This window comes from Haemaphysalis longicornis, unplaced genomic scaffold (genome assembly GCF_048455015.1).
Source record: "Haemaphysalis longicornis isolate Haplotype H1 unplaced genomic scaffold, Haemaphysalis longicornis Haplotype H1 scaffold_1, whole genome shotgun sequence".
In the NCBI taxonomy this organism is placed as follows: Eukaryota; Metazoa; Arthropoda; class Arachnida; order Ixodida; family Ixodidae; genus Haemaphysalis; species Haemaphysalis longicornis.
Window position 1 is genome coordinate 209731537 of NW_027526203.1, and position 144179 is coordinate 209875715.

Below are 144179 nucleotides of genomic sequence, written 5' to 3' on the forward strand. Positions count from 1 at the left end.
GCTCCACAACATTAATTTTATTTATTCAGAAAGAAGCTTTTATGCTTATCAAGGGTGTGTGCAATGCAGTGGTTTGCAAGTGTTTCGAGAACCATCATAATACCCCGTAAAAGGCAACAAACCTCAAGACATCAGAGATCAAGGCGCTTGTTTTCAAGCAAAAGGAGCTTACATAGTAGCCCCCTAACTTTGCGGTATCCTAAATGGTAGAATGCAGCGCACATGAACAGGTAACACAATAAAGTCTCTTAGCAAAATGGCTTGGTTCAGGTTGCTTGCCATGGCCATTTTGAGTCACGATGACTAATATTTGTGCATAATCAGCCTCCTACTGTCCACTGCACCACAAAGGCCCCTCCCACAGACTTCAAATGTATGCTTTGTCATCTGAATCTATTCCTTTCTCTGCAGCGGCAAGAGTACAGTACAGACAATATTCATGCAGCAAGCACACCCAAGTAAAATTGGCCAACGAAGTATTTGTGCCAAATCAGCAGCAAAGCCTATAATTATGACAGGGGTTCAAAAACACTGCAGCAACTACATTTAATTGCAGAATGCGTGAGCTTTCCGAGATGCACTGTAAAGCTTACAGCATGCCAATGTAAACTGCCCTAAAGCTCTGATGCAGAACAGCAGCAAGTAGAGAGCTATCTTAAAGCTAATAATGAGGATGTCGTGCAACGAAGCGTGCATGTCTCGAACAAACATCTGCTCTGCTATTCTTGAATCCTGATTTTAGAGGACTCCTTGCAAAATTGCTAGCCATGATTACTTTGGTTCAGGTTAGCTGATGCTTAACAGTATATTAGTATTTGCATGCAAGCAGAAATGATGTGTTAAGCAGACACAGCCATGCAGCATTGAGTAAATGGAAGCAAGTGTGGCATCTTCTGTGCAAATCAGTGGTTGCCGAAAGAAACAATGCGGCATGTCTATTAGCAACAAATTTCCCTAGGATAGAGCAAAAGCTGAGGCTTGTTTGATCGTAGGGTTTAACGCGCCCACGCAACGCAGGCGATGAGGCGCGCCGTATTGGAGGGCTCCGTATTAAGTTTGACCACCTAGGGATCTTTAACGTGCGCCGAAATCTCGCACACACGGGCGGTTTTGCTTTTGGCCTCCATCAGAAAAGCAGCCGCCGCGGCCGGGAATCGAACCCGCGACCTTGTACTCAGCAGCGCAACGCCTTAGCCACTGAGCCACCGCGGCGGGTGGCGCTGAGGCTTCAACTGGACGGAACAAACCATTTCTGATTCGTGTTTGGGAGAAGGTGTACATGCAAGTCGAGAATTTCGAAATTAGGAGCATATAAAAAGAAAGTGCAACGTCTCGGCCTAGGGCGAACACAAATCATGGCTGCGTGTTTATGCACACGGTTAGCTGCGTGTACTGCAATGACTGTGCAAGTAGTTTTCTCCACCACCTATTCACCAAGTAGGGTTTTATGCTGACGAAATCTAGAGAGAGCAGGTTACGGGGTGACAAGGGTTGGCTGCAGTGAATCCCGCATGGCAGGCAAATATGTGGCCCTGAAAAGGGCTGTTTCAACAAGCCAATCGTCTTCGGTGGTGCCTCGTTGCACCTCAGGACGGCGAGCAGTACTGCAGGCAGTGGTTCCTCTCGTGGCCCTTGGCTCCACAGCGGACACAGCGGGAGAAGGTGTACTTGGCACCAGCAGGTGCAGCTCGTTCTGGCGAGAGAATGCCCCGCCCGTACCGCCTGGCCAGCGCCTTCACAAGGATCGCGGACATCTCATCGATGCCACGCGGCAAACAGGGACCGCTTCGGCTGTTTGGTTGCGTTCAGGAAACGGTGTTGCGCACAAATTCAATAACAAAGCAAGCAGACTGTCAGGGCAAATGCAAGCACACTTCACAGTACAGATATTTGGTGTTTGGTAACAACAGGACTTGCGAAGAAGGCATCGGCTCACTACTAAGTTCTTTTTAAAAAATGTATGCAAACATTTAGTGCGACTCTCTGCAATAAATAAGTTCTTTTTATGCCCCTGCTACACTAGGTTTTGAAATTCCATTCGGCTCAAATGACATTCAAGCCAAATAAGCACCAAAAGAGGCATTTGGGATTTCAAATGCCATTTCTAGCACTCGCACGCAGCGTCTTCGATCGGCAATAAAAGATATAATACTTCCGTACGTAAAACAAACAAACTATTTTTGTTCGTGGAATTTTGTTCACTGCTGATTTACTTAAAATATGAAACAAACATATTTAATTTTAATACTCTCAAAACCAGTGGGTCAGTCGAAAAAAAAAACTACGCGAGACAGCCGCCATATTAGAGTAAAAACTGGTGCCTCTTCTAATTTGACATCATTTCACTGCCTTAGACTGCTCCTAAATTTGATCGTTGTATTATTGTACGAAAACGGAGCGGGGCGACAACAGTGCCCCTACAGCACGGCGAGCAATTGCGAAATCTTTCAAATACCATCGAAATTGTAGTGTAGCACGGCGGAGGCTGAATGACATTCGAAGCACCCCATTTCGTTCAAATGACATTCGGACCCTAATGTAGCCGGGGTATTAAACCATGTAGCAAACATTTAGTGGCACTCTGCCATTACTAATTTTGTAAGGCGGACTTCTCCAAAGTTTTATATACAAAGTGGGACTTCAGCTCCTATTTCCGACTCTATAAACGTACTTCAGTGCAAACGCTAGGGGGTACGGCAAGTTTGATAACATGCATTTCGAGAACACAGCGACGTCGCAGGCGAAGCACGTGGTCGGTCAATATGTTTTTACAACAGAATGGTACCTTCTATACACATACTTCCACGCAAAACTGGCTAAAGTTGTGTACAATTTCTAATTTTTTAAGGCCACGTTAGAAATATAGTTATACGTAGCCACTAGAGTACAAAACCATACACGTAGGCCTATACGAGCTCGTCCATTGTTACCTCGGCGTTCAGTATGGAGACGTCCCGCATACGCTTCAGGGTGGCCGTTAGCTTCCTGTTCAGCAAGCGACGAGTGGAACTCGCGCTTGCCGACTGGAAGCAACGAGGCAACACGGTGAAGACGTACATGGCAGGGGCCACCTCGCGCTGAAGCTGGGTCACCAGGGCCTACAACACAAATAGGGCGACATTTGATGTCCATCCCGCCTTCACACACAAACAAAATAGTGCGAGTGTTTCCTCTGTACACACCTTGATGTTGTCACATATCTGCTGCGGATCTGCGCCGGTCCTGTCTAGATCGTTCCCTTAGACATAGAGAACGGCGAAATCTGCAGGCGGGCAACGCAAGCGCGACACTGCTTCGGACAGCCGGGGTGCGGTGTGGCCACCGAAGCTAAATGTGCGGTTTCCACAAACGGCAACAAACGCAGCCGCAACCTGCACATGAATTTGAGTTGGCTGTCGCCAACTAGAACTCCGCATAATGACATAACTCGAACCACGCCCCGTGGGAACAATTTTTATTTTTAGTTCGCACGCCGCGTGCCAACAAAAAATAAAAAAAAATTGTTCGCACGCCTGCTTCGCGACCAGCGCGGCGTGCGCTGTCCCTTTCGAATGACTGGTCTCTGTTGGCATACCTCAAGCTTAGCATTGTCAAGCTGCACGCATAGCTGTTGGCTAATCTGTGTTAGTAAGTAGCTCAATAGTTTGTTAGCTGCAGCAATAAATTTGATAAACACGTTAATAATCATGTTGGATCCGCGGAGCCACACGTCGAGTCATTGTTCTTGGTTAAATGCTTGAATTGTGTTTCGGTGAGTTCAGTTTTGAAGCTGACTTATTTCCGCCGTTTAATTTTTCTATTTTGTAATTCCGGTAGGCATTGTCATGTTGCTCCACTGAGAAAATTTCTACCCCTGTAGTTTTAAATGCGGAGCATTTCTTAGGCTCGCGATGTCACTCGTCGATGTTGTCGGCGCCGTCCACACGCTCACTGCGTATGCGCGTAGCGTCGAGGCGCAGGTGCGCGTCTCTCTCCCGTACCCTCCTCGCTCTCAACAACAGGTGCGGCGGTGCGGGAGGAGTGCGTGTACCCCGTGCGCTCCGTCGCTCTCAACAACAGCTGCGGCGGTGCGGGGGGAGCGCGTCTGTGCGCGCATGCGTCGTAGCTACCCATGCGCTGCGTCGTGCTCAACAGTAACGGCGGCAGGGCGTGTACACGTGATAACGGCGGGGTGGGTGCGTGGGAAGTTAGCGCGCTTGTGTACGGAAGTGTGCGCATGCGCGTCTCTCCCCCGTACTCCTCTCCCTCGAATGCGGGCGGTGTGTATATAAGCGGCGGAGCGCGCATTCGGAATTCAGTCAAGGGCGTCTTTGCTTCGCTTTCGCTTGACTTGACGCTTTGCTTGACGGTACCAAGCAATAAAGACAGACTTTAACTTTACACTCCTTGCCTTCGCTTCTCCTCCATTCAATAAATAACAATAATAAAGACGAAATAACAATTAGGCATTCCCAAACCATACCCAATTACGCAACATTTACGCGATACCCCCACCACTCTGCGACGCATTTACTCGAGTTCCCCCCGTGGGAAGATGCGGGGGGGTTTTTTTCTGGGCTCTATCATATGCGACCGATGAGCAGTTCTCTGAGAACCATCGTGTTCAGCGGTTGTGCTGCTCATTCAAATATGCATATTTCTAGAAATAGAGCGCTTGATACTTTAAGTGAGTAAAGCAGGAACGTGCAAGATACTGTGGTGAGGAAAAGCAGTGGTACATATTAATTTTACATTCTCTGAGTGTTTTGTTTACCATATCTTTCAGACACGAAATGCGGGGAGGAAATTTTTGCAGAACATGAACTCCTCAACGTTTTAAAGCCACAGTTAGGTAGGATTAATAGAAGAAACTTTGGAATGTGATAGTTGTATCAAACTTTTGTCGTTTTGGTGTCAGCCTGCTGAATCCAAATATGTATTGTGTTGATAGGAAATATTTTTGTAATAGAGGTTAGAATTTGGCAGGTTGTTTTCGCCAAGGAAGCACCGCTGTCACCTCATTGCGTTCAATATGGTAGAACCAACTGGAGCTAATGTATTTATGCACAGGACCATTAGATTTGTGGATATCTACAGAAGGATAGGGGAACTTGTCAACCAGCAAGGGGGAGCGGACCTGCACACATTTTAGTGTAACCATTATTAACTACACGGACAATAAATGGTATATTGTCTTTAGCAGCAGAGAGCAAACAGGTTCGCGACGTGCATTTTATTTCTCCATCTTTGTTGAAATATTTGAAATTGAGAGGGGCAGGCACACAGTTAAGTTTGGTTTCTCTAGTGTTCTTATCTAATTTTCATGTATTGCAAGTGCCTGGCGCAGAATTTTTATGCAATACTGCACTACAGCGCATTTTTTGTGCTACATGCACATTTGTGATGAGGTGGTGAGGCAGGAAGTGCTGCAACAAATCCAGTGTAGTTACGACGTTAGGCCCCAGTGTTGTACCGGATGCTGCCGGTCGCACAACCTTCCACGTGTCTCCTAGGCGACACCATGGAAGGGCAGTGGCATAGGGTACCAGCAGCCATATCTCATTGCGGTGTCCTACCCAATGTCTACACCTGTCACTAGCAGTTGACCCAACTACCACGTGTCTATCAAACCAGTGAAGATTTGGCACTTGCTCAAACTTCATATTCATGATTCTTCCTTGACGACGTTGACTAGCTGTACGGCACTGTCACTACCTTGTCAACTAGGGACAACTGCATCACCCGAACTCTTCCAAGCCTTACCATCTCCTTAACCACAATGGGTGCACTGAAATCTCAGAAGGCTTCACCTTTCTATCGTTACATGCTTTTAGGTATATAGCCCAATTACTTTTCTATTCCCCATTCCCAAGTTTGCACCTTGCACCTCCACATTGTTTCTAAAAAAACATTCAATTCTCAAAAGTTTCTCTAATCGTAATTTTTTTTGCATTATGGTTTGAAAAGATGGGTTTCAGCTTGGAATTAACTTAAAAACTGTGAAGAAAAAACTGCTATGAAGGGCAGCTCTGCCTCAATGCCTGCCGGACACCGAACAAAAAGGGAGCAGTAGGTTAGCATTACTTATGCATAGTTACAAGCATTACCCAGTGCATCGTCACGATCACTGTCGTTCTTGTCATTGTCTGAAGCCATTGTGCAGTCACAGAGAAAGCCGGACTCACTCTCGGAGACAAATTCGAGGTGTTAAGCAGACGTTGCTGCCCGAAGTATTGCAAAAAAGCTCTTTTTTTTGTAGAGACAATGCCGCCACCATCATTCCTCATGTTTGACACCATTTTTGTTACATATGCCAAACAGGTTTTTTCCAAAGTTCTGAAGAGCTCTTGGTACTACACTGTAAACGCAAACTAGCCGGAAATGGAGTTTTAATCAAGTAATGTGCCCTGAAAAGTACTTATAGCAAAAAATGTACTCCCTACGCATGGTCTAAACAAGTGGACGAACCTCCATGGTAGTACCGCTCCCCATCCGTGTAGCAAAAGGGAGGATTTAGAACCACATAACACCATTTGTGAGATGGCGTTCGGTCCCTTGTAAACAACCACGTCCACAATAAACTCCCCATCTGGGGTAATCATCTCAAGCGGGCGGTCGCCATGTTAGTCTTGTGTTGTTTCCGTGTGTCAGCACTTCAACTGTGGACTAATGCTAATTAGAACGAGAAAGCAGGACGCGACAGTTGCATGCAGCTACAAAACCGATACCGTACGTATACCCGTATAGATGCTTCAGCCAGCGCGATCACAAGCAGACAGCGCGGCCGTGTTGTTTCAATCTGTTTATTTTGACGGTAGGTGTTGTCAAACTCTGCTGCTAACAAAGAGACAGTTCTCGCCGTTGCAAACAATTGCAATGTTCATCTGCTTCGCTTGCTTGCGCATATATAGACAATTTAAATTCTCGTGCCAGCGCGCCAACGCACCCGACTGCAGCGACTCAACTTGCCCTGGCGGCACGACTTGCTGCCCGGATGTAAACAGCCTCCGTGCTTATCAATGCAGCGCGGCCGGTGACTTGGTGCGGCCGGAGCTTCAAGCGCCTCGCCTTGGGCCATCATTTTTTCTTATTTGAGAAGGACTAGTAGTGCCATTTGGTGAAAAGATTTTTATGTGCCCCTGTCACACGACGAACGGCCGCTAACAACATTTGGATACGGCGACAGCTGTGGACAGCTCGCTGGTAAGTGCTCTTTCATCAGTCGATGCGTTTGTCAAACGTTTGGATAGGGTTAACTGCGAAGTACCCGTGCCGCACACAGCACGTACACGCACGGGCAAAAAAAAAAGCGCACACTCGTTTTATTGTACTTGTTTGTGGCTTTTGGGGTATGCATTCGCATTCTTTTGTAGGCCGGTTTGTAACAGGGCATTCGATATGAAATCGTTTGTCGCGCGCGGCGTCGTTTCAAAGCAACGTGACGGTTACTCAGGTAGCCGAATCGCCTCCGACAGCGGTGCATCGTCGGGCCCGGTCGGTGAATATTGTGGGACTTGCAAAGAAAAAAGCGCACACTCGTTTTATTTTACTTGTTTGTGGCTTTTGGGGTATGCATTCGCATTCTTTTGTAGGCCGGTTTGTAAGAGGGCATTCGATATGAAATCGTTTGTCGCGCGCGGCGTCGTTTCAAAGCAACGTGACGGTTACTCAGGTAGCCGAATCGCCTCCGACAGCGGTGCATCGTCGGGCCCAGTCGGTGAATATTGTGGGACTCTGTCTCTCATATGCATCGAACTGCTCGTGTTCTTTTTAGTTAACTGCTCTACTTTGTAATATCTATTTGTTAACGCTCCTGATGGCTTGCCTGTCCAAATATAAGTCTTTGTGTTGTTTTCGTTCAAGGCTCTGACTCATTCTTAGCGCTCTAGTCGGCGAAAGCCGCAGATCAGACGGCCATCCCCTTCGAAAACTGTGCCCTGTAGATTCGGTGGAGTTGTTTCCTCGCTTGAGTCGACTCTTCACATTTAACAGCCTACCCTATTAAGGAAACGGTGACATGCGTAGAAGATGCTATGAGCCTATCGAACGATTAAATGCATATAGTGAACCACGACGGCGACGTGGTTCGAAACCGAAATGTTTTTATTCCCTTTCGGATGATAATGAGGGGTCTGTATACAATCGGGGACCGTCAGTCGCCAGCTAAGGCCACGTAATTAAAAACACAAATTCATGCCCTTATGGAAGAGAACCGAGTTTGCCGTAGCATGACACAAGTCTGCCGGGCATAAAAAAAGGATATCATTTTTTTAGAAGAACAATGCACACACTCTTCTTTTGTTGGTAATAAATTTGTCATAATCAATAGTAAGACCATACACAAAAATTACTCGATTCATCTGACACCCGATTTTGACACGGGGCTTGCAGCTCCAAAAAGTGCACTGTGGTTTTACGTGACGGAAACTTCTACAATCACGGTAAATTAACTAAGGCAGGTGTGTGTGGAATGCAGCGTTGGTAAGTTTGCGAGAATAGCGTTTCCATTTCAGCTGTTTTTTTTTTGTTACCATGCAATCACAAGTAATTTGGTGCCATGAACGAGGTTTACGTTAGCTAACAAGGCTGTAGTAACGGTTGCGGCTAGAAATGACCTTATGCACCAATCACGCTTGTCAGCTTGGTGACACAGAATATTAAGGTGTCAGAATACGGATGACTGAGTCGCCTAGTTTATTACTACTGTAAAAAAAGAAAGTGTTTTCTGACCCAGTGAAGGACTTTCCTGTATGACTAGCTGTGTTATGACAAATGACCATACTTGATGACACAAGCCGTAACAAATTAGCTTTGGATGTAACACCAGGAGGGAAATAGGTGGAGGTATCTGCAAGTATAACTGAAACAGTGGGTGCCTGTCCGGCATGAATTCATTATTTGCTGACACGATTTTCTTCTGCAGATCCTGATACATGATCGAGTTGAATGAATTCATAGATCTTAAGGCAGGATAGGCTGTGCTGTACAAGGCAAGGCTGCATGCGGAAACCAAGTTGGCCCCTCCAGCAGAAGTGAGTGTTGCCACGGCTTGCAACAGCCGTCCAGCTCGCAAAAGCTCCACTTTTTCTATGAAAGTGAGCCACCATGGTAGGGGAGAGGCAGTGTAAGGGTTTGCATCTTTAACTGTGTGCCCACTCACTTAAATAGATGCAAGCTGGCATCTTAAAGCAAGAAACAGCAGTTAACAAAATCATGCAATACCAAAGTGTTTTTCAGTCAAAAACAAAAACTAATCTATCAACCTACAGAGACATGCATTTTATCTTCACTGTCATTTAAAGTTGTGCTCGAGTATATTGTGCGGAAGTAATATCTTTTTTATTGCTGCAAAATCCACGACGGTTGATGTACTGGCACTTGGTTTTATGAAGCTTTTGCATTCCTAATTTAGGTACTGGAATTCGCAGGGAACCTGGCCTTACACTTTTATTACTGTACCGAATTAAGTTCATTTAACCATAGTGTCTGTTTTGAATTTTACGCGTGGGGCATTTTTTTTTTCTTTTTTGCTTTTTCAGGCAGATGTTCCTCTGACTCCCTGCCTGCATTCCGTGAACGGGGAAGTTAGCCTCCACATCGATGGCCAGCGTGTCTTGACTGCATCATCTTTACTGGGAGGACTGTGTAGTCTGTTTGCATCGTTCTTGATTTTCAACATTCAATATCCCAAGAAGGCACACAGAGCTCTAACGTTTGTGGAACATGGCTTTTTGGACCTTGCCTGCGCCAAACCACGTGTGAAGGATTTAGAACTAATTAACTTTTATCGCATCAATATCGCTCACTAATATTTGTTTTCAATCCTGTAATCATTGGGTAGTAGTCAAAAAGAATTCCGTATTATATTTCTGACTTTTTCTTTTTTCTTTTTTTTACTGAAAACGGGATATTTGATGGGCCGTTCTGTATGCTCATAATACAGCTATCTTTCAGTGAAGCAATTATATTAACAAACTAATTTAACTTGAAACAATTATCTAAATAATATTGGCAACTGGTGCAAAATGAATCAACTAAAATTATCCGAAAAACACGAATTTCATGGCTTTTTGTTCTCACTCTACAGAAGCTGTCGCGATACCACCCATTCTGTTCTATAGCATTGCAATTAACCCGTCAGACTCGGTCACTTTTCTTGGCGCATTTGTGTCTTTATCAAAACGCACTGGTATTTTCCGCAGCCTATTTTTCGTTCTTTATATTACTCATTTATCCATAGCCATCTCACTGCAGTCTGTCTCCTACATCATTTATCTCTTGTGCCTTTACCACCTACAAAATGCTTGTTACCTTTCAATATCAAATCGTTGCACAGCTCTCGCTTATTTCACGACAAATTGAAAAATTGTTTTGTTGTTGTAAACCACTGCAACCATTTTTTCTTCACTTTGTGTACTTAGTACTGATGTGTACTGATAAGTTCTGATAAATACTGACGGGTTCTCGATCCTCTAGTATTATATAATGATTTCATTTACCATGCGGTTGTGTTTGTGCCTATCTGTTTTTCAAGTATTTCCAGTTCTTGTATTATTATTGTTTCTACAATTTGTTCAACTAGCAGACAGCTCTCGCTCATTTCACCACCTACTGAATTTTTTTTGTTGTTGTAAACCACTGCAGCCATTTTTTTCACTGTGCACTGAGCGCTGATGCGTACTGATAAGTTCTGATAAGTACTGACGCGTTCTCGATCCTCTAGTATTCTATAATGATTTCACTTACCATGCGGTTGTGTTTGTGCCTATCTTTGTTTTTCGCGTATTTCCAGTTCTTGTAGTAATATTGTTTCTACGTTTTGTTCAACTAGCATCGTATTGCTGTCTTCAATTCCTAACTGGCGTGTTATTTAGCAATGTACCATTTGTGATTTCTAATATGAGGTCGCCATAAGTATTTATTTCGGAACCTCCTTGTGTACACCATGTACCATGTAAACTTGTCTGCGATAGTTCGTTTGAAATAAACCTGAAATCGAGAAAACCGTGTGAAATCAGTACTCCCGCAGGGAACTAGAAATTCTCCCTTGTGGCCTTGAAAACCTCCTTTCGGAAGGCCTACAAAACTCCCCAAGCTTTCGTCAAACTCCATTCAAACGAAGTAAATGCTTCCCTTGAACCTCCTGAAAACGCCCCTAAACTAACATAAGTACTTCCAAAGGGAGCCATAATAGGCTCCTATTCAACCGCCTAAAAATACCATAAACATCACTTAAAAACGCCCTTCAGGAAGTAAAGAATACTCCATTTTGACCTCCTTAAATTCTCCCGAACATTTCTTAACACTACCTAAATACCTCCTTTCTATAACCTAACTCCCTGTTTTGAGGAGGTAAACAAAACCTCCCTGTTCCATGTAGTAAAAAAACTCCTACAAGGAGGACCACTAGAGGACAGGCGAAAAAGAACCTCTATGGAGTATATGGGAGGAAAAAAAGTTTAGAGTGTAGAACTGTTTACTGAGCATAAAATCACCTTTGGTGCCGAGAAGCACAGCATTGGCCACAACGAGTGAGGCTCGCAGTTAACTTTCATGACTTCTTTAAAAGTTATTCCTTATAACTGCTTCTAGTGACAGCTGGAAGATAGCTACAACGAGGGTAAGGTCACATGTGCTGCCTCACTGTGGGCAAATTGCATAAGGCCCAGCCCATGTTGGTTACAGAGCAGCACCTCAGAGAATTCATCCACAGTGTTGCCAGTTTCTGCAGTTGAGACTTCGCGTTCGTGAGAACTTTATTAACAACTGCACATTACACCACCCAGGAAACCAGCCCTGCGTTCCACACACCACCATGTCGCCTACGGGGTCCAGTTCTGCAAGTGCCTTGCCATGGTGGAGCTGGCGAGGGGGGTAGAGCTGTTCCAGAATCTAGTCCACTGTGCCACGTCATCAATGTCAAGCTGGACCAGAGGCTACTGCAGCTGAAGGCGGCAGTATGGAAAGTAGGAAAAAGTGCTCCAAGTCCCATTGCTGAATGGATGGCCTACCAGCACACCACGCTGCCTGCAGATGCCATGCGAACTGGCTGGCAGGCAGGGATAAACTGGAGCCCGCATTGGCTCGGAGGTTTACCCACACGTCGCAAGCTCTGGGGTGCCTTCCAAGCTGTCCAGAGGCCTCAAAGCAACTGCAACCCACTGGAAGTGATGTGGTTAGCCCCAGTCATTTTGAACTGTTTGGGAGCAGCAATAAGTCGGTTTTGGAGAGAAAAAGTAAGGGAGTTGTAGCAGCCAAAGATTATTTCGAAGCAATAAAAACAACCCACATTATATATACAGTCCAACCCACTCATAACATCATTGGACATAACAATAAAGTCACGGCACTATCAACTTCGCTATATGTTGTATGGTAAAATAAACCGCTTATTATTTACACTTATTCTTATTATTGGTTATAACAATTGAGCCTGACGGTACGAGCCTATGTACAATATAGTATTTGGAGATCTGTGAAAGATCATGGGTGCATTGTGTGTGTGACCAGGCTTTCATCCATTTTGCCCACCATTTCTCTGTTGCGATTCCGGATTTCAGGCTACCGAGTCAAGCAGTGCTTTCACATTTATGGGGCACAGCAATGAAACACCAGACATCAGGGCTTAATTCTCTAAAATTATGGCTGTAATGTTTATGCAATGTGGCATTAATGTGCCCGTTTTCCTTTGTTAGGGAATCCTGTGGAGGAGCAAGAGAATGAGGGTGCATTGTTCTGCCTGTCGGTTTAAGGTCGAGTAGACGTGCACAGTAGCAAGAAGCACTGTGCGATTTCTACTTCCACTCCTCTGCGGGACTTCCAACCAAGGCACACATGTATTTGTGCCCCAATACCGCATCACTCCAAAATGACGACGATTATTTTAGAGAATCTGGTGTCAGTTCGGCCCCAGTCAGAGGCAGATAGCTGCTTAACATAAATGCACCAATTGAAAAAATCTCTCCTATTACCCGCTCAAAGATCAGAGGACCCTTATCTCGGGGAATCACAGGACCCTTAACCCTGTCTGTATGAAGTTTGCCCCTAGAAATATATAGCTGCCCTTTATCTCTAAAGTCCCAGCTAAAGTGATGGTCACCATGGTGCAATGAGAAAGTGATGCCTCTTCTGAGAAACTGTGCGGTCCCTCCAGTTGTTTATAACGCACACCACGTTTTTTCAGCATGCACGGTTGAGAGGAAGGAATGCCCCAAGGACGAAGTTCCATCTCTGTTGAAAAATCTCACCTCAAAGAAATTTTTTAAACACTCCGTAGCTTCTTGTGAATTAATCAATTGAGGGTGCCGAATTAGCTGTTTTTCATAAAACCAGCCACAACGATGGCCCTCGTACCTTCGCTGAAGCAAACGTCGAGAGGGACAGCCTGCATGTGAAGAAAATTCAACCATGGCGAAGAACAGCAGCCTAATGAATTTATATATATATATGCCTTACACAAGAAAACGAAAATATGTAAAGGAAAAAATATGAGCACCCATATGCAAAATGTTCAGCTAAACCACTTAAAAGCTGTCCAAGCAACAGGGTCAGAAACACCGATCTTTCACCTAAAATGTGCATGCATGCAGGGCAACAACAAGAGCATTTAATGGATGGAAAAGCTCTGGCAAGTTGATCGTTGTGTCGGTAGGTGGAAGAGGCAGAAAATTAAACACTTTCTAAAGGTACAGCAGGCATGCCCGCAAAATGTCTTAAGGAAACGTCAGGCACACCCAGCTTTCTCGCTCAAAATTCTGACCTCTCAGGAACTTAGCAAAACCACTTCAAGAAAGTGATATTTGGCATAAATCAAAAAGTCAACGTGAAGATGAAAACACTAAAGAATTTTCCAGGATTCTGAATATTTTTTGTGTAATTCACTGTCAAATCTTACTCCCCATGCATTTCTATGGGACAGTTTCCATGGCTCAGGAACCTAGTCGCGCAACGTGCGAGACTTGAAACTGTGCACAAAGCAAGTCCCCCCCCCCAATATTAGCTGCGCAAAAAATTAACATTTTGCTAAATAACTACAGAGTAATCACTGTTGAAAGGACTGCCATGAGCGGGACAGCTGCACGCAAAATTTTTTAAAGGTAGTTTGGAGCACTAGGTTGAACTCGGATGGATTCGAATCTTCACAAGTTTTCCTTTAGTCTGTGTATGCCCGTGGATAGCGTTTTGTAATAGCTATACTTAATGCCCGCTTAACAATTCACGTAGTGAGAGCAGTCGGTATTAATTTTTACACAACTGGCCAAACCGCTATTGCTCACTGAAGCTAAGGCTGACGTAGCCATCGCAAGAGTTACGTCCAACCATCTGTTTTTATTAATAACAGTGGCCCAGGCTAGTCAGTAAATGGAAGCGGTTTGGCCAGTTGGGTAAAATCATGGCAGACAGCTCTTGCTTTGTATTGTGAAATGGGCTTGGGGTAGCAGATTGGAGTTCCACCCGAATTAAGCCAGAGTTAGTCCAATCATCAATAATAACAGTAATCAATAATTAACAGGGACTCTGGCTAGTCAGTGAGGAGGCGCATTTTGGCAGTTTGAGTGAATATCAAGAAAAACTGCTGTTGCTGCATGTTGTGAAGCGGGTATAGGGTAGCAGTTTGGAATTCCGTTTGGACTGAGCTAGAGTTTGTCCAATCATTTTTACAGTTGAACCTCATTATAATGAACACTGATATAGCAAATTATCGGCTATAACGCACTAAATACAAACTTTGGTTGATCACGCATCATTTCAGTGCCGAAAAGTGGAACTGCAAGAGCTGCACGCGATATCGGCTGTAATGAAGAAAAACCTCCTGACGCCCAAAACTGTAGAAGTAGAAAAGGCCCTTTTGTGCGTGGTCACTGCGGAAACCTTTATCCTGTTCGGTGCTATGAAAAGCCACTGTACAAAGATCACGTCCTTCTTCAAATAAATAATAATGCAGGCCTGTTCTGCCAAATGATCTTTGCCCTGTTGTAATTTCACGTTCTCATGTTTGGGCCTATTTAGTTCGAAATGCCACAAGGAGACAGCTAAGTATTAACTCGTTTACAGTAAGTTCAAAGCCTAGAACAATGCGTTTTTGTAGCTGGGATTTTTGCACTAGCCAGATTACCGATTCATTAGAGCCAAGTTTTACCTCTACCATTACAACGCTTATCGGGTACAAAAAACTAATTTACTGCCAAGAAAATACTTTGTTATAATGAGGTTCAACTGTAATTATTAGTATTGATAATAATTAGCAGTGATTATGGCTTGTCAGTGTGCCGAAAGAAAGTAAAAGCAAGAAAGACTGCTCCCACCATCAGTTGCGTTTCCCCAAGACAGAACTTTACGGACAGTTGGTGTTCTGTCTGGAGAAAACTGTATGGAAAGCATCGAACTGTACAAGATGATCACGTGGCATAAGAACAATTATGACCAGGCCGATGTTTCAAGTGGCTTAAAGCTCCTGGATCAGCTCGCTACGGTGGCAAACAATTAGTGGTTGATAATCGAAGGGGTCAAGAGCAGTCTAGTGCGCCAACACAAATTAAAAAAAAATTGCCGATACGTCCGCCGTATCGCTAAGAAAGTTTGCGGGTACGTCCCAGTATCTTTAGATACAGCAAAAGTAAAAGGAGTGATAATAGAGGACGCTAATCAGTACAAACAGCATTCAGTGTAGTGCTCATGCGCATATTTGCGGATTAACTCGCAGGTACAGTTTTGAGAGGAGAGGGGAAGGGCGCTTGTCTAGGGTCCCATCCTGCAGAGCTATCAAAAAGTCTGTTTTTACGCAATGATCTACAGTTATAATACTGCCCTCTAATAAGAAATAAACAGGGTGTTGCAGTCTACAGTTTATATGTTGCAACACCCTGCAACATACATGAAAGGGTTGCACCACACATTAAAAAAAAGTTTTCAGCAAAACCGCTCCCATTATCTTACAAATTTTGCACTAATGTCACATTTCAGTAATATATGCTGTTGGGCTAGATGGTGCATATCGCCTGATAAAAAACACGACACAAAAACTAACATTTCAGATCCCAACAACCACGAAGCGATCACTTTTCAGATTAGTTAGGAAACAGGCCAGGCAACAGGACCACTAGGTTACTCCTTGGCGCCGAAAATGACAGTGCAACGAGGATGATAAAGGCCAGACATCAGTATGATCGAAACGCTCGAAAGTGGCCATTTTAAGTTGTTTTTTTTTCTTCATTTCTTTTTTTATGTCTCACTTGCCTCCAATGCCAATGACACATTTTTAGGAGGCGTTGACACAACTTTCGTAGGCAGCCGATTTGCCCACCGCGTCAAGCTGGCACATGCGCGGAGAAAACGCCACTCCCTGGGCAGGTAACACGAATGCACACTTGAGACGACGCAAACCTTCGCGGGACAACAAACATCGGTACCGTTCGCCGTCGTCACAAATCCACCCGCCAAACTGAGACAGATCTCTGAGCACTGCTTGAATGTATCACAAGTAGCGTTGCAATGCAGTCACAAAGGCGCCGATGCAATTAACTAATACTTACACGTTGAGGGCCAACTACAAATATGATGATGATGGTTGGGCTTTATTGGCGCAAGGCCGACTACGGGCAAAGAGCGCCAAAGAAGAAGTTCTTGAGTTTGCATCAGACCGTAAGTACTAAAACATGTAACTAAAAGTAAAGGTGATGAAAAACAAAAGACAATGGAGATGGCTGGTGTATAGGGCCAGGGTGATTACACGTGATATGACAAGAGCTGCAGGAAGTTTACCTCAGCTAAAAACAAAAAAACACGTTGACTAGAAAACATTGGTTCATCGGCTAAAAAGTATGATGGGTGTAAAGGAATGTGTCGTCTGTATAATTCAGGGAAATGTTTGTGTCGTGTTGTGTCAAGTGCCTTGCATGTGATTAGTATGTGGACTACGGATAGGCCCTTTCCACACCTGCTACACGTGGGTCCCGATGTTCCAGTGAGCAGGTGGGAGTGCGTAACATGTGTGTGGCCTATCCGCAGCCTAGCCAGGGCGACTTCAGTGTATCTGTTGTGTGAGTCAATTATGTAGCGTCCCAGTTGTGGTTTTATTACGTGTAGTTTGTTGTCTGTTTGTTGACTCCAGCGTAATTGCCATGTGTTACAAAGCTGTCGTCTGATGTGTGTCTTCAGGTCGGTGTAAGGTACTGTTGTTATGTCAACTGTGGTCATGAGAGCAGCAGCACCAGTCATTTGATCAGCAGTCTCATTGCCAGGGATCCCACAGTGACCTGGTACCCAGCATATAGTTATTTGAAGATTTGAGGCATATGCAGTCATTAGTACCTTGAAAAGAGCATTGATCCCATAGTTTTTAGATGTTTTTCCTGATGACAGAGCCTGTACAACGCTTAGAGAATCTGTGTAGACGATGTACTTTGGAATTTTATGTTCGAGGATGTGGTTTGAAACGAGTAAAATGCCATAGGCTTCTGCCGTGTAAATACTGCTATGAAAATTAATTGTTTTAGTAACGGTAAAATTTGGTCCGTGCGCTGCACAAGATACAGTAAAACCAATTTTCGACGCGTCGCTATAGAATTCTGCGCACCTGTACTTGTCCTGCAGGAACAGGAAGTGCTGCAGAATTGCACTCCTGGGTACCCTATTTTTTTCTACTAATGTGAATGATAGGTCGCATGATATAGGATGTAGATGCCATGGTGGAATTAAATTATGGATGGGTGTCTTGTGCGTGTCTGAAAGAGGGACCGTGAGTGCAGAAGCCTCCTCCCTAACTCTGAGAGAGAAAGGTAAGGAAATGGATGGCCTGTTTAAAAAGAGTTGCAAGTTTGATGTATTGTTCATGATGGGATTAAAAGGATGGTTGGTAAGGGACACAATCTTAGATGCATATAGCAGGTCAACATACTCCCGCTGATGCACTAGACACCACTTGTCGCACTCGACATAAAGGCTTTCGACAGGGATAGTGCGGAAAGCGCCGCATGAGAGGCGAAGGCCAAGATGCAGCACTGGGTCGAGCATTCTCAGTGCGGTCTTTGTCGCCGACCCATACACGACACTGCCGTAGTCGAGCCGAGACCCCACCAACGCTGTCTACAGGCGCAGCAGGAGTTGTTTGTCGGCCCCATAAGATTGATGTGAGAGAACCTTAAGAATACTCATTGTTTTTAGGCATTTGCATTTGAGCTGTTTTATATGAGGAATGAACGTAAGTTTTTCATCGAATAAAATGCCTAAAAATTTGTGCTCCTTGTTCACAGGAATTGGCACATTCGCAAGAGTGATGTCTGGGTCCGGGTGGACCCCACGCTTCCTGGAGAATACAACACAAGAGCTCTTTCCGGGATTAATTTTAAAACCATTCTTGTCTGCCCAGCTGGCAAGTTTCTTTACACCAAGCTGGACTTGACGTTCACAGATTGACATATTGCATGATTTATAGGATATCTGGACTTCATCTACATACATGGAATAAGAGATTGTAGGTGGCAGTGCCTTACCTAGAGAGTTCATTTTTACTATGAAGAGAGTGCAGCTCAACACGCCACCTTGTGGCAGGCCATTTTCTTGCACGTGAACCTTTGAGAGTGCACCACCGACTCTTACTCGGAACGTTCTGTCTGACAAGTAACTGACAAGAGCGTTCAACATGTTACCTGAAACACCGAAAGACTTCAGGTCACTGAGGATCCCGTGGCGCCAAGCGGTGTCGTAGGCCTTCTCGAGGTCGAAAAACATAGTTACACAATACTGTTTATCCACGAAGGCATCCTTAATATAAGATTCAAGAGCTACGAGTTGATCATTCGTGGATCGCCCCGCCCTGAAGCCTGCCTGGCAGCTCTCGAGAAGACCGTTGTACTCAAAGAAGTACACGAGCCTCCGATTTATCATCTTCTCGAAGAGCTTGCACAGGCAGCTCGTCAGGGCAATAGGACGGTAACTTGAGGGGGACAACGGGTCCTTTCCCTCCTTCAGGAAAGCTACAACTATAGCCTCCTTCCAAGAGTTTGGAATGTGCCCCGAAAGCCAAATCTTGTTATATAGGTGTGAGAGTGTTAGAAGAGTGTCTGCGTGCAGCTGTTGTATCATTGTGTATGTGATGTTGTCTGGGCCTGGAGCTGAGGGTTTACACGTGCTCAAAGCAGCCCTCAGCTCATGCAGTGAAAACTCTGAGTTATAAGAAGATGTTGACCTATTGTTCTCTAGTATAGGCTTCTTTTCGGCCATTTGTGTTTCATGAAAGTGTTTGTGTAGTGTGCTGAACTAGAAACGTGTTGGAAGTGTTGTGCGAGTGTGTCAGCCTGGTCTTCGAGTGTGTCCCCTGTTGTGCTGACCAGAGGCAGGCTGTGTGTTTGTTGTCCTTTGAGTTTACGTATTCTCGTCCATACTTTCCGTGTGTCTGTGTAGGAGTTTATTGATGTTATGAATGTACGCCAACTCTCTCGTTTTGCCTCACGACACACACGTTTTCCTAACGCCTTGGCCCGTTTGAACAAGAGGAGGTTTCCCGACGTGGGGTACCGACGAAGGATACCCCACGCCTTGTTCTGGGCCTCTCGCGCCCGCCTACAGTCCTCATTCCACCACGGCCTCCGCTGGTTGCGCGGGGCACCAGAGGCGTGGGGAATGGACCTTTCGGCGGCGTCGAGGATGTGCGCGGTGAGCAGTTGGGTAGCTTCTTCAACCTGTAGGTGTCCTATGGATGTGTGGTGTAGTTTAGATGTCGCTGTAAATGTATTTCAGTTAGCTCTTGCTTCATTGAACCTGTTTTGGGAAGATGGACTGCGTGGGCCTTTACCTATATACGTTAGTGAGGTGGGGAAGTGGTCACTACCGTATGGGTCAGTGCCCACACCCCACTCGAGAAGAGAAAAGAGAACTGCGGAGCCAATCGCCAGGTCAAGATATGAGTATGTGTTGTGTCCTATGCTATGGTATGTAGGCTGTTTATTGTTGAAAAGGCATGTTCCTGAAGATGTAAGGAATTTCTCTATCAGGCGACCTCGGGCATCCGTGCCAGTAGAGCCCCAAAGAGAGTTGTGAGCATTAAGGTCGCCTGTAAGGATGTACGGTTAGGGCAGCTGGTCAACCAGTGCCTCGAAGTCAGAGCTCGAAAGTGAAACATCAGGAGGAATGTATATGGAGAATACCGTTATCAACCTATTAAATATTATTGTTCGAATTGCTACAGCCACAAGGACAGTGTTCAGAGTGACAGGGTGGCAGGCTAAGCATTTCCGGGCAATTACGGCCACACCACCAGAAGAGTGCGTGCAGCCATCCCTGTCCTTTCTGTATACCAGGTAACTATTTAAGCAATTTGTGTGCTTGGAATTCAGATGTGTTTCCTGGACACACAATAAACTGGGCTGATTGGCATGCAGAATCTCATGCACGTCGTCAAGATTATTCAGAAGGCTTCTGCAGTTCCATTGAACTGTTTTCTCTTCCCATTATTTAGTGTGAGAGCTACTGGAGTGTGTATGTTTATGTATCGTCTTTCGGGGCTCTGACTCTGGGATTGGGCTTTCTGGGCCTTTCTGTAGGCTTGGACGTCGGAGGCCGATCCTTGCGCTGCGCTGCAGGCAAGAATGGCACGACGTCCATCTCGTCGTCCGATGTCTTGGGTGTACCCGTCGAACCGAGCCCCCCGGACTTGGCCCCCCTTCGAGGGCCCTTCGTTTGACCCGCCACCGCCGCAGGTATCGGAGGCACCAGAAGTGGCACGGGCGGTGCGGTGGCGGTGGGAGCCGGTGCGGAGCCCGTGGTGTCCATGGCACCCTCCAACGCACTGGAGGATGGGGAGGCAGGGACGGGAACGGCACCGGTCCCGACGGAAGAGGTTGCCACCACAACCGCTTCTGGCTCAGCGAGCGGTGCGGAGGCAGGTTCGGCTGCCAGAGGCAAGCCAGGGGAGGGGGGGGCGGGGGCGGGACCAAGTCCGACTCGCGGTACTGGGTCCCCGCCGAAACCAGACGCCGCTCCGCCCCCCGGTGAGCTGCGTCGGCGTACCTCCCCAGGGGGAAAGAGGCGAACCTTTTTCGCGCCTCTGGGAAGGTGATGTCTTCCGTGACCTTGATGTTTATTATTTTCTCTCAAGCTTGAACCGCTCGCAGGTTCACGAATATGCAGCGTGAGGTCCTTGGCAATTGGCACAGAGCAATTGGTTGGATGAACAGTCATCAGTGAGATGGTGTTGGGCACATTTAGCGCAGGTTGGCTGGACCCGGCACGAGTTGTTACCATGCCCGAACCGCTGGCACTTGTAGCAGCGACGCGGATTCTGGATGTACGCTCGGACGGAGCACGAGATGAAGCCTGCCTTAATAGATTCAGGAAGCGTGGAGCGGTTGAAAGTCAAGATTATATGCTTTGTGGGGATTTCCTGCTTGTCTCGTCTGATGGTGATACGCCTCACTGCAGTTACACCCTGATCTTTCAGGCCTTCTAACACATCAGCTTCGGTCTCATTCAACAAATCGGTCTCGGAAATCACACCCTGAGAGCTGTTGAGGCTACGATGGGGAGAGACTCTGATGGCCAGATCTGCCATGCAGGTTTGCGGCAGGAGGTTAGTGGCTTGTTGTTGCGTCTTGACATTGACTAGGACTTCACCGGTACGGAGTTTCTTAGCATCGAACGATTTTCCGAGGATGCCTTCCAGGAACTTAGTGATCAAGAATACGGACATGGAAGAAACAGGGTTTGTTTTGTCAACTGCCTCGATAACCAAGAATCCAGGATAGTTTTCAGGTTTCGGAATGTGGATTGTTGGAAGGGATGGAAAGGAAACTTCTGTGCGGCCCCTTTTCGGGGGCCGATCACGACTGGGGGGGGGGGGTTGAATTATCCATATGGCATAGGAAAAAGCAGGGAGACGGGGGTACTTTCTTCTTTGACCTTATTCTGGTAGTCAAAGAGGTCCCGGAGCTCCCTGCCTGGTAGACAGGCAGGGAGCCCATCGGCCGGAGCTTGACCAAGGCTCCGACGGCCACCGTTAGAGGTTTCTACCCTTCACCTTAAAAAAATTCACAGCATATCCACGGGGTGAATGATGATGAGTGGGCGAAGCTCCTGAGGGGAAATCATTGGTAAAACCGTGACTCTTCAGTGAAAGTTCGCCCACTACATCATCAAGAAAGACGTGAGAAACACCGCGTCGGCACCTTGGGGCTGAGCTCACCTGATGCGTTTTGCAGACGCCTCACGAGCTCTCACTGCATCGGGGTCTGCCTGCTGATACGCGCGCTTTCTCGCCGCTTCCCGTTCTCTGACGTTTTGGAGATCCTCTTTGCGCCGCAGCCGTGCCGCTTCGCGTACGGCAGGGTCCTCGCGCCGTCGCCGTGACGCTTGGGCCTCTCGTTTTCGAACGCTGGGATCTTGGCGGCGTCGTTGCGCAGCCAGACGACACGCTTCGGCCTCCCGCTCTCGTACGGCAGAATCTTGGCGGCGGCGTCGCGCAGCTTCACGGAGCGCTTCTGCCTCGCGGGCTCGCACATCGGGATTCTGTCTGCGAGCACGCGCTGCCGCCGCCTTGCGCGCTCGCCGCTCTGCAGCCGTAAGGCCGACCTCCATGCAGCGAAGTTTCTCGGCGAACTTGGCGCGGCGGACGCCGTGGTTTGACGCGCCGCTCAGTTTTGCGAACGCCGCCGATGGAAGACAGGACAGGAAGTACAACGAAGTACGAGGCTGTGATTGGCTGCGGCCTCAAAATGCAGTTTGCCGCTTCCGGTCGCGTTCGCCGCCGCGCGTTCGACATCTAGCTCGCGTAGATCGCCGACGAACAGCCGTATTTTCGACGCCGGCGGCGGAGCGGCCGCCGCCGGGCGAAGTTTGCCGCCTTTTCGCCTACATTTCGCTACAAAATCCAACAGCGAACGGATTTTATTACAACGCTCCCCGCCATCTAGTAAACAATCCAAGAACTAAACTAGAGGTAGCCACGCCATCTAGTAAACAATCCAAGCGCATCTTTTACAAGTACAAGTACCGCCATCTAGTAAACAATCCAAGAACTAAACCAGAGGTAGCCACGCCATCTAGTAAACAATCCAAGAACTAAACTAGAGGTGGCTACATACATACGTCGAGGATGGACAGACCCACGCCTTAAGGAGCTTCGCCCCTAAAACATGTCCCCACGGTAGGTCACAGCTTATGTTGGGGGGCTCGGGGTCCGCGGTATCGCCAGTACCGTCACCAAGATTACTCAAGGTGCCCCGTGCGGGGGCCAACTACAAATAATTGTTCTTTTCCTCCCTGTAGCACCTGTAGCAGCACAAACACGAGGTCTCCCAAATTTCCACACAGACCGCGGCGCTGGCTGAACAGTGAACGACAGAACAGGGAGAGTGAACTGGCTGGACCGCTGGACGTGTATTCCTCTTCACCCGTTCAGTGGTGTGCGAACTAGAAATAAAAATTGTTGGCACGCGGCGTGCGAACTAAAAATAAAAATTGTTCCCACGGGGCGTGCGAATAGGGACACCCGCTACTCTCGGCGCATCGCCTGCTTCGGCGGCGGGTCGCCGCTGCAGCCGACCGCGGCCGGCCGCCGCGGAGTCTATAGAGCGCGGCAGTTTTGTAGTAGTGCTATTGCTAAACGTAGACATCCATCATCTTTCTAGTCGACTAACTTAAACGCCTTCGTCCTTCTAGTCGACGTTACCGCATCACATTTGTGCACTGTTTAAGTGGAAATGCGTTGGGTCGCCTGTATGCACCGACCCGCACGCGCAGCTCATTGGCTAGCTAAGAATCGATGGTCGACCTATATTTTAATTGGCTACGTTGTGTTTAACTTCATGTACGGTAGTTTCCAAGCCAATTACCCTTTTCAGCGTAGTTTTTATAACTACTGCGCCGTCTTACCTCGACCAAAAACGATCCAACGAGTTTGTGAAAACAGTGCCTTTATAAGTGCTTTTGTGGACACGCGGCAATACGACCGTTTTTCTGAATCTCGTCGGTGCGAGGTCCCGTTAACCAGCTTCCGATGTATAGTTCCTCTGCTAAACATTTATATCCACCGGGCTGGTCCCACCTCATCCGCCTTTGTGCTTTCTGTGGTGCATACGAGCATTAGATCACCAAGGATGAAAGTTCGCTTCACATTTCTGACGCTCAGTTCATCTGTGACAAACGCACTCAAATTTTGTGAGTTCACATTAAAGCTTGAAGCCGCAATTTAAAGGTGCTCCTGGTACGCCTGAATTCATAACAATCTTTGACCGCCATTTTGATGTCTTGAACTCAAGAAATCCGTTCAGCTGGTCATACAAGACACCTCTCCGAAAGGCGAATCAGGCTTCAATCAAGACTTTTGTTGAAAAGGCTGAATTTTACATAACATGACGCAAGCATGCACAAAAAAATCAGTGTTTGAGGGCCTCAAGAATACTGTATTTGCAAGTCTCCTTATATGTATGCACGGTGTCAGCACCTTTTGAAGGGTTTCTGGCGACGGGGAGCTGCCGAATTCGCTCACGCTCAAGATGTCTCAGTACCACATCGAAACATTTTTTGGTTGCGTAAAAAGGAAAGGTGTGCTAAAACAACAGATTACTGCCTCCCAAAGGAACTGCACAAGGCAGCGGTTTACAGAATTACATATGAGCCGTACGCGATTACATATGAGCGAATACACATTCAGCCGTTCACGGTGTAAGGCATATTCGCTTGAAACGTTCCAGAAGAAAGGCGCACGGAGGAAGCAACAAGCGGTACACAAATTATTATTCACCCCAAGGTTTACAAAATTTCAAAAGAAAGAAGTCACACAAGATAAAAGAGTAACCAATTAAAAAAACTGCCTAATTATCACAACGTAGGCTATGAGGCAACTTAAACAAAACGCACGCACTTAAAAACCGCAAAAAAATACTAAGACATACTAGCTAGCCAGCTTCCTTCAATGCTGGTTCTGATCTGTCGTTTGCAGATTTTACGAAATAATAGTCTGTCTGCTGTGTTCATACACCTTTGTGCGTGCAAGTTTTTTTGGTTGATTTCAGTCGGAATGTGGTGAACCTGATTCTTGAATACACGTTGGCAATCTTCTGCGGCAAAACTTCGGCAATGTTTTTGTCGAATGCATCGCAGTTCAACAGATGAGACTCCAACTCAGCAAGTAATATTTGTTCAAACAATACTGTCAACACCTCCACTATAGGCGCTCACTATTTGCATATAACGGCTGCATTAAACGTGTAGAACATTAACCCTTGCATTAAACCTGTAGAACACGAAACCCCTTTTCCACGACGTCGTGCAATTTTAAGAAGTATTTCGATGGTGCCACGAAACCACCGTTTGTTTTCGCAGCAACGACTTCTGGCAGCTCAGTGGACATCAGTGTAGCGCAGGATTCATTGCGGGATGTGCCTCCATATACTTTCCGTGCCCCAAATACTGCTATATCTGGCACTACTGCACTGAGAACAAGCGAAAGGCTTTTGTAAAAGTCGACCCGCTGCGTGTTATAGTGATCATCATTAAGTACCTGCAACAGCGATGATCTTAACGAGGCGAAAGCTGTTGGAGACTCAACGAGGCTTGCATCAGCTGAGGCACAGAGATCAGTCACAATATCGCGAGAGGAGTTTCCAGTATCTGATGATGCAACTTCTGTTCTAATAAAAAGACGCTTGTAGGCAGCTGTAAATTGACACGCAACAGGGCTGTTGTTTTACCCGCCCTTTACGCAACCAAAAAATGTTTCGATGTGGTACTGAGACATCTTGAGCGTGAGCGAACTCGGCAGCTCCCCGTCGCCACAATCCCATCAAAAGGTGCTGACACCGTGCATACATATAAGGAGACCTGCAAATACACAATTCTTGAGGCCCTCAAACACTAATTTTATTGTCACGTTGCTTACGTTGTGCTTACGCAAAAAAACGTGGCGAATTTCCCGGGAATTTGTGCAGTTGAGAATAGGGCCCCCGATTTCGGACGTCCGACTGGGCGTACGGAAGTGTTAAATCCGTACGTCCCACGGACAAACATGGTATGTCCATCGCCACTAAAACGGACATCATACGGACTTCCGCTAGAGCCGGAATGGATGTACGGTGGCCGGCCGACGGACGTCCGGTGGTAGCTTGGGTAGCCATCCATGCACATAATTACACCAGAGCGCGGCTAGCTGTTGCGGCGAATCTCCAAGAACAACGGGAACTGGCGGCCCACATCATCAGAGCCCTCGGCTGCCTAGAAGGAGGCGGCGGATTCCACTAATAAAGTTGCGATCTATCTACTTTCGCCGCTTGTGCCCATTGGACCACACATATCCGTATGACGTCTGTTTTACACCCGAACGTCCAAGTCCCTCGCTTGACGTCTGGTGTACGTACTTAGGATGTATTTTTCTGGAAAATGTGAACGTCCGTTCAATTTGGTCTGACGGACGTCAGAGCTATTTTTGTGCATAAACGTTTACTATGGTCCCATCAATAACGTCGGCTGGACGCCCATCGTACGTCTGTATGGGCGTATGGTTGAAGCAATATTCCTCGATCATGTTTGTAACTTCTCGTAATTAGCCTCGCGTTAATTATGTTCGGGAGGCAAACAATTTGTAAGCTCAGAAAACAATTGTAGTAGCTGTTACCCTCGCGCCTTTCAGGCTCAGTGGCTAAGTGGCTAAGGGGTAGTGCTGCTGAGCCCAAGTACACGGATTCAATTTCGGCCGTGGCGGCCGCTTTTCTGATGGAGGCGAAAAGAGAAAACTCCCGTGTGTAAGACATTTAGGCGCACATTAAAGGTAACCAGGTGGTCAAAATTAATCCGGAACCCTCCACTACCACGCGCACACCTCATAATTGATAGACGCCGTCAAAGCGCGTAGGTGAAAAGCATGCATCGTATCGAACCCCACTGACTCTGCCAAGCTGGCAGTTGGGCCACTTGGTGATTAAAAATATGGAAATATGAGGGGTGGGGGGAGGCATTTAGCCTGGCCAATCAGGCTTTCGGTGCGCAAAGCTACGTCCCTCCGCAACTGCAAGTCACCGTGTGAATGTATTGTGTATAAAGGCCCATTCACACTTGCCACAGGAGCAACAGAAGCGGTGCTGATTTCTTTTCTTGTTGCTGCGACGAAAACTACTTAAATCTACATTAGCTGTGGATTCTAACCAACCGAAATAGTTCGAAAGCAGTCTAAAATTCTTTTTGCGTGTCTAATAATGTAGCCATATATAGGACTATATAAACCATGAAGTTTGAATTTACACGTATTTGACTTCTGTCGGGTGGCTCCAAAAAGAAACCTGTAGTTGTTGCTTTTGGTTTTGCGGGTGCTGACCGAGGAGTTGGGGAAAAGTTTGAGCCAAGATGTTCCTGGCATGAAGCGTGATGGGTACATGAAAGGTTGTACTTACATTGGAGATATATAAGCGTTAAATAAAGAATTTTCAAGCTTTGCGACATTGTCTCATCTGTTTTTTTGCATGCCATACTTTGCAACATGTAATCTATTTCATTCAGTATATTTGTTTTCAGCAGCCTGCTTAACTGTTCAATACTTCACTTTTTCAAGCTAACTCTTTGTTCTTTAGCGTGCATTGCTGGAAGTTTTGTCTCTCGCAATTTAATGGAAATATCCCAAACATACTCGGTATAGATTCAGAAATCTTAATAGTGTTGGTTTCAGTTTTCTAGTAAACTTGAGAACCTGTACTTGCTGTAAATTTCAGTGCTTTATTGATAACATGCCTTGAAGTACTACTCCAGCTTTAAGAATACTCAATACAAAAGCCCCTTCTGTAGCTTGTTTTGGCAAAACCCTACTTATAAATGCTTTTACCACATACTGTGTGGACCGACAGCTCCACACCCTATTCATATTTTTCTCGGCAAGAGTGGGTGCAGTGATGCTTGCAGTAGCATAATACAGTGGAAAGTTGCGAGCTTATCGTAACCGCTTTTCAATACGGAACCATGTGTACACTGTGGGCTGTCATGTTGAAGCATCCTGTTCACTGAGGGGGTAACTGCCTACTACGACTTATTCATATTTATGTTCACACAACAGCCCGCAGTGTATGCATAGTCCTTATTGAAAAGTAATGATGATAAGCTTGCAACGTTCCACTGTATTATGCTTCTGTAACATCACTGTTCGCACTCTTGGCAAGAAAAATATGAATAGGGTGTGGAGTTGTCCATCCACTGCTGCATTTATAATTAGGGTTGTGGCAAAACAAGCTACAGAAGAGGCTTTTGTATCAAGTATTCTTAAAGCTGGAGTGCTTCAAAGCATGTTATCAACAAAGCACTGAGGTTTACAGCCAGTACAGGTTCTCCCTTATTCAAAAAATTTAGGACTAGAAGCGGACGTCCGGCGGACATCCAAACTCCGCATTTTGTTATCCCCTGGACGTTCCGTGTAAATCTCGGTTTGGAAATGTCCGATTTTGAACATCCACCGGATGTCGGGAAATCTGGCTGGGACGTCTGTCGGACGTCCGTAGGATAAGCAATTCCTTTGCATCGAACCATCCCACGGACGTCTGTAAAACGTCCGCTGGCTTTTTGCGGATGTCTAACGGACGTCCAAAAGTCCGACACTGGATGTCCAGCGGATGCTTTATGGACGTCTGTGGTCCAATGGGTGTATTCTTCGAGTTCTTACAGGAGCGCAAGTACGCCCCAATAAACTTTTGATCCTTGAAGAAACCTGCGTCTACGTGACAATACCCCACAGCACATAGAGGGGATGTGTGATTAGGGCTCATTGCAATGAGCTTTAATTATGACTGAGTGATCGCCACCTCTTCTCCCTTTACCACACTACGGCCATGTGGCCTCCCCATCTCAGCAAGTTATTCAATTCAATTTATAAATATACTTCACTTTTCAACACGCGAGGAAAGGCCAACCTACAAACCCCAGGCGTACACGATCTCCTAAAGTCGGCTTCACTTGTGAACAAAAGTGCATTGCTCAAAAGACATGTTTGTAAGGGCAATCTACGCCTTGTATCAAAATATGAAGCGCCAGAGGTATAGTGTACTAGAAGTACACTATAACCGGAGGCGAACTGGTGGCCTCACTGAGAAAGGGGCAGCTTTTCTCGTTTTTCGAACTAAAAAAAACGTGTTTTAATGCACTAAAGCATCGAAGCTGGCGATTTTCAGCAAAGGGCTGTCCCTTACAAGCGGAGTGTAGCAGACGACAGCGGCCCGAGTCCCTAAGCCGACGTCAGAGCAAGGGGGCGCAACTCGAATATCTCACTAGTGTTGTCAAGTGTTTCCTTTTGGTGTGCCATATGCTTGTCTCTTTCGTGCCGCGTTATTGTCGTTATGTTTGTCCTGCATTTCTCTTTCTCTTTGTCCGGGCTAGTGTGTGCGCGGCACACCCACCCGATTCAAAGGGTACAGCCCAAATATCATCATCATCATCATCATCATCACCGCTAATAGAGAAAAATCAACATACGTTTTTACTGAAAGTGACTGGATTTTGGTTAAGCAAGTGTCTGCTACCACCCGGTGGATATAACGCATGGAGGAAAGAAAAGGTTTCTTTCCTTCATGATATAATGCTTTTCGGCCAATAGCGTTATTCTCACTGTAGTAACACAGACGCGCGCAGCGCAGCAGCATGGACGATGGTCGGGCAGTCAACGACGGCGTTTATTGCCAGAACGGTGATTATATACGTTGCCATGGAGGAAAGAATACTCAGGAGAGGCCCCTAGCATCCCAATGCATTGCAAAAAGTGTGGAGGAAGTTACGTTATTTTTCTTGAGCCCATGGACAATGTTGCTTACTTGTTTACAACTGCGGCGGTCAAGTTTGGGCAAATAAAACGGACAAATTTTTAAGGCGCTTGGTATGTTGCTGCCTCGCTACGCTTGCAAACCAGCGCAGTCGCTACGACAAACGTTTTTAGATTAGGCCAGTTTGAAAACTCCGCCGTCGGAGGCAGCCTTAACTCGTACCCCGGCCGCAGCAGCGCTTACGTCGCGTCGAGATCGGCGGAGCGAGCCGCTGCCGCCGCCGGCGACCTGCCGGGAAAATCCCCTTCGCTCAGCGTTTGCGAGAGCCACAGTTCGTTCTTTGCTCACTGTGTTTCTTCGTTATGAAGTGAAGTGAAATTTATCGATGCTGAGACGTAGTGCGCAAAGACCCCAGTGCTGTACGACCCCAAACAATGCTCCCGTCGTCTGCGTTCGCCATCCCGCGAGCCTGTTGCTATGACGACGACAAACGCTACTTTGCCAGGTTTAAGAGCTGAAAAATCGTCCTTCTATCTCAAAAACGAAGGCCGTTTTTCGATTGAAACTTTGGGTGAGGGCTAGAATGGGCAAATTGAAGGCGAAATCAACAGCTTAGAACATGATATCGCACCGAGGAATTAGCGACGAAGCTGTTTCCGCTTCGAAGCGGGAGGGTAGGGCGACGCCATATTAGTCAAATCAAACCGGAGACAGCAAAGGATGATGGGATAGAGTGCTGGGCTCCGTGGGCTCAAGTCATGGCGGGACTCGGGTTCACAAATGTGACTTCAGGGCCTCTCGTAACCTTTTCTTTCCTCTATGTACGTTGCCATCAAGAGGGGGTAAAGGGAGGTGGGGAGAGGGAGAATCAAGGCGCACAGGGCCGAAAAGAAAAGGTGCGCGCGCAGCTGGTTTTGCTGGCAGGTCCAAAACGAACGAATACAACATTTCTTTCCTCTTAAAAGTAGACCCGTTGTACCGGTTTCCTAACTCTTGTCGATCGCCTCAGAGTGGGCTGATGTGGGACCGCCTCAGGAGGGTGCTCGGCCGTGACGACTGGAGGTTCCGTAGCAGCTGGTGTGGGAAACCCACTCAGACCATCCGGTGCCGGTAGCTCTGGGCTTCGCTCTTGCTCCTTCCGCCTGGGCGTGCGTTGCAACACAGGAGACGGGACCGGAGTAGTCACGCTGTCAGGTTCACCTTCAGCCTCCGCGCCTTCCGTCGCCCCCGTAGATGTAGACTCCGGCGTCGATTCGCGACGGCGGCGGACTTGGTCGATATGACGCTGCACTCCCCCCGTTGGCGTGTCCACTGCTATCATTCTTGCCCCCGAAGCAGATTTTACACGTCCAGGCGTCCATCTTTTGCTGACACCGTAGTTCCGCACGTAGACGCTGCTGCCTGGTGAGATGGTCCAGTCGTCAGCGCCCGGCGACAAGTTCTCATCCCTGGGCGGCAGGCATGTGTCAAGACGGGAACGGAGCTGGTAGCCGAGAAGCATTTCCGAGGGTGACTTTCCTTCCCTTTTCGGGCTCCTCCTGTAATAGAATAACAGGCGCATGAGGTTATCTTCCAGTGGGCCATCTTTCATTTTCCGCAAGCCGTCTTTAATGGTTCGCACTGCTCTTTCCGCTGCTCCGTTTGACTGAGGATGGAAAGGCGCTGTACGCAGGTGCGCAGTATTGTTTCTTGTTACAAACGTGGCGAACTCCTGACTCGGGAATGGCGTGCCATTATCGGACACGATTGTGCGTGGCACACCGAACCGACAAAACATACTTCTTAAGCAGCGAATGGTACCCGCTGTGTTCGCATGCCTCATAGCCAGGTGTACTGCTTCAATCCACTTCGTGTGAGCATCTACCACCACAAGTATCTTGCCGGCTAACGGGCCCGCAAAATCGATGTGGATCCGGGACCACCTCTCGGCAGTTTTCGGCCAACTCACCGGGGGTACTGCCGCAGGGATGGGCAGGTTTTCTACACAGCTTACACACTGCGCCGACAATTCCTGAATCTCCCTGTCCATGCCCGGCCACCATAACAGTGACCGCGCCACCGCTTTCATTGGCGAGGAGCCCTGGTGTGTTTCATGTAGAAGCTGCAACATCCTTTCCTGCGCCTTCCGTGGTATGACGACTCTGTTGCCCCAATAGACTAGCCGGTGAGCCATCGACAGCTCCATTTTGCGATCAAAAAACGGCAACAAGTCGGGCGCCATTCCACTTGTGGTTCGAGGCCAGCCATGCAGGATGTATTCCGCGACACGGGCTAACAACGTGTCCTTGGCAGTGAGCTCCTGCAACTCGTGCGTCGTCACTATACCTTCGTCAAGGGCTTCCAACGACAGTACGTACTCGGGAGGGTCCCCCTCAGCTACCGGTTCCGCTACCGTCGGGGCTGGTAGTCGGCTGAGGGCATCTGCTGCCAGTAGTTGTTTCCCCGGAAAGTGCTGTAGCTTGTACTGGTAGCCTCCCAGGAACAGGGCCCATCGTTGAATGCGTGCGGCGGCCATCGGCGGCGTTGGGCGGTCAGGCTTGAGCAGTCCCAGCAGTGGCTGATGGTCGGTTACCAGGGTGAATTGCCGACCTAGGAGGTAGTCACGGAAACGAGAAACGCCAAAAATCAGTGCCAATGCTTCTCGCTCCAGCTGAGAGTAGTTTCGCTCCGCTTTTGTTAACGTTCTGGAACGAAACCCAATTGGTGTGTGCTAAACAGAACAGCACCCACGCCGTACGGGGAAGCGTCACATTCTAGCTTCAGTTCCTTGTTGGGATCAAAATTAACGAGAAGTTGCGCATTCATCAAAATTACTTTCGCCTTTTCGAACGCTGTCTGCTGCGGTTCCCGCCATTCCCAACGGGCTCGTTTTTCCATGAGCTGATACAAGGGGCTGAGCACAGTAGACATATTGGGCAGGAAACGGGCGTACAACGTGAGCACGCAAAGGAACGAGCGCAATTCGCTAACGTTACGTGGGCGCAGGGCTTGCATGACGGCGTCTACGTTCTTTTCAATGGGGTGGAGGCCTTGCCGATCTATACGATGGCCAAGGTAAGTGACGGAAGGCTGCCGAAACTTGCGTTTGTCAATCCTAAGTTTAACGCCGTGCTTTCGGAACCGCTCCAACACTCTCTTGAGCTGCTCTCCGTTATCACTCTTGCCTTCTGACACTAGCACGTCGTCAAGGTAGGCTTGGACACCCGGAAGCCCGCCGAGTACTGCATCAATCTTTCTTTGAAAAATAGCCGGTGCGGAAGCTATTCCAAACGGAAGTCTGTTATGCCGGAAAAGCCCGCGGTGTGTTAATGACACACAGCCCGCTGGACGCTTCGTCAAGGGGAACTTGATTGTATGCATCTTTTAAATCTAAGATGCTGAAATATTCGCCTCCGTTTAAGCTTGCGAACATGTCCTCTATCACCGGAAGAGGGTAATGCTCCACCTCACATGCCGGGTTGAGGGTGACCTTAAAATCACCGCATATCCTCACGCTTCCGTCCTTTTTCAAAACGACCACGATAGGCGTAGCCCATTCTGCATGTTGCACAGGCGATAGAACACCAAATGACACCAGCCGATCAATTTCACGAGAGACCTTATCGCGGAGGGCGTAAGGAAGAGATCTGGGCTTACACAATTTTGGTGTCGCCTTCTCCTTGAGTTTCAGGCTGGCTGGTGGACCTTTGATAAGTCCAAGGTCTGTTGAGAAAACATCCTCGAACTCGCCGAGCAGTCGGTTCAGCATATTGTCGCTTGGCTCGGCACTTGTTGTGAGGTCCGGCGCGGTCAGGTGTCCAATCGGAACGCCCGTCTTGTCAAGCAAAGCGATGAGATCGCGGCCACATAGGCTGGGTCCTGCACAGTCAAGCACGATCAGCGGACAAGGCACAGATACATTTTTGTACCTCACTGGAAGTTCGAGTTCACCCAACACCGGAAGCTGTCCCGAGTAACACGAGAGCTTGATTCGTGGTGGTTGTAAGCGCGGCCACTGTGCGTGGTGTCGATCGTACACTTGGCGCGATACGACGCACACCGGGGAACCAGTATCCACTTCCATGGCCAGTTCTACGTCGCCCCATCGAAACGTGCGGCGTATGGGTGGTCCCAAACCGGTTTTTCTTCCCGAAATCAACGTCCACACGTGTGCGCTATCCATGCCGTCGTTGTTAGACGCGCTTTCAACTGTCAGTGCCTTTACACTCGCTGCCCGCCTTTCAACCCTTGCATCAGTTGAAGCACTGCAGCATTTCTTTGCCAAATGACCGCGTCGCCCACAGCGATAGCAGCGTGCGTTAGCCCAGCGGCAGGCGTTATTGTCGTGCTTCGTGCTTCCACATCGGCCGCAGTCATGCGACGCGCCTTGTGTACGGTTACCTCGAGAGGGTGAGCGATGATGGGCTTGCATTTCACTTTATAAGCGACCCCGAACCTTCCGCCGTCCGCATAGCAACAGCTGCGGGTGCGCGCGCTTTTCGTCTTCCTTAGCAACGGGGGGAGATGGGCGCACGCTGCCTGGCCGCTGACATGGCACATACCCACGTGGGAGATTGGCCAGGAATAAGTGGGAATGCACTTCTTAAGCGAGCCTGAATCGTCGCGCTCGCATAGCGCCTCCTCTCCCCCCTCGCATACTCTCCTAACGCCCCTTTACTACTCTCCAGCTCGCAACACCCTCTCTCGGCGCGCCAGCCAGGCCACTACACTATATAAAAAAAAACAGCATCTGGCGCCAGGTATCGATCTGCGGACTTTGCGGCCGCAGCGCGACGCTCTACCGACTAAGCCACGGACGCGCCATTGATATCAGTGTTAGTAACGCGCCTTATATCTTTAACGCATTCAAACTACGTCGTCAGCTGCGTGCGTTGGCGACTCAGCGGCGTTATAGCGGCTTGATAACTGCGTGGTGTACACGTGATACTACAAACCCGCTAGTTCTGCATTCTCTCACGTGACTGCGCCTCCTCTCCCTTCACTCCGGTCGGCGCTTCGCAGCTGCGGTGCGCTGCGGTGCGGTGCGCTCCTCCTCTCGAACATACACGTTAATTCACCAAGATTTCCGCAGAGGGACAAACGAGGCGTGTTAAGCCGAACGTGATCACGAGGGGGTGTTAATGTAACTAACGGGCAAAATGCCACCAAACTTCAACAAACTCCCCCTCATAGCATCACCCTGTGCTTCTCACTTCCTCATACTCCCCTTCGGGAAAATGCGGGGGAATTTTTTTAGCACAGTCGGCGGTTCTGCACTCATATCTTTCACATCGCTGTCGGTTGCCTCGGCTGCAATGGCCATTGTTTCAGCCTCCTCGAGGGTTAAATCTTTCTTTGCCAGTAACTGCTTGCGCAAGTTAGTGGATCGTACGCCACAAACAATCCGGTCCCTCAACATCCGGTCTAGCGCACTTCCAAAGTTGCAATTGTCTGCTATGCGCCGTATTTCGACTAGGAATGCGTGCACCGACTCTTCTTCTTGTTGGCACCTGGTGAAAAACTTGTAGCTTTCTGCTTTCTCGTGACGCTTGGGATCGTAGTCACATCTCCATGCGTCAGATCTGCATCCATAGGTTTTTTTGCATAAAAATGTTCTACAAATTTACCGAACATCAATATTTTAAATGCAGTTTATTTTATGAACGCTTGCCTGCTATGTTTTGTACAATTATTTCTTTTATGTTATGTAGCTGTGTGGCTAGCGTTGTTGTCATGCGAGCCGATGTGCGAGCCATTTGCGCCGCACACCCGGCGTACCTGCGTAACGTTTCCCGCGTCGTTCAACGTTTTTTCTACAGTAGTAAGTGGTTTTGTTCATTGTTCAATTGCTTGTTTTTCTGCGATACCTTAACTCTTTACCTTGTGCTATGTGTAAAATTATGCAATTTTCATTCTTTTGTCCTAGGCTCCTTAGATCCGCCACCGTTAAGCGCGATAATTTTCAGACAAAGGACGTGCTTACCAGTTCGGAAACGTGGCTTTCGAACTTATCGCTAATGCGTGTCTGCACGCACGACACCGTGTACGGGTGGCAATTCATATTCTTCAGCATCGGTTGTGAACAAGCGGCCGCTTGTCTCATCTATGTTGTCGAGGTACTGCAGGAGTGTTTGTAGCTGGGATAGTTGGTTCATTGAACGGTTTGAACAGCGCTAAGACGGGACAAAGCGAAGCGAAACAACCACGGGAGCTGATTAGCCACTGTTTATTTTGGTAGTAAATATTATTTATAGCGGAACAAAGCAATCATGATTATCTGTGTGCGCATTGCAGCACGCGGAGAAACAGATCAAATAGGCTGTGATAGTGCCTATCTAACGAGTTGCAGGGCCTTGCAGGTGAAACGTGAACCTCTCTTATCTCGCCAAATATGCGAATTCTCTGCTTAGCGGGGCCGAGAGTGCATGCCGCTCAGGAGCTTGTTGGCTATGCTGTGCAGCACCTGATCTGGATACCCAGCGGAGCGGAGACGCTGGATTTACAAGGCAATAGCCATCCCTCTTCACGTCCTGCAAGCACTCAGTGTAATCCAGTTTCGGGGCTCAAATCTAGCATCTCTGCTCTGCTGGGTTACCAGATCACTGCTGCAAAGCAAGCCAATAAGTTCCTGGCCGATGTGCACTCCAGTCAAGCGCCCATATAACAAAGCGTGTGGGACTGCGATACTTGTTCGTTACACATGTCACTTCATTTATACGTCACGCACTTCATTGACCAAATAAAGCAGATAAGCATACTGAGAGAAATAATCGTCAGAATTAAACTGCAGTTGGGCGAAAAAAGGCAACAATTTTCTTGTGCACAGTAGTAAGACATACTGAATGCGAACCCACCACCGACCTGCTGCTGTTGAAGTGTACGGTGTGCTGCGGCGCGAGTTCAGGGAGTGACGAGATCTACATCTGCAGCACATCAAACGCCGCTACCGCTTCGCGGTTGTCATAACGCTTAGTTCCTCTGCAAGCTATTCTTCACTGCTCGCCTGATCATTTGTGGCGTCCCTTTTCTCTATGATGGCCTCCATGTTGTGGCCAGTTGTCAGGTCAGAGAAAATCAGGGCCTGGTCTTCCACCGAGACGTTTTTGTCAGCCGTCGCAACCGATGCTACGATGCAACGTGCACTGTACGTGTTTATCGATTCCTACAGCTACCTGGCTGAACTGGATGACTCACGGCACACCTATCAGTTGAACGTTACCTTGTGTGCAGCTGCACACATGGTACCATGCGGTATTTGTCATCAAACCACAATTCAGCAATTGGGAATGCATTACTTTTCTTGTTAAACAGGCAAATTTGCTGTAGTGGTCTTCGCAATGCATAAGAAACATAAGAATCTGGCCAGGCCATGTGGCATGCTTTGTTGTACAGGCTATTTCGTAGTAGAAGCATTCATTGTAGTTGCATTTGACTGTATACGGCTCTAAAGAAAATCCCACCAGAAGGGCACAAGGGGAGAAGTCATCCCGTACGTCTGCTTTTCTCATCGACCAACAAGCTGAGGGGGCTGTGCAAAAGAGTTAACCGAGAGAAAGTGCGCAAGAGGGGTACTAAGAATCCGGCAACACCATCTGTCAAATGCGACGAGGAAGTCGTATACGAAGTTCCACTACCCTGCGAAAAATCATACATTGGTCAGACGGGGCGATGCATCAAGGACCGGCAGTATGCTTGCCCAGCATGTGAAAAGTTGCGATCTGAGGCCTGCTGTGTCTCGAAAAAACACAGAGGCCAGCGCGCACGTGATATATGCATGGACACGCTGTCCGTGGCCCCGGTGGGCAGAGAAATCGCATATTTGGCGAGATAGGAGAGGTTCACGTTTCACCTGCAAGATACTGCAACTCATGTTAGATACGCACTATCACAGCCTATTTGATCTGTTTCTTCGCGTGCCGCAATGCGCACAAGATAACCATGCGCGCTTTGTTCCCCTATAAATAATATGTCCTTCCAAAATAAACAGTGGTTAGTCAGCTCCTGTGGTTGTTTTACTTCACTTTGTCCCGCCTTAGCACTGTTCAGTCCATGGCGAGGTACCGCCGCCAACAACTATCTGTACAGAGGCTATAAGTTAAAATCCAAATTTATCCGGCATTTTTTTTTCACAGGCTAAGACTAGCGTTAAATGCGCAATTTCTTATATTTCTAAGCAGTATTTTTCTTAGCTGGAGACAGAGCATACCGCTGTTCACCACTAAGTGCTATCATTAAGCATTTTGTTTGTGTTGAAAGGCTCAGCACGCTCTTTCAACACTGTGTTAGTGCATGTGTGAGACAGAGGGCTAGGGCTGTGTTACACTATTTACGTCCCAATTGTGGCAGTTTTGAATTATTGGGCAGTGGTGGTGGAGTCTGGCTAAGATATGCACGTGCATTACTGACGAGTGCCAAGTGCATGTGTAAATGCATTCTTTTGCAGCCACCTTCTGAATGTTGTACACTTTGTGCTGCATGTTGGAAATAACATTGTAGAGCGTGCAACGATGCTCGTTGCCAAGTTCTGAACATTCATATCTAATTTAAGCGTCAACCAGAGTGTCATAACTGTGTTGTTTGCCATCTTGCCGGGCTAGATGAGCCGGCATAAAGGCAATTTGGGCATTTACTGTGGATGACCTGAAAGCTTGCAACAGTTACGCTCGGGAGACAAACCTATCGTTGCAGTACCTGTACCCCAAAGGCTATATCCACCTGGATGGCCCCGGAGAACCATGGCCACCACTAAAGGGGATGGCGTTTACCTTACCAAGCACAGCGGTCAGGTAAGTGCAATTACAACTCATGAATTGAAGTAATCTGAGTTGCCATAGTCTTGCCCATGTTCTGCAGTAGGCTACAGAACGAACCAATGGTCCACTACCCCTTTTCTGTTACTAAAGTTGCTACTACTTTTAAAGGCAACTGCACTCAAAATTTTGACCTCTTGAAAACACAAGGCCCCTGTCACGCCACGTCCGCCTTTAGTCTCAGCCTCCACTTAGTTTTGCCAAGAAATAAAAATCAAATACTCAAAGAAGAAATCTAGCCTGCAAAATAGAAAAGCTGAAATACGCGCGGGGATGCCGCAAGCGGTCAGCAAAAATTGGTGATTTTGAAACCAAAACCGAGGAGAGCGCAGCCATTAAAGGGACACTGAAGTGAATTTGTCAAGTTTCTGTTTTTGCTTGCAATGCGTAGACTGGCTCAAATAAACACACTTTTCATCGTTTATTCGTGCGATAAGTCGGTAATTATTTTATAAAGCCCGAAAGAAGAAAAACTACCATGCGCGGTCCGCGGCGGCCGCACCAACTAAATGAAACGTCAGGAGGCGCCTGCACCGTGATTGGACGATGTCTGGGATTTTAAACTTCACGCACACGCGCTTGCATGTGCATAAATGTTATTTTTCTTATTTGGAAAAAGCTTTTGTGCTATTGCCGACAAGCATATGTGTCGGATAGCAGTTTAGGGGTTCATTTCAAACTAGTTTCGGTTTCTGTTCTTCGCAACAAGGTCATTGCTCCCGACGTTATCTCTGCGTCAGCCATACTTTCGGAATCGTCATGAAGCGTTATTGTCATGTTCTTGGCTGCGTAAATGGGCTAGGTAAATGTCTTAGCACCGCTTCTAGTGAGAAAGTGTCGTACCATCGTGTGCCAAAGGATGAGCCGCGGCGGACGCAGTGGCTGAACGCACTCCGCTTGCGCATTTCTCACACGAAGACCAGCGTCCTCCAAGTTTGTTCGGACCACTTCCTCCCGAAGGACTTCTTCTATGATCCGAAGCTCAGAAGCGAGTTTAAATTTCGGCAAAAGATTAGGTTGAACAAGGATGCGGTGCCCAGCGTCTTTCCAGCAGAGATTGTGCGACCTCCGCGACAGCCAGATGATCAGGTGAGTCGTCGTGTGCTATTAGTTATTCCCTAATTGGAAGATGCTTCTTGCTCGCCTAGTGGTGTAGCTAGAATAAACAGGGTGTATGTTTCGCTTGCATGGAAAGATGTGAAAGCAGTTTTTGGATCAGCCAGAATTGCCGCGCTTTCGGAGTCGTGGTTGGGAGCGAGGAAGCTACTAAAATAGAAGAAAGCCAACGCTTTGAAGTGCACAGGAGCGCCCATAACTTAGTAAAATATATGAAGGTGTGACGCATGTCCTTGGTGTCAGTTTAATTTAGCAACAGCAATGTTACACGTAGTTATTCTCTTTATTTAGCGATCTGCACAGTTGCGCGCAAAAAGCGGTAAGGCACGTGAAATCATGATCGTACAGGCCGCCTATCTCATTGCACTGTCTTGACTACAGTGCAACGAATTATTAAGCACAGTACGTCCGCGGCTAACTCATACATTGTGAAAGAGCATGCAGGTATTGCGGCGGCGCTTGGGCACACGTACCGAGGTAGCCTGTCCAGTTTCTTTTCGCGTCTGCTTTTGGAGAATGAGAAAGAAGCAGGCAGCGTCTAATAATTATACTCAGATAACAGTACGTATTTGCCCAACCTAGCTCAATTTAAACTTTTATAGGTGGCAAACAACTTGAAATAAAGCTTCTAATAACACCTATCAGTGTAACTAAACTGCGTCAAGTAACCATGCAAACAGCGTCCAGCTAGGCAGCACACACTCAAGCTCATGGCGCGCACCACCAGTCTAACTTTGATTCCTTGCATAAAAATGGGGAGTAGTTTTTAGTGTGGTGTCTGACACAATTGCTGCATTACTATAAGGCGAAACGAGAAAATGGAAAAGCATTTTACTCCTACGGCCTAAGTATATTCTGAATGAATGCGTGTAGTGAATTGGAAGATGTTAACTGAAATTATCGAATTTCTAACACAGTACAATTTTGGTGTGCATGACAGCAGAATAAATAAGATATCTTGACACAAAAATAATTTTAATGCCTGCAATAAGGTCCCCTTGATTTGTTGTGGGAGAACGAAATTTCTTTGGAGTTGCTACAAATTGTAAAGCCCAAGTGCGTGTTCAAATTGTTTCACTTCTAACAGTGTACATCTTGCAGGTTGCCAGCATTGGGCACACTCTTTCACAAGCGGCCAGCAGCACCAGTACACACGTTTTCACCAGCACAGGCTGTGAGCAAGAATCATTTCAAAGTGGCGACAGCGAAAATGTTCCACAGGTATGGCTTCGGTGTAGCTCGGGGAAAGCTCTGCTCGACTAAAGCATCTTGTGGGGCTACAGTCAAACACGGATATATCGAACTCCAAGGGGATCGTGAAAGAATTTGATATATCGATAATTCGATATATAAAATAGGCCTATCTGAAGATTATCTGACAACTCCGCACATCACTGAGAGTTTTCTGAATTCGTGGTAAATGGTAATTTACCGCTTTGACCGTCAAAGCACGGAAAATTCGAACCGCAGCATGATGACCACCGCACTTTAATTATCATTGAAATGTCTTTGAGCTTCGCTTGTTTTTTCTTCTGCATCGTAGAGTCCGCCAAATTGTCTTCAAGAGTACAAACACACACAAATGAGAAAATCAATGCTGTACACTGTGCCACAACAGAGGCGAATAACGCTGACGTAACCTCGGCTGCAGTAGGCGGTTGGGAACGTTGTCAGGCACTGCATGCCGTTATCTTCAGTATCCAAACCGAACACCTCCCCCATCTGGAGGCGTGCAACGAAGTCGCTTTGCACCCGACGCGCTCTGGAATACCCGGGGTGGGTTGTGCTGCATTTGCCTTTACGTCAACGTTGATGGGTGCATCGCCCTCAAAACTACTGCGAGGAATTCCGAACGACTTTTCAACCAACATCTTTTCAGCAGCCTGCACCCGACGAATTCCCGCCTTCGTTGCTCCGAAATAAATGCCTTGTACAAAACAAACACACAACGCCGCATTGGTTCCCCTGCACGAGCCACCAAACAGCTCAGTCACAGAAAAAGAGTGCCTCCGGTCAATTTCTTTTGCTCCTTTATGTCCTTTCGCCCCAACCACTATCCGCGTTCTAGCTATCATGGAGCTGCCCCTCGTGCTAGCGTGAAAACAGCTGTTGAAGGCCATCGAAGCGACATAATGACGCGGACGCCGCCTCTGTCTCACCAAGCCAGGCAGCGCCTGCGATGAGTCAAAATTATCATCAACTCCACACCACCAGAGGACGCAAACTTTCAGGGGAGCCTTCAGCGCGGAATTTGATATATCGAATTTGCCCGTGATCAGGAGTTCGATACACGCGCACAACAGCCCTATACTTTTGCATGGGATTTTCAAGGGGATGTTTGCACTGTTCGATATAGACAATAATTCGATATATCCGTGTTCGATATATCCGTGTTCAACTGTAGTTGTTTTTCATCTTTCACCTCAAACTCTTTCACCTCATCTTTCACCTTAATTAGTCAATGTTAGAGTCCTTTCACAACAAGTCTGCCGGTTCCATCTCCTGAAGGAAGCTTAGTAGAAAGCGCGACATGTCTCTGCAAAGCATCCAATGTCCCCTTGGATAGACTAAATGTCCCCTTGGATAGACTATGTGGTCCAGAGTGTTGTGTGGGGCTGCCAACTTTCAAACTGCTGAGAGTATTGCCATCCGTTCGGCATCATGCTCTGGGCAACACAACGCATTCGCCGCTCCCTGAGGAACTCCAACTGCTGTCCTCAGCCCTTTCCTGTGAAACACTTCGAGGTGCTCATACTGGGATTCTGAAGGGGAGATCAGAGGCAACGTGTAAGGAATACAACTCAAAATCAGTCCTGAGTGCAGCTTAATCATTGACCCCAGGTGATTCCCCCACTTAGCTCCAGCAATCCTCCTCAAAATGCTCGCACAAGGAAGCAGAGCCAAAATAGTCATGTCCACTGCCCGTTACCAATAGTACAGTCTGCTGTCCAGGGTGACACCAAGGAACCACACGTGAGTGGCTTGACAGATACACAGGCTGCCCAATTTTAAAGTAACACGGGTGGACCGCCGCCACATCCTAGGGAAAAGAACAAAGCAGGACTTCTCAACCGAAAGCGTCAGTCTGACAGAAGACAGATATTTCTGCATGGTGTGAACGCTTTCTTGAGCCATCACTGCGAGTTCTTTATGTTGATATCCAGACAACCAGGTGCAAACATCGTCAGCGTACACAAATACATGAGCTCATTGTAAAACTTTTTTTAGCGCTCCAGGTAGCCCAGCCATGGCTGCATTGATAAGAATAAGGGACAAAACACTACGTGGGGTAACGCCATTGAGACACTTTTTTTGCTGAGCACACTCCCCAACCGTACTTGCATGTACTGGTCTGTGAGAAAACCGTGAATGAAGTGAAGTAGGTTTCCTTGCACCCCTATTGCATGTAGTCTGTCTACTGTTGGTGGTCTCAGGACGCAGTCGTAAGCTTTTAAAACGTCGAAAAACAGAGCTATAGTTGACAGTCCATGCGCTCGGTTATGTTCGAACTGGCTGATAAAATGTGGTCAATAAGTACATTACTTTCAGTAACATAAATTTTTCGTCAGTTGATTTTTCACAAATTTAGCTAAGCACAGGCTACAAACGTCTCACAGAAGGAAAGTTGAAGTTCTTTATTCTAGTCAAGTACAATGGCTGAGGAGGCGAGAAAAAAAGCTGCTGTGCTCATGGCTTGACGGAGTACTGAGAGACATGAATTTTCAAGCAGAACATAGCAGCTACTATAACGTACATGCACACCCAAAAAATGCAGAATCTTTTGTATTACAATACGTCAACTAATGTCTTTCAGCCAATGATATTGTTGACGCAATCTAATAAATTTTTGGTCACCTTTTCATCCTTCAGGAGCAGGAGCGAGAACCAGTACAACCTGAACGAGATGTCTTGCCAGTGTCGGAAAAGGGAGCTACTGCCTCCACTCATAGCGTTGCAGTGCAAGCTTGCCCAGATGTGAGGAACATAGGTAAGATCACACACTTATAGTGCATAAGCAAGTGCACTGCTGCATTTTCTGCACCGTACATTCTAGGCTATATACTGCTATTTCAGCACCCTATCTTTGTCATTCCACAAGGACTAGGTCGTTCTTGTTTACATGTTCTGCACCAGTCCTTTTGATGCCATACATACCTGACCTTACTATAACCAGAAATTTGCGCCCACTATTGCTCACTCAGTGTGTTTGGACACGGAACGAATAGTGTGGGCATTCTAAACTTCTACCTGTCCACTTTAGCATAACTTTGTGCCTCTTCAACCTTTTGGATCCCCATTAGATTGAAGTAATGAACTGTTTATAGAGAAACATAGCTTTCACAATGCAGAGTCTTTTTTTCGCAATTTTGGGTGCATTTTTAAAACAGAGCTACACTTTTCAAGAAAACAGTATAGCTGAATTTGTTGTCTTTGAGGACAAACATGGCCTGCAAAAAGATAACCTTACGAGGTGACTTGATGTAGACAAGTGTTTGACAAAATTAGGTCTGGTCCAGGGACATAACTGGGAGTGTAAAATTGTACCTAGTCGCTGACTAAGTCCTCAACAAGGAACCCATATGGGTTCCGAAGCATCAAACATTCTATTTTGCCTTGGTCAGTGACAGCAACTTCACACTTCCAAGGGTCACTTTATGAAAATTTTGTGCTTTTTTAGATTCATTTTCATTGCACGGGTGAACTTGCCCCAAACACCGAAAAGTATCAGCATGACCAAGGTGCTGCACTACCACATTCTCGTGCAGTGCTTTGGTTCTATTTTGCTTCTTTTCGCCTTTCCGCACCCTAAAAAAACTTGTTATGGTGACGTCATTAAGCAAAAAAAGTACGTTTAGGTCACTTAAAAAGCAGCTGCATCTTCGTAGAGTACTCGATCGCCTGCAAGAGCTTCCCAGGGGCGCGGTTCTGCGTGCTTCGTCGCCGCTCGTCTTTCGGGCGTCGGCGACGGCAGCAACATATCACCCCTGTCACCTCCAAATGTGTCAGGCACAAATGAATTCTACTGTCACCTCGTTTAGACCTGATACTGGAACAGTGAGAGGTTGGCTTCATTTTGCAGCGTGGACAACGAATGCGGCTTCGTTTCGAATATATACGTCGCAGAAAAAAATGTTTCGGAGATGTGATTATCCAATCCCGGGCAATAACATGTCTTTTATAAGAATATAAACCATGCAAAAATGTTAAGTATATTCCTAGCCTGTGTGTGCGTCGTTAAATATTTGACCAAGGCAAGTTAATGAAACCACGGAAAAATACATGGTGTGCAAGTGCGGAAGAAACATGATAGCTCTAACAGAAATGAAAAAAAAAACAGTGCAGCTTCTGACATGCTAAAGACGTTCGTCGAAACTTGATCCAGGTTGGGTTCCCCAGACCAACTATATGCGAAATGCACTGCTATTTTGCGAGACATAGGTGGGGGGTAGGGGAGGGGGATGCTGTGTACAAATGCGGAGCGGAATCAAGCAATGAATGTTTTAGTAATCACACATACCAATCTCGCGTTCACTTTCCCTTTGTTTTTCGACTTTGAAGAACAGCTGATCATACGGCGGACGCATTTTTGGAAGTATACAAGGTAGGCAGTATATGCAACAAGCGATGAAAGGTGTCGTTGGAAGAGTGTGGCATGTGATAAGGCCCTCTGATTTCAGTTTTTGCTTTATTCTGCAGGCTCTCTGTGTCGTATGACGATATTTCGAAGAAGCATTTAGCCGCAGGACTCGGATTATATTCTAAGCCCGTCTCCGATCTGCTCGCAGAGGATATATGTAGCAGATGAATGTTTGCGGGCGCTCACCTCACGACAAGACGACTCTGTCGTGTGCTGAGATCCCCGAGTATAATTATGCATTGTCCATCGCACTTTTGTTGAATATTCCCGAAATTAACACAGACTGGCTTGTAAATGCCCGAAATTAACACACACTGGCTTGTAAATGGTGGTGATCAGTATCTGAGGTATAATATTGGCAAACATAACTGGCGTGCTGCCAGGTATTAGTGGTCCGCTGATTATCTAAGCGCACAAAACTGATTTACATCATAGTGTATATCCGTAGCATGAACATCTGAGGAACCAGTGGTTGCGGAGACACTGCTTGATTCAGGGCAGTGTAACTACACTCGGCTCCATCATACGTCGGTTCCGCGACGCTGGCCTGTGACACACACCTGGCGCTTATACATACCGAATATACCACACTAAGATTGCGACAGAAACATTTACACTCGTAAACACACCCCATTTGCGAACAGAGTGACTGCTCCACATAAACATGGATTTCAAACGCCCGCAAACGGTAAATCTCGGTCATGCGCACGTGCCGCAAAAGCAGCGGCGACAGCGGGGAGCGGGACGCGGACTCCCGCAGCTGCTTTCGAAACGGGCCGCTAGGGGGATTTCAGTGGCGCCCTTACAGGCCGCACTCAAGGCGTATACTGCTACAAGTTGTTCTCAGACCTCCAGCATTTTAATCAAAACTGTGTAAACCTTGCTGTGTTCTCTTGCATGAAATTTATGCTAATAAAACTATTACTGGGGTGCATTTGCGATTGCAAACTTTCAGCGTTTTTACATGCTTTTTTAAAAAAACTGGCCCGACATTTTTGCTGTTACTATTCAGACGGTGTCATTGGGCTATCCTGTCCTTGCCATAGCTTGCATTTTCCAGTACTATACGAGACAGCCGTAGTTCTACTTAAACCACTCTGCCTTGCACAACAGAATTCTCTGTTCCTTTGAATTGTATGACAAAGCTGCTTTTTTTTTCATTTCTCAGTTTGGAAAAACATATTAATTTGCTGCTGTGACCCTTCCATACAGGTATCCAGGTGAACACGTACTTAAAGGATGTTCAGTCCAAGTCGGTGCAAGTGTGCATGATGACCTGCTCCTTTCATCAACGCCTGTCAAGCGGAAGCGACTGCTGTTGGGAGATGCCCCACCAGATCTACCAGTACTGCCATCTCCAGAAGTTTCGCCCGTACGCAGATGTCAAAGAGGAAGCAGCTACAGGGGGATGCAGTAGCAATCTGAAGAGGCTTCAGAACAATATACGCCTCCTCCTGTGCTCCTATCCCAACTATCTGGGGATGAGTCGCAAATGCAGAGTGCTCCAGACGACACAGGCAGCAGCTATCAAGAGGAAACTACACTGACACTGGATGACACTTTCGAAGGGTAATATGTCTTGTTATATCGAATTATTATTGTGATAACACAATTTTAGCTCACAACAAGGTGATGCTATTTGCAGGAGCATCGACATTGTCGAAGACGTCCCTCGACCAGACATGAAGTACATTGTCTTCGAAAGTTGTCTCCTTCTGCTGCTGCGTATCTGCGCCGTGTGTGCTGGCATTTGTGACGTTTCATTGAGCTACTTTGGGACCTGCATCACAGCGACTACCAGCTGCCGCCATAACCCTGGGCACAGGAGGAAGTGGTCGAGCCAGCCCTTTGTGGGAAGAAAGCCCAAAGGGAACATTGACCTTTCTGCGGCCATTCTGTTCACTGGACTGCACCCGACCCCAACCCTGAGGATGCTGCGTTCAATGAAAGTGCAAGTGTTTGAGGACAGGACCTTCTACAGCTACCAGAGGGCCTACCTACTGCCAGTAGTGCATGCCGTAAGTATAATAGCTCATCTTTGTCCAAACAAAATTTTTTTTTCATTAGAACATACCTTCTTTCACTAGCACAGACCTTCTTACTCTTTCTGGCTATACATCACAATCACTAACCTGCATGTGCATGCTTTAGTTGATGCGTACACTCAGGCACTGATTACAAAGTGTGAACCTTTTATGAAGTGGAAAATACTATGGCAGGCACCATGACTAGCCTGGGTATTGTTGACAGATGACTTCTACTCAAAAACACTGTTGCTCCTGTGCCAAAGAGACACGTATACATTACTTTTGTGTGCATCCGATGCATTCATCTTGCACAAGTCCATAAAAACCAGGGGCAAAACCCACTGTGATGTCGCAGCAAAATTCAACAGAAAAAAAGCAATACAGTGAACTTGTGTTGCGATCTCTTTCATTGCTTTGACAGGTATGGACCCAGCACCAAGCTCTTTTACTTGCCAGCCTCCAAGACAAAGTCACTGATTTGTGTGGCGACGGGCGCTGCGACTCCCCGGGATTTTCAGCTAAATTCCTCACATACAGCTTTCTGTCAAAAAGTCTGGGAAAAATCATCCACACTGAGCAGGTGCAAGTTCGAGAGGTAAGTAGAAATCAAAGAACATTACAAGGTGCACATAACAAGCAGAAGGGGAAAGAGTGGCTCGTCCCCTTACTTGAGCAATCAGGGCAACTGTATGAAAATGCATTGCTTGCTGAAAAGGTTTTTTTTTAACTTTTGAGCCAGTCTGTGATTACTGCTGAGTCTATCAAGTTCTTTTTTTACTCTTGAGGAATAAGCCATTTCAGGTATTGTAAATGCATTTAGCCAGCATTACAGCCAAACATACCTTCCTACCTACCTACCTGCATGAAAGGTACAAATGTCAGTGACAGCAGCCTCAATTCTTTTTCCAAATTTTTTTTTCTAATTTCTTTTTCCATTTTTACCCACACGTGTGTTTATGAAAATCTAAGCAGTTTTTTTTTTCATTGTCTGCAGGTCGGCTGATATGCATTTGCAACCGTTTAAGACATTCGAAGCGCTGTTGTGAAAGAATTTTTCAGATACATATAAATAATATCAAGTTCTTAAAGAACCTCGCATTTGCGAATACCTACTGAAGTGAAGTCAAAGTGAAACTTGTTTCCAGAACAATCGAGTGCAGGCAAGTACTAACATGGAAAAGGAGGCTCTCATCAGAGGACTGGCATTCCTGGAGGAGAAGGCAATTACGATTGGGGCATTCGTAACTGACAGACATCCAGGGATAAGAGCCTACTTGCGGGACCACTGCCCAGGAATCCAACATTATTTCGACATCTGGCATGTGGCTAAAGGTACAGTTATTAGTTTTTCTCAGGTATTCTGTTTGTTTGTTGCTGTCCTGGTTCCAGTACTGTTAAGACTCGGCCAATATATTTTGCTGTCAGTAATTCTGGTATGATTGTGGCGGCTGAGGTGCAAGTTGTCTGCCAAACTTGCACTGCTACCAGTTTTAAAGTGATTGTGTATTTATCAGAGTTGCACCTGCGCTATGACATCTGCCCTACTGTGTGCTGCAGAATAATTTAAACTGCGCGCACTTTTTTCATGTTCCGAAATCTAATAAACATTGGTGTTTTTTTTTTAGCTTTCAAAAGCAGCCACAGCAGTCCGAACCAAACCTATCGGCACCGAGTGCACTGAGTTGCACTGAGTGGTACAACATTACAGCTACAGAGCATGAAATATTCAGCTGTGATTTTCAGCCCAGTCATTCTGTCAGGAACGGAGACTTGGAATTACTGGATGTGAGAATGAATTACTAGGTATACAGTAATCCTTTGTTAACTCAAACTTGGATATCTTGAAGTATTGGTTACGTCGATGAAACTTTTTCTCGCCTATCATAGGCATCATAAATTAGCTCCCCTTTATCTTGAAACGCTTTTTTGGGGGACCACTAATATCTTGAAATGTTGACAAAGATGATACAATGCAAAGTCAGCTTTACAGACAGCTGATAAGGTCTCCGTTTTAACGCCAAGCTCTCAGTATCTGCCAAACGCGGTCGTGAACGGCAAATTTATTTGGAGCGCACGCTGTGCGAGGCTGATGTCCCTGTTACTGGAATGCTGTCCAATGCCTGCATTGTTGAGATAGCTGTGGACGACGCAGCTGATTGTGCAGACGATGAGGAGCAGTCAGCAGTGCCTACAACGGCAGAAACAAGAAAAATGCTGCGCCTGCTTAGCAGCAAGGTAGAATGTGGCATCGGTGATTTACAATCGATGTGGTGCATTGAGCAGCTTGTGAACGTTTTTTTGTATATATTACTATTTCTTGCATTTCTGTATCCCCGTTCAAATTTTGCGGCATAGTATTGGGGTAAGCTTGCAGATTAAACACGGATTGGAAGCATTTTTCTCATAACTACTTTGCTCAGTCTTTTTTATTTTAGATTGTAGCTCAGGCTGGGGCAAGTTACAATACTTTCTAAACAGCAGAGTTTTTGTTGATCAAAGACTGAAGTTCCCTGTTGAGCCAAGGTTTCTCAGTGCGGCGCTTGGCTGAGATAATGCGTGAAGGAATAACGTTTGTGCCAGGGACAGAATCTTTTTTTAAAGAAATTCCACTGTTTGTTCATGCCAAGAGATAAACTATGCGAGCTGTAATTGCCTTTTTTATAAGAGAACACTTTGTGTGGCTCTGTAAGCTGGTGGTTCTTGACAGCGCAGGTTACGTTAGCAGTAATGTCATTATCACTGGTACTGGGAATTGTGAGCCAGACGATACAAGGTCAGGGTCATTGCAAAAGAATAAATCGATCAAAGTTGTGCTGCTAGCACTGATTCGAGTGGGCATTTTTATGAGTTGGGATAACGAATGCGCATTGATCATTTCATGAAAGGCTGAGTACAAGAGAGATGTATTGTGCAGTATCGGCGTGGTGGACTGCTATTCTGCATCGGGCAAATTAAAGTCTCCACCCAGAATTCCATAACTCATTTGCAAACTTAATAATGTGTTACTCAGCTGGAATAGAGGCTGAGGAATTCGTAACCCAAGTGGTCTGTAAAAGGTGCTCACGGCAACAGAGACACCATTTTTCAGCAATATCTTGCACCAGACAGTTTCGCATGATTTTGTCTCGATGTACACAGCTTGGCTTAATAAGCTATCGTGAACAAGGATGAACACGCCACCACCATGGGAATTGCAATCCCTCCTGTACACAGAATATTTAAAAGGGAACATTTCGCCGTCATTTATGCTGCTGTCAAGCCAGGATTCTGTTCCAATAACTATTAGCAGCTCCAAAATTTCAGGCAGCAAGCTGAATTCGGCCAGTCCATCTGGTCCCCCTCAAGAAAGCAGGCTTGTCAAGCAGCCTCGCAGTAAGCTTCCCTTTTCAAGTTATGACCTTTGTCACTGGGCAGAGGCAGCACAGTTACTGTTATCTATTTGCTAGGCCAGTCAGCCCATGTGTGCACCGGCATCAAGGTTGTGTGAGGGAGGGAGTTCAGGCAGAGGCTGGATGAATTTCAACAAACATAGCATTTGTTGTTTCTCTTTAGGACGAGCGAGGTAAAGAAAAACCGATAGAAACAGAACAGCAGTACCTAAGCTCACAAAACAAACATTGGCCCTAGTATGTTTGGCAAACCGAGAATGAGGCACGTAATAAGGAAAAGAAACAAACACATACGTCTGAGGCTACATGCACCACTGAATGTCACACACACAAAAAAAACCTGCAATGAACTATCAAAAGGCGTAAACTTGTAGCTCCCACTGCAACATGGATTCACTGTCTACCATTTTGGCACAAGGCACTGTGAACACATGCATGAGTGGACCCACAGAGGAACCACGAAAGCACCTTTGTCAGCAGCACTGCACAACTCAACACCCCGCTGTTAAAGGGACACTGAAGTGATTTGTAAACATTGCGGGATTACTAGTGCAAATTGTAGTCCGGAGTCCATAGGCCATGCTTCGACCACTCTGAGTACGTCTACGCAATATTATTTAGTAAAAAAGTTAATTCGAGAATGCTGTCCTCCTCTCAGCATCCTCACCCATTTTCTGCAGCGTTTTCATGTGACATCAGGAGGAAATGACTTGGCGTGACTGCACTACTCCACGGCTTTCCGCCCAGCTATTAGTCTGCCGGCAGCTGATGGGCTGTCGCAATTCGTTCGCTCAGTTGAAACTAAGCCAGGACACGTTTGTGAATAGAAGAATGTGCCTTTCTTTAGTTGGTTAGTTTGTACACTGTATCAAGCTCCAAGTCCAGGTCGTGCACACAAGCGGTGCACAAGCACACGTATGCGACGCTTTGCTGACTGGTACGCTAGTAGGGAAATCTAAGGCCACTTGAAGGCGGGATAAGAGTCAGCAAAGTCAATTTAGGTGCTAAGGAAATAAAATCAGCTGAAACTTTTACCCTGCAGCGTAAAACTAGGAAGCAGGAAGCACTTTTTTTGCGGTGGGTGAAAAAGCACAGCGGTCAGCAGCACGACCACAGATCGGTAAACGCTTTTTCTGTTTAAGAAATGCAATTGCCAGACAGGAGATATTGTGGAAATTTGGGGGGCGCTTACTGCACGAGCACTATACAACAAATAGTCACCTAAGCTGCTTAAAATGCTAAAAGTAAACAAAAGTGTGAAGTGGTTATACATTATATACCTCATATTTACACCCCCCGCAACGCTGGCTCCTGTCCGAATGGTCTGGAGTGCTGTTGCAATTCGCAAGTTCGAATCCCCGAGGGTACTTTTTTTTTCGCAAGTTGAATTTTTTGTTTTGGGCCGATGTTTTTTATGCTGAGTTCACCATTTTTGTGCCGTAACGTTCACTGCTCCACGAACAATTCGCAGAATGTGCCGTCCTGGGAGGATTATCAATTACATCAAAAATTTCCTCACGGGCAGGACCGCCGAGTTACGAGCGGGCGACCTTCAAACGCAAGAGAAGCAGCTCAGCAGCACTGGCACGCCACAAGGGCCTGTCATTTCACCGATGCTTTTCAACATAGTAATGAATAGAGTGGCCGAGAGGCTGGCGAGCATCGAAGACGCCAGGCGTACAATCTACGCGGACGACATAACGGTGTGGGTGGTAGGTGGCAGCGACGCCCACATCGAGTCCACACTATAAGTGGCGGTCGATGCAATTGAAGATGAACTTGAAGGCACCAGACTGTGGTGCTCGCCGAGCAAATCGGAACTCCTGGTATATCCTCCCGTCAGGAAACGCAATCCCAAGATCAGCCCAAGAGAATGCGAGGAGATCAATATCACAACTAGATGAAGCAACGTAATCCCAAAGGTCAGCAAGATCAGAATACTAGGCAGGGTAATAGAAACGCATGGAAGAAACGGCGACACCATTGCCTGGCTCATGGCGAAAGCAGCAAACGCAGTGCAACTACTCAAACGAGTAAAATCCAAAAGAAGTCGCATGAGGGAGGAGAGCCTAATCAGGCTCGTCCACTTGTTTGTCATAAGCCACGTCACGTACGTAGCCGCCTACCAGAAGTGGTTGCAGTACGAGCGTGACAAGATAAACATTCTAATCTGCAGAGTACAAGACAGCACTGGGGCTGTACGAAACAACGAGCACCACCCGTCTCCTGCAACTGGGAATACACAACACGCTCGAGGAAATAGCGGAGGGGCACAACGTGCCGCCCAGCTTGAGCAGCTGTCCACAACCAGGACCGGGAGGCAGATACTGGAGGACCTAGGAATAGGTTACCCAAACAGAATAGAAACGAAACTCCCCGTTCCCGACGAGATCCGGCGCAACATCCGGGTGGACCCAATACCCAAGAACGTCAACCCCGAGCACAACAAAGGAAGAAGGACAGCGAGGACCAAGGCCCTGATCGACCTGCACGCCAACGACAGGCTCGCACGCTACGTGGACGTGGCCGAGTACACCAATCTGGAGAACGGCTTCACGGTAGCCGTCATTGACACGACCGGTGTCTTGCGGACAGCCGCTAGCGTGAGATGCGCCAAGTCTGAACAAGCAGAACAGGTGGCCATCGCACTGGCCATCTCGGACCACGACTGTTCGCAAGGTCGAATCCCAGATGGTGCATGTGTTTTTTTTCCTTTTTTTGATGTTAATTTATTTGTTTTTGGACAATGTTTTCTATACTGAATAGACCATATTTGCGCTTTGACGTTCATCGCTCCACGAGCGAGTTCACCAACTCAGCAGTTCACGAGCGATTCAGCTGACACTGGGACTGGTGCAAATACTCCTCTTACGATATAGGCACGAGCCAGGGAAGCTCCAAAGGTGGGGAAAAATACACCGCGTTTGAGCGTCTCTGTTGAAGCGGAGGGCATTCATCCAATGCGTTTGCCTTTGCCAATGATGGTGCTGGCAAGTTTATTTGATGCATTTTACAGCCGACAACATAGCTGTAAGCAAACAAACAAGTAAGAGGCATTCCTCCTCCTCCTTCTCCTCATCATCATGGCAACTCATGATAACACAACAGCCGTAAATGGGAAACAGCACAACAACAGGCATCCCGTTCCCAAGAAAAAAAAAACTTGGCCATTTTTGTGCCACGACCTCACTGACACGCCTGCACATGAAGCACCACAGAAAAGTATACACAAGACAAAGTATGAGAAATGTCGACAACCAGTCGAATTCAGGTTGTGTTTAGCCACAATAATCGCTACCAACTGCTCATGGAGCCTACTCTTAGAGAAGGCATGCATTTACGGTCATACACAGTGTTCAAAACTTTCATACTACATAAGATTGTAACCCTCCAGGCACAGCTTGCATAAAACAAAGGCATGCTAATGGACGCCAAGCGTGCTAACTCTGAGACAAAGACTATCGACTGCCCAAACAGCTTTACACAACAAATCTCTATAAACAGGTCACATAGACGTCCCTGATTTGCACAATCAAACAAAGAGAGCAAATTTCAAAAGCTTAACTCTGAGCTCAAACCAACAGGATACGGGCTTAGGTACTCCCCTGGGTACAGCTTACACAGAGGAATATTAGTGGATCCTAATTACACAAACTTTAAAAATAGTACTATCTACTCTAGCAAAGCATCTTAAAACAAATGTCAAGTAAACAGAAGTAACCAGCAAATTAGGATGAAACACGCGAAAGTTTCACTGGACAGTTTGCTTGTGCATTTAGGCTGGAGTAGGCAGTTGTGATGGCCTGGAGGTAGTGATGCCGCTCTTGAAGAATTCACTCAAAGCCATGAACTTCAAATGGAGGAGAGTGCCTTTACCCTCTGTATTGCTTCACAGGTGTGCAGAAGAAGCTGAGAGCCGCAGCCAAGAATGCGACATGCCAGGAGCTGAGTCAGTGGGTGCAGCCGATCAGCAACCATCTCTACGCCTGTGCCAGTGCCTGCGCAGACAATGCAGACTTTGCCGTGGCCATGTGGAAGAGCGCTGCAAACCATGCATGCAACGTTCACCACGGCCACAGCTCCACCCTCTACACTCGATGCCTGCACAAGCCATCTGGACCCCGCGCATGGCTGACTGCCGGTAAGGCATTGGTGCTTATAGATTACCACACCTCCAACTGGGTGTTTCGTTCAACTGTATTTCTTTTCACTGGTGGTTTTCCCTAGGTTCTCCTCCACACAGAAGATTGGAGGGAATCATCAATGCGCACTACCTGCTCCGGGACATCAGGCAGCTATCACCAAAAGTTCAAACTTTCAGCATCGAAAGCTTTCACAGTGTGCTCAACGGCTTTGCTACTAAGTCAGTGGCATTCACTTACGAAGGAATGAAGGCTCGGTAAGGAACAACATCATGTTGGGGACCTGGAACACCACTGCGTTCTAATCCCCACCTGTACACTGAGTGTTCCCAACTACTTACAGAAATTTGATAGCAGTGCTGCACTTCAATGAAAATACGAAAAGACCTCAAGCGGTGACCGCTGAAGGGGAAGGGAAGCTACATGTCAAAACCCCAAAAGGACGAGGAGCAACAGTGGCAACCGAAGTGAAAACAGATCCGACATTTGGTAAGTTTTTGTAAGGCAGTTGTTATAATAGCACAGTAAGATGCACGTTACACAGTGCAGTTACATTGTACGCTCTAAGGCGACTGCGCATACTTTTCACTGCAAGGAGGAAATAAGTTCATGAAGTTTTCAGAACCCGGTTTTTACTTTAGACGGATGGGGCTGGCCTGAGGGGCTGAGCAGGGAAGTGTTTGATTTTATGTAAGTCATGAAGGCACATTATAGTAATATTTAGTATTAAAAAAACAGCATTACAAAAACCACTGTCTTGGGTTTCTACTCCTCCCACATCAATTCATTCTCATTTCTGGCCATCTTTCTAGATGTCACATAGCTGAAGCATCAGGGATTGTCAAAATTGACATAGTCAAGGGAATTTTTTAATCCAGCTTTCCTAGCTTCAGGTATCTTGAAAGCTGCAATGTGCGTGTACAACGAAAGAAACTTGACAGGCTGCTTATAGTTAGATATACTGACAACCGATTTCGATGCATATGCACAAAGGACATAAGGCTTCGGACAAGGTTTTTGTAGTGTTGGACGTAAGCAATTGAAATAAATAGAAATAAATAAAATTTTATTAATTTGACTTATTTCCTTTTATCAATTTGAGTTATTTCCCTCAGTATGTTTTCACGAAAACACATGCAGAACCAAATGGCTAATCAACAATGAAGCAGTAATTGTTACAAACAGCTTGCATATTGTATCCGTACACCGACTTTCCCAACAATATGGAGCTGCTTGCTTTTAGCCTAGGAGTCATTGCTAATCACAATAAAGTGGGCGTTTGTTCATCAATGTTTCCCTTCGCTTTCAGGGTATGTGTGTGAACTGCAGTCAGGAGTGTTGGAGCGTTGCGAAGCCCTACCATCCTTCAAGGAAGCCCTTGCCCAAGTGGAGCCACCAATGCCGCCGTCTTTTGCTCCCAGCGCAGAAGAACGGCTACCGACAAAGCTCATTGCAGCACAGCAGCGCATACGCTTCCAGAAAGACTACTCAGCTTTTGTTTGACAACAAAAAATGGCCTGTCAGCAGGACACTTGCTTGATCTCAGCTGCAGTGGCCGTTTTTGTGATAGCTGTCAAAACTGCAAACACAAGTGAGCTATTTTGGAGCACATTAAATATTTCCACGTTGTTCCAGCACACCCCATTGCCCATCTGTACGCTTGGCGTGTAGAATACACAAAATTTTTGATTTTTTGTCAGTTTGCTTACAAACAATAAAGCCAGCATTTCTGTCTATTTCTCTTCCATTTATTGTGATGTGAATAGCACACAACAAAGTGAGCAGCGCTAGCAACACTTGAGTGCTTCCACAGCAGCCCCATGGAGTGTTATTTAGATGTAGAAAATAACCATGCAGCTGGCAAGACTGGGGGCTGGCTGTGATATGTGCATTCGTGTGGGTGTGTATTTACATAAACATCTTCACATGCATATGTATACAAGCTGGCCATAAGTAGGGGCAATACCTTTCTCATTCAGCCACACATCTTTTTAGTTATTGAACACCAAGGCAAGGCATCTGATTGAAAACTATACTGAAACAATGCCTACTACCAGAAGTGAAGCTTCCACTCCAGCTTCAAAACAAACGCTTTGAGAAGCTCTACCAACCCAGTGCGTGCATTTGCAGTTTTATGGGACACATCACAGTGCGTAATTAAGCATGGCAGATGATACCTGTTTCCGTACTGTTCAGATTTTCAACACTATCAGTAAATTGCTCATCCTGTAAGCAGTAGCAGTATCAGTATTCATGGCACTGCAATCTATTAATTCAGGCCCATTTGTTTTTTACACGTTATTTCTTTTATTTTGCAATCTGCCACTTAGTCGTGTGCCCGTTTGTGATGTGCCAGTGGATGACTAGTTGTAGGTCATGGGGGGTGCACTCAGGTCTAACTTAGCAAATCACCATGCTGATGCAGATGAGCGTCCAAACACCGGGTGTCAGAACGAAACGAAAACCGGAACCGCAAAATGAAAAAAAAACAATATTTTTGGCAAGAACGAGAACGAAAATGAAACGCTCTTTACTATTTCGTTCAGGGGCAAAACTGAAGACTTTTGTTTTTGGTCTGAGCGGCAAATTCAGGTATTCCAGGATTCACTTTTAATTTCCTGGCTTACGGCACTGATGTTGGTTCTTTGATATCTGTTTTTATACAATCCGTTTTAAGGTTAACCACAGGAGTTTTAAAGTGTTCTATTAGACGAAGTATCTTTAACTTGTAACGATAATATCACAACTATATGATTTAGTAACTGCACAGACAGATTTTGATTTGCCTCAAACTTATTCATAAGAATTTTTGTGTTCGGGTCCAGACCAAGGCAGCGTACTCAAGAATGGAGCGCAAGCGCGCATCACACTGGTTCTCTAAAAACTTGGAGTGTTTACATCTAACATGGGGCAACCCAGAACAAATAATGTTCGCGGATTTTTCATCTGCAACAGCCTCGCAATAAAACCTGGGTTGAGGACTGTCACCACTTAGTTTCTAAGGCCCAGGATAGAAACTTCGAGCGTCATTTACAGCTCGGTCATCAAATCCTTGGATTTTTTGCGTGCAGTTGAGCTATTTAAAGTATTTACAACAAATTAATACGCATCACTTAACCTTTTTAGCATCATTTCAAATTTCTGAATGATTTTTAACGTGATTTCATAAATCTCAATTTTTCTTGTGCACACGAACTGTTATGAACTGTAACGAGCTATTATTTTCTTGTTCCAGAGCTGAACTGAAACAGGACTTCTAGTTGTGGAATAAAAGAGAAACGTAAACCAAAACATGTCGTTCTCACACCCTGCCCAAATGTACAATATTTCTGGAACCAGATGGACAATAGTAATGCCACCATAAGCCTTTGGCAGGCTTCTTTCAATTTACAGTTAATGTAGTAGATATTGCAGTGTGCTCACTACGTGCATGCCAACCTGTACATGTGTGCATGCATGCAAACATATACACGCGTGCGTGCATGCATCAATGAATATGTATGTGGTTACATTAATACATTTGTTTCTTGAGTTCCTTGTAACAAAAAAAAACAAAAACAAAGCAATATCTTTTCTTGAACTTCACGAAGTGCAGGATTGAATTCTGCAGAGCTGTGGAAAGAGGTTACACTCACTCACACACGCAAACATGCACGCACACTAAAACTTCCTTTTCTTCTTAATATAAACATTATTTTCCTACCTGCTCGTATTCTGGATATCTGAATCCAGTGGGTGTTTCCGTGGGGAAGGTATGCCGAATCTTTGCCACTACGCATGAGGGCAAGACAAGGCGGTTACCTTCCCCGAGCCATCCCCACAGCCACCGCACAAACTGCCGGTAAGCCGTGTACCGGTACCTCCTGCAGCGAGTGTGCATGCATTTGGGGTCAACTTTGGCCAAATGAGCAACTTAGTGAGTGGAGAAAAGGCACCTGCACACTGCAAGCAGTGCACAAGAGGGTGGAGCTGCTAGCTAAATAACAATCTGCACCTACACTGCTTAGACACGTGTTCTTGCATGCAGTCTACCACATTGTCTCAGAAGGTGCGCCACAGCAGGGTTGCTGTCCAAGAGTACAATATTAGAGGGCATTAACAGTTCAATTTTTCTGTCAGAGCAGATCCAACATTACAGGCGAGTTCTTGGTTCAAACCAGATACGGCATAAGAGCATATATGGCATAATGGTCCTCTTTTTTTTGTCGACTAAAGGTGAACACAGTTTGTGCCACGCATACAGCCCCAGAAAAAACGGCTGTGTCAGTACTTTCTATTAAATGCGAAAACACGAATGGGGGATAAAGAAAGAGACTGCATGCATAGATAGCAGCATCGGCACTGCTGCTCACGTTTTGCAAACTGAACCAATAAATTAATGAGGCCAAGTTACTTGTGGATGTCGTCGCTCATGGGGTATCCCCTGGCCCGGAGTTCGAAATAGGCCACCCGCAGGACTGCAGTGTTTAAGCACACAGTTCGGAAATCCGCGTGCTCCATAATGCAGCCTGCGGGTGAAAGCGCCGTCACCACATGGCCCAGTTCACGGCAGCACAAGCACTCGCGCTCCTCGAAGTTGGCGAGAACGGTGCAGTGGCCGCACTGGCACCTGGAAAAAAAAATCACCTGGCGCCTCGTTGTGTTGGAGGAAAAGTAGGCAAGAGGTGAGCGCGCAGGAGGTGTAGTTAAGCAGATGAGAATTTACAAAGCGCAGTGGGGAGAAAACAGTTTGCAACGGCAGGAAACGGTGAGAAAGTTCGGGCCGCGCGCCAGCGAGCGAGTACGGCAGCCGCGCGCCAGCGACGACGCTGTTGCCGAGCTTCACGACAACGGCACGCATATGACGACGCTCGTGTGTTCTCGTAGAGTTCATAGAGGCATAGCATTCACATACGTGGAAATTGAAGGTGAAATGCGCGTATGTGGCCTCGCAGGGAATTAACATAGTCTCTGGTCTCGGGGTAAGGGAGGGGGGATTTCACAACTCCTACGAGGCGCCTGCCGCACCTACATTGTTTACGTCTTGAAGAACCAAACAGGCTCGCAGCTCGATCAACGCAATGTATCACCTCCACTCTTCCCCGTATTTTCCTGTGTTTTCTAACAAGTGTGGGTGTGACGTCAAGTTTATTGGCCGTGTCTCGCTCGGTTTCAACTCAAAACATTGGGCTCGGGTAGTCGGTGCCGTGCGCGCGCTGCAAAGCCTGCGCAAACCAAAGCAACAAGCTCCGCCGCTACTTGTCGCCCACCGTTTAAACGAGGTTGTGCGTACCGCATAATGACAGAAGTAGACTTACCAATCCGTGCTCTGCCGGCGTGGTGGGATCGCCGCTGGCGCGTCGTCGGCGACAGCCAGCTGCGGGCTGCTTCCCGCCGGAGACCTTTCCGGACTCGTAGCTGGAGGGTCATCCTCGTAAGGCCTCAGGCCCATCCTCCGCCAGCGCAGCAACGTTCGGCGCTCAAGTTCGCTAAAATTGCTGAATTCCAGCCCGAATTCTTTGGCAATGTCTTCGTTGTCTGTCTCCGTGGACGAAGAGGCACCACAGCTGTCGGACGACGCCATATTTACGAGCGGACGGAGCAGCCGCCGAAGACGCGCAGTGAATCCAAAGCCGTGCAGCCAATTGCCAGCTCATCCCCTCCTGACGTCACACGAAAACGCCACAGAAAATGGGCGAGCGTAAAGAGAGGAGGACAGCATTTTCCAATTAATTTTTCTACTAAATAAAATCGCGTAAACGCGCTCAGAGTGGTCGAAACATGGCCTGGGGACTCCGGACTACAATTTGCGCTAGTAATCCCGCAATGTTTACATAACACTTCAGTGTCCCTCTAAAATGACGTTGCAGCCATCCAGCGAGTGGCAGGTCTTTCACGAGCTCGGGAGCAAGCCTGCGCGCAAGCTCTATGCGCGCGCGGGGCAGAAAATGGGTGGAGCGTTCGCAGCAGAGCTCGACCGGTTTTCCAGCTGCTTGGCTGGCCAGAGGAAGAAGCCCCGGACAGCTGGGCCGTCACAGGCATGTCATGGCTATTCACGCAATCCGCCGGCAGGTGCAGCGTGGTCTGCAGTGGAGCTTGCGGTGCGGGTCATACTCCGACGATCCTCCGCACGCGGCTGCCGTGTAGACGGCGGCGGCGTGAGAGGCAGGCAAGAGACAAAGGCAACCGACGCCAACCTCCAAGGGGGGTTTATTCCCAAAACCTCCCTTAGCTGGCTCCGTCTTCTCGGATCCCGCGTTGCTCGAGCGGCCGGAGTCGTTCGACTCCGCCGCTACCGGTGGATGATGGTCGGTCCAGGCTCGAAGGGGAAGGCGCCAGGTCGCTCCGCCGCCGGCGTCTCGTCGTCTCGTCTTCGCTCGGAGCGGCCGCCCGGCGCCGCCGAGCTGGCCGAGCGCCGCAGTCCCAGTCTTCGCTCTCCGCAGCCGCGTCCCCGCCGAAGCCACTCCGAGCTTCCCGCTCCCAAGCGCGCCGGTGGCGCCATCTCGCGACGCGCAAGCGAACCCCTCAATTCTTGCCGTATGGTTGTGCAATCCCTCCGAGCGCTGCCGCGTACAAAGTCGGGATCGCGGGCAGCCACAATTCCTACACTCTCCTCCCTAAATACTCGACGCCACCCGCATTGAAACGGCGCCGCGAAGCACAAGAGTAAATCCCAAAACCTCAAGTTACGAAATACGCCAACAAACGTCATCCCCATGCCAGTTCACCCCCAATGTTCGCCATATGATGCCGTAACCGCGAAGCTCGGCCTGATGAGCGTGCCACGCGTTGCACTGGTCCGAGTCTCTCACGGTTAGGAAGCACAGCAGGTTGGCAGGTCCAGAAGAAGCCGGCAGCCGCAGCCGAAGAATGCGCAGGTCGCTTGCTGACACGACCTCTGCTCCCAGTGCAAGGCGTTCTCCCCAATGGCGGGTCTCTCGGCCTTCTGGGTTCCGTGGCTGCTTCGGCGGCTGGTCCTCCCGAACGGCTGAATGGTTGCCCCGCAGGGCGCTCGCCCGGGGGGGCCGGAGTAGCAACTGGCGACAGCTCAACACGCTGCGCTCTGTGCTACCTTCACTGGCCGGCCCCGCCGGGTGGTTCATCTGGTCCGTCCTCGCTGTCTATGGCGGTGGCGACTGCCAACTGGCGTGACTCCCGTTGCCGTCCGTGTGCCGAGGGCTCCGCTCTCACCCCTCAATGCGAGCGATTCCGATTATTGAGGAATGGAGCAGCGGATTTCCGCCAACTCCTGTCACTGGCGAGACAGCCTACTCGGATGCAGTTCGTCTGACATAACACGGGTGGTGGCTTCGAAATACCCGTTCAAGTTTTCTTTGCCCGGGTGCGTTACTCGGCAAAGCTGCGTTAGCGTCAAGCAGGCAGAGCTCCTACAACTCATTTGCAGCAATATCAGCTGCCGGCGCTAACCGCCATATTAGCGGCTTACAGGCGCGCACTCCCGCACGCATTCTCAAACACCCTAGGTCGCAACATTACCACCTGCACTAGACCCAGCGCCCGCCGCAATCTGAGCGGCTTACGGGCGGCCGCACACACACACACATTCACTCCCACAGTAACGCTCGCCCACACACACGAACTATCCCCGATCGCAGCATACAGGCTGCCGTAACGCCAGCGCCAACCGCGTTACAAGCGGCTTACGGGCGCGGCTCTCCGGTGATAGTCGCCTGAGGTCCGTCTCTTACAAACACTGACGATCACCTCCCGAAAAATAACGAGCTCCCTGCCGAGCCACGCGAAGCTTGTACTGCCTGAATGCAATCTCGGGCGGTACCTTCTCCACCTTTCCGACAACGCGACGCAAGCACCCACTAGCGTGGAGACGGTTTCGTTTCCCTTCGCACCACCCCTAGCAAAGGAAAAGACTGACCTTCAACGTCCTCCTCGCTCTTTGTCAACGTCGCATTGGCCAAGTCGAAGCGCTGTAGTCACGGGTTGATGGTGCGCATTTGCGTACGCTCAACCGCTGCATCCTTGTAGGCAGAGTCCGCCACACCATTCGGTGCTTGGAGGGTCAATTCATCGCTGCCGCCGGCGCGTGTGCGCGGGCACGGCGCGACGGGAGAGCCGACCGGCCGCCATGTTGACAGTAGGCCTACGTGCCCCGGGAGCCGACCGGCCGCCATGTTGACAGTAGGCCTACGTGCCCCCGGCGGCGTATTCCCAACCCATATCCCGTAAGGGCCCAGGCCGACCACACCCCCTAAGCAGGGGCGCAGCCAAAGAGATTAAAAAAAATGCAATTTTTTAACCTCCTTGGACGCAGCACCGTGGCGTCTCTACCTATATGTGCGCGACTTCATGCGAGGTGGATTTTTCCTTTTTTCCCCCTCCCCTCGTTTCGACTGCTTGGCAGGCGGCCGGTGGTTTCGCTCCGTGGGCGGGGCTGGCCTGCGGCGCTGTGGAAGCTGACGCACATGTAGTAGAAGCTAACCTTTTGTACCTGAGCCCCTGATCTCTCCACGCTCTTCTTGCGCACCTGCAAGTTGACGTTGACCTCCGATCGTGTGCCTAAATAAGCGCTCGACTCAGCGCTCGAAGTTCGCGCGCGCGGATGGACGCTTTCACGCGCATGTGGCAATTATACACGGTCCGGAAAGCAAACACCCTCATTGAAAGCTCATTCTACAGCACACAGAAGAGTATATAATTGAGCTGGGTGCTCTTTCACTATATACACAGCTCAAAACACGATTCGGTGCTGCAGGTAAGGATTACAAGAAAGGCAGCAAATTACCAATGACTACATTTACAAACTGTCCTGTTCTTGCGAAATATTACAGCTGCAGGAGCTGCTGCATTTTGGCACTTTTATAAGCACTATTACATTGAAGTTCGTTAACATTAACTTCATTGCATTATTCTTTATCAGGAACAGTGCCACTAAGGAAAACATTGACATTTGGTTAACAGCAATGGAAGGTGTGAATCGTTCTTGCAGGGGTGATACATTGATAAGAAAGACACCAGCTCAAACGTACGCGTTTTATACTCGGTCATGAAGTCTGCAGAATTTGCACTGCTGGTCATAACTATTTAGGGAAACAATATCGAAAATATGTACCAACCAAGGGCTAAGTAATAGTTGTATTGTACAGAAACTGATGTATTTGAGGAGTTTGATAATGTCGTCTGTACAGGGCTATTGACCACAGTCTCTTCACTGAAGCCACCAGGCCGAGTTTGATATCAGTAATCATGCGTGCTACCACTCACGCTGTTGCCAATGTCGATTAGTTATTTTTAACAATTTGTGCTTCATGCACACAGAGATTTTGCTGCATAAGATACGTTATTTATAAATAGACAGCTTCAGCAGGATTCGAATGGCGCTGATGCCCCCCCCCCCTGTAATCGGGAAGGCACACCAAATCGTTACCACTTAATTTGGCTCAGTCCATTATTCGACCGTAATCGCCACCAGCTTTTAACTCTAGGTCCCGCCCCTGCGACTGAACAGGAACATGTTAGCCGGGTCCGTGACGATCCCACCGCTCTAGAAGGAAATACCGAGTACGCCCTTGAAAACAGACTCTACAAATTGGTGTAGCAGCCTGGCCGCCTTTCCCGTTCGTTATACAATGCGAACTGTCTGCAGCGTGCACTGTTTTAGTGTGAACCGCATTGTCCACAGTGTAAACTGTACATGTAAGTGTGAACTGTGCGTTTTGGTGCCACTGACTGACTTTAATGAGTTCATTTTGCGATTAGGGCCCCAAGACTGCAACTGTGTTCATTGTGCGAGTTGTGACCTTCCCCTTTTCTCCTCATCCTTGCTCCCCCAGGGCCCCATGGCCTCTCATTTAATGCAGTGTTACACTCAATCATATACGTATAATCTTTTCGCTGGGTCTAATGAGTAGTTGCCCGTGAGCTTGAAGTCACGGTAGTCGCAGCAGAGATAAAACTAAGTAAAAAAGTTATCTCCTTGGCGCACTATTTTTGCGATAGTGATCTCGGAGTCCAAATGGCGGCAAAAAATTGTCACATCTAGAGATCACCTGATCGGTATAGATGAGCAGTTTGTGTCTGTTTCCTGCGACGCATTTTTAGGTACCACATATATATATTTCTGTAGTGTCTGGCCTTTTAATTCGCCAGCATTGTGTCACAGCTGGTGCCTCAACTGCAAGCCACACACACGCAAAAAAGTATACAAATGTAGAAACAAGAAATAGCAGCAATAAAAATATAAATAGTACAACACAAGTTGCCCGCGGAGCGAAACCATCGGCCTCCCGCAAAGCAGGCGAAACGAGGGGAGGGGGAAAAAAGAAAAAATCTACCTCGCATGAAGTCGCGCACGTATAAGTAGAGACGTCACGGTGCTGCGTCCAAGGAGGTTAAAAAATAGCAATTTTTCAACCTCATTGGCTGCGCCCCTGCTTAGGGGGTGTGGTCGGCCTGGGCCCCTCCGGGATATGGTTTGGGAATACGCCCCCCGGCGTCCTCCGGTCGCTCCGCTCGTTGGCGTTACTTGCCATCTTGCCTGTATGCGCCTCAACTGCGTTTGCAGTCGAGGCCCCACATTGGGGCGACAAAATGTGGTGCGGGTCATACTCCGACGATCCTCCGCACGCGGCTGCCGTGTAGACGGCGCCGGCGTGAGAGGCAGGCAAGAGACAAAGGCAACCGACGCCAACCTCCAAGGGGGGTTCATTCCCAAAACCTCCCTTAGCTGGCTCCGTCTTCTCGGATCCCGCGTTGCTCGAGCGGCCGGAGTCATTCGACTCCGCCGCTACCGGTGGACGATGGTCGGTCCAGGCTCGAAGGGGAAGGCGCCAGGTCGCTCCGCCGCCGCCGTCTCGTCGTCTCGTCCTCGCTCGGAGCGGCCGTCCGCCGCCGCCGAGCTGGCCGAGCGCCGCAGCACAGAACAGGGAGGATTTTAGAGAAGCAAAGGTCTAGCTTTGCCTGTAGTGCCAGAAAAAGCATAGTGGCGGCGTCGTGAACTACCGAGTATGCCCGCTTGATGGCGCTGTAAACACGGCTTTGTAAACATGGCGGATGCTTTTTGCACAGGCCGCTTGAGCTCCTTAATAACATGGCTGCCCTCGCACGGCGGCCTACCGGCTCGCTGCTCCACGGCCGGACTCGACTCTCCTCCTCCCGCGCGCGAAAGGAGCGTCGAGTCCGGCTGTGGCTGCTCCTGCTGGTTCCTGGCTGGCACGCTGGCCGCGTGTTTACTTGCGTCGCGCCAGTGAAGTGATATTACGCCAGGTGACCAGATGGCCTCGACTGGCACAGACCACAGTTAGTAGCAAGTGAGAACAAATAGTTTATTGACATCCGCAAGTTTACAGAGGCCAGGACATCATTTCATTTCGATCGCTGCAATTGTACGTCGCTTTCGTGACAACATTTGTTTTTTGCCATAACAACTCGTTCACTTGCGCTAAGATTTCGAACGAAGGGCACAACTGAGGTATTGACGGCGACAACGGTTTCGTTTGCACCGTCTTTCTAGCGGAGTGCATAACACTCACCTTCTGTAGGAAGAATAAAATATTCTGGCCTCGACAGCTGTCTTCCGATGCGGAATTTCCCACATTTGTCACTCCACAAGCACTCTATTCCCGTGTTTTGCCAGAGAGAGAGAATAACTTTATTGTGTGCCCGGTGGGAAAAGGAAGAGGTTGGAGATCCTCCTCGGTCCTCTTCCCCTTTTTAGGCGGCAGCCAGGAGTCCTTGGACCCCGGCGGCGTCTTCAGCCATCCGGACGAGTTCGACTTGAACTTCGGGATCGGAGCTGAGCAGCGCGGTCTCCCACTGCTCCACGGTTCTAATTTCTAAGAAAGGGCGTCCTTTCTGCTGTACCTGTTGACTCTTGATGGGACACGACCAAACGGTCCTCTCAACAACTGATGGACGCAAAAGCACATAACAGCAATAACAGTCACGAAACCAGTGCCCCGCGCACATAGAACCGGTGGGCCGTTGCAGCGGTTTCAACAGTGTCAATTTAAATTGGCGGCTTTGTGGTTGCGAATTCAGAAACGAGGTGGTGCACCAGTCGGCTGTTCGTAAAAAGTTGCGTACATTTTTGCTCAACAGATGTCAGATGCGGAACTTGTTAATAATATTTTTAAACAACACATTGTAAGCGAACTGTGTTGGCTTTTTGAGTCACGGAATGAATGTTTTGTATTCTATACCAAAAGTAACATTACGCTTGCGCCGTCTGGTGGACTTGATGGTCGAAAAGTGCCCTGTAGGTTGGTCACGTGGGGCGTCGATTTTTACGCCGCCTATAGGGAAACCAGGGAACGTCCAAGCTTGAGAGGCCTGGCCGCAGTCCCAGTCTTCGCTCTCCGCAGCCGCCTCCCCGCCGAAGCCACTCCGAGCTTTCCGCTCCCAAGCGCGCCGGTGGCGCCATCTCGCGACGCGCAAGCGAACCCCTCTATTCGTGCCGTATGGTTGCGCAATCCCTCCGAGCGCTGCCGCGTACCCAGTCGGGATCGCGGGCAGCCACAATTCCCACAAGCTTTTTTAGACGTATCCGACTGATTAATGAGGCGTTTCACGGGGACACCACTCATGTCCCAGCTGATATGGTGGTACGTACTACACATTAAAAATTAATTTGGTCGGGGTAAAACTTGAGTGCAGTTGGCCTTTAATTGCCTCACATGGTGTGGTGGTATCACATGGGTCTTGTTAAACTAGCTTTCTTACCGCAACACACAGACTATTGGCAACTTTTTTTAACCCAGCTGCCATTGTACTAATACTCGACCCGGTGTCTTGTGGGTTTCTTTACTGCTGCTTTGTGTCAAGTGAAGACCAGAAGTGCAACCACACGAAGCAAGTGCAGTAACGGATGCAACAAAAGTAACTATGGGTGCAAGAACCTAGTAGTGTAAGCAACTGCCACCAGGCCCCTTTGCCACTGACTCGCGTCATGTCGCTCAGCCAGAAACAAGTGAAACTACTGAAGTCAGCGACAGAGAGGCCCAGCGGCAGTGTACTAGCTTGTCACTTGCACTACATGGTCAGTGCTCCAATAGAGTTACGCTTATGCATTCATACATTCATCTGCTTTGTTCCAATGGAATTTCGGAGGCTTTGTGGGCTCATAACGATGTCATTGAAAGTTGTTTTGAGTCGCTAAATGTGCATGACGACTTGTTGAGTGAATTAAAAAATGCACTGATGATTACTATACCCCCTAATTTGTGTACAGTGCAAACTGCAGCCTTCTCAGTCACGGCACATATTTGCTGTGTCTCGGGAAGTGAGTGCGTAATCAGCGAACGCATGGCGGCGTGCGCTACTGTGATGTTATCTCACAGCGCGCCACCGCCGCCGGCGACCTTGTTGAAAATGGTGTTTGAACCTTTCGCGCAACTGATGGAGGCGAAAAGCAAAAACGCCCGTGTGTACGAGGTTTCGGCGCACGTTAAAGATCCTTAGGTGGTCAAAATTAATACGGAGCCCTCCACTACGGCGCACCTCATCGCCTGCGTTGCGTCGGCGTGTTAAACCCTACAATCAATCAATCAACCTTTCGCGCAAACATCGTATGGTTTCGATGGCCTACGCACGGAGTAGTAGCGTATGCCGAAAGTGTGCAGGGGAGGAAGTGAGAGAGATGGTGCCTTAGCAGTGCGTGCCGCCCTTTCCCTCACAATTTCGCCAGACACTCCGATGAGCGTCTCGTGCGGGCTCAGCATACTTGCCCCCCCCCCGCTCTCCTTTCCCCACAATTTCCTCCGCTGTTTTCTTCCTGCCTTCGCTCGCTCGGTTACGACGCCACACCATGGCCATCTGTGCCGCCAAAGTGCTTGCGCTCTAAAAACAATCCTTCGAATTACATCAGTGGCCTTTGCCATCATGGGTCATGACTGCTTGATGCAGTTCTATAAAAATGTGTGCAAGTCAACTGAAAAAAGGCAGCACGTTTACGGAGTTCATAAAAAGTAATCTTGCAGTTATCATCTGAGTACGGTAAATGTCATGAGTCAGGCAATCTCCATGGGGGATGGTTGTCATGAAAAAGAAGCATGCGTGAGAGGTGGCTGATCGAAAATGAGGATGCAGAAATTGAATGTGGCAGGAGAGGCAGGAGCAACAACGAGTAGGCTGAGGACCCGTGCTCTGGCGAAAAGAGAAGCCAATAAGTAGGTGCCCCAGAAGTTAAAAAAGAAAACATTCAGAAAGGCTCACAAGAAGCATATAAAGGGGACGGGAGAAGAGCAAGAGGGGGCAGCAAGAGGCAGGCGGTTCTGGAAGAGCGAGTCAGGACTGATGTGGCAAGGCCAGGGACTCACGCCAGCCTTGACAGGAGGGGCTAACTTCGCATCAGCTCCCGGCCCCGTGTAAATGATGTGGCGCCTTGCCCGTCAACCTGAGAGTGACGGCCCATCCAATGACGATGGTCCTGGATGCACCTGATGCCTCCAGCTACCAGGGATGCAATGGTAGTGGCCACCGAAGCCCCACTCTGCAATGCATGTCCCAACTGCGTTGCTGGCCCCACTACTTCAGAGTCCAGTGACCACAGCTATGCCACACCAGTTCCAACGAACGTGCTAGATACATGTACTAAAGACATTTAGTGTGTGGAGACATGGTAGAGACATTTATAGAGTGGCGCAAATGAACCTCTTTTTTTTGAAGTCACATAATTCAAAGCAATGGATAATTCGAAGCTGCCCATTGGTCCTGGCAATTTATATAAGGACGCATTTGCTGAATCACTCACACTTCACCATTCACCACTCGATTTTTGTTTAATTGTGGCTCCCAAAGTCTGCACCTTTCTAAGGCTTTACAACCGAACTAAAATTGTGTAAAGTGCAAGTATAAACATTTGAGCAACTTGGTTGTGGTAACAATTGCATCTGCACAACGATCAGTCATCTCCCTCATGACCTGTAGTAATGCTAACAAAACAACCTCCCTCGTAAATAGTAATTGACTTGTTTTTGCTGAAATCCTGGAATCAAGCATTTGCTTGTGCATGATGTATGATTTAGTCTCCATGAAAGAAAATTGTTTTATCAAGCGGAAGTATACAATGATCACGTTCCAAGTATATATCAGCTAATAGCAGTAGATGGGTAACCTTTTGGCATTTTAGTATTACGGCATCATCTAGCTTGTGGCATATGTGCAGTTCTTGGGGCAACCTAGCTAGTCTTCCGGCGTAGGCCATAGCTCCCGGCGTGTCAACCACGTGGGCCCCAGCACCAGCCCAGCGAGATTCGCCGATGCGAGAACACAATGAACAGTAGTGCCGAAACACAGCCGTTTACTTGGGAACTCCCAAAGCATGCGAACAGAAAGCTCAATGGCGTTCACGGATCACGCAATGCGGTCGTGATCCCGATCGGGAGGCAGGCACTCACGGCGTGCGGCAACAACAGTCCCCACTTGAGATACATGGTCCACCACGGCCATGTTGTTCTGCCGATCTCACCCAGGCCTGCCCTCCGACCTGACTATTTCTTCCGCGCACACATCTTCGCGCAGCCAAGCGCGCCTATGCAGCGCTTGGACCGGTGGTGCCATCTCTTGGGGCACTGACAAACCAGCGGAGCGCCGGACCGGTTTCAGCGCATCGCGTCTCTCCCGGAAGCGTGCACCAGCTCGAGGTCACAGTTTTTCCACGATTCCCACAAGCTTTGTCAGCTAACATACGGTTTCAGTTCAATTTTACAATTTGATTCTTAATGTGTGGCGAAGTTAAACTTACTGAGGTGAGATTGATCAAGAACTTCGCATTTAAGGCATAATAAGCACCAGTTGTGATTGGCTGACGCTCATGGGATGTTCATTCCCTGACAAAACCGAGATGATAATCAGGGCATAAGGTACTCAAAGCTCCTCATCGATATTTTACAAGCAAAGGTATTTGTCAATCAGGTGACACCTTTTTAAAATCGCACCGCCAAGAATTGCTACCCAAGGCAGCCGACTAATGCAGCTATGATTGCCGCATGAAGTACTCCAGCTCTGTCTATAGCTGCACCATGTCGCACTTTTCACGGCTCTACAGTACCCACAGCAAATTACCGGCAGTTCATCTGGGAAACAATAATGTGGAACGGGTAAATCCCAAACGTGCAGGCACATCCCATGAGTATTGGAGGCTGCTGTGAGCGGTTGCCAGTAACGGCATGCCCGCTTCCATTCCTTCACCTACATCACATCCGGCCTTTGGTAGGGGCGCTCTCTCTTTCTCTCTCTCTCTCTCTCTCTCTCTTTCTTAGTTTCGAAAACACCTACTTTTACGAGACGTTTGCGTAGTACAGGGGTTGGTATTTAGAACTCAGCGTTTTGCATTTACCGCTCTTTTTATGTGTATAGGGAGGTGAAGCTAAACAGGGCAGCGCTGATTCTATCACGAAGTGGCGTCCTTTTCTTTTCGAGGGAGTCGGGAGTTCCCGCCGCCCTTCGTACATGCTGACTTAAGTGGCTCGTGCGGCCGGCAGCCGCTTTGTTCGCATTCGTGAGTATGGAAGGCCGGATGCCGCAGGCGGTGCAGGAGGACAGAAATTGGCCGTGAAGTGCGACAGCGTGCACCACGAGCTGCACGTACACCCAAAGCTGCACGTGCACTTGTCAGATACGGAGGAGCGGGCCGGCGGGCGTCTGCTTAGAGCGCTGAAAAGACGTTCACCAAACGCAGTCGTTTCACGATGTCTGGGGTGGTGAGACCAGCCAAGTGTTGCCCACAATATTGTTGCGTGGTCGGCTGCCACAACAGTAGAAAGCCGAAGGATAAGAATCCACTGGTGCGATTCTACAGATTTCCGAGAAACGCTTACCAAACGGAAACACGGCAAGCATGGATCACTGTGGTGCGAAGGGTCAAGTAGGTGGATGGCAGCCTTGGGAGCCAAGCTGTTCTGTACGCCCCACAGCTTTTCTCCAGTCTTCCGTCGATGCCGTGCACGACTGAAGGGCCACATGTTTTCATTTATGCACGCGCCAACACTGCACAGGCGCAAATGCATCACTCTCGTACCAGCTGCACCTTCTGACTTTCATTTTTGTGCAGAAGGCGAGAACAACAAAAAAGGGCAAAATTCTATCTGAATCCGTCCCAGCCCGTAGCAGTTTTGCTTATTGCACACAATTAGGGCAACCATTTTTTGTCGCAGCAGTGTTTACATGGTCATAAAACACTGGAACATAACAGAAAACAGGTGTGGAACGTTGGCGGAGTCCGGAGTCCTGAGAAGATGTTCTGTTGTTCCTGCCGCAGTACCACCCTCACTCCAAGCGAGTCAATCTGTGGGACGAACATTGCGAACAAAATTCCTTCAAAGACAAGCAAAATGGAAATGCGGTGTTGTCAGCGAACCCCTTTAATAGCATGAGGTTTTTAATGCGTCTTTCATATGAGGCAGCTTATCATTTCAAGGATTAGAAACAATACATTAACGGGAATTCTTGTCAGCCTCGATGTTTCTGCCATCCATAAAATCCAATGTTCATAGTGCGAACACGCGAAGAAAGTAGCAAACAAGAGAAAAATGCACTCTGACAACTTGTACAGCTGTCACCTGGACGACAAAAAGACGGCAGCCGACGACCACTCAAGAGTACGTTTCATCGCGTGAAACCGCCGGGGCACTCGGCCGTTCGACTGGCGCGTAGCAGACGACGCGTCTCTAGCAGACAAGACAAGCGCCGGCAAAAATGGACCCTTTACGTGTAAACCGAACCTGCTGGACACGTGTTAACATGCATGCCTTCGTAAGTCGAAAGAAAATTTTACCTGGACCTCATCGTAGCGCGAGAAATGCAGTACGCCCGCAGCAAAAAAATCACGTGCCAAAGCGGCGGTAGCCCCTGCGTACTCCCGCGGAGGGGAGAGTGCAGCGCCCACCGGCGATCGTTCCATAGCCTATTATTGGATGATAGTATTTTTACATTGGTGAAAATTTGAGTGGATTTGGCCTTTAATTCGGACATGAAACTCTTGCCACGGTTAGGGCAAACAAGATTACCCATCAGCACAGCTATTAAAATTAATAATTTTAGCCAATAAGCCACAATAAAATAATATTAGTTAGCCAGTAACTTCAAAACCATTTCACATGATGCTAAAATTTATGGCACTCCAATGTGGTCGTCCTTCAATCGGGTCAAGGTTTAGTCACGGACGACTAATTAAACTAGTTAAATCAATCATTTACAGCAAATAAACAACATCAATCAAGCAGAGAGCCTCAATTGACACATACTTTCTAGCAATAATAACTTCATTTTGTCTGCATATGGCTAGGGTTCCGTGTATTTTTGTTCTCTGTCAAAAAAAAGGCATGTGCCCCTCTCTTTCCCTCGCGCTCCATTTACGTTCGTGACTACTTTCTCCCTACTCACCGCGGGGGCGGTAATCATCCGCACTGGAGCGCAGTAATTAAGCCACCTGCTGTTTCCGAAATTAGCCGTCATCTTGCATAGCTCGCCGCTTGTTGAGGTCCGCTTCTCCAGCGCGACCTTCGTTGGTGTTTGCCTCCCGGAGCCAAATATTTCACCTTCACAGAGTGCGATGGCCAATTTTCTGAATTTTTTGTCGGCGGAGAATAGAATAAACTTGAAGTGAATTTAGCCGGGGTGTCATGCAAGCGCTGCGTCCCGCCGAGAGGTTTTTAAAAATTTCTTCGTACCAATCGATGGTCGGCAAAGCGCAACTGACCGTAGAAGGCCTTACCATTTTATGCCTAATAATACTAAAATACTTCCGCTTAAAGGAGCCATGAAGAGAAAACACAAGTTTGGTTCATTCGAAAGATTGCCTCGTTAGAACCATAACGACACCACTTATAACGCAAACTTCGCTCAAATAAGCTACATAATTAGGAAAAAAGGAAATGACCATGCGACCCACCAGCTCATTTTCCGCAACAGAACCTGTGATGTCACTTGGGAATGCTCTGCGATTGGCGGAGGCCGGCAAAAGCAAACGCATGTTAGGCAGGGCTTACAGCTTGCATAGCGAGCTAAATGCCCGTGAAACATACTGCACATTCTTTTTATGACAAAGAACGGTGGAGTAAACGGTTGAAGGTCCGAACGAACTCGCAAGCGTGTGCGCCAATGCCTGCGAAACTAACGCCGGCCGAGCTCGACATCTCGCCGTCGCGCAGACGAATTTTCGGGTTCGAGGCTCTTCGGGGCCAACGAACCGTTCCAGCACGCACAGCCGCGACCTTGCTTCGTATCGTGATCCCTTCACAGGAGGTTGGCCGTCATATCGCCAACCAGCAAAGGTAAAAATAGAAACGAGGGGAGTAAGGAACAGCAAGAAGCGACGAGATAGTGCCAGTCGTCGCGTAAGTTTCGAATGGTGTTGGCTTGCTGCTGTCGTTACGAGCTCGTTTCCAGTTTACAACCACTGAAAACTTCAGTTTGTTCAGTTACGGCAGGGACCCTTACGTTAGCTCACTCCTGGGACATGCTGGCGCTCGTCGCCGACTTCGTCAAATCGCTTTGACCTTGGGGAAAAAATGCCGTAAACACCGCGCATTGACGCTCGTATCTTTCTGGTCGAAGCAGAGAGCTCGCGCGAACGGCTTTCCATACACGACACCGGCCAACTAGAATAAGTTATACTGCTACTGAAATTGAACTATTATTAACCGTAATCAAAATACGGCACATACGTACCAGTATATATTCGTCCGTCGCGACGGGGCTGACGAGGCAGCGGTGCCGACGGCTGGGCGTTCGTCTGTTGTGGATATCGCGGAATGGTCGCTTTCCCGTCCACCGCGTATCCCTCAACTCTTGCCGCTCGTGCACTTAGAAGCATTGAGCGTTTTTGTGGTGTGAGGTTGTTAAATGCAAGCCCGAGCTCCTCGGCGAGAGTTTTGTTCTCCGGATCAGGCGATTCCATGACTAGGGCTGCGGGTGCACTAGGTTTTACTAGTATTTTTAAAATGGCCGCCGTCTCGATCGACTCCCGCGTGTGGGTGCTATATGGAGTCGACATACTAAGTATCTGTTTCATGGACCGGCTCTATGACGCCATTGTACACGTCACGGAATGTTCAATTTTAGCGGGAGATTTAAAATTTTGGCTTAAATTGCCTTATTTCTCAGTGAATAAAGCATCATTTGCTTCCGGGAAAGCGCTTGGGGTACTATGAAACACCTAATCTTTCGAATAAAACAAACTTTTTTTTTCTCTTCATGGCTCCTTTAAGGAATATAGAGCCAAGTAGCCTCCCAAGCGCAGATGCATTCATGGTACACAGAAATACTGTAATCAACGCTTATTACAATGTTACAATGATAATTTAATGCATGTGACGCGCGCCCACACTGCGTGAAAAAAATAGCATTTAGAACGTGGATATATATATATATATATATATATATATATATATATATATATATATATATATATATATATATATATATATATATATATATATATATATATATATATATATATATTGTTAAGAAGACAGCCGACACGCCGGTAGCCGGTTGACGTTGTTTAATCGCAGGAGTGAAGCCGATGGATAACGCAGGTCTGAGCGTTGCGTTCACCAAGCTCGTGTCTGGCGCATGCACGTCCTGTGGTTCATCGTCTTCCTTGACACCTCTTTGGCGCATATCCCCGTGTGTGAATTGGTCGTAATCCTATATGGGCTATGCTGGTGAGGCACATACCCCGATGTCTTGATGGCATGTTGCGTCTATTGCATATGTTCATTACCCTCGTTACAATCACCCCCCGGTGCAGAAGGAGCCAACCTGGCGACTTAGGGTGATGTCGACACGAGCGGGTCGTAGTAAGGCTTGAGCCTATCAACGTGGACTGTTTCACGGCCACGGCGGCGAAGATCCGAGGACGGAGTAACGGGCTCAACAAGGTAGTTCACTGGCGAAGTGCGGGCAATGACCTTGTATGGACCGTGATATTCGGCCACCAATTTTTGGGAGAGACCGGGTGTTGGGCAGGGCACCCAAAGCCACACATGCGAACCAGGATCAAACGTCGTAGGACCGGTGGAGTCGTCACGACGATGCTTCTGGCGCTGTTGGTCAGCAGTTGTAAAAGAACGGGCTAGTTGTCGACATTCTTCGGCGTGCTGCGCCATTTGTGATACCGGTGTGTATTCTGTGGCATCGCGGTTGTAAGGGAGTATGGTATCCAGGGCGCATGTCGGCTCACGTCCGTAAAGCAAGAAAAACGGGGAAAATCCCGTCGTCGCCTGTGTGGCCGTGTTGTAGGCGTACGTTATAAATGGGAGCACGAGGTCCCAATTGGAGTGGTCCGATGACAAATACATTGAAAGCATGTCGCCCAGGGTGCGGTTGAATCGCTCTGTGAGCCCATTCGTCTGTGGGTGGTATGATGAGCTTGTCCGATGAACTATGTGACATTCGGCGAGTAGCGCTTTCACGACTTCCGACAAGAAGACCCGTCCTTGATCACTCAGGAGCTCCCGAGGCGCCCCGTGGCGAAGTATAAAATGACGTAGAAGGAAAGTGGCGACGTCACGAGCCGTGGATGCGGGCAGTGCAGCAGTTTCAGCATACCTCGTCAGGTGGTCAACGGCAACAATTATCCACCGGTTACCGGAAGCTGTAGAAGGCAGTGGTCCGTATAGGTCGATCCCAACGCGGTCAAAGGGTTTTTCCGGGCAGGGTAGTGGTTGCAGTGGAGCGGGCGAGCGAGCAGGTGGCGACTTGCGGCGTTGACATTCCGGGCACGAGCGAACGTACTTCTGTACGAAGTTGTACATTCCACGCCAATAATAACGGAGCCGGAGTCGCTCGTATGTCTTGATGACGCCAGCATGGGCGCAGGTCGGGTCGTCATGAAATGAAGCGCATATATCTGCGCGCAAATGGCGTGGAATAACCAGCAGCCACTTGCGACCGTCCGAGAAATAATTTCGGCGGTAAAGCAGCTCGTCGCGCAGTTGAAAGTGAGAAGCTTGCCGTCGCAGGGCCCTTGATACACGGGCAGGTGACGCACCGGAAAGGAAGCTGATCATGGAAGCTATCCATGGGTCCTTTTGCTGCTCAGCGCACATGTTAGTAGCACTGAGAGACGACAAGCTGCAGTCGGTAGTGGCGAGGTGAGACACGTCAGCCGGCAGCGGAGAGCGCGAGAGGGCATCCGCGTCTGAGTGCTTCCGGCCTGAACGGTAGACGACGTTGATATCGTACTCTTGGAGCCGAAGAGCCCATCGACCAAGGCGACCACAAGGATCTCTGAGGGAGGCCAGCCAGCACAGTGCGTGGTGGTCGGTGACGACGTCAAATCGGCGGCCATACAAGTATGGGCGAAACTTCCCCAGTGCCCATATTATGGCCAAACACTCTTTTTCAGTGACTGAGTAGTTGGACTCAGCCTTTGTCAGCGTCCGGCTCGCGTATGCAACGACGTGCTCCGCAAAGCCAGATTTCCGCTGCGCCAGCACGGCACCAAGGCCAATACCACTGGCATCTGTGTGGACTTCTGTTGGAGAAGACGGGTCAAAATGTCGAAGTATAGGCGGCGATGTGAGCAGACGACGGAGTGTCGCAAAGGCCTCGTCACAGGATGCTGACCAAGCCGAAATGCCGTTGTCGCTGCTGAGAAGCTTTGTTAGTGGTGAAATGATGGACGCAAAGTTGCGAATAAACCGCCGAAAATATGAACACAGCCCGATAAAGCTCCTAAGTGCCTTTAGGGTGGTCGGTTTCGGGAACTCCGCGACGGCACGAAGCTTGGTCTCGTCCGGACGAACGCCCTCCTTGCAAACGACATGACCCAGGATGGTCAGTTTGCGCGCGGCAAAGTGACACTTCTTCAGATTGAGCTGCAGTCCCGCCGCGGCGAGACACGTCAAAACTTGCTCTAGGCGAACCAGGTGCGTCTCAAAATCTGGAGCGAAAACGACTACATCATCCAAGTAGCAAAGGCACGTCTTCCATTTGAGGCCGCGCAAAAGACTGTCCATCATTCTTTCAAACGTGGCTGGGGCATTGCATAGCCCGAACGGCATAATGTTAAATTCGTAGAGGCCATCAGGGGTGACGAATGCCGTCTTCGCGCGATCAGCCTCCGCCATTGGGACCTGCCAGTACCCGGATCGTAAGTCGAGGGATGAGAAAAATTCGGCTCCTTGCAAACAATCAAGCGCATCATCGATGCGAGGGAGCGGGTATACGTCTTTGCGTGTAATGGTGTTCAAGCGGCGATAATCTACGCAAAACCTAATGGAGCCATCTTTCTTCCGAACAAGTACCACAGGCGAAGCCCAGGGACTCTTGGAAGGGCGAATAACACCTCGCTTGAGCATATCCGTCACGTTGTCTTCAATAGTTTGGCGCTCAGTCGGTGACACTCGATAGGGGCGCTGTCGAAGCGGGGCGTGCGAACCAGTATCAATGGAGTGCGTGACAACGGACGTGCGACCCAGCGAGCTTTGCGCGTGATCAAACGACGAACAGAACTTCCGAAGCAATGCAGCAAGTCGTGATCGTTGGGTTGCGTCAAGGTCTTCGTCCATGCACTGGTGGAAAGCAGCAGATGGCAGTTGGTCTGGTACGCCGGAACTAACACTCAGTCCGTCAATCTGAACATGGTGCAAATGGTCAGGTACATCGACGACTAGCCGGGCATCCACAATCTCGATAAACCCAAGTGTTTCTCCACTAAAAAGGGAACACGGAGTCGCCGACGGATTCGTGACTAACATAGTGCTTGCGCCATCACGAGTTGTTAAAATGGCACAGGGCAAAGGAAGACATTTCCGACGTAGGAAAATGGCTGAGGGCGTAAAGAGAACAGTTGCGTCTGGGACAGTGGTGCAACATAATGGAACGAGGACAGAGGAGCCTGGCGGAACGTCAGTGTCTTCAGCAATTAGTACCTTGGTAGTAGGGGCATCACCGGAATCCTCTAAGACGTCAGTGGAAAATTCAACTTCAGCCCGAGCACAGTCAATAATAGCGTCGTGGCGGGAAAGAAAGTCCCAACCCAGGATTACGTCATGGGAGCAGGATGGCAGGACGATGAACTCAACGATGTAAGAGATGTTCTTGATGACGACCCGTGCAGTGCAGGCAGCAAGCGGCTTAATGGGTTGCGAATTGGCGGCTCGTAATGAAAGTCCAGAAAGTGGCGTCATCACTTTTCGTAGAGAGCGGCAGAGACGGGCATGGATAACAGAAACAGCGGCTCCTGTATCGATTAGCGCAACAGTAGGGGCACCTTCTACAATCACGTCAATAACATTTTTCGGTGAAAATTGAGGACTTGTGCAGTTCGACGGTGACGCAGCTCTTGCCTCAGGAACTGCGGCTGTTAGTTTTCCTCCCCGTCACTGGTCGGGCGGCGACGCATGGGGGAAACTGAGCGGCGACGTGGGGAGGACGAGCGGCGGCTGGCGAACGGCGGCTGTTCAGAAGACTCGGTGGGCAAATTCTGCGGAGTTTGCGGCGGAACATAAGACGGGATGTGGGGGCTTGCGTAAAAAGGTGCTTGAAAAATGTTGGCGGGCTGCAGCACACGACGACGACAGTAGCGGGCGACATGTCCGGGTGTCCGACACGCGAAACAGATGGGCCGATTGTCCGGTGTGCGCCACGCATTCGCATCGTAAGGACTGGTGATGGGGGTTGGATGTGGTCGTGATGGTACGTGAGTCGGCGCAATGCGCACCGCCGGCTGGAACGACACGGCTGGTTACGGCGCTGGGGACTGGAAGAATGGAGCAGGCGGTGGTGGCGGCCTGGCTGTCGCTCCAGCGTAGGTGAGAGGGGCGTAGGTGAGAGGGGAGAGGGGCGTAGGGGCAGCGACTGGTGCGGTGTGTTCGGCTGGTGGCAATGCGTTAGCTACCTGGTCCCGTATCATATTCCGGAGTGTAGGCGCTAGTGGAGAAGGCGGCTCTACGGTGCAGGGGAGCAGGGAAACTTGGCGGGCCACCTCTTCTCGTATAAAGTCTTTGATGCGGGAAAACAGAGCGGAATCCTCGTCGTACGTAGCCGCCACGCTCGCCATGGACTCTCCGCGAGCACAGGCTTGTCGAGTCAGAGCTCGCTGCTTGCGTAGATCGTCAAAACTCTGACACAAGCGGACGACATCCGCAACAGTTTTGGGATCTCTAGCCAAGAGCATCTGGAAAGCGTCGTCGTCAACGCCTTTTAAAATGTTCCGGACCTTGTCAGCTTCCGTCATGGAGGGGTCGACGCGTTTGCATAAATCAATGACGTCTTCGATATAGCTGGTGAACGTCTCGCCAGCCTTCTGTCCGCGTGCACGTAAGCACTGTTCGGCGCGAAGTTTTCGTACAGCAGGGCGGCCGAAAATTCTAATAAATTCACTGCAGAAATGAGACCAAGGCCGGAGATCGGACTCGTTATTGTTGTACCATGTTTCCGCGACTTTCGTTAGAGAGAAGGCGACGTTGCTAAGCTTGGCATTGTCGTCCCACTTATTATACGCACTCACGCGTTCGAAGGAAGCAAGCCAGTCCTCTGCGTCGCTGTCGTCTGCACCGCTGAACTTGGCCGGTTCCCGCTCGCGCATGGAGCCGCGGCAGATCACAGGCTGAGTGGTTTCTCTGGACATTGGGGGTGGTAGCGTCCGGGAACGAAGCTCCAGGGCGGGATCGAAACTCCTGACCTCCACCACTTGTTAAGAAGACAGCCGACACGCCGGTAGCCGGTTGACGTTGTTTAATCGCAGGAGCGAAGCCGATGGATAACGCAGGTCTGAGCGTTGCGTTCACCAAGCTCGTGTCTGGCGCATGCACGTCCTGTGGTTCATCGTCTTCCTTGACACCTCTTTGGCGCATATCCCCGTGTGTGAATTGGTCGTAATCCTATATGGGCTATGCTGGTGAGGCACATACCCCGATGTCTTGATGGCATGTTGCGTCTATTGCATATGTTCATTACCCTCGTTACAATATATATATATATATATATATATATATATATATATATATATATATTTATATATATATATATATATATTTATATATTTAGCGATGAATAAGTTCCGGGATTCAGTTTCAAAAATACACGAGAGGGTAGACACACTTATGGAAACGATGACTGAACTAACGTTTCGACCTGGGTACGGTCTTCGTCAGAGTGACGTCTGACGAAGACCGGACTCCGGTCGAAAGGTTAGTTCAATCATCGTTTTCATACGTGTGCCTACCCTCTCGTGTATATATATATATATATATATATATTGTCACGGCCCTCTTGACATTTCACATGGCAATGCACTGGATCACCTGGTGGTCAATCCATCGTACATTTCATCTATGGGTACGTGCCGCATCAGTGGGTCGCGCAAGGCAAGCCGAAGCGAAGACGAAGAGGTCGCGCAGAGACAGACTGGCTCGAGCTGCGCTGGTATCCTCGGCTTCGGACTAAACGCCTCATTCTTTGGAAATAGATCGCTTTCAAGCACAGCGTGTAAATAGCCCGCATCTGCCTCGTAACATCTTTTTGGTGGAGGTTGCGGTTCCCGTCCCTGTGCCTGTCAACAGCGCAGCAACACCACACCACGGATCTTCGAAGTGGGCGACACATTCGTCGACGCACGATGCCTCCTGCCAACGAGACCGCACCCGTTGCGCCCCTCATCATCGTTTCTCAGCCCCGTGACCCAGGCTTTTTCACCGGTGAGGACGACACCGACGTGGAAGAATGGATTCGCATGTTCGAACGTGCCAGCGCCCATAACAGGTGGGATGGTACAATAATGCTGGCTAACCTACCTTACCATCTAAGGAACACAGCCAAATCCTGGTATGACACCAACGAGCACACGTTGACCAGCTGGGACGTTTGCAAAGAAAAGATGCGGAAAATATTTGGCAGCCCCGTGGGTCGCCAGCTCGCCGCACGTCAACAGCTCGCTTCGCGCGCCCAGTCCGCCACTGAATCGTATATCACGTATATACACGATGTTTTGGCCCTCTGCGCAAAGGTTGATCCCGAAATGTCGGAAGCCGACAAGGTAGGCCACGTCCTTAAAGGCATTGCAGATGACGCCTTCCATCTGCTGATGTGTAAGGATGCCGCTACAATCGACGCCATTCTTAACGAATGCCGACGCTTCCAGGAGGCCAAATGCCGCCGCATTGCCCACCAGTTTACTCGGCTGCCTCACACGGCGGCAACGTCGTCGTGTCAAGATGTGTCGGTGCCACCACGCACAACGCTGACGCCTAGCACGGAGGCCCAGACTGAGAGCCTGACGAAAATAGTACGCCGTGAGATCGAGGCTATGGCTCCAATCGCTCAGCACTGCGCGCACGACCGGAACGGCCCCACTATTTCCCTCATCCAAGCCGTCGTTAGAGACGAGATCACGTCCCTGGGCCTTCACTCAGTTTGTGCCTTGGGACGCCAGGATCCCTGCGACGGCTTCCGTACCCCTTCGCCCCGTACTGATGTCCCGCCGCGCTACGATGTTCTACCGAGCTACCGACGACGCAGTCCTGGTGAATGGAGAACAGCCGATGACCGCCCCATCTGTTTCAACTGCCATCGCGTTGGACACGTCGCCCATTATTGCCGCAGCAGCTGGTCGCCATTTAGCCGTCAACGGTTTCCCGAGAACAGCTACTCCGACGACTACCCTCGACGTTTTCCGCCACGTCCTCAGCAGCCCTTCGCACCCGACAACACACGACGCAACCTATCTAGCCGCTCGCCGTCACCTCAGCGTCGCCAGTCGCGTTCGCCGCAGCCCCGCCGCCAGACTCCGCCGCCCACTTTCTCGGCCTCCCTCTCGGAAAACTAGCCAGTGCAGCTCCCGGAGGTGATGCTGCATTAACGACCCGGCCTGCAAATCCTCTGTTGACTTCGGTTTCAAGACCCAATTTGATAGATGTTCACGTTGACGGGGTTTGTGTTAGTGCTTTAGTCGACACAGGTGCCAATATTTCAGTCATGAGTTCGAACCTTCGCCGCACTCTTCGGAAAGTTATGACGCCCGCGATATGCCGTGCTGTACGAGTCGCCAACGGAGGAACGACCACCGTAGCCGGAATGTGTACCGCCCGCGTCGCAATTGCCGGACACAACATCCCTGTCTTGTTCGCCGTCTTGGACACATGTCCTTACGACATAATATTCGGACTGGACTTTCTTACAGAACACGGCGCCCTCATTGACTGCGCCGCCGGGGTTTTACGTCTTGAGCTGCCCACAACACCCCTTGATGACATCACGCCCACTTACCGGCTTTGCGGCGCCGAACATGCTCGATTAGCTCCCAAGGCCATGACCTACGTGCGTTTATCGTCGTGCCCGCCAGTTCCAGATGGTGACTACCTTGTCTCGCCCGTCACCGATGTACTCCTTGAACGCAACGTGACCCTTCCTTATACAGTCGTGACTGTCGCGAAGAACGAAATTGGCCTCCCATTTTTGAACTTCGGTTTCTCCACCCATGTCCTTCCCCGTGGAATGTCGCTTGCTACACTGATCCCCTTGGCTGAATGCGAAGTTTCCGTGGTGAAAACTGACGACTCTGAATCCTCTACGGATAGCCAACGGGACATTTCACGAACTACCGCTGATTTTACGGACATGATAGCGTCGGATCTTCCACCTCCGGAAGCCCATCAGCTCCGTTGTCTCCTAGCGTCATATCGGGACATTTTCGACTTGGACAACCGTCCGTTGGGCCAGACTTCCCATGTGACACATCGCATAAACACTGGTGATGCGACCCCTATCCGCCGACGTCCATATCGTGTCTCCCACGCCGAACGGACCGTCATTCAGCAGGAAGTCGAGAAGATGTTGCGGAAAGGTGTTATTGAGCAGTCTTCTAGTCCATGGGCGTCTCCAGTCGTGCTGGTCAAAAAGAAAGACGGCTCATTGCGATTCTGTGTTGATTACAGACATTTAAACAAAATAACCAAGAAGGACGTTTATCCACTTCCTCGAATTGACGACGCCCTCGACTGCTTGCATGGCGCGTCGTATTTCTCGTCCATTGACCTGAGATCAGGGTACTGGCAAATTGCAGTCGACGCCATGGACCGCGAAAAGACCGCTTTTGTAACACCAGACGGACTGTACCAATTTAAGGTCATGCCGTTCGGGCTCTGCAATGCGCCAGCCACATTCGAAAGGATGATGGACTCTCTTCTCCAGGGATTTAAATGGACGACATGCTTATGCTACCTGGATGACGTTATCGTCTTTTCTCCCACGTTTGAGACACACTTGCATCGCCTTTCCGACATCCTGGCAGTTTTTCGCAGAGCTGGACTTCAGCTAAATTCGTCAAAGTGCCACTTCGGTTGTCGCCAAATAAAGATCCTTGGACACCTCGTCGACGCTACCGGAGTCCAACCTGATCCAGACAAAATACGAGCCGTAAAAGACTTTCCTACTCCTCGATCGGTGAAAGAAGTTCGAAGCTTTGTGGGGCTCTGCTCCTACTTTCGGCGCTTCGTCAAGAACTTCGCTGAAATTGCCAGGCCCCTCACGGATCTGCTTCGGCACGATAACCCGTTTTCCTGGGGCCCTGAGCAAGCTTCCGCTTTTTCAACACTCGTCAATCATCTCACTAATCCACCTATTCTGGCGCACTTTGACCCTTCCGCTCCGACCGAAGTCCACACGGACGCGAGTGGACACGGCATAGGTGCTGTACTAGTTCAGAAACACGCCGGTCTCGAACGAGTGATAGCGTATGCCAGTCGCCTTTTGTCACCTTCCGAGAGGAACTACTCGATCACCGAGCGCGAATGCCTGGCTCTTGTATGGGCCGTGAACAAATTCCGCCCATATTTATACGGAAGGCCTTTTTCTGCGGTAACTGACCACCATGCCCTATGCTGGCTTGCTTCCTTGAAAGATCTTACTGGTCGTCTTGGTCGCTGGGCTTTACGCCTTCAGGAGTTTGACTACTCCGTGGCCTACAAGTCCGGTAGGCTCCACAGCGACGCCGACTGCCTGTCGCGTCAACCGGTCGACCAACCTGATACAGCTGACAACGACCTTGATTCTTGTGTCCTTGCACTGACTGACTTTCTCAACATCGCCGACCACCAGCGTCGCGACCAATCATTGCAGTCGATCATTGCACGTCTCACCACCATGCCGTCAGACCCTGCATTGAACGCGCTTTTGCTCCGCGACGGCGTGCTGTTCCGTCGGAACTTTCGCGCAGACGGCCCTGACGAGCTTCTCGTTGTTCCTGAACATCTCCGATCTGACGTCCTCCATCAGCTGCACGACGAGCCGACGGCTGGCCACCTTGGCGTCGCACGAACTTACGACCGTGTACGTAAGCGATTTTACTGGCCCGGACTCTACCGATCAGTCCGCCGCTACGTAACGGCATGTGACCTGTGCCAGCGTCGGAAAACCCCTTCTTTGGGCCCAGCCGGACTGCTCCAACCGATAGAGATTCCTTCCGAACCTTTCTTTCGGGTCGGTTTGGACCTGCTCGGCCCTTTTCCTCTCTCTCGTTCGGGAAATCGCTGGATCGCTGTTGCGACCGATTACGCGACCCGCTACGCTATTACGCGTGCTCTCCCCACCAGTTGTGCCACCGACGTTGCTGATTTCTTGCTTCACAACGTCATCCTACAACACGGCGCTCCCCGTCAGCTCCTTACCGACCGTGGCCGGTACTTCCTGTCTCGGGTTGTTGACGACCTCCTCCGCTCTTGCCACACGAAGCACAAGCTGACCACCGCCTACCATCCCCAGACTAATGGCTTGACGGAAAGGCTTAACAAGACCATCACCGACATGCTCGCGATGTACGTCTCCGCGGACCATCTGGATTGGGACGTCACTTTGCCGTATGTTACATTCGCATACAACTCATCCCGCCATGACACCGCCGGTTATTCACCGTTCTTTCTTCTCTACGGCCGTGAACCCTCTCTTCCCTTAGATACCCTACTTCCTGATGCGACACCTCTGGCTACCGAATATGCCCGCGATGCTGTCGCTCACGCTGATGTCGCCCGCCAGGTTGACCGTGCCAAGCTCGCAGCTTCCCAGTCCTCTCAAAAACACCGCTATGACGAGCAACACCGCACCGCCCACTTTACGCCCGGCTCCTTGGTTCTTGTCAGCACCCCTTGCCGCCGCATTGGTCTCTCCGAGAAACTGCTGCCTCGCTTCAAAGGCCCCTATCGGATTAAGCGTATGGCCACACCTGTGACGTACGAAATTGTTCCCGCCGCTCCTTCCTCACTGTCACTGGACCCATCAGCTCAACTCGTCCACGTCGGCCGCCTCAAGGCGTATTACTCAGCGGCCCCACCTGTTCCCTGACCCTCGATTTCAATAACCACCGAGACGGCGCTTCTCCGCCGGAGGGGGGTCATGTCACGGCCCTCTTGACATTTCACATGGCAATGCACTGGATCACCTGGTGGTCAATCCATCGTACATTTCATCTATGGGTACGTGCCGCATCAGTGGGTCGCGCAAGGCAAGCCGAAGCGAAGACGAGCATGAACCCATCATGTGTTCCGGATCTCTTCCTCGACGCGACCCTGCCAAGTTCTCCGGCGCCGACGATCATGACGCAGAAGACTGGCTGTCATCCTTCGAAAGAGTGAGTGCCTACAACCGCTGGGATGACCCGACGAAGCGTGCTAACGTCGGCTTTAGCCTTACTCAAATAGCCGAACGGTGGTTCCTCAACAACGATGCCGACATGACAACCTGGTCTGCCTTCAAAACGAGATTCTTAGAAGTGTTCGGTCGCCCCGCCGTCCGCAAGCTTAAGGCTGTTTGAACAGAGCTTACGTGGGCGCGTGCAGCTTGCCGACGAAACTTACACGAGCTATATTGAGGACGTTGTCGACCTCTGTAGGCGCGTAAATCCTGCTATGCCCGAGTCCGAGAAGATCAAGCACGTCTTGAAAGGCATCGAAGACGGCGCATTCGAGATGTTGCTAAGCAAGGACCCCCAGTCGGTTGGAGACATCATCAAATGTGTCTTAGCTACGACGAGCTCAGGAAGCAGCGCATTTCTACCCGCCAGTGCTTCCCGAATGACGAACCGCATCGGGCCTCACTTTCAACACTTGCAGTCTCATCTGCTCTTGCGCCTCTTCTTCCACACATTGAACAATTCGTGCGCGAGGAGGTTGCGCGTCAACTTAACCTTCAGCCATTGGCATCCACGCCCTCATTCCCGTTACCTACGACAGTACGCCGCGTAATTCAAGACCGAGTCGCCGAAGCGCTGCCGTTAGACCACCAGCCTACAACCTCGAGTGCGCACCTGGTCCCGGCCGTTACTGCTCACCTCGACTCGCCTATGGCCGCGCCCGCAGCCGCACCTGTGGCGGCGTCTCTCTTTTCGCCTATGGTAGCACCTATTCCTTCCACCATGGCGGCACCCTTCGCTACCCCGGTGGCAGGGCCTTACACGTATGCTACGATTTGCGCGCAGCCACCGCCCGCAACATTTCAGCCGCTGCAGTACGCCACAAGTCAAGGGGTGCTCCCATATCCTCGTGCGGCAGCCCAAGCCCCCAACCCATGGCGCACGCCCGATAATCGCCCCATATGTTTCGCGTGTAACGTTCCCGGACATGTCGCACGTTTCTGCCGACGCCGACCGCTTCAGACGAGTGACGTTCCTCGAGCGCCCGCCTTTGGCTCTCAGCCCCACTCAGCGTCCGTTCCTTCTGGCTCAATGCCTGCTTCGTATTCACCCGACCGGTTTCCCTTTTCTGGCCGCCGTTCTCCTTCCCCACGACGCCGTTCTATTTCCCCGATGCGCCCCCGTGTGAACCCGGCAGCCGAGGTAAACTGGCAGCCGCAGTTCCTGAGGCACGAGCTGCGAAACTGTCGAACGTGCTAAGTCCTCATATTTCGCCTTGTAATGTGATTGATGTGATTGTGGATAGTACCCCGGCACTCGCGCTTATTGACACTGGAGCAGCCGTATATGTGATTCATGAGAATTTTTGCTGCAAAATTCGCAAAGTGATGACGCCGCTTTCAGGATTTACTCTTCGTACTGCCAACGCACAGCCCGTTCAACCGCTAGCAATGTGCACTGCTCGCTTTACCATTCGAGCCATTCCCCACATCGTTGAACTGGTCGTCCTACGCTCATGCTCTCACGACGTCATCCTCGGCTGGGATTTTTTGTCACGTAACCGCGCTGTAATCGACTGCTTCCGTGCAGAAGTTGAACTGTTTTCACCTAATAATGGTGCGGCAGTAACTAGAAGCGTGAAATTGGTTGCTGCCGAAGATGCTTCCATTTCCCCATCCTCTTCCGTTCTTGTACCTGTATCGTCACCTGATGTTCCGGACGCCACAATTCTTTTCACGCTATCCAGTCTGTTTTCGTCGCGCACAAACCTACTCTTGCCGTTCGCTGTCCTGGACATCAAATGTGGTTCGAGCATCATGTCAATTTCTAATCCGTCCCCTTGTCCGTCTCGAGTGCTTCGCGGCGAATGTCTTGGGTGCGTCTAAGTTGTTGCGCCACACCTCGTTGTCGACATCCCGAACGAGTCAGCCACAGGCCATCTCTACGCGCTAAGCCCCGACACTACTTTCTATCGGGCAGTTTTTCTGCCTTCCATAGATACTGGCCTCACCGCGGAGCAAACAGCCCAGCTCCTGGTTCTTCTACAACGATTGCGCACGTCCTTCGACTCCCACCAAACAACCCTAGGGCGCACGTCAACTGTCTGTCATCAGGTTGACACCGAGAACCACGCACCACTGCGCCAGCGACCATACCGCGTGTCACCCAAGGAACGCCGCGTTATCGAGGAGCATGTAGGCGATATGCTGTCCTGGGACGTTATTAGACCCTCCACGAGTCCCTGGGCTTCTCCAGTCGTGCTCGTCCCCAAGACGGATGGGTCTGTTAGATTTTGCGTGGACTATAGACGTCTAAACAAGATTACACGGAAGGACGTGTACCCGCTACCTCGAATAGATGACGCGCTGGACTGCTTGAAAGGTGCCGAGTTCTTTTCTTCATTAGATCTGCGCTCGGGTTACTGGCAAGTACCCATGGCTGAGGCTGACCGACCGAAAACAGCGTTTTTGACACCGGATGGGCTCTACGAATTCAACGTCATGCCCTTTTGACTGTGTAATGAGCCAGCGACATTCGAACGAATGATGGACAATGTTCTGCGTGGACTGAAGTGGCGTATCTGTTTATGCTACTTGGACGACATTGTCGTGTTTTCACCGGACTTTACGACCCACCTCCAGCGACTTGACCAAGTCCTTACGTGCCTTACTTCGGCTGGCCTGCAAATGAACCTCAATAAATGCCGTTTTGCTGCCCGCAGACTTACTATATTAGGTCATGTGGTATCTAAAGACGGCATCCTACCAGATCCAGCCAAGCTGCGTGTGGTCCGCGAGTTCCCTAAACCGACCACAATGAAGGAGCTTCGAAGCTTTATTGGGCTTTGCTCCTACTTTCGGCGATTTGTCCGGAACTTGGCGTCTGTCATCGCACGATTGACGCAGCTTATCGGTGACGCCGAAGAAGTTTTAAACTGGTCAACGGCTTCCGAGAGAGCGTTCGAGACCTTACGAAGGCTTCTGACATCACCGCGGATATCGCGCCATTTTGATCCTACCGCGCCCACTGAACTTCACACGGACGCCAGTGGTACCGGTCTCGGCGCTGTCCTGGCTCAACGCAAGGCTGGTTTTGACGAGTATGTCGTGGCGTACGCAAGTCGCGCTCTCACAAAAGCCGAGTACAACTACTCCGTCACAGAAAAAAAAAAGAAAAAAGGAGTGCCTTGCAATCGTTTGGGCAATTAGTAAATTTCGAACCCCGCCGCGGTGGCTCAGTGGCTAAGGCGTTGCGCTGCTGAGCACGAGGTCGCGGGTTCGATTCCCGGCCGCGGCGGCCGCTTTTCTGATGGAGGCGAAAAGCAAAAACGCCCGTGTGTACGAGATTTCGGCGCACGATAAAGATCCCCAGGTGGTCAAAATTAATCCGGAGCCCTCCACTACGGCGCGCCTCATCGCCTACGTTGCGTCGGCGCGTTAAACCCTACAATCAATCAATCAATTAGTCAATTTCGCCCCTACCTCTATTGCCGCCCTTTCGAAGTAGTCATTGACCACCATGCTTTATGCTGGTTGGCATCGCTGAAGGACCCGTCCGGACGTCTGGCCCGCTGGTCACTTCGGCTCCAGGAGTACGACGTTCGGGTTGTTTACCGCTCAGGAAGAAGACACACCGACGCAGACGCCCTTTCTCGTTCGCCATTGCCACCGCAAGCCACTACGTCAGCGCTGGTGTCGTACATCGACGTGTCGTCGCTACAAATTGACGACATGGCAACCGAGCAGCGGAAGAACCCTTGGATAGCTTCGGTACTAGACTTCCTTGCAAACCCTACAACGCCTTCCGCATCTCGCACACTGCGGCGCCAAGCAGCGCATTTTGCCATTCGAGAGGAGCTCCTATACGGGCGTAACTATTCCGCAGAAGGCCGCAAATGGTTGCTAGTAATACCGTGTCACTTGCGCTCCCAGATATGCGCATTGTTTCATGCTGACGCCCAGTGTGGGCATGCTGGCACACTAAAGACATATCAGCGCCTACGCCTACGCTACTACTGGCGAGGCATGTACACGTTCGTCGCGAAGTACATTTGCTCCTGCACTGACTGCCAGCGTCGTAAGACCCCTTCACGACACCCCACTGGAGAGCTGCAGCCGCTACCATGCCCGGAACGGCCTTTCGATCGGATTGGGATTGACCTCTACGGACCCCATCCAAGCACTCCATCAGGCAACTGTTGGATCATCGTCACGGTAGAACACCTGACTCGATACGCCGAAACAGCCGCCCTGGCCACCGCAACGGCACGCGACGTTGACATTTTTCTACTCCGGCGTTTCGTCTTACGCCACGGTGCGCCCCGAGAGCTGCTTAGCGACCGAGGCCGCGTATTTCTCTCTAACGTCGTGGAGGCGCTGCTAAAGCAATATCAGATTGTCCACAGAACCACGACTTCATACCACCCCCAGACAAATGGCCTTACTGAAAGGTTCAACCGCACCCTTGGAGATATGCTGTCCATGTACATATCGTCCGACCATTCAAATTGGGACATGGTGCTACCTTTCGTCACGTACGCATATAACACCGCCACGCAAGCGACCACAAGCTTTTCACCGTTTTTTCTTCTATATGGACGTGAGCCGTCTTGCCTGATCGACACTATTTTGCCCTACCGCCCCGACGCCTCTGAATGTACCCCTGTTTCCGAGATGGCGAGGTACGCGGAGGAATGTCGACAGCTCACTCGCAAGTTCACATCAGACGACCAAGGACGCCAGAAGTCTCGACATGACAGCTCCGCCGCTGCACCAACGTTTGAACCTGGATCCCTTGCATGGCTTCGTGTGCAATGCCCCAATCCTGGTCTTTCGGAGAAATTCCTTGCTAAATACCACGGCCCATATAGGATTCTCGAACAAACATCACCCGTGAACTACCTCGTCGAGCCCGTGGCTCCCACCTCAGACCTTCGTCGTCGAGGTCGTGAAATAGTGCACATTGAACGTATGAAGCCCTACTACGATACCCTCGTGGTTTCGTCCCCTTAAGTCGCCAGGATGGCTCCTCTTTTCGGCGGGGGGTGATTGTACTGGAGATAGTAGTCTCCGACACGACGACATACCTTGCGGTTAGTGGGCGCCAATCTCCCCTGTACAACCGACGGGGTATGTACCGGAAGAAGGACTACTATGGGCCGCATGATGATGGCAGGCGCAAGGTGCTGCGCGAGAGAAGAAGAGGCACGGTCAGTATCGCGTGGCTCGCTCAAAGAGAACGCACCGAGACATCGGTGCTGCCTTACCCGTCTCTGGTCTCTGCCTCTTTCCAAGCGTCTTGCTGGTTCCCAGCCATAATCCCCCTTACAATGTATATATATATATATATATATATATATATATATATATATATATTTGTAAGGTATCGGAAGAATCCGACATTGCAGTGCTGATTGAAAATTCGCAACTATTCATGGGCGCCTTAATAAGGATAAAAATGCACAATTCAAGGAGCTAGCTCTCAATATTCTACAGGAACTCAGGCAATTGAATGAGGAGGAGGAGGAGGAATAAACATTTATTCAGCTGTATTAGTTCCGTTGTGGGACGCCTCCTTAGTCCAGGAAGCCTTGGTCCTTGGCTGCCCGGCGGGCCCTGTCCACCAGTCGTTGCTGGTCTTGAGGGCGTGAGCTGATCAGCTGGTCCTCCCACTGCTCAGGTGTTGGGTTTGGTTGCTCTTTTTTTTAAAGTTAAGACTTCGATTCTTCCTCTTTTTTTCTTTTTCGAGGACTCTCGAAAGCATGATGTACAGCATGAGTAATTTCCCAGCGAACGCGCAATAATGCTGAATAACAGTAGTTGCAGAGGATCTCTAAGCGCGCATAGTGCAAGAAAGCTTTTCTTTTGGGTTCGTCGACGGGTCTTCTGCCTACCCTCGTCGGACTCAATGCAGATACTTGTTGCATATTCCGTACTGCTTGAATCCAGATGTTAGGAACACTGGCTGCATCACTCTCTTCATTTAAAAGTTGGACGCCAATCGAGACATCGGGCGACATTTCTTATGTACGCGCTATGGAACGCGTCGCATCCAATGGGACTTGAGCGCGTGGCGAGGGCTACGCGTTGTGCAGACGCATTTGTCGCACGCTAACCTGGAGCACTGGACGCGAGCCTGATGCGTGTTTTCGTCGGCCTAGCCGGGTAATGTTTTTGCGCTAATTAAAATATCCACGAATTAGATACCGAGAGAGAGAGAGAGAGAGACAGAGAGAGAGAAATGACTTTATTTGATGCCCGAGATGGGTTCTGAAGGGTAGACGACTTGGACGGTCTAACTCCCTCAGCCGTCAGCCAGAATTCCTAGTTGTTGTTTTTTCTTCTTTATTGTGAAAGAGCTAATTATGAACATTAAATTTTTTTTAAAGCGTCAAAGCGAGTTCTGTTAACTAAACTTTCAGTTTTAGACTAGCAGAAAAAACGATAACCGATAACCCTACCGCAATTTTTGCTTTAACGCGAAACCATTTCTTGTCTACGCCGGCATAACCGCGCACCCGGGTGGTGGTGTGTGGTTGTGCGTCTTGTTAGACAAGCACGGCGTCATCCGTTATATTATTGGTTTGAAACCTCGGCGAAAGTGGGCACTGGGGAGAAGGATGGACGGAGAGGAGGGAAGCGAATTCAGTTCAACCCAGTCCTGTCACACAACGAAATCGAATTGCAAGCGCTTACTTCACCGCCATCAATCGAATGCTCACTCGTAAATATTTTTAAAGCGGACCTTTGTACTTCTACCCCGCAATGGTTCTGCCGTGACCGTTGGTGTCAACAGAAAACTCACGCGAACAAATAAAAGAAGTTAGTGGCACCGCCAGGAATTGAACCTGGAACGAATAGAGAAACGGAGCGAGAGGCCGTTGTCTTACCGATTCAGCCACGAGCCTACGCAGAGACGGGGGAGACAGACGGTGCACTCAGCGAGAACATGGGGGGGTTTACCTCTTTCGTGCTCTTTGAATGCCACGTGATAGCGTCACGCGAACTCTTGGGCCGCTGTGCGCTTCGCCCACGGCACATGTAGCCACCATGTTTGCGCCTTGCGCATGCGCTAGGAGTTAGTAAAAATAACAAGAAGCTCACATCAACGCATGGCATCGCAAGTCTCCGTCTTTTCCGCCGTTCTCATCGCCTCCGTCGGCGGCGGCAGAGACAGAGGAGAAGTGAGATCGTCTAACACCGTGTTTTAGCAGCCTTTAATTTTATAAAAGAAGTTTCAACTCACGTGTTTTACCAATACTACTCGACCAAACACCATTCATGGATCATGCATTGATTTGACGTTAGCAAAGACTATCTCTTTGAAGTAATAAGGGGTGTGGTTAAGTGCATTTCACTTGTCTCTGGATTCACTCGTTGTAGAGCCACGTGTATGAATTCAAGTGACGTCGCATGGGTAATCGTTATGGGTGTCGTTTACACCTTCGCTTTCCAACCACCTTCACAGGGTGGATTGGCACGCATTTTTAGTTGCGCACCCTGGCTCACGAGAGCATCCAGAAAGCGCGAGCACAGGTTTCCGAAAAAACTAGTATACTTTTAATAAACCCTCAGTACAGGCGTTGGTGTTAATAAAAGGTAAACCGGCGATGTTCGTTTTATAATATGTCAAACGTCGTAAGGAAAAGCGCGCGTTCGGAAACATAGCTCACTTTCTGCTGCTGTGGCAGTGATCGCGCCATCTCAAAAGGTCATTGCTAATTAATTCTTTCGTACGAAACTAGAAAAGAAATTTCTAAAATACGGCACTAAAAAAACCGATTTCTCTATTAGCTGTTTCGCCATTAGCCGACTCTTTTTTTTTTTGATATGTTACAAAATTATAAATCTTGATGTCCCACTTAGGGTATACAAAGCCATGTATTTTTTTGTAAATCCCATTTTCTGCTTATTAAACTAAATTTTAACGATCGAGAGTCTGCAAACTATCGTTAATTGAACCTCGTTCAGTCTGATTTTATTGGCTGCTTCGATCAAGTCTAGGAGTCCCACTAGTGTATAAAGCTACGCGCTTTACTCTGATCAATTCAATATTCCCTTACTGCGATCAAGATTTGATTGTCCCACCAGCACCGAATCGACGCAGTATCAACCCCTTTTTACCCCCCTGAATTCGAAAAATTTTGAAACCGGGAACAATTGCTAGTAATAATATATATCCTAGGTAGATAAGCGCCAAGAACGTACAACGTTAGCTACTTTTTTTACATTTACGTAACAACGCCTTTTGCACCATTGGCGTAAATAACTAAGATATATTAGCATCCCCTCCCCTTTTCGCATTTTTAGGTCTACATCCCTCTTTATCGCCATTACTGTAGAGTTAACACGGTTGGGCGACCACTTGCGACATAGGTTGTCCGTTACTTTGCTAGCTGCAGATCTCAGTTGTAATGTTTGTGTGCACCAATTTCGATGCGTTGGTTGACAACGCTCATTTGGCGTCTAGCAGATTTCTCCACGCACATCACGAAATTGCGATAGCTGAGTGGTAGAAAGGCAGCGTAGTCACCTTGATCGTCTAAATTTACAAGAAAAAAGAGGATCGGTTTTATGACGTAGGCTTTCAAAGAGACTTTGAATGAAGCTTTTCTGCATATAAAACGTATACTAAGTACTTTATTCTGTTGATATTCATGGAAACATGGACATTATTGCGGCAATTGCCATACACCTGCACGTGGTTTTCGCGAGTATGTTGCGCACAGCCATCCTAGATGGCTGGGCGCGACGTGTTGGTGTTGAAACTGAAGTGCAAAGTGGTCGTGGCTAGTTAGACCTCCCCCCGCCATTGATCAACGGTTGTGTCTATATATCATCAACCAGATCCAGATAACAGGATGCCAGTATAATTATAAAAATCATAAAGCTACGACAGAATAGGGAGCACACTGCGTTCGCACGAATTCCAGCAGTTTTGAACGCGCCGCGCTAACTATTCCGCTCGCGCTGCCCTTTGTGGCCAACTTGAGAACTGCAACAACTGCACCACGGCCTCCGCGATTTGCTGTCGGCGGCGCGCCGTTGCTCCGGCCGTCCCATTCCCAAGCATACCGGGCCAGCAGGAGCGGAACCCTGATTGGTCGATTCTAAACACGCTGATTGGTTGGTTTACAAGCCGATGTGACGTCATTTTTAAGGACCGCCCTTTTTTTTTATGGGAGAAAGACGCGCTGCGGCGCTGCTCTGACCTCCGACGTTTGCGGCATGTTTATTTTAAATGCAGAGCATTTCAGTAACTCAGGATGTCATCCGTGTTGTCCCGTCGTAGTCCGCACCGTCGTTGTCCGCACCCCTCCCCCTACACTATATAAAAGAAAATACTATCCGGCGCCAGGTTTCGATCCCTCGACCCTGCGGGCGGAACGCAATGTACATGGTACTCTACCCACTGCGTCACAAAGCCGACACAGATTGGGACGTTACGAACGCGCCTTATATCGTTGATTCATTCAAATTACTGCTGACGAGCGCTCTCTCGTCAGCATTTGCCAGAAGTGCAACAACATTAACGTAACGTAAACTACTTAACGTCATGCGCCCCCGGAAATGCTCTGCATTTGATCGTGCCCCTCGCGAGGGGGATGTTTAGTCACGGGAAATATATACCCAGGGCTATTCCCCTGGTGGTAGAATCAGTCGACGTCGAAACCGAAACCGAAACTGAAAACCCCGAATACTACAGGCACCGAGGCCGAGATGTTTATAACCGGGCTGCGGTTACTGATCATGACAACGGAAATCGGCCACCGTAGCACTGTGCGGCACATGGTGGCATGAACATAACTTACACAACACAACATCCCCTCCTCCCAAAAATTGGGCAGCACACAGTCACTGCAATGTTTCTGCGGCATGGCGGGTTCGTCGAGTCCTGCTCCCACTGATGAGGATCGTCGGCGCTGGTCTGACTGCGACAAGGTGTTTTCGCACCGAAAAGACATGCTTAAACACGAGAGAAACGTGCACCACAAAGAGGGGACAAACTCAAAAAGCCACATGAAGTGTGACAAATGCGGTCACCGCGGTGCAACTTTTCATAACCTCGTTCACCACAGAGCGATGCACGATTTCGATGCTGAGATTGTGCAACTGGTCTTCGGCAGCGCTGAAGGTCTGAAAACTTGGAATAGTTTGCTTTTATTTCGCCTGCGTTAATCCGCTTCATCTAGTATTGTGCCCAGTGATTTAATGCCTCTTATCGCACGTGACCTTGAATAGCTGTAAGCAGCGTTTAGAAGTAAGAAAATGTAAATATGAGCGAACAGATATTCGTATTTCATTGACTGGACATTTGTGTTAGATAGAAGCGATGACTTCATTGTTTTATTTGTGACTGTGTTACAAATTTTGGTTAGGCTTCAACGTGGGCCTATCAAGTATCACGTCCACGCTCAGCGACGTTGGAATTAATGCAGGGAGGTATCTTTCCTGCTGTTAGCTAAACTGAATGAAATGAAATGTAAATGGAAGCCGACGTATATTCGCCACTGTGTAAAATCAACCTCCGCTTGCTTCTTGTTGTGACTGTTCCAAATTTCTAGGCCTAACGTATTAGCATGGTAACGTTCGCAAGTGGCAGTTGCGCGCATTCACCATATATTACAACAATATTGCGACGCGGAGACGTGGTTCTGGCGAGTTGGTACATCACTGCAAGGGTTTAAAAGCGTCGCAAAGACGGCGGATCGAAACGGAAGACGCACAGCGCACGGTGTGTCTTTGTGTTTCGGTCCGCCGTCTTCGCGGCGCTAAAAAAAAATCTTGTAATCAAGGCAACGCGACATAATACAGAGTTTTAGCATAGCGTTACCGTGTTTGCGGCAGTCGACTGCGCATGCGCGAGAGTTGACGTGAACGGTAACCTACCGGCACAGGCTTTACCGTCACCAGCGAGCTTCCTGAGCAGACGAAGTGTACCGCCGCGTATTGAATACAGCAAATGCAGTAAGCTCGGCGCTTTATGCTTGGTACAGCCTATTAAAGTAATCTTACTTGATGTTGTTTATTACGTCTTCGGGTCTTCCCATGGTGAGGCTGCAGTGTTATGCTGTATCTGGCAGTGTGCCAGAACACTTTTCGCTCAGCAGAGCCTGCCTGCTTTTGAGAGCGCGTCTCCCAGGTGGCGGATAGGGAGGCTCCAACCGAGGAGGCGGGCTAGTATTAGCAGATTTCAACCAGCACAACATATGCTTCATTTAAAAACAAAGCCTGCACATTCCTGTTTGGTAAAAGATGGCAGCATCATTAAGAATAAATGTGTTGTTGTGCTTATGGTATGCACTACTGTTGCATTCAAATTGCATGTCATCCCGCGCTGGTAATCTTTGGACTGAAAACTGGACTGGGTGGTTCATCTAGGTTGGCCCAAGCATGTTGCAACTCAAGCCCATGCCTCTGCTTGGTAGGAGTGTTGCTTGCACCCGCGGACCAACAGGTGACAGGACAATGAAAGCTAGTGCCCTGTGTTCTGCCACAGAAATCAGTCTTCTATATCATGCTTATGGGTGCGCATGCAGTCTACTTAGCCTGTTTCGGAGCTGAAAGTGTTGCTCTCGACTGCCTGTATGTTTACTTGCACCGTTTATCCAGTGCCCGTTTCCCCGGGATGGTGCATACCCAACCCTGCCTGAGCCCGTTAAGCTCCCGAGGACTTCCACCCTGGGCCACGGCCCACAATTGCCCACCCGGTGCTGCAGCCCCCTCCACTCACGCTTCGGTAGCATGCTGCCATGGCTTTTTTTTGGATAGCCGAGGGGGGGGGGGATTCGGTGCTGCTACAATTGATCGCGGCTAAACTAGCAGTGCTAGAAGAGGCCAACTGTGGGGACAGATACTCCTGTACAACAGAAAATGCCTGCTTTTGCTTACGCTGTCTAATCTTAAAAAAAGCAACACCTCGGCCATTAAGCACAGCATAGCGGAGGCCTACGGACTAATTTAGACAACATGGGGCTCTGTAGCGCAAGACTACTCTCTACGAACTGTCTGAACTTTAGACAATGTCTATAGTTTCCTACAGCTGGGCACACCACTCCACGCTCTGTCCGTACCTTTCCCCTTCTTTTTCTATTTTCTTTTTTTTCCTTATTGTTCCCCTTTCCCCCGTGCAGGATAGCATACTAGGCCGTAGCCTGGTTAACATTCCTGCCTTTCCTTTACTTTCTCTCTCTCTCTCTCTCTCTCTCTGGGGCTATTTAATGTGCACCGTAATCTTGACACAACGGCACCATCGTATTTTGCCTATTTATTCCCCTCAATTACAGCCTGCCTGTCCTCAGTTACTGCATGCTGAAACCCTCCTTAGCTTGTCATGCTGCCAAAGCATGCTACAAAAGAACTCGTGGCCTGCTCAGATTGACATTTGGGTTTCACTACTGTTGACGGATATGAAGGCTCGCTTACAGCCTCTGTACATTTTTTTTTCGCTTGCTAGGAGTAGACCACATTCACAGGCATTACAAAAATTTCAGTGCCTTGCAATGTCGCCACTTTTGCCTGCAGTTGAATGTGCACTACCCCCGCCCCCTCCCCGAACATGTGCTAGGCTTTTTTGCGAGCTGAGAACAAACTCGTTTATTACCTGTCAGTCCAACTGCCTAAAATGCAGTCCTGCAGAGTATGGTCACTCATGCTGTATGTGTTTCATTTTTCTGTATTCAGCAAGTTCCTGTTATGAAGATGCTCCATCCCCATTTCCTGCTGTGCCGGTTACTGGACAAGTCACTGGTGCTCCAAGAACTTTCATTTTGAGCTGCTAATGCAACACTGAGGGAGCTGAAAGCATGTTAAGAAATGTGCCGCCTGGGCTGCAGTTGGTGTTCCCTTATTGCTTGAGATGTGCTCTAGTAGGAGTGTTGCCACACTACCTTGGCAATGAGGCCTACACTGTATTTCTACGAATCCAAATAAACATGATTTATCTGGAATGTTTGCTTCAGAGACATCTCTTTGCTACAGACAGCAATATAGGCCAGGGTGAGAAATGGGAACTATTGAGTGCATGGTGGAGGCTGCCACGAGCACAACTCATTTGAAAGACTGGCAACAGTACCGCTTGATTATGAACTTCTGCAACTTAATTTCCATGTGGTGGTTCGTTGTGCACCTGCAGCATTCCAAGAAAAAAAGGCATTCATGCTGGTTTGCATGATGGAAATGCGGGGGTTTTCTGGGTCTTTCACAGCTGTGTCAATTTTTGAGCACCACAATGGGAACCTTGATGGAGCCAACATTTCAACAAGAGGAATCGCCTTCAGGTTACTCCCCTTGTCAAAGCAATGGCTCAACAGTTATTCCTAATGGTGTGTTGATAGATAAGCACTTTCAGTGTGTTATAAATTTCTTTTATTCGCTAATGATCAACCAAACAATCGGGTCGTCCTAACGTGGTAGCCTTATGGTTAATTTTATTTATTCAGAAAGAAACTTTGATGCTTATCAAGGGTGTGTGCAATGCAGTGGTTGCAAGTGTTTCGAGAACCATCATGAAACCCCGTAAAAGGCAACAAACCTCAAGACATCAGAGATCAAGGCGCTTGTTTTCAAGCAAAAGGAGCTTATATAGTAGCCCCCTAACTTTGCGGTATCCTAAATGGTAGAATGCAGCGCACATGAACAGGTAACACTATAAAGTCTCTTAGCAAAATGGCTTGGTGCAGGTTGGTTGCCATTGCCATTTTGAGTCACGATGACTAATATTTGTGCATAATCAGCCTCCTACTGTCCACTGCACCACAAAGGCCCCTCCCACAGACTTCAAATGTATGCTTTGTCATCTGAATCCATTCCTTTCTCTCCAGCAGCAAGAGTACAGTACAGACAATATTCATGCAGCAAGCACACACAAGTAAAATTGGCCAACGAAGTATTTGTGCCAAAGCAGCAGCAAAGCCTATAATTATGACGGGGGTCAAAAACACTGCAGCAACTGCATGTAATTGCAGAATGCGTGAGCTTTCCGAGATGCACTGTAAAGCTTACAACATTCCAATGTAAACTGCCCTAAAGCTCTGATGCAGAACAGCAGCAAGTAGAGAGCTATTTTAAAGCTAATAATGAGGATGTCGTGCAATGAAATGTGCAACATCTCGTACAAACATCTGCACTGCTATTCTTGGATCCTGATTTTAGAGAACTCCTTGCAAAATTGCTAGCCATAATTACTTTGGTTCATGTTAGCTGATGCTTAACAGTATATATAGTATCTGCATGCAAGCAGAAATGATGTGTTAAGCAGACAAAACCATGCAGCATTTAGTAAATGGAAGCAAGTGTGGTATCTTCTGTACAAATCAGCGGTTGCCGAAAAAACAATGCGGCTTGGCTATTAGCACCAAATTTCCCTAGGGCAAAGGACACGCTGAGGCTTGATGGATTGTAGGGTTTAACGCGCCCACGCAACGCAGGCGATGAGGCGCGCCGTAGTGGAGGGCTCCAGATTAATTTTGACCACCTGGGGATATTTAACGTGCGCTGAAATCTCGCACACACGGGCGTTTTTGCTTTTCGCCTCCATCAGAAAAGCGGCCGCCGTGGCCGGGAATCGAACACGCGACCTTGTGCTCAGCAACGCAATGCCTTAGCCACCGCGGCGGGTGGCGCTGAGGCTTCATCAACTGGATGGAACAAACCATTTCTGATTTGTGTTTGGGAGAAGGTGTACATGCAAGTCGAGAATTTCGAAATTAAGAGCACATCAAAAGAAAGTGCTACTCTCGGCCTAGGGCGAGCACAAATCATGGCGGCGTGTTTATGCACACGGTTAGCTTCCTGTACTGCAATGAATGTGCAAGTAGTTTTCTCCACCACCTATTCACCAAGTAGGGTGTTATGCTGACCATACCACTAGAGAGAGCAGGTTACGGGGTGACAAGGGTTGGCTGCAGCGAATCCCGCATGGCAGGCAAATATATGGCCCTTAGAAGGGCCGTTTCAACAAGCCGATGGTCTTCGGTGGTGCCTCGTTGCACCTCAGGATGGCGAGCAGTACTGGAGGCAGTCGTTCCTCTCGTGACCCTTGGCTCCACAGCGGACACAGCGGGAGAAGGTGTACTTGGCACCAGGTGCAGCTCGTTCTGGCGAGAGGATTCCCCGCCCGTACCGCCTGGCCAGCGCCTCCATAAGGATCGCGGACATCTCGTCGATGCCACGATCCCTGGACACATGGTATCCATCCGCGCCAAACAGGGACCGCTTCGGCTGTTTGGTCGCGTTCAGGAAACTGTGCTGCGCACAAATTCAACAACAAAGCAAGCAGACTGTCAGGGCAAATGCAAGCACACTTCACAGTACAGATATTTGGTGTTTGGTAACAACAAGACTCGCGAAGAAATGCGAAGAGGGCATCGGCTCACTACTAAGTTCTTTTTTAACCATCTATGCGAACATTTAGTGCGACTTTCTGCCATAAATTTCTTTCTATGGCCCTGCTACACTAGGTTTTGAAATGCCATTCGAGCCAAATAAGCACCAAGAGACATTCGGGATTTCAAATGTCATTTCTAGCACTCGCACGCAGCGTCTTCGATCGGCAATAAAAGATATAATACTTCGTACGTAAAACAAACTATTTCTTTGTGGAACTTTGTTCACTGCTGATTTACTTCAAATATGAAACAAACATATTTAATTTTAATACTCTCAAAACCAGTGGGTCAGTCGCAAAAAAAAAAAACTACGCAAGACAGCCGCCATACTAGAGTAAAAACTGGTGCCTCTTCAAATTTTATATCATTTCACTACCTTAGACTGCTCCTAAATTTGATCGTTGTATTATTGTATGAAAACGGAGCGGGGCGACAACAGTGCCCCTACAGCACGGCGAGCAATTGTGAAATCTTTCAAATACCATCGAAATTGTAGTGTAGCACGGCGGATGCTGAATGACACTCGAAGCACTCCAATTGGTTCAAATGACATTCGGACCCTAATGCAGCCGGGGTATTAAACAATGTAGCAAACATTTAGTGGCACTCTGCCATTACTAATTTTATAAGGCGGACTTCTCCAAAGTTTCATACAAAGTGGGACTTTTAGCTCCTATTTCCGACTCTATAAACGTACTTCAGTGCAAACGCTAGGGGGTACGGCAAGTTTGATAACATGCATTTCGAGAACACAGCGACGTCGCAGGCGAAGCACATGGTCGGTCAACATGTTTTTACAACAGAATGGTACCTTCTATACACATACTTCCACGCAAAACTGGCTAAAGTTGTGTACAATTTCTAATTCTTTAAGGCCACGTTAGAAATATAGTTATACGTAGCCACTAGAGTACAAAACCATACACGTAGGCCTATACGAGCTCGTCCATTGTTACCTCGGCGTTCAGTATGTAGACGTCCCGCATACGCTTCAGGGTGGCCGTTAGCTTCCTGTTCAGCAAGCGACGAGTGTAACTCGCGCTTGGCCACTGGAAGCAACGAGGCAACACCGTGAAGACGTACACGGCAGGGGCCACCTCGCGCTGCAGCTGGGTCACCAGGACCTACAACACAAACAGGGCGACATTTGATGTCCATCCCGCCTTCACACACAAACAAAATAGTGCAAGTGTTTCCTCTGTACACACCTTGATGTTGTCACATATCCGCTGCGGATCTGCGCCGGTCCGGTCTAGATCGTTCCCCCCAACATAGAGAACGGCGAAATCTGCCGGCCGGCAACGCAAGCGCGACACTGCTTCGGACAGCCGGGGTGCGTTGTGGCCACCGAAGCTAAATGTACAGGTCTCCACAAACGGAAACAAGCGCAGCTGCAACCTGCACATGAATTTGAGTTGGCTGTCGCCAACTAAAACTCCGCGTAATGATATCACTCGAACCTGGCTGCCTGGCGTTGCACAAAGGATGAACCACAAAACAGAGAACCGTCGAACCGTCCTCTGAACTCACGCCTCACGCTGCCAAACGACTGCCCTGGAGACAAAAGAAAAAAAAATCAAACGTCACATCCGGTTAATGTGAGTGTGACGTCATTTTAACGGACCAATCAGGGTTCCGCTCCTGCTGGCCGATATGCTTGTGTCCCATTCGGCGCGGAAGCAAGGGGAGCGGTGTAATCGTGGCCTCCGTGATCGACTACTGGCGGCGCGCCGTTGCTCCAGCCGTCCCAATCGCCTGGAGAGAGCCAGCGTAAGTTGAAAATGGGGCGTGGCCTAGCCTAAGGTCGCTTTCCCTGGCGCGGCCGGGCGCAGAGGACGAAAACTGAGCCTTCGCAGCCTGTGTGCGACGTTTAATAATAAAAAAGCTACCGCACACCAATGCAGGAAGTAAGGTAGAAGTAGTTCCTGGTACCAGGGTAGTTACTGGTTCCTTTGAATTTTCGACGTAGACTATGCCGGGGGTGATACATAAGTGAATTCATTGTACAGCAGTATTCTTTTTTTGTAGTCACGCATGGTTCCAAAACACAACACGTTTTCCGGTTTTATTTCTGAAAATCTCGTACATGTTGTTTGGAACGCACGGAACGCATATTCCGTGCGTTCCAAGCAAGAGCCAAATTATGGGAATTCAACCGACCGAAATCCAACCATTAGTAAACACGAAAATACCCCCTATGTCGTTTCCTTTTTTCTCCTTTAAACGTGCGGTCTTTAACAGATAAAGTAGATGACATGGCAACACTACTTGAAACTTTTGGCGTAACTTTTACCGCCATACTATTAACAGAGACGTCGTCTACTTCAGCATCTGAAGTGTATACTGTCCAAATGACTTTAGGTATTTGTATCGCAGTGTAAATGTGCTGGTGCCTTTTATTGGCATGCATGCTTGCATATACAAACGTACAGAGAGACTTCCGGTCTCTCCGGAGACTTCCGGAGACTTCCGGTTACGTAATGTAATAAAAATCTTCACCCGAGTTACGATTGGTGTAGTTCTCCTCTTGATGTGTTTGTTCACTAATATCCCGAACAACTTACTTACAGCCGATGTTGTGCATACAGATATTAGTGATAAGCTTAACTGCTGACAGAAAAAAATAATGCCCTTAATATGTCGTGCCAACAAATTATGTTCAGAATATATTACCCCAGCAAATCTAGAAATTCAGAAACAGTCTTTCGAAAAAATACATATGTAGAGTCGACAGCGATATAAAAGGCATCGCGGAATACCATGACTTTTTCACTCACGGCCAATAATTTGGTAGCGAGATTGCAGTTGGTACTTGAAACACCTAAGCATATTAAATAAAACGCAAAAAATGACTGATTCGTACGCTAACAGATTATTTCACTATCGTAGTCGCCTGCCTATAAACAATACACGAGAGCTTATCGGCGGCACTACGCTGTTTTCGCGCACGTGCACTCGCACGCACGCACGCACGCACGCACGCACGCACGCACGCACGCACACACACATTCACTCTGCCCGAGATGACAGAACCCTGGGCTATGGCATTCGCCTTTCAAGCAAACGACCACTAAAGCTGCGTGCAAAGGTAATCGTGGGTGTTAAACAACGTACGTTAAACAACTTTATACTTGTAGGATCGAGTCAAAATACATAGACCACGTATTGAGAGTTTTCTATCCCGTAGAAGCGACAACGAAGGCTGATTTACAACTCACAGCGCAGGCAGCGTCGGCCAGACGAGCCTCGCTTCATGATGATGATGATGATGATGATTAGCGGCTTTCCCTTTGAAACGGCGCCGCCTCGCGGCGTGTGTTGGAGTTAGCAAAATTACATCGTGGCGTCCGCGATTTGCTGCCGGCGGCGCGCCAGTGCTCCGGCCTTTATTCAGTGACGCTAGGCAGAGCCAGCCGCTGCCGCCGCCGGCGACCTGCCGGGAAAATCCCCTTCGCTCAGCGTTGGCGAGAGCCACAGTTCGTTCTTTGCTCACTTTGTGTTTCTTCGTTGTGAAGTGAAGTGAAATTTATCGCTGCTGAGACGTAGCGCGCAAAGACAGCAGTGCTGTACGACCCCAAACAATGCTCCCGTCGTCTGCGTTCGCCATCCCGCGAGCCTGTTGCTATGACGACGACAAACGCTACTTTGTCAGGCTTAAGAGCTGAAAAGTCTTCCTTCTATCTCAAAAACGAAGTCCGGTTTTCGATTGAAAGTTTGGGTGAGGGTTAGAATGGGCAAATTGAAGGCGAAGGCGAAGGCGAAGGCGAACAGCTTAGAACATGACATCGCACCGAAGAATTAGCGACGAAGCGGTTTTCGCTTCGAAGCGGGAGGGCAGGGCGACGCCATGCAGGGCGACGCCATGCAAACTTGCACTTCACGACCGCGTTCGGCGAGTAGTGGGAGTAATCCCTCGAACGGGGACCTTATCAGCTGCCTGCAGCGGACTTTGCCTTGTGTCCTCTTTGCCAGTATTTCGAGACATCCGTGGTCCTCCAAAAATACGTTTCGAGATAAAGCGGGCAAATGCGTAGCGCCTATGGGAGGTAAACACACGGTGAGAAATAGTTTCGAGAAGATATGTTGAGATAGCTGAGTTCGATTAACGAGGGATTCATTTAACGGAAAGGCAACAAGAATATTTTTCCCTTCCCCTTCTTGACTCTGGGCATGAAACAAAAGCAGCAGGGCGCACATTCTTTAGGCTGCAAAAAGTTTACTGTTTGTTTACGTTCCTATATGGAATGAAAATACCAATTAGCCTTCTTCTAGGATACCCCTACTGTTGATGCTTGTACTGTCATTAGTGGGCTTTCTTATATTATTAACCGGCTATGCCAGATATTTCAGGCACTTGGTAAGGAAGTGTGTACTGAAAACGAAGTACCAAGTCTGCAGGACCACCAGGGGAAGATGCAGCTGTGTTTACTACCTCTTGTAATTAAGGGGGGGGGGGGGGGGACTTTCCGTGCATTCGAGTTGCTTCGGCGACAAGGAGCTTCACCATGACAGCGTTATGAATGTGCTGCAGCCCTTATTCACAACAAACACCTACCGGTGTTGGTTGCGCCCAGCACGTGAGACCTTGACAGCAAATTTGGTTGGGTTCTGTATACATTGTTACACGGATTCATTTCTATATAAAAGGTTTAAACTAGTTCCGTGATTGCATTAGAAGGTGGGAGCAACACGTTAAACGTAGCCTTCGCTAATGATCGAGGGCGAGTTATGGAAATGCGTGTGCCAAAAATGTCGATTTAAATCTCCATGTTAGCGTTATTCCTAAACCTTTACCTGTGCAGGCTTTGTGCATGATATCCTGCGTTACATTTCATTTGCGAAGCTATTGAAAATGAAAACAAAATGTGTATTTTGTTCCAGTTCCGTTTAGTTGAACCTCCATGTTAGCGTTCTTGAACCTTTACCTGTGTAGTAGACGTGTTATATTTCATTTTTGTCACGGTCAATATATTTTCTGATCTATGTTTTGCATTTGTTTTATGTGCGTGTAACTGTACTCTCCGCATACATGTGAATTAAATTTGTGTTAATTTGATTCAACTCCTTTCTTGACCGAATCAGTTGGTGCAATTAATAGAACGTTGCTGGAATAGTTCTATGAAAGACGGTCATTGGGACAACTAAGCTAACCGCTGGGTTAACCCCTTTTTAGTTAAAAAGATATCTCGCTTGCGCGTGTCATTTTCTGTTCGGCCACGACGGTGACAGGTAATTATCCCAAGCGGGCCACTGCTTAAATACTGCTATAATAACAACTCACGCAATAAAAAACAAACGCAACTTACGATATTAACCCACATAACTGCAGTCCGAGCGTAAATTGCAAGACAATAAATCCCAGTCCTCATATTTTTTCGTGTCATATTGGTCGGCCAATTATGTCCATCAAGCAGCACAATAAGGAAACACCCATAAAGCAATCATGAACTGGTTCATATCAGGCAATTTCACGCAAAATACTTTTTATGGGTAATTGTAATCGCGAAAATGTCGCTGCGATTACTTTATTTACAATCCTCTACGAATGCTGCACCAAAGGAAAATCCGTAATTTTCCTTGTTGTCGAGCGGGGTAGGCAAAACTAACGCAAAATGAGCTGCAGCGTTTATTTTTAATTTCATTACCCACAGTCCACATTACCTACAGTGTATTTAAGCAATCGGCCGACCCGCAGAACAAATTTCGAGCGCTCCGCGCGTAAAGCAGGGGCGGTATTCTCGTAACTGTCCCTTTTGAAAACGTCCGTTTTGCGCCCCTTCCTCGTGACTTACTTCCGGTAAAGCAGTGAGCGCTCAGGTGAGCGCTGACAGTAGGTTTGCCGCGCTTGCGTTACGTCACTTCCGGTTGTTTGCTTTTAGCCAATCAGGGCTCGCCAAAAGGGACACTTTATAAAGGGACGCGAAAGGGACAAAACTCGAGCAGCGTTCCCTGTCCCGACTGGGCGCGCGGCTGTGCGCGCGGCCAGCCGCCGCTTTCCCTTTCAGTGGTCGTTGACTACAGCGCCGCCGCTATTTTCTGCGCGAAACGAGCACCTCTCCGGGCGGCCTGTAGGGCCACTCTAAAACTTCTGGTACACTCTACTGTCATCACTCTGGGGAAGCATGCTCAGCGTGCATTATCCTCATTTTCTTACTGCGAAAATGGATCGAGTCACTAATTAAGCAGCCAATTTTGCGGCTCGCGTTGATGCTGCGGATTTCGAAACCACTCGGCAACGTCTGACACTGCTAGTGCACATGTTGTGCGTCGCGACCGGCTGTTGCTAAAAGTAGCTGCGTGTCAAATGTCGGCACGCCCTTCATCAATGAGAGCTCAAGATCAATGAGCTCGGGATCTGTTTTTAAAACCACACCAGCGGCAGCGACACTGGAGCGATGTTTGGTTACGCTGTGCTTGCTAGCCTTTCGACGGTAAGTTTGCTTCGTATGTTCACTGTCCGTGCAGAACATATGGGATAATTAACTATTGCGTTAACTTAGTGTTCACTGTGCCAGCACTAAACGCAGCTTGGGAGTATATTCCATGGGGTGTACAGGCGTTGGCGCATTACCCACATCCAGCACGACGGTGGTCCAAACTTCTCTGACTCACAGACGTAACGCGGCTGTGGCCGTCGTTGCACCAACGGTGCGCGCACAAGAACACATCTGTTTCATTTGACGGTCAGATCAATGCTAGCTCGAAGGTACGCAGTACTACCTTCTGCGTGAGTGCGTGTGTGCGTGCGCATCGTTACAGTTGTTGCATACAGCATGAAAATTCTGCGGGCAATTACGAGGACGCAATGCAGTTTGCGCGGAACGTTTGCCCCTGCTTCGGACTGTGATCTCAACAAAAATTGGTAGAACGTGCGATTTTGCACCCAAGCGCGCGCTGTCAGTAGTACTATATCTTTTCTGTTTAAAGGTGTTGTGCCACCAAATTGGTTGCTTGTGCATTCTTTGTTGCAAACGTGTTATATTTCGTTAGAAAGCGTGATACATGCTTTCACATGCCCATATTCTGAGTAAAAAATTTATTATCGCACGATTCATGTGAACAGGATTCGGTTTCGGTTTCTGGGCGCCGATTCAAGCAGTGACGTCACAGTGTTGCGGGGACGCTCTGCCACGTGTGTCTACCATGCGGCGCTGCGGTACGCTGCATCGGCATCGGAGGTGACGGCCCGGAAAACGAAAACGATAAGTTTTTGGTTTTTTTCGTTCCTTTTTTGTTTGGGATAATGTTGCAGAAGTAGAACTCGACTTAATTATTAGAGGTTAGCAGATAAAAGAGCAGATAGCGTAAGTAAACAGGAATATAGATGTAACAAGTAGTCAAGCCACGTGGTAGCAGTTAGTGCTTTTTTTGTTTGTTTTAGCGCAGCGATAGAGATGTTTTGAGGATTAGGAGCAACGTGGGTGACAGAGCGGTGGCGACGCGACAGGCTTTTTGGTGTTCGAGTGGAAAAAAAAACAATTCTAAGCGGGCTTTGTTTGTGTGGCGGGGCGACTTCGGCCTAGGATTTGGCCGAATGATGGCCCCGAGGACTAGGGACGAAGACCAAGTGCAGTGCCCAGAGTGCCTGCGCTGGTGCTACTTGGGAGAGACGGAGTTTGAGTGCGTGGCCGACGCTAAGAAGGCGCCCTTCGAATATAGGCCTTGCGAACGAACAAGACAAGGCTTCGAGCGCCTCGAGAAGCAGAGAAGCGCGAATGGCTCTCGAGGCGCGGGTTGCCGAGCTTGACAAGGCGGGGCAGGCGAAGACCACTCAGTTGGTGCGCACAATGGCCGAGCTGGACAAAGCGCGAGAAGGGCAGGCCCAGTTGGAAAAGCGAGTGGAAGAGCTGACTCCGGCGGTAGGAGACGACGTGAGTGCGCGGGATCAGCACGATGAGCGGCACGCCGGTAAGAACGAAGAGCCACAGAGGGCGACTGATGCTGCGCGCAAGAGCGGTGTCCGTCAACGCAGAGCGGACTCGGGTCGCAAAGAAAGCACCGACGCTTCGCCGGAAAGTGGTGGATCGCCAGCCGGGTCATTTGCTGCCGTGGTCAACCACAGTAGACCTCGAACACCCGCAAAAATACCGGCTAAAGACGAGAGGAGGCGCCAAGTCATCGTTGTCGGCGACTCCAACATGGGCAGGGTAGGAGAGGTGATCAATCGGAGGGTGGGAGACAACGAACGCGTGAAGGTGAGCAAGCTTCCCGGAAAAAGAGTAGGGGAAGTGATCGAACAAGCAAAGGGGCAACTGTGGGACAGAATGGAGGACCGCAGCTTGGTAGTGATAATGGGGGGGTGTGAACGATGTGTTGCAGGGACGCGGGGGCGGGTTCGCGAAACAGATTGCGAAGGGTGTCAACGAGCTGAGGGCGGTCTCGGTGGATGTGCAGGTTGCGGTCTGCACGGTGCCGGAGGTGCAGAAACAAGGAATCCGCGTAGAAAGTGCGGTGGTTGCGGCAAACAGGGAGCTTTGGACCCTGGGTAAAACGATGAATTTTGAGGTGGTCAACCTGAACCGGGACCTGGTCCGTGCAGGCCGCAACGGGGCGTTTGTGTTCGACGGCATACACTTCAGTAACCGTCTAGCTGAGCCTGTAGGGCAGCGACTGGAAGCCCGCACAGTGGCTTTTTTTTTTTTTGTGTGTGGGGGGGGGGGGGAGGAAACGTCCAAGAAGAAGGCGGACTGAGGGGAGGAGGTAGCGAATTAAGGCAGGGGCATTGATGCATGGCGGCGGAAACGTAAAGCAAAGAAAAGGAAAATAAACCGTGGAACTAAAATTAGTTATATAAACATGCAAGGCGGCCGCGAGCAGGAAAATTCGGTTGAGATACAATCCCAACTCGAGAAACAAGAAATTGACGTGTACGCCTTGACTGAAACCCACCTGAGAGATATGGAGGAGCCACCAGTGATGAATGACTACGTATGGGTGGGGTGCAACAGGGCAGCGGGAGAGAGGAAAGGTGGGGGCGTAGGCATATTGATTAGGCGAGGAGGGAATTGGCAAAGGGAGAATCAGGGCTGTAAGGAGCACTTATGGGTTTGTGGAACGGTGGGGGGAAAAAAGACACGGCTGGGAGTGGCCTATCTGTGGACAGGAAATGACGCCAGAGTACAGAATAAAGAATGGGTGGACTGCCTCAGGAAGGACATAAAGAAATTTAAAGAATCCGGCGAGGTGATATTAGTAGGAGACTTAAATGCCCACATTGAGGATCTAGATGGATATACGGACTATAACGGAGCAATAGTTCTAGATATGTGTGAAGAACAGCAACTGCTAATAGTTAACCGGGAGCATAAATGCGACGGACAGATAACGTGGCAAAGCGGCAATAGACAGTCTTGCATAGACTACGGCCTGGTCTCAGAGCACATGTACGAGCGGCTGAACCAAATGACGATAGATGAAGAAGGAAAAAAACAGCCTGGGCAGCGGCCACAGGCGTATGATCCTGAAATTTGACAGTGGGGGGGGGGGGGGGGTTAGGCAGGAAACACCGGAGGTTGGGCTCCCGAAATTAAGCGAAAAGCAGATAGCAGACATCGTCACTAGCATCGAAAGAGAATTAGAGGCCCAGCCCCCGAATGTGTGGGAATATGACGAGGTTGTGAGTTGTATACAGAAGGAAATATACAAAGTAAGGAAACAAAACCGCTGGAGGGGTAAAAGGAAACTACGAAGCTGGTGGGACAAGGAAATTAAACTGACTATTGAAGAGCGACAACGGGCTTCTAGATTGCACAGAAAGGCAAAACAAATGGGGTATCAGGATGAAGAGGTGCAGTTACGGTGGAACCGGTACCGAAAAAAGAAATTTGAGATGCAAAAACTAGTACCAGCAAAGATTAAAACTGCGAGTGAGAAATGGGTATCAGGTATACGTAAGAAGGATAAGAGCGCCCCAAAAAAAATTCTGGAATCATTCAAAAGCATTGGGAACAACGACTAAAGATGTGCAGACTCAGATACAGGACGGGGACGGTAACGTTCTCCTGGGGGATAGCGCAATAAAATACCTACATGGAGTCATAGCAAATACTTTCGGCCAAACACGCGAGATATCGGCTACCCGGACACATTGGGCCAATAGAAGAGCGACAGATAAAAAATTTAATATGGAATTTTTGGACTGGAAAAAGGCAGAACACAGTGTTCCGAAAAGTACGGCAACAGGACCGGATGGAATCCCAATAGAGATTATCAACCATTTGGGACCAGCGGGAAAGGCGCCCAGAGCCATCGAGCGCGCTATAAAATCCGACAGGATTCCCACGCAATGGCGCGAAAGCAGAATGAGGTTGATCTATAAAGGCAAGGGAGAGAAGGACAAGGCGGGCTCTTACAGGCCGATTACACTCACGTCAGTGCTCTATAGATTAGCTATACAAGCCATCAAAGCCGAGTTGTTGAAGTGGGTGGAAAGTAACAGTATTTTAAGGCAACTGCAAAATGGATTTAGGCCGGCTCGACGCTTAGAAGACAATATTTTCGTAATAACCCAGACCATCGAAATTTCGGCAGCACACGGCAGACCAACATGGCTACTGTTTGTGCACATAAAGGGAGCCTATGACAACGTAGATAGGGGATGGCTGTGGCATATACTAGAAGAAGAGGAAATTCGGTCAGAAATTGTAGGGCTGCTAAGGGCAATATATGAGGATAACAAGGCGCATGTTACATGGGAAGGGCGTACAGGCACAGAGCCCGTGTACATTCGAAGAGGTTTAAAACAGGGGTGCCCCTTTCGCCATTGCTGTTCACACTTTACATTAGAGGAATGGAAAAACGATTGGAGGAGAGTGGATTAGGCTTTGACTTGTCGTACCGAAGCAATGGAGAGTTGGTGGAGCAACAGATTCCGGGATTGATGTAAGCGGGCGATATGGTGTTGCTGCAGATAATGCGGAAGACCTTCAAAAAATGGCCGACATTTGTGGTGATGAGGCAAGGTACCAAGACCTACATTTTAACCCACAGAAATCTGGAGTCATGGTGTTCAACGAGGAAGCTCATACAGCACCAATAAGAATTCAAAAGAAAGCCATACCATTAGTAAATAAGTACAAATACTGGGGGATCTGCCTTAATGAAGGAAAAGGCTACCTGAATGCCCATGAAAAACACCTCAAACTGAAAGGGCGACGAAATGCAGCAGTAATGAAACATAGAGCACTTTGGGGATACAATAAGTACGAGGTAGTGCGAGGCATCTGGAAAGGGGTAATGGTGCGGGCGCTCACGTTCTCTAATGCCGTATTACCGTAATTACCCGATTCTAACGCGCACCTTTTTTCCGGAAAAATAGGTCGAAAAATCGCATGCGCGTTAGAATCGGATACGAAACCGAAACTGCCGAAACAACGAAAATTTCGTCTCGCCCATCGCCATCTCAAGATGGCGCCAAAGCTTTTAGCAACAATTTTTCGGACGCACGAAGCATAGGCGCCCAGACTTTTCTATCGGCGTTCCCACAAATCGTCAAATCGTTCCACTTGCGCACTTGATAACAGCAATGACAGCAGCGGCTCTGGCGCGTTCAAAACGAGCGGTCGGCTGAAGCGTGCGCCTCTGGAGAAGTTCGCAGGAAGGGCGTGCGAGGCGTGGGCCACGATATCCCATCGATCATGGTTGAACGTTCGTTATGAAGTGTGACATCGCGAACGCGCTTGACGGCACCAAGGACGAGATGTTGTGGTCAGCGGAGAGCGACGAGGAGGGAGATGGGTGAGATTACTTCGAGAAATAAATCACCCGTTTATGTCGCATTCGTTTTTCTTGCTCAAAGTTCCGTGCGCGTTACAATCGGAAGTGCAAGTTTTTTCGGTTTTTTTGCCAGGAAAATAGGGTGCGCGTTAGAATCGGGGGCGCGTTAGAATCGGGTAATTACGGTATGTTTAAAGTCCGATATCCTTCGGGAATGGAGGTTCACCAAAAGGCAGTCGGCAGGTTAGCACTGGGAGCTCACAGTAAGGCTACAAATGAGGCGGTACAAGGCGATATGGGATGGGCTTCATTTGAGGCGAGGGAAGCGCAAAGTAAAATACGTTTTGAGGAGCGGCTTAGACAATTATATGAGAAGAACTGGGCAGCCAGAGTGCACAGGTACGTCTACCTTAAAAGTGTCGACACCCAATGGCGGAAGAGGACGCGAAAGCTGGCGACTAAATATACTTTGACTGCGGCAAATAAACAAGGGGGGGGGGGGGCAGTTAAAATCAAGTGAAGGAAACAGAGACGCTCATGTGGAAAGAGAGGATGGAAAAGAAGGTACCGCTGGGAATCTACGAAACAAGCAAAAGAGATCCGGAAAGAGAACTTTTATGACAACAATAAAGGTAGTGCGTTGCTCTTTGAGGCGCGGGCTGGCTGCTTGAGAACTGGAACTTACATGAGCAAATATTCGTCACAGGATGAGACATGTGTTGGATGTGGCAGGGATAAAGAAACAATCGACCACATAGTAACAGGATGCCAAAAGATTCAGCCGGATAAAATTTGAATAGAAAAAGCCGGATAGAAAAAGCAGGGAAGTCGATAAAATAACATTCCAGGCAGGGGTAGCGGCAGGGCAGAATTAAAAAGAAATCCGAGTTGAGGGACTAAATTTAAATTCAAACTACTAAGACAGGCTAGATGGCGCACGCCGTCACCCCGATTCAAAGGGGAGGCCTTTGATCATCATCATCATCACTTTACTGCGGCGTCTGCTCCCGCACACACGTGCTTCACCACGGAAGTAAACACAGCGACTCGCCATGTCAAGCCGCGACAGCTCCGACACGCACTCTTTGTCTGGATCCTCGGATGCATACAAATGAGAACCATGGATATGCAAACCATGGAAATGCAATTGGATATGCAAACCATGCCCCTTAAAAAAACCGCTCACAAAAAAGGAAAAAAAAGCTGCCTCGCCGCGAATTGAACCCGCAACGTTAACCTAGCGGGCGCGAGGCGCGAGACCACTGCGCCGCCGCATTTTTTTTTCTTTATTGCCCATCTAAGACAGCAACACCAGGTACCAGGTACAATGACTGAGAAAAAAAATCACAGTAATGCCACCATGCCCCCCAGGGCCGGTGTTGTCATTTCAAATTCCCTAAGCGTAGTCAGGGGTTCAATTTTAGACAACCACTCTCGTGGAGAGTTCTTCGCTCTCTGAACTTCAACAAACTGTGACACACTTTCCCTACAATACTGTCTCGTTGGTCGCGCGTCGACATCGCAATGCAGCCAAGCCATGTGAGAACGCCAAATGCTGTGCAAACCTAAAAACATGACACTGTCAAATGGTACACCGTCGTCTCTATCAATGCACAAAAAACGAATACCGTGTGGGCGAAGTGGCAAATCTTTCTGGAGTGACCGTTGGAGGACATCCCAAAGGAACACTGCGGCCTAACAATGAAGAAAAACATGCTCCACAGTTTCGGTTTGTTTGCAAATGGGGCAGTCGGTTCTTCATGGAACCGAGAGCCCCCTTTCATTCATCCGAGTAGCGACTGAAAGTGTACCCGTGTGCAATTTTAAAAATAAAGTCTTTGTCCCAGGTGACACCTCCGTTCGCTTGACGCTTTTTAAAACATCTTGACCTGGACCATTGCTGTACATAGCTCTATACAGTGGCACTGGGAAGACTACGTCACATACATTCCTATATAATTTTTTCCTAGTTACATTGGCCAGATATTGCATCGAAAAACACGTTGATAAAAATCGGAATGGCAAAACAATTGCAGTGGCACTGGGAAGACTACGTCACATACATTCTTATATAATTTTTTCCCAGTTACATTGGCCAGATGTTGCATCGAAAAACGCTTTGATAATAATCGGAATGACAAAACAATTTCTTTAAAATATCCATGGACACCACCTGGCATGCAACTTCAAGAAACCACAAATTCTGGCAAAGCACGCATTAACCGAACTTGCATTACAGTGCGTAGAAAAGGGTCCTGTACATCGCGTAGAAACAAAAATCGATTTACGAGTTGCCGTACTAACAGATGAGTCAGTCCTAATCCGCCGTCACGGATTCGCCGAAACAAATTCGTCACCTTTCCCACGTGGACCCCCACACCAAAACAGCAAATACGCGATGCAGCTTCTGGACATTCAAACGCGAACAATGCAGCACTTGCATAACGAACCAAAGCTTTGCCACGAAGAAAGGATTACAAGTCGTGGCTCTCGCGAACACTGACAGCCCAGTTGCTTTCATTTTTTCCGCTTTCTCTTTCAGTGATTGCACCTGCCCCCGCCAGTAGGGCTCACTGTCGCGATAGTATTCCAGAGGGGTTCCCAAGTACTTTACTGGGGTGGTTACCCAAGCTACATTAGCAAAGATCGCTGGCGTTGACATCCATTCACCGTGCCAAAACCCCAGGCATTTTCCCCAACTTACCAGACTCCCCGTGACCTCCCCAAAATTCTTCACTGTTTCCACGGCGAACATCACGCTTTCTTTGTTCTAGCAAACAACGGTCGTCAGCATAGGCGAGAAGTTTGACCTCTGTCTCCTGCAATTTAAATCCGCTTATTTTACCATTATGAATGATGCTCAGGCACAGCGCTTCTCTGTATACACAAAACAATAAAGGGCTTAGGGGGCAACCCTGGCGCACCGAACGTTGCACCTCGATGACCGCTCCCAATTCCTTATTCACTATCAACCGTGTAGTGCAGTTTCGGTACGCCATCACCACTCCCCGTACAATGAAAGAACCAAGGTTGATGTGCTCTAAAACATAAAACAGGATCTTGTGGGAGACGCAGTCAAAGGCTTTCTCCAGGTCGAGCTGGAGAACCGCCATGCCCGAGCCCATTGCATCGCAACATTCCAGTACGCACCTTGCCTTGTGGATATTCGTAAATATGTTACGACCCCTGATGCCACACTCTGATGTGGACCTACAATTTTCTGGATTACCATTTGTAACCTTTTCCCCAGAACCTTCATAAAAATTTTGTAATCAACGTTTGTCAGCGAGATTGGTCGGTATGCTTTAACATCTCGTAATGTTTGCCTGTCGTCTGTTTTCGGAATTAGTATTGTATGGGAGGTAGAAAAAGACGGAGGAAGCGCTTCAGTTTCGTAGCTTTGATTGTACATGTCGGCAAGAACAGGAGATATCAAAGATTTCAGATGTTTATAGAACGCCTCACTAAGCCCGTCAGGACCCGGTGACTTGCCCGGATTCAGGTTTTCGATGGCACACTTAACTTCCTCGGCCGAGAAGTGTTGTTCGAGCCATTCCTTTGTTTCGTCATCCAAGCGTGGCAACGCACCGATAAAATCTGGCTTGTATTTTTATAACTCGGTTTCTCTGAAAGCGAACAGTGCCTTATTGGCGGTGAGCGCGAACACAGGCGGCGCTGCGAAGCGCGCCTCCGTGATGTCAGCTTAGGGATTCTCGCATTTGTCGTCTGCTTCACTCAGGATCGCTCTCCCTGCTGTTTCTTTGCGCTCGGTCAACGTCTGATGCTTGTCCGCACCAGAATTGGCGTGTGGGTAACTTTTTATCATAATAATAGGCTTAAAATCGCATACACTAGTTCATGGTGTCAATTAAAGTATAGTTTTGGATACCGCTACGGGAGAAACTTTACCGGCGCCACCCCATTCCTTGCGAAGCCGGTCCTGTGCGGAGCGCGAAGAGTCGGAGCTAGGCGTCAGCTTCTCATGTAAGCATTCGAACAAAAGGAACAGTCAGCTGCTAATAACCGACAACAGCGCAAATGGAAGACCAAAACAAATTCTAGACCTTCAGGGCTGTCGGCTTTGGCAGAAGGCATCACGATTTCCGGTAATCATATGTAAGGTAAAACAGTTTTTGCAACCTTGCCGAACGCTCGAACGCGTTTTGTCACGTCACTTTACGTTGTCAAGGCATGAAAGTTTGCCGACATGCACTATAGACTGCAAAAACTGTAGGTTGAGTTCCAAATAACCCAGTGTGTATATACGCGCGTGCTGATTCTATACCAGGCATCTAACCAGTATGGAGGTTTATTGAGCAAAACGAGTTACGTCTTCGTTAAATTTATAGTAACAGATATATGTTTGTTAAGACCTGGAGGGATATTTCGGAACATTTTGCACAGCCATATCTTCCCGATAATCGGATATGCGTTATAGGAAAACTGCACTCAAGAGGAGGAGGAGGAGTACGGGGAGGCGGGGAAAACGTTGTTTAACAATTAAATCGATCTGGTTAGTGGGCCGGGTCCTCAGTCCAGGACAAGAGAGTAAAAGTAATTTTCTTCAAATCATAGAACGCCATCCCGAGTAGAATAGGATTTGTTCTTCGCGCCTGGAAGGGTTGAAAAGCAATAAAGAGCTACTTGGAATTCTTCTTCGGTTTCGAGTCTTGTAATATATGCAGGTATACTATTTATTACGTTAGTTAACGAGTATATCATGCCTTCAGCACCGTAATCATGTCATCATTGTTCGAGATGAGTCAGTCCGTTATGATAACGATATAATTACGATATAAATTCGGAGCACAAAAGCCGCCTTCGAGTACTGTGGACCACGTTGTTTAGGGCGCGATCGCGGTGGCGTAGCACAAACCTTCTCATTGTATTTGCATGTGAATAAACAAAGCACGCTGTGGATATGCGCCTTCTTGCACGCAGCAGTAATGAAAGCCAATTTGTGAAGAAGGGAATGTATGCCATAAAAAATGAAGGAAATATCCACACGACCTTTGTGAGGTTCCCAAACATCCCGAAACCTCCTAATAAGAAGTTGGTGACGGCGCAGAAAAATTAATGCGTTGGGCAGAAAAAAAAAAGCAAGAAACATTAATCCGATACAAGACAACAACGAAAGAAACAGAAGAAAGCCGCTTTATTTCCTGCTGTGCGATGAGCGTGTAGAGGCCGCTGCTTGGTACGTAGCATTAGACTGCTGAGTCTTCATAGGAGCATCTAAGAAATACTGCAGGGAAGCCTACGCATTTTGAATACTTATCGAGAAGCTCTGAGCGCTGATCCTCGCGAATAAGCAAGAAAGGACGAGTTACACACGATCTTCTGACCGATACTCTGAAGAAAGTTGTTCTCTATCTCTTCGTGTGTTGCAAACTTGTGGGGGATACAGCTTCAAATTATTCAGATGCTTCAGAAGCTGGCAAAATAACTGAGTCGCTAGAAATACGCTTTTTACGCACTACAGCAACGAAGCGGGCGACTTCTAGCCCAGGCACTGCTGCCCCTCACAAGCGGAGTGTAGCAGACGACAGCGGCGCGAATCCCTAAGCCGACGTCAGAGCCAGGGGGCGCCACTCAAAGATCTCACCGCCAATAGTAATCGAAAAATGCGCGCTCCACTTACTCTTTTTCCGAAGTTACACTTTTTCCGAAGTTACATAACCGTTGGTTTCTATTTCTGCAATCATATTCCGCCGGGCTTGCGTCTTTACTATTCCTAACGCCCGTTTTGTGGGTGCCTCCCCGAACGTCCCTCCAACAGGCTCTGGACATCATACATGATCACATGAGCGATGTCGGCCTCACTATTGCACCAGATAAGACCGAATTCGTGGTCATTCACGGGGGCAGGCGTACAGCGGTGAAACAGGCGGAGAAGGAGGCATACAGATTGCGCATTGGAAGCCAAGAGATTTCAAGAAAACAGTCGATCAGAATTCTGGGCATGCACCTGGACGATAACTGTACCGCCTCTACCTGGTTCCAAAGGACATTAAAGACGTGCAAGCAAATTCTTCACGTTCTCAGACGTATTTCGAACCGTACGAGAGGTGTCAAGGAAAGGGAGATGCGGCAGATTGTGCAAGCATTGCTAGTCTCGCGTATTGTCTACGGACTTCCTTACCACCCGATCAATCGCACCCGGAAGCTTGCACTCGAAAGGCTGCTCAACGAAGCACGACGAATTGTCACGGGGCTTCCCCGCTACACCTGCCTCGAAGCGCTGAAGAGCTGCAGCCTTATTAATGACTTGTCCGAGATTACAGACACGCACCGGCACACGCAAGAAGTCCGGCTTCGTTCGACAGAGGCTGGCCGTGACACCCTTCGCCGTTTGGGCTATAACACTAGTGGTCTACCATTACTCCCGCGACGCACACCTCCGTGGGAGTACATTACCATTACAGATGGCAAGCCACTACCCGTCCACATGGGACCTGATCACGGCGGTCGAAGAGCAGCCCATGCGAAACGTCACGCCCGCTCCACACAGGCGGCATTTAGGCACGAGCGTGTCATCTACACGGACGTGGCCATGCCCACTGCAGTAGACTCGCACATTGTGTACGCCACAGCCTGGTTCAACGAAACTACTGGACTTCAAGGTATCCGTCACCACGTCGGTGTCACTCCGGCCCACAGCACACAAGCTGAACTGCAAGCTATCTGTGACTATCTGGACGCAGCTCTCCAGGAAGACCTAACAAGCTCACCTGTACATCACCATGTGTACACAGACTCACAGGCAGCGTATCGAGCCTGTGCCAATGTGCAGTTCACCAGCCCCGTCACCGAAGTCATTCACCGCAACGTTATGAAACTCCGGGCATCGGGTAACGGCTTCACACTTCACTGGGTTCCAGCACACTGCGGCATCCCTGGAAATGAGAAAGTGCACCGACTAGCACGCGCACATTTACTCTCCGTGCTAGCTCGGAGCCCCTCCCCACTCGTGGCTACGAGGTCCTTGCCCGTCCCTCAAGAAGAAGCTGATCCCACGGCTGAACGGCAGCTTAGTCAAACGCGCCGGACAGCTTACCTCGTAGCCATGGCCAACCCCCTCCAGATCCCTGCAGTTCCTTCCCATGAGTTCTCCCGGCGGGAAACTGTGATCATCCGACGGATTCAGACGGGAACACTGCTCACACCGTTTTTGCTCCACCGTTTTCATCGCCGTGGGGCCGCTCCCAGTGTCCCGGGCACCTGCAGCACTTGCCATACCAGGGCAGACCTACAACATCTAGTGTGGGACTGCCCCCGCTACAGTATTCCTCGGTACCGTGCCCTCACCAACGTGCGACTTGGACCCTGGCCCACGTCTCTCCAGTCCTGGTCCTGCCCGCCACCAAAAGCTCCTGCTGGGTACGCTACTAGCTTGTGGCGCGCCCTGCTGCTTTTTCTGTTGGACCCCGCAGCACCAGTCGTTGGCGACCGGCTTTGTGGCGACGCGCAGGACAGTACGGTGGCTATGACTCCAGGCGACCATAGTGTTACGTCCAGGCAGCTGACGCAGTGAATGGCGGCATTATCTTTTCCCACTTCCCCTTCCCTACCAATCCCCTACCGACCCATCTATCCATAGCAGCGCGCAAGCGCAAGAAAATGGAATAAACGTGTCTTCAATCAATCAATCCCCGAACGTCCAATGTTCCGCCCTAACGCGTACTAGCGCTCCGCGATAGTGGTCTTGGTCAATGACTTCGAGTTTGTGCTTAATCTGCCCTATGTCGCCTTTGAACATTCCTGGATTTTTGTTCTCCAACGCAATCAACTTTTGTAGGTTCACTCGCAAAAGGTTTTCTTTTCTTTTTTCCTCATATTTTATACAGCTAGACCTTTCTATGGCTTTTACTTTAACGTCTTGCTTATACATCTCCCACTTCTCCCCGATTTTACCGTTGTGGCCTTCAGCTATTTCCGTAATTTTTTCTACTACAAAACCCATGAACATTTCGTCATGTAACAGCTTTTCATTCAGTTTCTACAGATCCCACGAGAAAGGGGTGTTCTGTTTTTCCTACCCAGTCTGCATTTAACCAAACAGTGGTCCGAGAAAGAAATCGGCTGTACATCATAGCCATGACATTGTTGGATTAAATTTAGCGAAAAATAAAACCTATCTAGCCGTGCGTGGCTGCACCACTGAAAATGTGTGAATCTCACGTCTCTCGTACCCTCAAGGCATTCCCCGACATCAATCAAGCCGAATTCGTCTACTATCTCAGCTAGCAGACTAGTCCCAGGCAGCACAGGACTGTTCGGCCTTACTCAAGCCGGTGTACTTCGGCCGGTTATTTTCTGCCCGGCCTTTCTCCGGCAACCATGTTCGGCCCGTGTCCAAATGTGGGTCTTTTGGCCGTATACGCCTTACTCCCACCACTGTACAACGGCCAGTGTCGGTCGGCCAGTCGACCGGCTTACGTTCATAGGCCAGATTCCAGCCGTAGGGCTCCGGCCATCCCAAAGCTACCCGTGTGCGGCCGAAGTACGGCCACCGGAGGACAGCCAAGATGCGGTCGTCGGACTCCAGCCGGACTAAAGCTGCCAGAAATTCGGCCGTGCTACGGGCATGGTAGTTCAGCCACAGTACGTTAACTGTACTGAGGCCGGTGGACGACCACTGCATGCAGCGCAAGCAGATGACTCAATCGCGCTGTACAGCAGCACGAACCCACCATTTTGGGTCCACTGCACCCACATCAAAGTTAGCCCGCGCGCAACCACCAGCCGCTCAGCCTTCAGCGCAGCCTGGCTTAATTATCAGCGTCAGTTTACACCAAAATAACTTATTCAACAGTGCTCACACATGGTCGTTCCTTTAATTCCTGTGCCTCTTTTACTGTCGAATACAGCAAATATTCACTTCTTTGCAGAGCTGGAATAGATGTATTGTCCAGGTCCCGATATCTTCTGTGGGGCGGCTTACCTGTAATAAACAAGGAAGGATGGTGGGGGGGGGGGGGGTGCGGAAGGCACATACTTTAGTGGTTTGAATTTCACAAAGATGAAAGTGCCGCTTGTAGGCAATTTCTTTTAAGACAAGACTTTCATGCTCTGAGTAAATCAACTATTTTTACAACAGGTGCTTGACCAATCTCTTTGTATATAAAACCGGTGCGAATGCCTTTACGAAGCGGTTCGGTACACCACAAAGCACTCAGCAGCATTCAATATAATTTACTTCACACAAAAAGTATGTCCAGTATTTTCCCATTTTTCTTGCAAAGAAATTTTCTACTCGAACAACTTTTCTGATGATCTTTCACAGGGCTGATCCTAGAAGAGATAAAAGAAGTACTTTCAGTTTCAATACATTTTTTATGTTGTTTTCATGAGTTACGTGCACACTCCTTAAAGTCCAAAAGAACTTCATTTTCCTCTAAAGTCGTACTACGCTAAGAAAATTGTAGACGTGTTACGAATGACGCCCTTCTTCAGATGGCTCTATTCAGATGGCCCTATTCTGTATGTTTTCGAGCGTGTCAACCAGATCTTTGCTGTAGGGATCCCAGAAAACACATGCGTACTCCTACATTGAGCGCACATGAGTGAAATACGGTTGTTCTTTTAAGTTAAGTTAGGTGGAGGTTCGCTGAAATTTTATCTGCGAAAGCCAAAAACACGTGCAGCCGTAACTTTTATGTTGTGAACGTGCCTATTTCTCTAACAACTCGTTAAATAAACTCCTCGTTATTTATATTCCCCGGCCGTTCTTAAGGCAGTGTAATTTACTGTATACGCATTCAATTGGAATGAAAGTTTTCTTGTACGTTGACGTTAACACACTTTTTAAGATTCAACGACTTTTCTGAATCAGCACACCAGGATGTTAATAATTTGAATCATGCTGCAAGTATTTTGAATCACGTTCATTCGCTATAGTCCTGTAAATTACACAGTCATTCGCGAACATTAAAGATTTGAGGCCACACAAACAAAAGAGGGCCCGCAACTGAGCCTTGGGGAATTCCTGAGGTCGCGGGAACATATCCGGACGAACAACCCATGAGAGCGACCAGCTGCTGTCTTAGAGAGATATACTCGGCTGTCCATGCAATAACCGAATAATTCAGTTTATTACCCGCAATGTACTAACAAGAAGGTGATATGAAACACCGTCAAATGCTTTTTGCCGCACAAGAAAATAGTCAGCTACTTGAAGCTTATCTATTGCTAGAGCCAAATCGTGCGTTAACTCAAGCTGCGTTGAGCAAGAAAAACCCGACGAAATCCGTGTTTGCTAGGATGCTGGCGATTATGTTTAACCAAATGAGTCATATCCCAAGTTTAGCTAATTTCAATTTCAAACACCGCAACTACATTAGCATCCAGGCTTCGTCATTCACAAGGCTCTGTTGTTATGGCAAATTCAAAATAACACTTGTTTCTAAATAGGAAGTCATAAAATCCCATGAAGTAACATAGTGCAGGGCAGGGTAGGCATTGAGCCTACCAATGCACGAGCTTAGCCTCTTCTACGTTTATCACAAACAATATAGTGCACATTGTTTTTCGCAGTATTATTGTGAGAAGAATAGCTGGAAACTTCCACTTTTGCGCGCCCTTGCCTTTCTTTGGTGGGGAGTCCTTGACATGGCGCCGGTTGAGCTCCTGCGTGGTGTCCGCTTGCTCGACGCCCTTTAAGGCCACTTATTTTGGTGAACCACCACCATCTCGGGACGGACATCGCTGCCGGGTCGATGTCTCCAATGGTCTCCATTTCTTGACGGGGCGAATAGCCTTGAGCTGATGATTCGGTGAAGCCGACGGGCGAGGCGTTATAGCGGCTATGACTGGCGAGGCTTAGCTCACCCGTCGGTGTAGCACAGTCTTCTTGTGGCAATAAATGGCATTTCGATGGCCTAAACGTTTCCCTGGTAATGTCCAGTGAGTCCTTGCACCTTGCCCGTTCACCTAGAATACTCATTACTGTTTGACAAACGTAGTTCGTTCATTTAAAACGTAGAAACACCGTGCGGATGAAAAACGTGTCTGCGCCATTCGACCCCCTAACGGCTCTTTCTTCACCCAGGGAAAAACCGGTCCTACATTGGCGGGTCTTCCAAGCACGTCTGTGCATGAATTCTCGGCGCCTAGACGTGCGCCATTGTTCGCATATAACCTGATACCTTACGAAGGCCTGTCTCCTCTTGAACACCGGTTGCCGAAAATTCTGCGGCCATTCGCTTGCCGTAATTCGGCCGAGGACCGCTAACCAAATGATAGACGTACATTCTGAGGCCGTAAGTCGGCCGGTATCCTTTATAACACCGGCTGCCCGAAGAAAACAAATATTCTGCCGCCGGACGCGCGGTTCACCGTTGAAAGAGCGGATGCACGGCAGCCGCGCTACGGCCGGTCTCCTTTCGAATACCAACTGCCACAAGAATACGGATATCCTGTGGCCGGTCGCTTGCCGTGCTTCGGCTGAACACCGCTTCCCGAAGGAAAAACGGATGCCCTAAAGCCGTACTCCGGCCGATTTCTTTCCCAACATCGGCAGCCGAAAGGCAGCTGATTATCTGGCAGCCGGGCAGCTGCCGTTGTGCGTCTGAACACGGGCGGCCGGAGAAATACCGAAGCGCTGGTTGCCGAATGTTGGCCGTTCAACGCATGATCAGTGGCTGCCAGAACCTGGATGCTGGCCGGACATGCCAGAAAGCGGCCATAGACGGGCCGATCTTCGGACACAATTTCTGTGCCGCCTGGGGTGCTAGCGTCTCTGTAGGTGGTTTCGCTTGCTTTATCACGGCTCGACAGTACACAGTTAAAATCCCCCAATAACATAAGCCGCCTTTCGGTGTTTAAGTGTTGCTTGAGGCTATCAAAAAATCTAACCTGGCCTCCAATGCATTTGGCGCGTACACACAAATAATTCTCTACTCGACTGGCAGTCGCACACAACAAGGCGGCCAGAAAGACATGCTGTGACCGCTTGCATTTCCAGGCCCGGAAACTTCTTTACGAGAGGGATCTGCACGTGCCATTGCATAGAACAGACGTGTCTCGTATGAGCTCCTGCGATTTGTTTCCAAGTGGACAAAGAGTCTCATTTTTCGGCAATGCAAACAAGAAGAACGTTTTCGCGAAGCTACCAGGATCACGCAGAACCAACTCTCAAGCTAGTGAGTTTATTTCTTGCAACGATTTGACAATTCGAAGCGGACGCCACCGCGCTAACCCTAACCCCGGTGGTCGGCGCCTGCCACGGGCATGGTGCGCGGGGTGGGCACGAGCGCGGCAGCCGAAGCTGTGTGCGCTGTACCCAGCGAGCACGGGGCACGAAACGACGAGATGGAGACGCAAGATCGCTGCAACGAAGGAGAAAATTCCAATGTCGACAACAAGTGGGACACGTGGATAGAAGTAATGAGCAAGTCGGCGAAACGAAGAAACAAGGCCAACGCTTCAACTACTAAGCAACAGGACTCTACTCCAACGAAGCCAGCTTTAAAACCATGGTGGGAAACGTCTAGGCCTAAACCGCCGCCCTTATCACAGGAAGACTACAAGCTTGTGATGCGCCCACAGAACGGGCTCGACCTCGGCTCGGTCAGCCCGGCACTTCTGGCAGAGAGCATTCTCAACGCAGCCAACCTGTCATGGAGGGAAGCTGAAATCCGCGTCCGCATCGACGAGAAGCAGAGCATTCTAACTATCAGCACGCCACACCAACAAGCAGCAAAATCCCTAAGCTAGATTACTCAGCTCACCGTCCAAGGAAGGGTGCACCCGGTGAATCTCTATGGTCTGTCACCTTACGATTCGTGCAAAAGTGTCATTCGCGGCGTACTAACGCAGTACACGATGGAGCAAGTCTTGGACGACATTTGGTGCCCAGGATATAAATTCCTAAGCTGCCGCCGCCTGGGCATGTCGGGCTGTGTTGTCATTACAATACAAGGTCATAAGGTACCCTTTTACATTTATTACAAGGGCGTAGAGATGAAAGGCTTCATCTATAAGAAGACTATTCCATACTGCACCAACTGTCACTGTACAGGACATAGAGCAGACGTATGTGTCAACGTCGGAATCCGAACCTGTGAGAGGTGCGGTGTGAGAGACCCAGCGCTGAACCATCCATGCCATCCGAAATACGACCTCTGCAATGGCGGCCACATCACAGGGTGTTGAGAATGCCCAAAACGTTTTCGCGAACCATACATTCTCCGGCGCAAGGCTTGGGAGAAGAGTAAAGAGCACTCAAGGGACAGAAGAGGAGCATCCAAGGACAGATCTGAATACTTGGTCTCGTGGGACGACCGGCCAAGACTGAGATCATTATCCCGCTCCAGTCCTCGCAGCCAGTGGCCGTCGCTGGAAAGGTTCACGACGGCAGCTGAGAGGCAATCTAGGTCCCTCAGCTGCCGTGTCGGGCATGTCGGGCTGTGTTGTCATTACAATACAAGGTCATAAGGTACCCTTTTACATTTATTACAAGGGCGTAGAGATGAAATGCGTCATCTATAAGAAGACTATTCCATACTGCACCAACTGTCACTGTACAGGACATAGAGCAGACGTATGTGTCAACGCCGGAATTCCCACCTGTGAGAGGTGCGGTGTGAGAGACCCAGCGCTGAACCATCCATGCCATCCGAAATACGACCTCTGCAATGGCGGCCACATCACAGGGTGTAGAGAATGCCCAAAACGTTTTCGCGAACCATACATTCTCCGGCGCAAGGCTTGTGAGAAGATTAAAGAGCACTCAAGGGACAGAAGAGGAGCATCCAAGGACAGATCTGAATACTTGGTCTCGTGAGACGACGGGCCAAGACTGAGATCATCATCCCGCTCCAGTCCTCGCAGCCAGTGGCCGTCGCTGGAAAGGTTCACGACGGCAGCTGAGAGGCGATCTAGGTCCCGCTCAAAACACAGACCTGAAGACTCCAGGCACGAGACCCGGGACGGTTCCAGATCCCGCTCCAGATCCAGGTCCTGACCAGCCGCGGATGCTGAGCGCGACAGAGGACGCATGAGGACCCAAGCTTCCGGGACTTCACAGGTGAGCTGGTCTCAAGTTGCCCTTCCCACAGCTCAACCCCCTAAACCCCAATGTGAGGAATGCAATAAACTGCAGTCGCAAAGAGAAGTCCTTAAGAAAGAAATGGCAATCCTCAGAGCTACAATCGCTCAGGTTGCCTCACAGGCTAAACCAACTCCCCCGCAAACGAGCGGAGGAGCGGAGAAGCGGCGCAAGATAGACGACAATAACAAGCAGAATGGCATGCGAAGACGTAGTGAGACGCCAGAGATGCAGACAACAGGGGGAGAGGAGAAGCTGGCCGACAAGCTAAATGAAGTGGCGCAAACCATGACAGATGGCATAGTTAAACTCCAACAGTCCATCGGCCTTATGTTAAGCAGACTAGACGCACTGGAAAGCCAAAGCGCATCGGCGGCGCGAACTTCGCGTAGGCAGAAGCCATATCTTCGTCCGTCCTCGCAAGATACCCATGACCAGGCAGACTTAACTCGACCTATTCATGGATAGCCGCAAGGGGAGGCAAGAGCAAAAACTTAGTGTGGAAATGGAACGCGAGAAGAAAGGAAAACTTGGGACACTCTCACAATACATTGAGTCGTGCACAGACAAACAGGACGTTATCGCACTGCAAGAAGTCAATTCGTATGCCAGACTCCCTGGCTACGTCACACACGGTGACCCGGAACGGGGTGACACTAACACGCTTGTCAGCAAGAGGGTAACTGCAGTGCAACACACGCTACGGCAACCCGGAACGGAGGGAACTCTCACACAGCTGATACCTCGTAAACCTGGGAAAGGAAACACCATTTTTATTCTTAACTTGTACTGCAGGCCAAAGAGGAAGCTGTCAGAGCTCCGCAGTCTGATACAGCAAGCAGTACAGATGGCTGACGCATGTCCCTTGCTAATTTTTGGTGACTTTAACGCAGCTCACCCGGTATGGGGATACCGGGTTAAAAATTCTGGAAAACTACTTGCATGATCGATATCAAATAGTCGGCATCAATGACATATTATCTGCTGAAATGAAATTGAAACAAGGTGTCCCACAAGGATCTTTACTTGGCCCGTTATTATTTCTTGTGTACATAAATGATATTGTTAAAATACCAGGTTCTTGTGATATTATTATGTATGCAGATGACACGAATATTTTTTTCTCATCAAACAGTTTAACATTCCTGGAATCTATTGTAAACGAATATCTGGTGCATCTTTCAAACTGGTTACAACAAAACAAGCTGCGATTAAATGCCACAAAGACAACCTATATAATTTTCCGCCCAATCAATAAGCCTTTAAACGAAGATATCAATCTCAAATACGAAGGTCATCTTATTGCACGGGTACATGAGCAAAAGTTCCTTGGTGTTTGGTTCTAAGAACAGTTAAACTGGTCAGTACACGTAAATAATTTAGTTGCTGCTCTGGCACGAACAGTTGGATGCCTTTATAAAATATCAGACTTAGTACCGCTATGGCTAAAAAGAAACATGTATTATTCTCTATTCTATTCAAAACTAACGTACGGAATCTTGGTGTGGGGAACAACCTCACGAAATAATTACAATAAGCTTGTTGTCCTGCAAAAAAAGATATTACGGTGGTTCGAAAATTTTCAAGGGAAATTCCAAGACCTGCCTACTTCACCTTTGTTTTCAAAACACTCAATACTTAGAGCTGACCAGCTGTATTACTTTAGACTCCTGCAGATGGTACACAAAAACAAGTTATATGTAGATGGTGACGCAGAAAACCGTCATTACTGTGTACGGCGTCCAATAAGACGTACACCTAAAACTAGGACTAGTTACGGCAAACAATCGGCCACTTATCAAGTACCACATGTCTTGAACATCCTAGCGGATAATTTAAATTTTAGCACCAGTGCAACCGTATTTAAGACTGAAACCAAGGTGATGTTTATAGAGAAGAAAGTGAGATATGATAATCACTAGGCGTGTCTCACTCTAAAGAATTTAAACTGTACTGTGTGAAGACGTGATTTTTTCATAGACATGAGGAACACTCAGTAAGGAAACATTTCGTTTTGTATTGTATCTGCTGGCAACAGGTATTGAAGAAAAAAGTTCAATGTATATTGTAGAACTTGTGATTCCCATTATAGTAAATGTACGATTTTTTGTATTTTTCACGATTTACTTATTTTTTTCTCTGTATTGCTGGATCTTATTGCTAAGCACGCATATTTGATTTGAACATGTCCTCTCTGTGAACTCCTCTGTTGTGGACTCCAGAGGGTCAGGAGCCCTCGTCAGGCACTCAATGCCTTTAGCTCCTGCCCCTTCAGCAGGGATTGTAACAACGTCTGCTGAAAAATAAAATAAAGTCTTCTTCTTCACTACTCAAATAGGCGGGGAAACGAACTCATGGCTTCAATTGAAGAGCACGAGCTCACACTCCTCACCGACTGGACTACACCTACCAGGCTGGGCAATAGTGTGTCCAGAGACACGTGCCCGAATCTCACGTTTGGGCGAAACGTCTCTCAAGCTACGTGGGAAAACACCAGGAAATACCTAGGTAGTGACCACGCAGTTATAGTTACGGCTGTCGAAGGGGAGGAATACCGAGTACATACTGGTGTAGCCCGAATCGTAGACTGGACGAAGTTTCGGGAGCATCGGGCGATCCAATCCACCTCAGAAATCGAGAACATTAATGATTGGGTTTCATCAATTCGAAAAGATATTCAATCGGTAACGCAAGAAATCAAGACTACGGTTCAGACTCCAAGTGTTGACCCCAAGTTGTTACACATGTGGGAGGCCCGCCGCAGCCTCATCAGGAGGTGGAAGCGGCAACGCCACAACAAGAAACTTAAAAAGAGAATAGCCGCACTCTCTGAGCAGGCCTCAAAATCCGCAGCGGAGCACTGCAATCAAAACTGGCTCCAGCTCTGCGACGGGCTGCGGGGGACCCTCAGCGCATCCAAAACCTGGAAACTGCTGAGATACCTCACTGATCCTGCGAAAGGCAAAAGCGTGACTTCCAAGATAATTCAGACCATTATACACAAGTTCAAGGGATCGCAAGAGGATCTGCTCGGCAAACTGCAGCAGAAATACCTGCCCACGCACCCCCCTTACGCGGCCCCTGATTACACGGGACATCCAAACCCGCAATTGGATGCGCCCATTACCACGGCTGATGTGAAAGCAGCGCTTCATAAAATCCGCCTAAATACCGCGCCAGGTTAGGACCAAATCACAAACAAAGCTTTGGCCAACCTCGATGAAGCCTCTATCGCATCCCTTACGCGCTACTACAATGGCTGCTGGGAGCGCGGAACTCTACCACTCGAATGGAAATCCGCTGAGGTCCGCTTAATACCTAAACCGAACAAGGACCCCGGCATCGAAAACCTACGGCCGATATCGCTCACGTCGTGTATCGGGAAGCTGCTCGAACACGTCGTGCACAACCGGTTGCAAAACTTCCTCGAAGACACGAAGCAGTTGCCACCAACCATGTACGGGTTCGAACAGCATCTGTCGACGCAAGATGTACTGCTGCAACTGAAGAGGGACATTATAGCTAGCGCCAACAGACACAAACCTAAAGCCATCCTAGCGCTTGATTTAAAAGGGGCCTTTGACAACGTCACTCACGAAGCCATACTGACTAATCTCAATGAACTCGGATGTGGAACCCGCAAGTGCACTTACGTCAGGGACTTTCTCTCTGGACGCCAAGCCACTCTCAAGATTGGAGACTTTCAAACAAAACCCATTCGCACCGGCGGACGCGGCACGTCCCAAGGAGCGGTCTTGTCGCCCCTCCTTTTCAATATTGCCCTCATCGGCCTGCCTGCACAACTGGCGTCAATCCCCGACTTACACCATGGTCTTTACGCTAATGATATCGCGGTGTGGACCGGTGTAGGCTCGGACGGAGAGATGCAGGACCGCATTCAAATGGCGGCTGATACGGTGGACAAGTATGCCAAGAATTGTGGACTCTCGTGCGCCTCAGAAAAATCGAAACTGCTCCTAGCGCGCCGTAAAGGCGGTAGGCGAGCCGATGCACCTTCAATGCACATCATGCTGGACGGTGCCACCATCACCCCGTCTCCGCAAATCAAAATTCTAGGCATAATTTTCCAAGCAGATTGCGCAAACGCCATGATGATAAGGAATTTAAAAAGCACGAGTAGACAGATTGCTCACATGCTTCGTAGGATCACAGTCAAAGGAAGAGGCATGAAGGAGGCAGACACACTTCGACTTGTACAGGCATTTGTCGTCTCAAGGTTCACCTATCTGACACTCTATGTTTTACTAACGAAGACTGAGAAGAACAAGTTGGATACGCTCTTGCGAAAGGTGTACAAACAAGCGCTGGGTTTGCCATCCTACACCTCCAACGAGTGTCTCTTCAAGCTTGGGCTTCACAACACTGTGGACGAGCTGATTGAGGGCCACCTGCTCAGTCAGCGCTACCGGCTATCAAGGACGGATGCGGGCAGGGCGCTTCTACTGAGACTGGGCATGAACATCCCTGATCGCCCTCTAGAATCGACTGAAAATATTCCTGGTGAACTACGCCGTACCATCACAGTGGCCCCCTTGCCAAGAAACATGCACCCGCAGTTCCACGAGGGACGGAGAGAGGCGCGAGTTAGAGCCCTGGAGAAAAAATATGGCTCCAACGAAAATGCTTTTTACACGGACGCCACAGATTATGCAAGACGCTGAGTCATGGTGGCGACCGTAACGAAGGTAGACAGCCACGTCACGAGCCTCACTCTCACGAAAGTAACGAGGCTACAGGCCGAAGAGGTAGCTATAGCACTGGCGATAACGCAAACACCTGCGGAAGTAGTCATCACGAATTCTCAGTCAGCGTGTAGGAGCCACCTCCAAGGCCGCATCTCACACACCGCTATGAAGATCTTGAGCCAGAACCCTCCAAAGAAAAGGGTATAGGTTGTCGGGACACCAGCTCACACTTCTCTCTGCCCACAAGACTGCTCGAGGTCTAACCAGCCGAGCGCCGCGAGAGAGTTGGCTAGAGACGGCCATCCCCTTGACATCATTCCAGGAGGTGACGCAATAGTACAGGCTTGCCCGGCTTACGCTTCCCCCTGCACACCCCTCTCTAAGCAAGAAAGAGGAGCGCTACTGGCGTCTCCTGCAAACGAACACCTTTCCCCATCCTACCAAGCTGCACTTTATCTGGCCTACGCAATACGACCCGCAGTGTCGATTCTGCAAAGCACCTTGCACTCTATACCACATGGTGTGGGAGTGCCAGCTCAACCCGTCAGTTTCCGCGATTGCTAACCCCTCGGTTGAGCAGTGGGAAGGAGAACTGGCCAGCTCGAGCGCCGAAGAACAGCTTCGGCTGATTCACCGGGCTGAGACGGCTGGACGCTCCAACGGGGTCCTGGACTGAGGAAACCGACCACTTGGCTTTTTTTCTTTAATAAAGTTTACTCTCTCTCTCACTTCTTTACGAGCAACACACAACCCGCCGACGTCCCCACAGCGTGACTTACAGAAGCGTAGTAACTCGACGTGAAACGGCGCACCATGCCCTCGGTCTCTTCCTCTCCGTCCACCTTCGTCTCCTGAACTGCTAGCACATCGATGTCCTGATCTATTAAAAGGCGATATACCTGGCTTTGTTTTCTCTTTGAAGCCAGACCCCGGACGTTTAATGTTGCCACATTCAGGGACCCTTCCATTTCGCCTCCTTTTAAGTATTAGAGACCGCCGGCATGGTGCTCGCCCTTTCGCGTCCGCGTTTCGCTAGACGCTGCCCTCCTCCGCCGTGGAGACAGGGGGTGGCTGCTGCGTCGACGGCGTTGCTGGTGCCGGTTGCTGCGTTGCCGGCGTTCCTGGGCGTCTACGTCTCTTCACGACACTGGGACGCGGTTTCACAGAGGAAGAGCGTTGCCCCGGGTTAGTTCTCAGCGGCGGCTTTTCGCTGATGGCCATGGCTCCATCTTCCTCTCTCTCGTCCGTCTTGTCAAGGCCGCGCTTGCCATTGTTCCCAGCGCTTGCTTACCCGCCCGCCTCCATTGTCTCATCCTCACTTGATTCGGGCTCGACTTCAGTGGGCTGTTGGTTTTTTAAACCGTCCACTGGAATCGCAGTAACACACGCTGCCGCCTCCTCCTGGTTCTTTGGCTCCGTGTCTTGGGGCGGACTTACAGGGGTCGCCTCCACCTTTTCCAGGTTTCCCGTGCCTTGTGCTGCTGCTTCCGCCTCGGCCACATCCATCAAGTGCTCTGAAAACTCTTCTCTACACGCAGGCCCCGTCACGTTGGCGTAAGTGCGGACGCAATCCGCGTCTGCATGGCCGAACCAACGGCATTTCGAGCAGCGAGGCACCTTGCAGTCACGGCGAACGTGACCAGTCCCTTGGCAGCGCAAACGGTAGCATTTCGGCTGGCGTACCCGCAAATTTTCCCGCCATTATTTCGCGGGGCTACCATGGTTGCCAGACCAGCACTGCCCTCTGTTGATTAGCTCGCATCATCCGTAAAAGCCGCAGATCTGTCAGCCCGCTCTGGGTATACAACCCCCTGCACGCTCGTGCCGCGGGCTCGGGCTCGAGCCCGGTTTTTTTTTTCGCTTCGTCCCCATGGTTGTCAGACCAGGACTGCCCTCCCCTTTACGGACTGCCTTTACGGGCCCCATACGTTTGTAGTACCTCCCGTGGGGACGAAGCGAAAAAAAAACCCGGGCTCGAGCCCGAGCCCACGCGCCGAGCGCGCAGGGGTTTGTATTCATAGCGGGCTGACAGATCCGCGGCCTTTACGAATGATACGAGCTAATCAACAGAGGGCAGTCCTGGTTTGGCAACCATGGTAGCCCCGCGAAAAAATGGCGGGAAAATTTGCGGGTACGCCAGCCGAAATGCTACCGCGCAAACATTGCATGGGCCTGCCTGGCGCCACCAAGAGGGCCAACTCGCCTGCGACCCTGATTTGATGCGGCAAATCTTCCACCGTCAACCCGGCCTTGAGCTTCAGCGTTACCGCCCGCGTCGTCGACCCCTTGTCCTGCACTCCATGCACGCGCCACCTTTCCTTGGTGACTTCAATGACCTTGCCATAAGAAGCAAGGGCGGTACGCACGTCCTCGTCTTCAACGCCGTGCAGCAGCCAGTGAAGCTTAAGCCTCACCTGCTGGTCCTGCGGATCCACGACGAGGCACCGGCGTCCCTTCACTTCCTGCTCGCCGGCCGCCAGCATCTTCTTTGTAGCCTCGGCACTTTTGAAGGTCACCGCCCACACGTGGTTGATCTGGTACGCCCCCAACGCTATCACGTCGGAGAGCATACCACCACGTGCGAGCATGTCTCTGAAGTCCTCGACGGGGAACGGTCTGGCTTTCACGTCCCCTTGAAGAAACACCATATTCAACACGATACGTCCTGTCGCCAGTTGGGGCAAAATAACTTGGTACTCGTCATCGCCGTTCACTTCAATCCTGTTACCGCGGCCAGACTGAGCCGCAAACGCCGCTCCAAGGGAGCTCATGATTCCGCGTCCGCACACTTCGGTGGCTGGAAGAGGAATGCGCGCCACCGCACAAACGGTTTCACAAAATCCTCCCTGTTCTGTGGTTTCAGACTGCGAAATAGCCGGTGTATTAGATGGAGGCCCATCCTTGGAGTCGTACGCCGGTGTTTACTAGCTAGTTTACAGAATCCCTGGCTTGTAAAGTCAAATTTCTTAAATAGCGCTTGCGCAGCAAGGTTCCGCGAAGCCCCCGAAATAGCTTATCGCCATCAACTCTGCTCCTTCGTGAACGCGCTCGCAAAAATAAGTGTGCCCGGCTGCGACTACGATTTTGCACTGTAGGGATAGTGCTTGGGGAACTTTGGTTTTACGTTTTACGCTAAAAACCTTTGCCGATACTGATCTTTTATTACCCGAATTACCCTACGTAACTCTTCTTCTGCACGCAACTGACGTTATATTTTCTACAGGCGAGCCGATCGCACACGCCTGCCGGGGTAGCGGCGTCGCCGAAGAACACTGCCGAAGCGTCGAACGCCAAAATACGGATCGGATTAGCGCTAGTGTTGAGTTGAATGGGCTTCATGGACCTTACTGAGTTCATTACACTCCCGAAACTAACAAAATAGAGCCGCGTTCATTGCGGAACGAACGTTGTCGGGGAGCAGTTTTCCTTGTCGGTCGATTCCCGACGACGCGTCGGGCGACCAGTCAGGCTACCGGTTTTGTTGGCGTCTTCAGTCGGCGAGTCAGTCACACTACGGCGACTTTCCATCGGCCGACGTGTTCGTGTCGCAGTCGGCGTAGTGTGAAAACGCGGTCTGGCAATTCGGCAGTTGGCCGATACCAACGATGGACCTTACCGATGGTTTGCGGAGCGGTTAGAAGGAGGAAAGAAATCTTTGGATCACGTGATCAAATCGTGACGTCACTTGACTTGTTTTTGAGCGCCTAGGGACAATGCCGAAGTAGGAGCAGCATTTCCCTGGGTCCTCCGAGTGAACGATTTGCGCTGTCAGTACCCCTGTTCTGTGTCAGTACACAGCGTGTGTTTGTGTTGATTGCTACCAAATGAAGCTGCAGATGCGTGAATTTACCGTGAATGCTAGTATTGGTGCGATCTCCCTGTCCGGCATACCTACTGCGACATTTCAAGAGAGACTTGCAGCCTGAGCTCAGCGTAGATCAGCCATGCCGGTCTCCGGCGTTTGCTGTCACAGACACGGAAGAGCGGAAAAGAGGGCATCTATGCGCTCATTTTCCCAGCAAGGTCAGTAACATCGTTATTTTATGTTTGTTGTAGTTTTTGTGTTTATACCATTGTACTGTGTACCCTAAAACTGCGTGAATTCTTCTTGGTCACTTGGCCGCCTAGCTCAGCCTCCTAGCGGTCATTCTCATTCCAGGTCGTATTGTCATGTTAATGATTTTTGTATAATCTTGAATCAAATTTAGCGTGCGCGGCATACTTGGGCGAGGAACAGACAGTGGAAAACGACAAACCAGACGTTGGCGCACAAACCAACACCTGCATCGTGTATCCAACGTATTTGTGGTTTCTTTTCCCACTCCCTGTTTCTCGCCGAAGTATGCAGCACACGCTAAATACAAATCACGATGCTATGTCCTTACACACTCCGGCCGCAGTTTCAAGCGTTTCATTGTACCTTTTGTGTAGGAGCCCATAACATTGCTCAAGTTTGATCGAACCGGTGGCGTGTACTCCCCGAAGCGCTGTCCTGGATGTTTGAAGTGCAGTGCCTCGATCGTAAGTATGCATGCGTTTGATAGCGTTAATCTCGTGAGTATGCCGTGTGCACGCATCAGAGTTCTAGATCTTCGGGCAGCTAAGTTGTGTGTTGCGGGAGATGAATAGGAAACGTCGCTTCTGTACAGAGAACGTAAGGATATCGCGGCCAAAGGGGGGGAAAAGCGTGAAATCGTGAGTCAAAAAAGACGGGAGAGGGAGAGCGAAAGGATACACCAAATGAGGGCGGAAGAATCAGATCATCCGAAGGGCTGTGAAGGTTACGCGGCATTTTGGGCCCGTTATGAGGAGGCACCAGGAGCAACTGTCAGTAAAGTGTACATTGAAGGTGAATGGAAGAAGCTGCGTATGGGACAAATAGTATGTGGCAGGGCATAAAGCCATTGAAAATTTGAAAGCGCACAAATAACCTGAACAGGCAGGAGGGACACACACAAGCACTTAGTGGCAACGGCCGTTTTGTTGAAAAACACGAAATTTATACACGAAAGAAATAATAGATTGAAGAAATATGGTGCCGATTAGCCCGTGCTCCCGCCCGTGTAGAGTTATACACGATTTGCTGACACACTTGATACTATGTTCATTGATAAAGAAGGCCTCAACCAGTTCCCTAACAATCTGATCATCATGCCTGTGCAACATCACAGTCTCATCAAACAAAGGGCGACACCCACACTTCTTATAATGGGGAGGAAGATTTGCACCCGTAGAATTCATGATCGTAAACAAATGCTCTCTGAGATGGACACTTAGGCAGCGTCCTGTCTGGCCCACAGACACGGACTTACATGACAACGGAATACTGTAAACCATGCCAATCGCACAACGAACTAAAGGTTGCGCATGGTTACCACCACACTCATTTCTCCCTTTCCTCGGATGATCCTTGTTATTAACAATGCAGCAGAGATTTCTAACTTTTGCTTTTGCAGACAACAACACACAGTACCATGTGCCGTGTGTTCTTTTTCTTGGAGTGGGTTTTCCTGTGTGGTCTTATTCCACGTCGCCATCTTTTACGCATTTTGTTTTTCAAATATGTATTATTAGCTTACCTAACTTTCAGTTGTTTTGATACAGCATTTAATCCTGTTCAGCATCTGCATAAGAGGGTTTCTAGTGGAAAAAAAAGTGCTTGGACCTGGCCCCTACGATGTTGGTGCCGGGCCTGGAGGGCAAGCCTTGGTCTGCATCCTTTCTGGGTACCCATGGAAAGCAGGTGAATGCCTCCTGAAGTGGCTGTTTTTGTGGTACACTCGAAATTAGCAGCAGGCATACTACGTGTAGTCGCAGACCACCCTGGTAGTATGACAACCAAATGTGCAGCTTTGGCCTAGTTACTGATGGGAAGACTTATTAATAAAAAATCAACTGCCCATCTGCTGAAACGACAAAAACGGGAGACGTGAAGCTTTGCAAAATCAAGTCCAACACCAAATTAACCAGCCCAGTACTGAGCACCTGTTCCTTATCGGGATGGTCTGCTGCACTGCAGTTGTGCTCTCTAGAGCTTTACTGCTGCAGGCAATCCATGACCTTCCGTAGTGTACAACCATTGTCGTTAGATGGAGGTGTGCATTTTCTGTGTAATTTTCTACGTCCATGCAAATCCAAATTGCTTCGACTGTGCTGGAATTGCGCCATGGGATAGACGTCAGCTTCATAACATGATGGACCCAGGTTCAGTTCAGATCACGGGAAGCACGGGACTACAGACACATCAGGGAGCGGCTGGAAGCTTCACTTTAGTAAATGAAACTGTACCAAGTACAGTATGTGCGTGAAGCTTAAGCATTGTACATTAGCCAAGCTAGGGAGTAGTGGTTATAGGTTAAATCCTTCTAAACAAAGATCACAAAATGTTCAATGTGAATCGCTGAGCTTGCAAACTTTTCAAATATAAACTTGACACTTTATTGTACCAGTCTTTCATGCTCAGCTGAGGAATGGTGGATAGATGGGGGCAACAACTGGCAGAAAAGGCCATTAGCACGCAGTTCATGTGCCTATGTAAATATTCTAAAAAAGTACTGGTATGAAATTTTCGAGTTACATTTTTCCCATTGCTATGGGTGCCTACCAGCCCAGGAATCATAGAATGGAACATTAGACAGTCGACCTCACGGTATATAATTATTTTGAGCCTTGTTTATTCATGCCAGTTTCGGCTTGGACAAAACGAACACCAAGGCGGCCGCCATGAGAGAATGGCACTCTTGATGTCGCTGTTCTCATTGCATCATGGTCAGACTGGACACACGCCCTAGAGTGGCCCAAGCTGGCCATGGCCGCATGCGTCTGGGCCGCACGATATCAGTCCCAAAACTGTGACATGATTCACGAGGCAGTGCAGCGTGCACCATCAGCAGCCAGTGTGTTGGCTAAGTCACTGGAGTCCTAATGTCGGCAGTTTGGGGCGAACTGCATGGCGAGGCACTCCACGTATCTTGCTAATGCAAGTGTCGAAAGGGTATTCATTCGAAGCTTTCTTGCGGATGCAAATATGAAAATTGGTTTAAAATATGTTATACTGAAGGGTTGCTACTAAAATCTGCAGCTACAAGGAAACTTTTTGCATAGTTTTCTCAGCTTTGATATTTGGAGTACTCTTTTAAAGGAGCCATGAAGAGAAAATGCAAGTTGGTTTTATTCGAAAGATTTCGTGTTCTATAGTGCCCCCAGCACTTTTCAGGATACAAACGATGCTTTATACAGTGATAAATTAAACAATTTAGGTTAAAATTTTGGTTTTCCCGCTAAATAGTTTGTTTTCGGGGTCTGCAATGACATCACAGGAACCGACCGCTCTGCAGCCTAGAATACCTTCATTCACGCATCCGCCGTACAGGGTAGAGACACGTATACGCTGGCGCCGCCATTTTGGGTCGCTCGCTCGCTGCCGAAGCAAGTCATTGTGTCAAAACCGCGTTAAAATTATCGCCGCAACGCGGTTTACTGAAGAAGTTTGAATCATATTGTCTGTTTCGCGTTGCTATGTCTCGTGGGAAACGAAAAGAACAACGCGTTGAGCATGTTGGCCCAATTGCGGCGGCACGGGACCGTTCAAAGGTTGTCTCCACCCTGTACAGCGGTATTGGTTTGTTCCCGCGTTTATTTAAATTACCCGAACCTAGATGGCGCCACCATACCGTGGCAAGCGTTTGGTTTGTTTTTGCCCGCATTTAAACCTGGCTTGTTTTTGTTCTGCGAGTAAATATTCGTTCCCTGAAACAGTGCTCGCTCGACAAGTGTGGTCACGTAAGACACCGTTGCTTGCGTGAATCGGCCAGGGTCGTCTGAGACAACCCCAAACCCCGTAGTGCTCTGCACCTAAACCAAGCATGCTTTGTGCAGTACGAACAGCAGTACGCATCAGTACTTCTATGTTTACATGTGCTTTCGTAACTTCCACTGTTTGTCTCATCATTCTTATTGCTGTGTAAAGAATGTGCCCTAAATTTAAGCGCAGATCGCTCGTTCGGCTAGTTTGTAAGCTCTACCTAATTTGCGTCTGCTTCTGCCGGCCTCCGCCAATCGCAGAGCTGGCTCGAATGACATCATAGATTCTGTTGCGGGAAATGAGCTGGTCGGTCGCATGGCCATTCCCTTTTTTCCTAATTATGTAGCTTATTTGAGCGAAGTTTACGTTAGAAGTGGTGTCAGTATGATTCTAACGAGGCAATCTTTTGAATGAACCAAACTTGTGTTTTCTCTTCATGGCTCCTTTAAGTAGAGCCTAATCATGCTATGATTGTTTAATAGTGGTGCTACTCCTTTAAGGTATTTTTTACTTGTTTTAAGCTGACTTGTTTTTAGTTTCGAGTTAAGAGAGACCGTAACATTCTGTCCTCCCAGCCACCCATTTCTGGCCATCAGTATTTCTGAGTTGTTCTTCAAAATAGTCTTAGTCGTGAACTGAACTTAGTCTGAACTTAGTCGTAAACTGAACTTAGTCGTGATTAATGCATTATCGTGCAAAGGTGAAGCAATCTCCACCCTTGCACTCACCTGGCAGAGCATCGTCCTTACATCAGAAAATGTTTTGTTTTGCCGAATCTTTGCCACTTCGGACCACTATAGAACTTGCTGCCCACATAGGGGTACTCTCTAGCAGAATCAGCTTTAGGTGTCACAGGAGTGAGAGTAAGAACTTTAAAATAGTGTCAGAAATAAGCACAATACAATAGCTTTCTTTTTTGTAGCATGTTAACAGGTCGACCAACCTCATGGTGACTGTAGGATGTGACTTGTTTGTAGAAGGGCAAAATCAGAAAAATAGAGACGAGCAAGTAAGTCATCGTTGCACGACAGCTTCTGCGACACCTAAGTTGAGCTGCCTGGAGTTTGCGTGCAAATAAAATTGTTTTCAAGTTGTTTATAGTTTTATTGCCTGGTTCAAAGAGTCTGGTATACAAATTTTTTTGGAAAGCTTAAAGTTGGCCTTGATTTTATTTGTATTAGGAAATGTGTGGAGATGTGCCATTTTATTATTTATTTTATAAATTTTTAACTGCTACAGGAACGTTAATTTGTAGATGTAGCACCATGTATGTGTTCTGTGTTTATTTATTCAAGATACCCTTATGGCCCCATGGGCATTAATAAGGTGTGTGGTACCTAAGCAGGTTAAACGAAGAATAATAACATAAGAGAATTCTGCCACGTGCGTACAAGAAAAAATAAAGGAAAAAAGATACAGCAGAAACGTGAGTGTCCACACGCATACTAAAAAACATACACGCAAGGAACACAATAATAGTGTTCTGTGTGTGTAAGGTCCACTTATGAGATTAGCGGCCAGGCGCCCGAGCTGCGCGCTAGAACCCGCCGCTCTGTCTAGTGACGTAGCACTGCCAACACTGAGCTGCTGCCGCCGCTAATTCGTCACGGTGCGCACGTGAGACGGATCGTCTGGCCCACCGCATACCTCAAGGATAATCCCCCATTGAGAAAGCAAACAGCGCCGCCGGATTCCAGGAACGTCTCCTGACGCGCGGAGGTGGTGGGATTACCGGCGTCAGGACGAGTGCCGCACGAGTCTCTCCATTGTTGTCGCGCCCTGGTCAGCATGACGCACTGTCACCGTCTTTCGCTTTCACCCCGCGGGGTCGCACAACCTGCTCGTTTGCGAGCGTGCCGTTGACCCGAAGATGGCGGCGCCTCATTGAATATTCCGTGGCGTGCTGAGTGACAGCTGTCTACGTGAATTTAGGCACTCCCTTGCGCGTGTACGAACGCTACAGGGGCGTTCCTGAGAGACGGTGATCGCGAGGTTTTATAAGGCCGAACTTGGCCGTTGAAAATCGTTCTTGTCTGAGCGCTGAGCTGGCAGTTCCCGGCGGGACAAGGAGTCTCGACCGTTAACGCTAGGTTGGGAGTTGTGAGCCACCTAGTCGAGGTTAAGATCGCGTCGGAGGTTTAGGGTGCAGCGCCGTGCCGGGCAACTAGACGGATCTTGCGGCGAGACAGAGTCTCGGCCGTTGTTTCTCGAGCGGTTTGTGTACACTCCGAGAATAGGAGCGTTAGACGAAGTTGAGGAGCTCGAGTGATTTGTGCGCACTCGTAGCTAGCGTTTAGCTGAAGTTCAAAGTTTTTCTTTTTATTTCTCATGTACCCAGTTATCCTACTGTAAATAGCTGTACAGGTCCGCGCAAAAGTAAACCGAGCACGGGAGCGGTGGCCGAACTGCATCGCTGCGCCGCGTATAGGCGCCGATGGGAACCATGGAGCGCCGGTCAAAGAGTGTGTTCGCACTGCCCCCGCCGCCCTATCTGATATGCTTAATCACCGCTCTGCTGGATTGTTATGCTCGCCGAGACGGTCTTCAAATGGCAGCGCGGGGCTATAGAGGGGCGCTGTTTGCATTGCCGCTCGCAGGCATCAGCGGCGACCGATTCTGCTGCTCATGAGCTGGAAGAAGCTGCGCACGCCCGGAAACGTGCCTTGTTGCGCCCTGTAAAGGGCGGCATAAAATTGTAGGCCGCTGCGGTTCGGCATAGCATGTCATTGCTATATAATTATTTGTCAGCCGGCAAACAACAAGAAAGCACATTCACAGACATTTTCGTTGTTCGGAAAAAAATCACGCTTACGGGATTACTTCTTTTATTTTGGGTTTGTCCCAAGTTATTGATGCCGGTCAGTCCAGGTATGTTCTGAAAAAAGGGAAATAAAAAATGTCCATGCGGTGGAAATTCTGTATTAGAGAACACCGTAAAGAATAGGTAGAATCGTTGCCTGCTATTACAGCTTGCCTCATAGGGCGCATATTCTGTTGCGCATTAAAACCAACGTTGTTATTTTTAACGAGCACCTTATATTAGTTAAGAAAGTGTTGCAGATTTAGAATTAAACTCCGCATTGAATTGAAAGATCGCTTCACCGCATGACCTCAATGTCTTGCAAAAAAGCACCGTCAAGGCCTCAAAATGACCGATGACGAGTTAGTCATCATGACCGATGGCGACCAGGCTCTTAATCGGTTAACTTTGTACAAGATCTTATGGCGGCTATCCTAGTCAACGGGAGCGAAAGGGTTAATGCGACAACAAAATATGCGCCCTATGAGGCCCGCTGTAATAGCAGGCAACGATTGTACCCATTCTTTACGGTGTTCTACCCGCACGGGGCACCTTGAGTAATCTTGGTGACGGTACTGGCGATACCGTGAACCCCGAGCCCCCAACATAAGCTGCGACCTACCGTGGTGATGTGTTTTTAAGGTGAAGGGTAGAAACCACAAACGGTGGCCGTCGGAGCCCAGGTCAAGCTCCGGCGGATGGGCTCCCTGTCTGTTTACCAGGCAGGGAGCTCCGGGACCTCTCTCGGTATCAGAGTAACCCGAGCGAAGAAAGTACCCCCGTCCCCTGCTTTTTCCTATGCCATATGGTAAATCGAAAAAACCCCTCCAAACCTGATCGGACCCTGAAAAGGGTCCGCACCGAAGAATCTTTTCCACCTCTTCCTGCCATCAACTCACCGAAACCTGACAACTACCCACGTTTTTTGATAGTTGAATCGGTTGACAAATCCAAGCCGCTTTCCTCACAATCTGTATTCCTTGTATCCAAGTTTCTTGAATCTATCCTTGGCAAGACATACAATGCTAAAAAACTAAGAACTGGCGAGGTCTTAGTTGAGGTTACCTCACAGAAGCAAGCCACAACTCTCATGAGCCAAACCCGCATGGCAGACCTGGATATCAGAGTCCCACCCCACCGCAGCCTCAACAGCTCCCAGGGTGTGATATCTGAAACAGACCTCCTAACCGAGACAGAGACCGATCTGCTCGAAGGCCTAAAAGATCAAGGCGTGACAGCAGTAAGGCGCATTGTCATAAGGAGAGACAACAAAGAAATAGCCACCAAACATCTGATTCTGACTTTCGACAGCTGCACACTGCCCGATCATGTCAACGCAGGCTTCATTCGTTGCCCTTTTCGGCCATACATCCCGAACCCGCGGCGCTGTT

At 48.8% G+C, this 144179-nt stretch overlaps 3 protein-coding genes across 3 annotated transcripts; all 3 read right to left on the reverse strand.

Annotated features, from left to right (window-relative positions):
- Positions 1 to 1586: 1586 nt before the first annotated feature.
- Positions 1587 to 34001, reverse strand: LOC144157052 (uncharacterized). The gene is made up of 4 exons (XM_077688404.1): positions 33336 to 34001; positions 31648 to 32288; positions 2931 to 3098; positions 1587 to 1733 (listed from the first exon to the last, which is right to left on the reverse strand). The coding sequence occupies exons 1-4, from the start codon at positions 33859 to 33861 to the stop codon at positions 1587 to 1589; spliced, it is 1482 nt and encodes a 493-aa protein (XP_077544530.1). The 5' UTR covers positions 33862 to 34001.
- Positions 34002 to 53897: 19896 nt separating this feature from the next.
- Positions 53898 to 60630, reverse strand: LOC144141418 (P2X purinoceptor 7-like). The gene is made up of 4 exons (XM_077672987.1): positions 60098 to 60630; positions 59194 to 59409; positions 58504 to 58663; positions 53898 to 54656 (listed from the first exon to the last, which is right to left on the reverse strand). Exons 1-4 carry the CDS (start codon positions 60361 to 60363, stop codon positions 54639 to 54641), a joined length of 660 nt encoding a protein of 219 aa, XP_077529113.1. The 5' UTR covers positions 60364 to 60630; the 3' UTR covers positions 53898 to 54638.
- A 963-nt stretch (positions 60631 to 61593) lies between these two features.
- Positions 61594 to 80431, reverse strand: LOC144157068 (uncharacterized). Its single transcript, XM_077688405.1, has 2 exons — positions 79564 to 80431; positions 61594 to 61767 (listed from the first exon to the last, which is right to left on the reverse strand). The coding sequence occupies exons 1-2, from the start codon at positions 80332 to 80334 to the stop codon at positions 61594 to 61596; spliced, it is 945 nt and encodes a 314-aa protein (XP_077544531.1). The 5' UTR covers positions 80335 to 80431.
- Between the last annotated feature and the right edge of the window lie 63748 nt (positions 80432 to 144179).

Excerpts from the sequence above, each read along its gene's own strand:
- LOC144141418 (XM_077672987.1), bottom strand. The coding sequence starts at position 60,363 with ATGGCGTCGTCCGACAGCTGTGGTGCCTCTTCGTCCACGGAGACAGAC. Across the intron at positions 59,410-60,097 it reads CGCCGGCAGAGCACGGATTG|GTGCCAGTGCGGCCACTGCA; the intron begins GTAAGTCTACTT and ends TTTTTTTTCCAG. Across the intron at positions 58,664-59,193 it reads ATGAGCGACGACATCCACAA|GAGGTACCGGTACACGGCTT; the intron begins GTAACTTGGCCT and ends CACTCGCTGCAG.
- LOC144157068 (XM_077688405.1), bottom strand. The coding sequence starts at position 80,334 with ATGTCCAGAGAAACCACTCAGCCTGTGATCTGCCGCGGCTCCATGCGC. Across the intron at positions 61,768-79,563 it reads CAGCCGAACACACCGCACCA|CCGTTCGGGAGGACCAGCCG; the intron begins GTCGCTGCCCCT and ends GCAACCATTCAG.
- LOC144157052 (XM_077688404.1), bottom strand. The coding sequence starts at position 33,861 with ATGGATAGCGCACACGTGTGGACGTTGATTTCGGGAAGAAAAACCGGT. Across the intron at positions 3,099-31,647 it reads TCCCTGCGGCAGTACCCCCG|GCCCTGGTGACCCAGCTTCA; the intron begins GTGAGTTGGCCG and ends TTTGTGTTGTAG. Across the intron at positions 1,734-2,930 it reads TCTCCATACTGAACGCCGAG|GCGCTGGCCAGGCGGTACGG; the intron begins GTAACAATGGAC and ends ATCCTTGTGAAG.